Raw genomic sequence first — 138,965 nt, forward strand, 5'->3', positions numbered from 1 at the left:
AATCTCAAATGAAATGCCGCCAGAAGACAATAAGAATTCTTACCCGTCCAGCAATCTGGTTGGTAAATGACTCCACCAGGTTGCCGATGCCATGCTCAGTCACTACAGAGGTGTTGAAGACAAACTGTTTGTAGTTGTAATCTTTCTCCTCAATGTGGAAAGTATCAGGCATCAGCGGGTGCCAGTGGTACAGGGTGTTGAATTCTGAAGCAATGCGGTTCTGGTACTGGAAACGCTGGTTGAAGAGCAGCTCAGGGTCAAACTTGAGCTTGAAGTGATAGCCACTCAGGTGCTGCACGTAGTCCTCGATCACAATCTTGATGGTCTCACCTACAGGACAGATGATTAAATATTTTATATCATGCAGATACTATAGATGTTTGAAGTCCCCCTCCACTCAAAAATGTGTTTGGCTCATTGTTGGACATTTGAGTGTCACTGTTCAGAACGATGTTTGGATCAGAGTTTGACACTAGACAATCAAAAACCGTTTCCACTTTCTAGTGTTGAAAATAAATTCTCACAATTTTCTGTAAATTCTGTTCCTGAAATGCTCCACTCTGTACAACAGGGAAATGCTCACCAAAATAAAAAGTACACTATTTGAAACTCCCATGGTAACTACATTAATATCATCTTAGTGTTTTGATTTTACTTTCCCGGCTACTGTACAGCGAAAGTTTTTTTTTTTTTTTTCAATTTGTGCAGATGTCATAAAAATCTTTCTTGAACTTACCAATCAGGATGAGCCGTGTGGTCTGGAAGAGTCTTTCGTCATCCCAGTCGGGGTGTACCTCCTTCAACACATCACACACCCGGTTGTGTTCCCGCAGCCAAATGGTGGCGTACATCATCAGACCAGGGACCAGGCCGAATGCCTCGTGGCCCACAGCGAAGCGGTGAGAGTCGGGGACATGAGGAGGGTAGTGCATGTCGACACCCACTTCCTTTACTGTTGGGGGGTACATCTCTCCATCCAGGATCTGCAGAGGTACGCAAGAGAGGAAACAATTTTTAAGCAACTTTTGTGGTCTGAAACATGTGGCTGCCTGAGCTACTACATCTGTCTCTTCTCATACCTGATGTTTAAGCTTGCCGTCCTTGAAGAGTCTGAGCTTGTGTTGCCTCTCCAGGTTGTCTCCATAAATGTGGTTGAGATCCACCTAAAAGCAAAATACAGCAATGTTAATACATGTTTAAAAACTCGTTCATTCTGAAATGTGGTCTCTTTTTCCAGACTGAAATCTGATGTGGTCTGAAATCTGCTCGACTTACCCCATGACCTTTGGCCTGGGTAAAAGCAGGTCCTTTCTTCATATCAGATTTGAAGAACTGGTGGGTGAAATGCTGCGCGAAGAACGCAAACATCAGACTGGTGCCCTGAGGGTCCGGGATGAACTGCCTCCTCATCAGGAGCTTCTCAGCCAAAAGTTTTGCATCAGGTAGCTCCTTTTTACCTGGAGAAACAATTAAGAACATTCCAGTAAACATCAACACTGTAATACAAATAATATAAATATAAATAATAAAACACATTGCTCTAACTGAGGTGTGATGGTTTACTTTAAGGGAAAACTGCAACAATTGAGGTTTACTTTATATTTTCAGTGTGAATAGTGCAAAAGGTAGTTTCATGTCTTTAGTTTTGGCTTGCTGGGGCAGGTTAAGCTGTGTTCCCTCAGCATATTTCCACTCCGTCAATCCAGCAGAGAGAATCATTTTAGTATGTGCATTTTCCCGTGATGTAATGGACGCTCTTGCTCAGTATTCAAAAATCTGAGAAAACTGGTTCTCCAGACACAGAGAGAGTGTACTCACCTACTACTCCCATGGGGGTTGGGCAATCCTCTGGCACAGGGGGGAGGGTGCGCGTATAGTAAGAAAGGTTGGAATAAGCTTCCCAGTTTTTGTAACCATAATCTGCATTGTAGGTTGGAGGACTATCAATCATGTGGGATCGGGCTACGGAGGGAAAAAAAAAGCATTTCATTATTATTATAAACACTGCATCTGATTTTCTACAACTTGCTTTACAAATTATTTAATGTCTTATGAAGCAGGTTCCAATCCATCTCATTTTGCCTTCAGCTAGAGACACTTACATGTCAGCACATATCTCATGATGGCATCCCGGAGAAATGAGATGTTGTTGATGATGTTCCAGAAGCCCTTGAAGTGGGTGAGAAGGTAGTGGATGGTGTTTGGCGATGGCTTCAGGGACATTTTGATCCAGGTGAGGAACTCAGCTGTAAAGGCCAAGAGAGTAATTAAATAAATCAACTGAACAAATCACCAAAACAAATATGTGATATAATATGTTGTTCTATTTAGACTTACGTGTTGTGCAGTTTTGTCCATGATATCCTGTGCGAGTGCAGTCACACTCATAATTATCTGTTCCCAGTGCTGTGCAAACACCCCTGTTCTGGCATGGCTCTGAGCAACATGGGTTACCTGTAACAGATAATGTTGGGTCATTACAAAGAATTCCCTTCAGATGAGAACAAAAATGTGTGAAAAAAGTTACAAATATATCTTTAAAATTTCAAAAATACTACTTTATTAGACCATAATATAATACAAATATGAGCTGAGGTTCATGGTAGTTTTTATTTTTACCTTTCAGTGTTATAGACTGTAATAGTCTTATACATATCAACATATTACTTATTTTATAATAACTGCAATGTCTTCTGAAATAATACAACAATAATAAAAACACCAAACTAACACAACAATTCTAATTTTTTTTAACACATTCAAGCAGAACTTTTAGGATTCCCAGCCCCTGCTTAAACTGTTGGATATCATCCTGTGGTTCTTCTACTCACCTCCTTCGCACACAAGAAACCCCAGGGCCAACAGGAGAACCGCAAATGTGAGTCTGTTCATACTCCAAGGACTTTGTCGGGGTTTCTTCTCTTTCCTTCCTTCTCTCTCGCCTCTCTTCCGCAGTTGTTGAATGTCTGGACTGCTCATCGCCGCGCCTTTTATCGTCGTGGTGACGTCAGAACGTGCAGCAGCTTAGTAGATGAATAATAAAGATGTGCTCTCAAGTGACCAACGACATAATACTTAAGGAATATTTTTTATTTCACAACCTGTATTATATACTTTCAATGATGATTGTATTGTATTGTTGCTGGCAATCTGACAATCTGATAATCTGGACCCTTTCCTGGTTCCCCTTCCCTCTTTTTTTCAATAGAATTCTTCCATTAACAGTCTGAAAAGTTCCCACTTTGATATGTGAAGCTGTAATTCGTAAGCTGTATTTTTTTCCCAAACAGGAAACTGTTGTGTAGTAAGTATGTGACATTTAATATATTTTTTACGTTTTAATCAATGGCTATACACACATATGTGTAAAACATGTAAAATCCCCTGAATGTCTTGTGTATACACACACACACACACACACACACACACACACACATATATATATATATATATAATATATTTAACCAAAGAGATCTGCAAACTAGAAAATCTTTTAAAGAAGCAGTCTTATGTAAACCATGAAAAAGAAAAAAGAATGCATTTGACCTGATTTATTCATAAGAAAATACCTCCTGGTGTATTTCTAATAGGCTGATAAAATGTATCATATTAAAAATCAAAATATTGCGTAAACAAATCATTATGTCATTAAAATAACAGAGCTTTTCTGGACATTTGATGGCAGTATTGCATGGAGAAAAAGACATTTTTTAAAGTTATAACCATTAAACCCAAAAGGTTTTCTAAGTAATGTCTACTTTACAACATGGACAGGAAATTTCCAGTAGATGGCAAGAATTTCACAGCATGGTGTGTTTAGACAGCGCCCTCCTGTGGACATCTTTGCGCAATGGTGCGGACAGTCGTGAGATACAGCTTTCCATGCAGGGTCAAAATTAACTCACGTACGGAGTTTTTTTTTAACTCTTTCTTGGCTGTCCATTTTTTTTCCGGCTAATTTTGTAAACAGTGAGTTATTTTGTCGTCTCCAACTTGAAGTCTGATTCTCCTGACTGCCGGGTACTCTATGCTGCTTGTGAGAAGCACCTCCTCCATCTACTCTTCTGGTGAAGCGATACTGTCGACCAGCATGACACATTTTTCAGGATTTGTGAGTTGATAGCTTGCTACGGGTAAGGTATGTTTCCATTGTTTTGTCTTTATAAAGTAGTGTGTTGTGTTTTTTTTTTAGTAAAAAAGATTGGACAGAAATTTAGAGAGGAGCGTCGGTGCAAATAATTGTGGTTAACCAGCGTCTTCTTAAGCGTTCATTTTCCGCAACAGGATGAGGAAATTGAAAACACGTACTAAAACTTATAGATAAATACCAGTATAGGCACATTAAGGGCTGAATAGGGCAGATCAGTGTGAACGAAAGCAATGAGTTGCCTTAAAGAGTGTTTATCCTCTTAAATCTTTAGTTTACAGCGTTTGTTGTTGTGCTATATGTCATGTTTTATATTTACATCATTGCAAAATTAATAGCTAGCGTTATCAGCTCTCTTGTCTTTCACAACCTGAAGCAGTAATATCAACTGTCACTGCATGTTTCACACTCATACTGAACCATCAGGCCCTGTCAGATCTGACCTAATTCTACCTAGCTTAAAGAATCATGCAAAACCTGTTTATAGTGGCGTAATAACAAGTTTTGTGTGAAGCATGTAATCCAGATAAGAGTCAGACTGCAATGACTTTTAACTGGAATATTTATTTTGGGTAATGCACTATGATTCATACAAGTAGCCTAATCTTGTGAGATTTCTTTACTTCCGACCTTTACCTTGTATGTCTCAGGTGGAGGTATACCAGTAGGAGATTTACTGTATGCCTTTAAAACCCATAATTACTGAAGCTGTTTTGCATCATGGCTGGTTGTTGTGTGCCTCTTTCACATCTTGTGTTCTCATATGAAAATTTAGTGCTGTGAAAGTCTCTGGGTAGTGCTGGCACACGCACAGGACTCAGCAGCCTGCATGCACTCATTGTACAATGAAAAACAAGGGCAGAGCGAGCTGGCACTTTGAAAAGTTGGACCACTGTTGCAAACTACGTGACCAGTGCTGTGAACACACAGACACTACGTGCTCTCAGTCCCCTCAGTAATGATACGCTTTGGTGAACAGCTGAGAAAAGGCTCACTGACCTTGATATGCTATCACCAGCACAGCACAACACACACACACACGCACACGCACAGTCCCTCTCTCTCTCTCACACACACACACACACCATATTCAAATTTCTTTTCAGCAATCGGTAAATGCACACCCAGCTATTTTACTGTTCCATATGTTATACACCATCTTTGTTCAATCATATCAACGTCAAAGATACAGGCAAGTGACATATTAATGATGCAATTAACCAATTAACGTCCAATCATGGAGGCCAAGTTGATTATGATTTTGTATCAAAATGGCAAGGGGAAAAAAATGTTAAGTGACTTTGAAAGAGGGCTCATTGTCGGGGCGCAAATGGCAGGAGCTTGTACCCTTAGAGGGAGTAGAGGGAGGGCGTCGCTGTAAATCAGTGCAAAGTTGGTCTAAGTGATCACCTGTATCCTATGACAAAACCTTTATATCCTGCTGGGTGTAGTCTCATCTAGGGTGACGATGTCCCCATCCATAGAGCACTAAGGGTCACTGAATGGTTTGTTGAGTATGAATATGATGTGAATTTTATACTATGGCCTTCAAAGTCACCAGATCTCAACCCACATATTTTTGGGATTTTGGGCAGTGCTCTCCACCACCACCATCAAAACACTAAATGAGGGGATATCTTTTGGAAGAATGATGTCCATCCCTCCAGTAGAGTTCAGAGACATGGAGAATCAGTGCCAAGGAGCAGTGAAGTTGTCCTGGTGGCACATGGTGGTACAACAGCTTATTAAGACACTTTATGATGGTTTTTCCTTTAGTTTGTCACATGTCAGTACATCTCTTTTTACTGGCACTTTTTCCTCTCTGTCTCTATACATGCATGTGAGGTACTTGCACTCAAAAACATGCATGAAGCCTTCCTACTGGCCCAGGCCTCCTATCATGTGTATAAGGCTCAGCACACTTCCTCCTCCGCCTCTCAAAATGTGAAAGGCTCCACTGATATTTCAATTGTAGCTATGGCTCTTGTTTTTAGGAGAATATCCTTTTCCCAGAGGTTTCAGTAATATGCCTGGTTGTTAATGTCGTGGCAGCTCTGGTCAAAAGTGGATAATTGCGCTTTCACATGTTGACTGACAGTCACCTTGCTAATGTAATCATCGGAAACCCTGGGAAAAAACTCTGTTTTTTTCATTTCAGAGCATCACACATTTAATAAGAGTGTTTTTTCATGTAAATGTCTGTTTCTTAAAGCAACAATGCTGCATTTGCACTGATACTCAACTTCTTTGTTTTCTCTTCCAAGCTCTGAATGCTTCAGTTGATGACTGAGATGTTCTCTTGAGTTAAATTTAACTTTCCTGAGAATTGCTCACCTGACAACACATCATGGCTTCCAATATAATTGTGAGTATTGACGTAGTTATTATTTCCTGTATGTACAGTATGTAAAAATGAGCAAACAGAATTGGAGCGATTCCAGTGGTTTCACAGCACAAATCATTCCAAAGCAGGCCTTATATTCTTGGTTTTTTAATAATAATTATAATGTTGAATGACTTTTAGTCTAATTGCTCCAAAGCAAAAACTTTCTTTGCCAATATTGCAACAAACATCTCAACAGCAATGCCATGTTTGTTATCACTGCAGCGGGTGATAAGGTCAAATGAGGATTGTTTGAGACAGCAAAGATGAACATTAGATAAAATGTATGATATCTGCATTCACAGCTGTCAAGAGCTATTTCTTATCTGTTAAAAGTCTCAAAACACTTTCTGTTTGAAATACTTGTGTATGGTTAGATGAAACTGAATTCTCTCACCTAATTAACTTAGGGTGTGCAAAATACCATCATCAACAAGCAGTCTATTAAGGCTACTTGTGTCCCTCATGAACGCTCACACCTTAAAACCACAATGAACATTCATAGATATTGAGATTTGTTAAGAGAGGCTGTTTATGACACAAGCAGCAAAAATGCAAAACAGCTTCTGTTCTTAATCCAACATGTGGGTTCTGTGATGGACATCAATGGAGGACAAAGGGAAAACTGTTTAGAGATCAATGGCCTCTGAAGATGCTTGTGTTTTAGCTTACATAAGGTACATTTTTTCAAGAGTGCACAAACTGACCTGTATACTAGCATGTCTGGTAACACTTCTGCAACGCAAAATAAATTAGACTACCACTACTTGGTGGTAAAGGCTGATTACGTAGGGAGCATAGTAATGGGAAACAAAATTGAAGTTTGGGAAAAATGGTGTTAATAACTTATGGATCCTATGAAGTAATTAACATATTTCAGAGTTACAATATACTACCAACACTGCAGGGGTACAATAAGGTAAGGGAAGGGGCTTGGGGAAAATCTCTAGGGAAAACTCAAATGAGAGGGTTATTGAAAAACATGAAATTAATGACTTAGGGTCATAAACTTGTAAAAAAAAAAAAAAAAAAAAGGAGTAGAAATCTTGGAATAATTAGGGACTTGTCAAACATATATGGAGCCCAGCAATAAACTAAATAAACAGGTTCCTGTTCCTTACAGTAAAAAAGTAATAATCAAAACAAATCCTTTTGCCATATTCTCATGGTACTTACCAAGTAAGGTTTTCCTAACAGATATGTTCTGGTGTCTGGTGTCCATCTGACAAAGACTGTTTGTTTCCCTATAGTCTTGTTTTCTTCCACTGTAGCTTAATTTAAGTACCAGTAGGGACAGGTTAGTATTCTATTAGTACCTGATTCATACAACAAAATCACACTGTAAATCTTGGGCTGTATTATTAAATGTTACCACATATTTTAAAAGGGAACAGTGCTGTCCAAATGCATGGGGAACATTATTGCTGATCCGTGTGAACCCTGAATTAGAGAAATTCACAGCAGATGTGACAGCCATTGTTAAAATGCCAAAAACCCCAGGTGTTCCTAGAGACTGACACATGAATCTGCTGTGAACCCACGTGATGCAGTGAAGCCAAACTGACCTGTCTGACTGTTTTATTGCAGGTGGAACAGCAGTTTTCTCACAAATTCACAGTGACAGTGGTTCGAGCTGAGAACGTCACCAAGGGAGCACTGGGTGACCTGTGTGAGTCTTAATACATCCTTTTTTTTGTTTTTGCCCGTATTCATGTGATTCTAAAATTCAGACACTTTGCTGCATGCACATAGTAGCGACATGCTGTTAAGTAATACTGTTGAACATGTGTGTGTGTGTGTGTGTGTGTGTGTGTGTGTGTGTGTGTGTGTGTGTGCAGTGGACACCCCAGATCCATATGTGGAGCTGTTCATCCCAACAGCCCCAGAGAGCAGAAAGAGGACCAAGCACATAGACAACGACATCAACCCAAAATGGGGCGAAACCTTTCACTTCATATTAGACCCCAACCAGCAGAACGTCCTGGAGGTTAAACCTGCATTTCCTTGTCTAGGACAGTTCATACCAGTATAGGATGACAAACAGGGATGTGGTGGAGCATAAACCCTCATGAACACATTACCATTTTTAGCCTGATATGAGATAATATGAGATAAATAGCATCATAATTGACACTATAATCAGAGTGACTCATGGTACATTAGATTAGAGTCATCTCAGGAAAAATAAATCATTTTTCGACAGTTTTTTTTTTTTTTTACATTTATCAATGTTTAACTTTTTGACAAAACTACATTGGTTAGAAAAATTTCAATACAGGCCAGAATAATTAATGTGTAGCTCTCAACGTTTATTTAACCAAGAAATTATGTTGTTTATTCCAATCAGCTAACATTAATGGATGCGAATTATGTGATGGATGAGACACTTGGGACGACATCCTTCGACCTTACCAAGCTTAGAGTGGGCCAGACAAAGATGGAGACTTTCTTTATTGGCAAAGTAAGACATTTTATCCCTCAAAGTCTTTGGCAGATTCATCATTATAAACTCATATATATATATATATATATATATATATTTATATATGTATACTAATTGATTTTGTTACTGACACTTAATATTTGTCTGTTAACAGAATTACCTGCCACACTCAGCTGCCCCTTTACTGAACAATAACCACATATATAATTGTTTTGACAGGCAACCAAAGTGTACTTAGAGATGTCGCTGGAGATTTGGTATGTATTCCCTCCGGAATCAATTTTTTTCCCCAGTGATATTTGTAAGCACTATTTACTTTTTAACCTAAGGGCCTTCATGTGAAAAGGATATACCAGTCATGGCATGTGTACACATTCGTCACAGGTTCAAGAGTACACAGGAATTCCAGAATACATAGCAGTTCACTCGCAGCAGTGTGGAAAGTGAATTAGAAGATAAAGCAGCATGACTCAGAAATGACAGGATACTCATAATTCCCATAGTATCACAGCATAGTTGTTAGTGGGAGGAATTTGAAAATTTCATACATGTTTGAAATATTAGTAGATATGAGAAGTTGAATACTACAAGGTGAGAAGTCATGACTTTTGTCTGTGGCAGATAAGTTTCAACATCATCACTAGTGTTACGGACATGGAGAAATCACACCCTCTATCTGTCTCCAAGCAGAAAATGTGAAACATTAGGTATTGTTTGCCTTCCTACTATCAAATTTTAGTAAATCTTATTTCTGTCATTTGTATCTGCAGTACCAACCTGGACCTGCGGTTCAGCCTGGCCCTGTGTGACAAAGAGAAACAGTTCAGACAAACCCGCAGAGAAAGAGTGATGCTGGGCATCAAGAAGCTGCTAGACATGGAGAAGCCTCGTTTCCTCCCCAGCTCTCCACAGGAGGTGGGAACACAGCAATTAAATGTAGATTTAACATAGTTTTAACATGACAACTGTATTTGAAACAAAAACTTTTTTCAATCCTTTGTGTGAATCTTTGAGGTGATTGCTTAATTTATTCACTCAGTTTCACCATGCTGTTGCACTTACTGCATACAGTATGTTGGCGTATCAGAAATGTTTACATTTGGTATGAAACCTGAATGGCTGCTGCCCGGTTCTTTATGCTGTTTCTTGTAACTGACTGATACTTTAAGGAATGGTTTTGACATTCTGACAATTTTACAATTTCTTATTTTTCCAGTAAACTTGAAGCTACATCCAGCAGCTATTAGCTTAGCATAAAGACTGGAAGTGGGGTAAACAGCTAACTGGCTCTGTCTGAAGATAACAAAATCCATGTAATACATCCAAATTTCATTAATTAACATGTTATATATCATTTGTTTAATCAATACAAAAATATAAGAGTGTATATCATATAAAGCTTCTGCCTGCAACCATTAGCTTACAGTAGCTTGGCATAAAGACTGGAGATGGCGAAACAGTTAGCCCACTTGACGTTTGTGCTGATATGGCGGTGAACGCCTTTTCACGTGCAAAGTTTTGAGGTCTGTTTGCGGATAATGTAACCACACTTGCTGCAGACTTGCTCACTTGCTAAATTCAAAAGTGTGAAAAAACTGTCATCTGTTTATAATAACACTTAGAAATTTCTCACACTGAGAATGCAAACTATATAGTAAGCCTTACAAAACTTTAACCTTTCCCCTGCTCTACACTAAACTAAGTTTCATTTTCTCCCTGGTGTGGTTTTGGCTACACGCCCTTGGAGCTTGTTGTAATCTCCAGCCAGGCTTGTTCATGTCTTCAGCATTTGCCGGAAGCTCCAGAGGAATGAGATAACCAGCTACTGCCCTCTTCTACTCTATAACATCCCTTAAGTCCATGTCCAGGATGACTTTTGTTTAAATATCTCTGTGAGAATATTCAGAACTGATCATGAGATAAACACAGATGGAAGGAGGAAGCCATGTTGCACAATGAGAGTTATGAAATAGTTGAAAATCTGAAGGCACAAGTTAATAAAGTTTGTGAAGGTGTGAAGCAACTGGCATGGCACACACACTGTACAGAGGCACGGGAGAGAAGGTACTGCTGAAAGAATGGTAGAGAAAATGAATGTGGGGCTCTTGCTGTGTAGTATGTAAGTATGTGATTAAGTGCACCTCCGTCTTCATCTTCTTCCTCTTATGACTCTGTATGTGTGTGTGTGTGTTGCATTGCAGGTACCAGTGATAGCCATAGCAGGCTCAGGAGGCGGTTTCCGTGCCATGGTGGGCTTCTCAGGTGTGATGAAGGCGCTGTTTGAGTCTGGGGTCCTGGATTGTGCCACATATGTCGCCGGCCTCTCTGGATCCACATGGTCAGTTTTTATTTTTCCTTTTCCTCTCTTTTCTCTCTTTACACCCTGCCTCTCTCTGACCTCTTAATTCTAAAGACACTTTCTCTCTTTTTATCTTTGTCTTTGTTGTCACTGCTGCGTTTCTTTTGTCTTTCCTTTCTGTCTGACTATTCCTCGGTGTTGCCTCCTCCATGCTCTGGCAAACTTTCCAGTCTCCTCTGCTGACATGAAGCTGTCATCAAGAAAGCAAGCAAGGTTTATTTCAGTCTCTATCTTAATGTTTCAGAGACATAGTGGATATAACTTCCTTGGTACAGTATTTTCTACTTAAACCCTCTCAAAAGAGCAGAATCGTAGTTTTAAGCAACATCTTATCCTCCTTGAATTTATATATTTGCAATGTCAACTTTCTTCGTCCCTCTTTATCCCTGTAGGTACATGTCAACTCTCTATTCCCACCCTGACTTTCCAAACAAGGGCCCAATGGATATCAACAAGGAGCTAATGAAGAGAGTTAGCAGTAACCCACTGAGGCTGTTGCTGCCCCAACACATCACCAACTACATCCAGGCCCTTTGGACCAAAAAGGCCTCAGGGCAGCCTGTTACCTTTACTGATATCTTTGGTATGCTCATAGGAGAGACGCTTATTCCCGCGGTAAGAGTCGCCAGACAGCTGTTGTTTGTTTTAATTTTGAAGGAATTTCTTAATTGTCCATCTCCTCACGAGTACATCAATCTTTATCTTCCCTTCATCTTTCATATCCTCTGCATGTGTAAATGTTTCAAAGACTGTGCTCTCTCCCACCAGAGAATGGACACTAAGCTAAGTGAAATCCAGGAGAAGACAGACCAGGCACAGAGTCCCCTTCCTCTCTTCACATGTCTGCATGTCAAGCCAGATGTTTCTGAGCTCATGTTTGCAGGTAAATATCTGTTGATTTGTAAGTATCTGCACATGCTTTTATGTTAAATTGTATATTGCATGTATTCCATGTCACTCACAGACCTTTTTGCATATGAAATTAGTAAGTACAGATGATCAGATGAGTTTGGCCACATGCAAAATAACCAAGCAGTACATATTTCTTTATAATGCTGCTCTGCTTGCGCAGTGAGGACATGTCATGACGTTGTGGTCTGTCGACGTGTGCAAAACGTGTGCAAAATGCCACGATATACTCTGGGTTAGTCCTACATTGTACAATACTTCCTCATTGTTGATGTAGTCTGCACAGCAACTGTACACTACCCTTCAGTGAAACAGACATTTAAATAGAAAATACAATAAAGGAACAAAATCTGCAGTAATTCTTGGACAGGTCTCAGAGACACTTTCTGGAGATGTTCTGAATAAATAGCAGACAGTTTCTGAGCATGTTTTAGTTTCACATTCCACAATTACATGTAGTTTATCTTTTGTTAGTTCTCGTCATCATGCCTAAAGTTAAAAAATGATCTTCAAAAAGTAGATGCACAAGTGCTAAGTCATTAAAAGTGTTACCAAAATAGACTTTTTCTTCTTTGGTTTTCTTGACTCTCTACTTACTGAAAATCCCATTTGTCAATGGAAAACATGGCAGTCAAAAGACAGTTTGAATAAAGTCCAGCTGTGAAACAATCTGCACATTTAAGAAGCAACTATTGTCTAAAAGGTTGCAGAGGTTTAAGGTCTTCTTTTGTATGTGAATAGGACTGTGTGTATGATTGTATGCATTTGGGCAACTATTTGTGCTCACATACCTGAGTGCTGGAGGATTACAGATTGTTGCTGTAAAAGCTGTTACAAACATGTCATAATGACTTTCCATACCACATGTCTATTCAGGCCTTGGCTTCATCTCTCTTTAGGCAGGGCCCCCTTTGGGCCCTTAGAAAAAAAATCTTTGGGCTCTTATTGACCACCCAGTTCCATCCACTCCATGCGCATTGTCTACTGTGCAATACTTGGTAGCTTTGTAATTTTTTAGTCAGAGGCTCAGAAACCAGCCAGCACTTTGCTTAAGCAAAAATGTAGGCATACACACTATGTAAGTAAATTATAAACAAGATTTTGACACTCTACAAGACTTGGCCTCAAGATTTGGTGAAAACGCAGGACCTGCTCTTGCTGTTTCAGGATATACTGTACATATTCCCAGACTAATTTGCAATTTAAACAGATTAACACAAAAACTGGCCCAGAGGTTCTGTGGCTCTTGTCATGCTCGTGCTGATTTTTTTCATTTAAAATATATCAAATGAAGCTGAATTGATACAAAATAAATACACTCTTGAAATTGAAATTGAGTACAACAGTTACTGCATTCAAGGTATGATTTCTCTCTCTGCTGTGCACTATTCTACCTTTGCATTTTATTTTGACATGTTCAGGCATGCTTAAAATTGCTTAAAAAAACACAAACTGAACAACTAGAGTGATCCTGATAATGATTCTACCCGCTTAGCATCAACATATTAGCACTGTCATTGTGAATATCTTAGCATCATGGATGTGGTTAGCATGTAGATGTTAGCATTTAGCTCTAAGCACTGCTGTGCCTACAACTCCACAGAGCTGGCTTGGCAGCATAGCTGTAGTCTCTTAGTCTTGTTGTATTCAGTGCTTCAGTGTGATCATGACACTTTCAAATATGTCTAATTACAAAGCAGTAAAAAGTAATAGTAAACAGTAAAAGTAATTGCTAATACCAACTATGCTCTTTCCATGCATTGCCTTTGAAGCATACAAATGCAACCTGTTTGCAATCAAGTTTTTCAGAGCAGTACACTGTAAACAGGTGCTTACTGAGTGTTATATGGTGTTTTTGTTTGTTAATTTATTTTACATTAACACTGAGGTTTCAATCCGTAGACTGGGTGGAGTTCAGCCCATATGAAATTGGGATGGCAAAGTACGGTACCTTCATGACCCCAGACTTGTTTGGAAGCAAGTTCTTCATGGGAACTGTTGTGAAGAAATATGAGGAAAACCCTCTTCATTTTCTGATGGGTAAGAAAGATGTTTGCATCCACACCACAATCAAACTTTCACCCATTATACTGACAGTATGTTTTCGGTGTGTCAGGTGTGTGGGGGAGCGCCTTCTCGATTCTGTTCAACAGAGTGCTGGGCGTCAAAGACACAGCTGGTGGCAGCACCATGGAGGAGGAGTTAGGTAACCTTTCTCTGTTTTTCCTTCAGTATGTCTGGACTGAAATACACAGTACTGACTTAAATGATGTTTCTTTAATGGTTAAATGCAATGCACAAATACATTTGTTTGAGCCAATAATTCATAAAACAATCTCACCACAGGGTTGATTGAGTAGTTGTTCTGGAGATTTCAATCATATCACATCATCTTCATCAGGAGATAAAGTTTGTCATGGAATTATAGATTTTCAGAGCACTGTAAGGACTTGTCATCGACGTTGGCTTCAAATTTGAGACTAAAATTTCATTCTTGACCTGCTGAGACAGATCATATGATATGACCAGTAGTTGCCAGTAGATAAAACAATGAGCAAAAAAAATTGAAACAATATGATATTGATTCATAATAATGCAGTAGGGTTAGATAAATGTAAAATAAAAGAAGAATGTAGAAGAGAAATGCCACCACTTTTGAATGATATAATAAAAACATTTGCTCCACAATAAAGTTTATATAATATTAAATCATCATTTAAAAAATGTATTTAAAAAAGTGCTCAGACAACTAACTGGAAGACTATTTCAGGCTCATGAGCATATCTATATTTATTTAATCCAAAAATATTTTAAATACCTTCATGTATCTTGCCAATTAATTAAGTATTTCATAAAAGAAAATATCAAAATACAAAAATGTCCACTAAATAATTAGAATGGATATTTCCCATTCAGTATATGTGACATTACATTTTGAAATTGTAGATCTTGAGCAGTTCTTCAACATAATCTGAACTGTGTTTTCAGTGTGGATACTTAGTGTAAATATACTTAGTATAAATAAGCACAGGTGTTTGTTTCTGGTGTCTCTGGTATGTTATTATTGTTTCACACCAGTATGTACCTCTAAAAATAGCCAGTCTAACATTATCTCACCAGATTGAGTGTGTGTGTGTGTGTGTGTGTGTGTGTGTGTGTGTGTGTGTGTGTGTGTGTGTGCGCGCGTGTTTGAGTGATGTTTCCACAACAATGGGAAACTATCAGCTTCCTGTGATTATTCTGACAGCTCATCAGGTGTTTTATGGTTGAATGCATCCGTATGTGGTGACCTTTAAACATTCAGACACAGTCAGACGATGCATTAATTCTACAGAAGTGTTAAAAAGGTTCCCACCCAGTTAAAGAATGCATTAGTTTGTTGGGTGTATTGCATTTCCTTAAGGACTTACTTTGATAGAAATAAAAAACAATAAGTGAATTTGATAATGTCACATAACTGAACAAAAATATTTTGTCAGGTACAGTGTTGATGTGTGGTGGAAATGAGACTAACAAGCTTCTTTTTAAGTTGTAATTGGATGAGTGAAGCTGTCTTGTGCCTTACAGAGCAGATCAAACCGCAGCACATTGTCGGGGAAGACAGTTTGGACAATGACGACGAGCCACGCAAAGGTGAGCTACATGAGTTATATGACGAACTACGGCACCTCTTTGTTCAGCATATTAAATTTGTTAAGGTGCAATTGTGATGTGTGACTGTGAAAGCTAAGAAAGTCAAAATACTGTGAATACATATTATTGGGCTTGAGGGAAAGTTGATACCTCAACACTTTTTTTTTCTTTTTTTTGTGGTTATGTTGCTGACATTTGTTGACATCTTTAAGTGTGACACAAGTATATCAGACCAGCTGCTGTGGTTAATGCCAAGTCATGAAAACATGTTCAAGCTTTTACTTCTAACTATTTGGTTTGCACATACACATAATGCAACAGAATGCTCTACAAGCTGAATTTTAGGAAGTTAACGCTATATCAGTTGAGTTGAGTGAAATAGTTGATCCAAGAACTAAAGATAGAAAGAGAAAGAGAGAAAAAGAGAGAGAGAGGGTAAAAGGGAGATGGAATTACATTTACATATCTTAGGTTTTTTCTGTAACATTAAACATTTATGACTAAATGGGAAGTTGGAAAGTTTAGAATTAACAGCAACTGTCCAAGTCCAAGTTGACCGTTTTAAAAAAGTCTCAAAGCACCTTTTCATTTCAGTAACATACAGGATATTTCTGATGTTTTCCTACATTTGATTTGAATTTTAGATCCAACTGTTCCTAGTAAAGTAAACAATGGAAATTAAAAACAAAATCTACACTTGAATTGCAACCAGATTTCCGTCAAACTTGACAGCTGTTCACAGGCCCTGAAAAACTAGTTTCAGTCCAGCATTTGAATGTGTGAAAGAGACAATTAAGGCGAAGGCAGATTAAAATATATTTTGGAAGGTAAACTAGTCATACTTCTCTTTTTGTTATACGAGATCTTGTATGTCATTGTTTTAAATTCTTGTTTGTACTGTTAAATTATATAGTTTAGTCTATTTCAGGCATTTAGGCAACCTCTTTTGAGTTCAATTAAGTTTGGAAAGTCTCCTAGTTTTATTGCAGAAAGATACAGATCTTGAACCATAGTAAGTGTTTTTGTTAGACTATATTTTTGTCTCCCTTTGGTTTTGGTGTTCAGGTGGGACAGAGAACCAGGAGGCAGAGGATGAGTTTCATCGCACTGCTCAGGCCAGCTGGGTTCAGCGAATGTTCACATCGCTCTTCAGTGATTCTGCCTTGTTCAACACAAGAGAGGGCAGGGCTGGGAAGGTACCTGAATATGTTCATTAACTGCAAGCCATTAAAATTATGTAACTCTTCATATAAAACACTGCATGTGCTCTATCTGCATTCTTATTTCCAATTTATAGTCAAATTTACAACAGCCTGCCTGTTTGTCTCTCCATAACCCATTCCCACTGTGTCACCAGGTGCATAACTTCATGCTGGGCCTGAACCTGAACACCAGCATCCCATTCTCTCCAGTCACTGAGGTTACATATCACACTCCTCCACCTGAGGAGGAGGTGGATGCTGTCACAGGTAAGAGGGATCAAAGACTGTCACAATTCACTGCCTTCAGACTTAAAGGATAGGTTCACAGTTTTACAAGTTTGTCTTCAAACATAGTCAGGTTCTCATGTTAACATTGAAACAGTTTTTTTTTATTAAAATAATCATTCTTCCTCCTTTTTGAAAGACCTTTTCCTAATGCACTTTCAGGGTAGGAGATTGGAGAAAAATCCACAGTCCTCATACAAGTTGGTTACTATTCCTACACTGCAGCTCAACAGGGAAACATCTATGTCAAGGGAAATGATTCTACATTTTCTTGATAATCCTATCAGACACTGCAGGAATGATAGTAAAATATTTGGAAATAGATAAGAATAACTATATAGCACCTGTAAACACTTGTACATGTAAGTATAGTTAGAGCTGGTTTCCAAAACTAACCTCAATATATTTTCTGTACTGATTGAATTGCACCAAATTGACCAAATCTCAATCATAGTTTTGTCGATTTATACTGTGTTTTGGCAAAGTCTTTGTACTTTTCTTTTGGTAGAGCAGCATTAAATGATCTTTTTGGACACTTGGGTGCAGTGGAAAAAAAACTGTCAACACAACACTGGCATATTATCAACTTATTAAGTTGTGTTGTACATGCTAGCTGCACGTCCAGCATACACCAACATTAGCATTCATTTCCAGCTGTGTCCTTTTAACTCTTTTTTGATCATCTTCAATATTGGCCTTTATTTTGAGCTCAGCTACACACCTGTAAATTTTCGTGACTGTATCTTGCACGACTGTGACATTATTGTGGTGACAAAATCTGTCCACACACATATCAACACCTGCCAGTACCTGCAGTACTCAACACCACCCCTTTTGGTAGTTCCTGCTTCAGTAGGTGTCTCCAGGACCACATTTTGCCATGATGACACACACACAGACTCACAAGGTGAAAACAATACCAGCCACATGCTGTCACTGCTGGTAATAATACCCAGCCCTACCCCCCTTCTTCTTACTTCCGTAGGTGAATCATATCGCAGTTAAATTAGTCCGGTCAGTTGTGTGGAATGAAATTTGTTCGTAGACAATAGAATTTTTCCATTCATGCTACATCATTAACGTGTGATTTTCTCAGACCCAGATGAGTTTGATCGTATCTACGAGCCTCTGGATGTGAAGAGTAAGAAGATCCACGTGGTGGACAGCGGCCTGACCTACAACCTCCCGTACCCTCTCATCCTGCGGCCGCAGCGTGGCGTTGACCTCATCATCTCCTTTGACTTTTCTGCACGACCAAGCGACTCAAGCCCACCATTCAAGGTCAGAATTTGACTAAAAGCAATCCACGACAAACAGGAGATGAGACCAACGTTTCCTAATTTGTAAATTTATGCCACAGGAGCTTCTGCTAGCAGAAAAGTGGGCTCGAATGAACAAGCTCCCATTCCCCAAGATCGACCCAAAAGTCTTTGACCGCGAAGGCCTGAAGGAATGCTATGTCTTCAAACCAAAAAAAGGAGAAAAGAACTGCCCTACTGTCATCCACTTTGTCCTGGTCAACATCAACTTCAGGCAGTTCAAAGCGCCTGGTAAGCATGTGCATATGTGGAGTTTTCCACAGAATGTGCGAGGGGGAAAATATGCCAGGGCTCTCTGTATTATTATAATAATGCTGGTTTACTGTCATGGCACATGAGGCATCTCTTCCTCGAAGTTGTGCTGTGGAATTTAACTATATTCAGTTGACACCAGACAGTTGTTTTATGTTTTGCTAAAAAGTGGGCCCCTCATCTGAGTGACCCCAGGAAAAAAAGTTCAGGGTCACTGTGGTTTTGTGCTGGAAATGGTGTGTCTGCCGATAAGCATGCCTTCTTTTTACTGTGTGTGGTTGCGCACACACACACAAATGTGAACCTCTGTGTGTTCAGAGTTTTATGAGCTGCTTGGGTGAATTATGGTTCCTTAAGGAGCCAGGTGCCAGTAGGGAATCTCTCGCTCTAATGGGAGAGCTCTATGTGTAAACATGCCATACATCACAAGACATACAAAGGCACACTAACTTTACATTTAGTAGGTCATCAGCCCACATACTTCCGCAGTATGTTTATTGACGTTACATAAGCTTTTTGCACTCAAACCCAAAAGACATCTGAATAAATAATACTTTAAATGGACTTCCCATTTGTGAAAAAAGGAAGTTATATAGGCTATTATTGAATCGGCTTAATAAACTCTAAGCCACAACTTCTTCCTGTGTGTGGCCAACATCTTTACACCTGTCATAATACAATAAAAACAAATTCACAAGGATCAATGTTAAAGTAAAAGCAGATGATGAATCAGGTGTGAACAGAGCAAACCATTATGAACAGTGAGCAAGATAGTTCATTCTTTACCTTATAAACAGTTAATAGGTTTATGAAATAATGCTGAGAAAACTCCATCCATGATTGAGAAATCCAGAAAAAGCTACAGTAGGAAATGCAGGTTAGGATTATTTAGTCAAACTATTTTATGTGGATAGGTGAGGCAGATATTTTTAAAATGAAAGAGCCATTTTTTTGCAATTCCTTTCAAATTTCCTTCCTGAATCATTTGTGTTTCGTTATTTATTAAAAGTAGTATATATAACATGTGAAACAATTTACACATATTAATTGTTCTTTTATTGCAGATTGTAACGTAACTTAAAAATTTAGATTTTCTTGGTTGCCAATACCAGCCTGTGAAATGATTTCTTTGCAAAGGACTTGGGACAAAATTTCCTGGAAAATTGCCTTGCTTAAATGCCTCTTTTGGCTCCCATAATGCAAACAATGGGCAACACTAGCTAACGTTAGATTAGAAATGAACTACGCTAACGTCAACAAACAACCAGCGAAAGTTTATCTAGTGAAGTCCGTCTGGCCAAATGGGAATGTTTCCCTCCGTGGGGAAAACTAGGGTCAACATCAGCTGATAACAATATTATATATTAGAAATACTATTTCATTACATTGCTATATTATGGCCCATCTCCACATTATCTCACCACTTCATCTTAGCGCTGTGCCAGCACTGGAGATTCAAATATAGTTTATAGTCAAACTATAATAACAGTGTAGCTAGTAGTCATCTATCATCTATCAACAGGATGCCTGTCAATCATGCTCAGTCCTGTGTAGACTAAATAAACAGACCTTGGAGTGAGAAGATTTTGTCAACTGCTGTTTACTAAGTCAGAACTTTTAAACACAACATATTTCATTTATTTTGTCCCAGTCTTGATACCAAGTCTTGGGATCAGTTTTTAAAGACATTGATTTTATGTATTTATTAACAGTCTTACTCATTACTTTAATGAATACTTTTACTTACAGGTGTTCCCAGAGAAACTGAGAAGGAGAAGGAGTTGGCGGATTTTGACATTTTTGACGACCCCGAGTCACCTTTCTCCACTTTCAATTTCCAGTACTCCAACGAGGCCTTTACCCGACTCCACGACCTCATGGAGTTCAACACTCTCAACAACCTGGAGGTCAGTTCGGTCCCTATAATTTTACTACAGGATGTTTACTTGGAGGAAAGCCCAAGCAACATCAGTCAATAGTCATTTCTGCTGTGTATATTACAGTTTGACAGAGGTAAGGTTGCTAAGGGGCTAAAAAGTGATTCATGACCTTACCTACACATGTTACATAGGCCATACATCATCCATTTCCTCAGTCATTTATTGTTTAACTACCTTAATTAAGTTTTGTCAGCGGGGAAGTTTTGCATTTCTGTGTTGTCATTACACAAATATCAATTCATTGTGCAACATGAAAAATTTCAAATCCCAGAGGCCCATATAAAACCGGATAGTACAAGCCTTGACGAGTTTACAGTAGGTGTGTCACTGTGCAAGGTCAGACTGACTTTCACTCACCGAATCTGAGTCACTTCCATGCTGATTAAGGACTCAAATGTGATGTAGTGTATTTGACTTCACCACAATTTCAGCTCATTCAGACAGACTTACTCTACGTACTGCCAGTAGATACTTTCTTAAATAAACAGTTAGGCAGCGGCACTGTCATATGCAAAATCACATTCCAGTTTGATGTAACGTCAATCAGATTTTATCAATACATGTGAAATCTGCCCAGCAACACCAAAGTTTGGTAATTTATCCATCATTAATTATATGCACTCCACAGAATAAGACTTCAAACTAATTTGTGCCTACTGATCTCTGTTAGAGTTAAAGTTGCTCCAATCAACTTTTTTAGCCATGCTTGCAGTGTAGCTGTAAAGATAGCAATGTTGTTCGCTCGGTCCACCACTTTCGTTTAGACTGAAACAGCCAACAACTTTTTGATGGATTGTCATGAAATTCATTGCCATTCATGGTCCTCAGGGGATGAATCCTAGTGACTTTCATAATCCCCTCATTTTTTATGTTTTAGAGTTGTCCGTCCATCCGTCTGTCCATATATGTCTACAAATAAAAAATATAAAATATCTAATAAAACTAAAGGACATTGTTAGATGATAGTGAAATCACCAGTTATCTTAAAGACCTCTATTTACTGCTGGAGCTTTTGAAACACAGTTTAATGGATTGACAATGCAATATGGTTTATTTAATCCCTGTATTTGTCCTTTGCAGGTTATTAAAGAAGCCATCAAAGACTGCATTGTCTCTCGGAAAGAGAACCCCTCAGGCCTCTCCCTTCCCTTCTCACTCAGCGAGATCCCGAAAAAGAAGTTTTTCAGAAGAGATCCTCACCCAAAACCTTGGAATCACTTGGGAAATGATAACCAGTAGCCTTGTTTGGCTAAATTGGAGACTATGGATAAGCGGACGTTAGGGATTTTTGTAGATGCTATCTTAAAGTACATCATTTTCTTTTTGGAAAATGCAGTCATGTGGATCTCTTATATCTCTTATATTTTTAATCTGGAGGATTTGTTAATCTCTGATTTGAGCTAAATTTGCATGTAAAGAATCTTCATGTTTACTGGTGAAATCCTTATGATTGCATTCATATACAACACAACATTTGCACCAATGCAACTGCTGGGAAAACTGTTGGTGTTTATTGACCACAAACAGCTGATGGTTGCTCTCCCTGCTTGCTGTGAGAAAGACTGGATGTTGAAAACACTGCAGTGTGACTGGATTGTTACAGCTAACATCTGGCTCCATAACAAACAACAGAGATTGGTTGTGAATCCTATCTTTTGTTTTTGATATTTACTGAGAATCCTAAACTATTCTTTCGCTTAGTTCTTTATGTTTGAAAATAGTGTGCTCACCCCCCTTAGTTTAGTGCATCATGTGAAATGTCTATGCCAGCTACAACATTCTCAATTCACGTGGACACCTCTTGGCTTTAGTTCTTGCTGCCTAGAGCGAAGCTGCATTTGCATTTTTCCTATGACTTTGTATGCAGCCTGTTTCTACATTCTGAGCTGTGTGACTGCACTGTTAAGAGCCGCACCTGTACTGTACCTGTTTGTGAGCTGAACTCTTTCCATATTGAACATGGGAATAGAGAGATATGCAAATCGCCATGTTTTTATTTTTTTCAACAGATGGCTCGTCTAAACATGTAATTCTGTTTGAAAACATGGAAGAGGAGCCTGTAACCATTGGTTTTGTTTGATGGCAACTCCTAAACACACCAAGTGCACCCCCTCTGGATACCTCAAACATCTCAATGATGTTTACCCACCTACAGGGAAGTAGCACTCCCCTGTAGGGAGTGTCTCATATTAAAGCCACCATTTTGGAAAAACAAAACTTGGTACCATAGAAACAGCCCCCCCCCCCAAGGAAGATAAAGCTGTATTTATCTTCCTGTCAGACTTTCAGACTGCCTTTTAGGTACAGTATGAGTCGTTATCAGGCTATTTCCTCCTTCAACACAATACATTTTCTGCAGAAGTCCTCAGAGGCCCCTGTACAATGAAGGGGAGCTAGGTCAGGGCAATGGAGTTGGAGTGGTGAGTGTAACACGAGACCCACTTGTATCTGAAAATGGTGGCTTTCTGCAGTACTCAGTGGAATTTTACACACTACACCTGCAGCAGTGGATGCCTGGAATCTGAGACACTACACCTATACCTGCAGGGGCCCAAAGGCTGCACACACAGCAGTGGAATTTTACACTGAAGCGCTTCCGACCCCTATATATCCTACTCATGTTTCAGCCCCACTGGTTTGGAGAAAGAAAGTGTTAAAGAAAGTGTTCTGCATCCTTGCTGCAAGATCAGGGATGAACGAACCTTTGCAACTTGCATTTCTGTTGATTTTTTTAGCAGATGTTTTGTCTTGGTTTTTGTATTTCTATGTTTTCTGTAGTTAAGACATTGATTGGGAAATATGTTTCGTTAAATATTCACTGTTGTTTATTTGATTCCACTCCCATATCTGTCTGTTAAATACAGAAAGCAAAAGTCATGACACCACATCTGGGCTAGCCACTTGTTCCACAAGCTTCCGTAACTCAATGCAATCTCTCATTCAGCATTTCTTTCATTGTGCAGCACATTCTTGTAGTCTTAAGAAAAATCTGCATCAACTACAACATTAAATATGAGAAATCGAAACCGAGTTAAACAAAGCTTAGACATATCCAAGCTAACCATGGCCCCTTGACTCACTCATTGATTCGTCTGGCTCTGTCTGAACATAGAAAAACTAAAATGTACTGATCTTCAGAGGTGCTGGTAGATTGGACTGAGCCAGTCTATCTGTTTCCCCTTGTTTTCAGTTTTTAAGCTAAGCTAAGCTAACCGGCTATAGCAGTATATATAATGGACAAGATTATTCCATCTAGGTCAATTTGCAAAAAAACGGCATATGCACAAATTTCCATAGTTGAAATATAACACAGAGTGCAACAAAACAAGCATTGATCATTTTGTGATTTTCCTGTCAAACTCATGTTACACTTTTTCTTTTCTTTTTTTCTTTTCTTTGTAGCATTAGGTTAATTAATATAGAAAGCATACATGAACTGTTTTCTTTTGTACATTTTTGTCATATTACATATTATGATCTGTGATAACGTTTACAAATGTATAAGATGCTAAACAGTCAACTCTAGGGAATCAAGACATGTACAGAAATACTGCAGAGATAACTGTTTGTATTATAACTGGCCAAGCATGACACACATAATGTTTATGTGAATCATAAAGAGATGAGAATAAAAGAGAAACTTTACCTTGTGTATAATGTTTTTTGGATAAATATTTGACACCCTTCCCCTTTATCTGAGACCCTTCCTGTAATAACACAGCAGCCGAACAGAAAGTGCAGTACCAGCATGTTTTGTTTTCTTTGGTTGGCTTATATATTACAAAAATTTTGGATGGCAGGATGGATCTGTGTAGGTTTTCTAGGTTTTAGTGTGTATTTGACTGTAACTCAGAATCTACCAAAGAGATGTGAATTGTGTGTTTTTTGTGTTTATTCTTCTGGCTGTCTGGTTAACATCACCATATCACTTTCATGGGATCGTTACTTTCAGTGATATTATCCTGCAAATGAATACCTTCAAAAAGAGTTGGTTCACAGGAATTACAAGTAACACATATTTTGTCACTTACTCCTTTGTAAAATTATCAGTTTCACTCATATTGAGATCATTTTAACTTTGACACATTATGATTTTGCACATGAATCTCAGTTTACTGGGACTGAGGAGTAATACTTGACCTTTGAAAACAGTTGCGTATATGTCTTCTGTGGTTCTGGAGGAGCTTTTCTAATTTCTGAGAAGAGAACACTGATGATAGCACAGAGTTAAAAAGATGATGGTGTAACACCAAGGAGGCAGAGTCTAACAAAAAGATGCAATTGGTTGCATTATGGGAAGTTTAGGATTTTTTTGAAGTGACTAAAAATCAGATTATCTCCACCTGTTACTTCATTGTTCATTGATGTGTCTCTTGTGAGCCCCCCAACTTCATGAAAGTTCAACACAATATCACAAGAGGACTCCTTTAGCACTCCTGACTGAACATGAGGAAAGCAAAAGCGGATTTTGAACACGATCACTAATAATAGAAAACGGTTGTTATAGCATAAAATGCACCTTTTCGTGTATGCATTTAAACAGCTGGTTCACCAAAATCATTTTTAAAAACACATTTTCTCACTTACCATTAAAGGACTGGTTCACCAAACCACAAGGCCCCCACAGTTTTAAGTTACTTCTGGTAGTTTCTGTTGCCATTCATAGTTTTTAGTAACTATTTAAAAATATTTTTTCAGTGCTGTGAGCAACTCCATTCATCTACACTGTAGGTGGCAAGGTATCATATCTCAGTGACAGTATCTTCTTAAAACTGGCATGCTCTGCTCTTCACTTCCTGCCCTCGTGTCTCCCCCCAGTGTGATTGTCTGCCTCGCCCTGATTGGTTTCACCTGTGTCTCATCGTCTTCCCCTTCATAGTGTATTTAGTCTCTGTACTCTTCTTTGCCTGTGCCAGTTTGTCTTAGCATATCAGCAAAACTTCCTTGTTTAGTTTGGCTTTGGCAAGTTTTCCTGACCCAGCTCTCGCCTGCTCTCTGTCAGGTTTGCTTGCCTGTTCAACTGACTGCTTTCCTGTTTACTGACCCTCTAGCAAGGAAAGACTTTTTATCAGTGAAACTTGTGCCTGTTGTACAGTTGGGCAAATAAAATAACAGGGGTACAATGGCCCTTTATATGCTTAAATCTCAAAATTGGATACCTCAAAACTTGTGCAAATAAAACCAAAACTGTCTGCATGGATACACAAGTATGCATTACTGTAGTAGTGTCCTTTTTTTGTCAGTGATTGTGTTCAAAACTATTTCTGCATTGTCTCATATTCAATTAGGACTCTTATGATGACTGACAGTGTGTTAATCAATAAACCTCAAAGCCAAACCCTATGCATCACCGGTACAGTAATCTCAATATGCTCTAAATGGGTAACTTTAAGCTCAGTGTGATGTTACAAAACAACACACCAGAACCACTCTCACTTCCAAAAAGGAAGAAGCCACCCACAGTCTCTCCCAGTCTGAAGACCTGCTCCAACACAGCACCCACTAAATCATTACATTCCCCAATTAAATCATCATCCAAGAGCAATATTCCTCTCATGTGAGAGTACTAATTAAGTGCTTAGGATACTTTGCTGTGATGGTAGTCCTCCTTGCTGGCACGGAAGCACCTGGCCCAGCGCCCTGCAGATTTGCTCTGACATAAAATCAGAAGTATACAGACAGTTTTTCGGAGGTTGTTTCGAGTTTCACCTCCTCTGCAGAGTCTGCCTGTCCTGGTATGTGCACTGAACAGCAGAGGGGGAAATGGTCTCCATATTGAAAATTTCCAGTGCTTGTTAATTTGTACATTCACGTGAAGCTCATGTATGTGCCTGTATTCTTGCCTTTTGATGTGCTGAGTCATTCACATAGCACAGACGGGTTGGGGCACTCCACAAAGCCCACAATGAGGACACTCATGACCAATGCACGCAACGCTGTGTGTGTGTATGTGTGTGTGGGCATATGTGTGTTTGTGAGGGAGTGGAAGGAAGACAGAGCGAGAAAAGGAAAAGAAAATGTGTACGGATGTTTTTATGTATAAGTGTCTGTGTGTCTGCAGGAGAGCAGTGTGTGAGCAGTGAGTGGAAGGGGGGGTTATTGGGAGGTTGAATGACACTCCTATGTTTCACAACCATACAATCTTATTATTCTTATATCTTACGTACATGTCGAGTGCAGTGAGCAACACTTTTTCATACTGAAACAGAGCTTCCTGGAACAGATATGTCAGATATACATCTGTGGGAGTGTGTGTGTCTGTGTGTGTGTATCAAGATGGGAGGTCTGCAGTAAGAAATACACTAACTAATGTTATCATATCTCTTCCTCGGTCAGTCTAGAGAGGGTAGATAATAAATTAAACATTCCACTCCTAACAAAAAAAAGGCAAAAATGTAATTTAGGTGTGTCCCATTTTCTTGACTTACGAGAAAAAGCCTGTGTGTTTTGGACTAGCTCATATTGTTCAGGACCCATACCAATAAACTGTGCCTGTTACCCATGGCAGCATCATAGTATTCCCTGCCAGAATCTAACATGAGCTCATGTGAGTTTTTTGGGACAAAAAGATTGGAAGGAGCCGAAACTTTCACCCATTTGTCGTGCAGTTTGACAAGCAAGTATGTCTTTTTGTCTTTCCAAATTGTCTGATTCAAATAATGATTAGTGAGTGAATTTGTGACATGGAAAGTTGTGTCTTGCTTCTTGCAAAAAAAAAAAAAAATTAGTTTTATGTGACGCAGGAAAACCCTGACATCACAGAGCTTACGTGGTGGTCTATGGGATCACCACAGACCACCCCATTACAGACCCAGTTAAATAAATACTTCCACCACAGCAATGAATGGTAGGTGGACAATGTGACTAAGCGCACACACTCACACACACATACACACACACTGGAGAAGTTACATCTGGGTCCTATCTGACTAAATCCCTGCGCAATCACAGAGGTGAATTATTTGAATATTATGCCTGAGTATCACACACTTGACCCTGTGTGCATGTGTGAGTGTGTGCATTATTTAGTCTATAACAAAAACCTTGCATCAAGCCATATCTAGTATGTGTTTCTTCCATCAAATAAAGCAGTAAAACAATAAGGGTTCTCTCTGTCCAGTCCACAATACTGCAATTACAAAAACATAAATAATTCTATAAATTAATTGTATGAAAATTGCTTTGAAACTTGAAAAAGACTTTAATATAGGCTATCTGGATTTTTATTGTAATGGTTTTTATCATAGTCTTTAACATCCTTTTGTGAAAGCTCAAGGAAATTTAGGTGCTGATTTCTTTTAAAAAAATAAATTTTATAATGAGATTGTATCTTAAAATAATAAAACTATGTTTCAATGTATGCAAGTAAAATGAGAAGTTCAAGGGAATTGGATTATTCTGATGCAGATTTATATCTTTTAGCAATCCATTTTGATAAATTATTTTAAATGTATTTTATATTGTTTAGTTGTTTGTTTTTTTGTTGTATTTGTATGTATGTATGTTCTGTTCTATAATATCAACATATATTTTTGGTTTTTAGAGTACAAAACAATCGTGGACAGATGTCCAAGAATTGGAGTACTTGGACTATTACTTGGAGGATTAGACAATTGAAGTTAAAAGAAATGACATCATATTAATAATAAAGTAAGCTAAAGAGTTGTGAGATGCGCAAAAAGTCTCATTTTATCAAACCATTGATGTGCTGTTTGTTTTATTCACTATTTTTATTGAAAGTAAAAACAAACAAAATAAAATGGTAATATTTTTGGTATTTTGTGGGCCATTAATGACATGAGAAGAATTTATTTATTTTTTGCTCTTTTAAGAATGACTACTATTTGTTTTAAATATTAATGAATATGAAAACTAGGCTGTTTTAAGCAACAAAAAAAGGAGGGGGGTATAAAAAGAAATATAATATCTAGCAGCATGGAGATGGTTCTGAGTTCTGAAATGACATTTAGATTATAGTGTGTAGGAGATTACTTTTCAGAAACTGAACACTGAAAAACATCTTCATGCATATAATTTTTGATGGGTAAAAGATTTCTTAGATAAATGGGGTTGACTCATGATACTTAATAAAACAGCTGTCTCATTTATTAGGTTTGATCCCCCTCTATCGGCCAAAAATGGAAACTACAGGTAGCAGCCTGCGGGTTCCGGATGCAGGCCACTAGGCGGCGATAGCGTGTACACAGTAACCCAGACGACACAGAGGAAAGGGGAGGAAGTCAGGAAACTGCTTGCCTCTGCTGTGACAGCCGTATCACAGAAAAGCACAGTTAAATTAAAGGCCTTTTTCGTGGTATAATAAGAGCCCAAAACCGCCACCGACATGTCGAAGAACACCGTGTCCGCCCGCTTCAGACGAGTGGACGTGGACGAGTACGACGAGAACAAATTTGTGGACGAGGAGGACGGAGGAGAAAACCAGCTGGGTCCTGACGAGGCAGAGGTGGACTCCCTCATCAGACAATATCCTTTACATGGTTATGCCGCTTGTACGATAACATACACGATCTGCTACAGGAAACAGCCACACTTTACCAATCTACGCCTTTTTTAAATGCTACGATTTATCTGCATATTTTCTCCATATATGTTTTGCCTGCGCGAATGGGCTCTTTGCAACTAGGCCAGTCACTGTCCAGACTTGCCTGGCAGTCACATTCCAGGGATTTCTGCTCCAAGGAACAACAGGCTGTCGATGTACAGTTTATTAACTGCAAAGTAGTATACATTTGTTTAAGTACAAGTTTACCTTTTAATCTTACAAAACCTTTATTGTCTGAAGGGTCTGAAATTGTATTGTGCCTCTGCACGATGCGTGTTGTAGATTCACCCAGTTACATTTTGGGTACAAGTGTCTCCAGAGAGGCTTGTGTTGTGTTTGAAGTGTCTCTGGAAAGGAGAGTTCCTAGCTGAGCCTTTGGTTTCAGTCTTAAATGCCTTATAAGGCATGAAAGTGTTTCACTTCCTCTTTGAATAAGACAGTAACCTCCCATCTAAGGAGAACTAAAGGATAGATGCACATTTTTAATTCTCTGACAGTTACTATACTGAAAATATGGACATAAAAAAAACTCACATGCCCTTATGTACTATCCTAAATGGCACAGTGCTTAACAGTGTTAAAGAACTGTACTCAGATGCAATAGATATCAAATATTTGGATATTACTAAGATAAATTAAAAGATACATTCAGTAATATAACTTGCATTCAAGGAGTTATTGGTTGGTGTAATCATTCCTCCTGTTTATTTCAGCTGTGAATCGAAGAGATCCATTCTTGTCTGATTTCAATATCAGGCCTTGTACTGTATAAAAATGCATTTTAATGTTCAGTTAAAACTACTAATAACCTTCCGCAGGATGAGTGAGATAAATGGAGAGGGTATCTTCCAAAGTTTAAGTGTTTTTAATACAAAATTCACTATGTGCCATTAACCCACCACTCTAGCCTTGTAACACCATGAAGAGTGAATTTTGTATGAAAATGACTAACTGTGCCTGTCTCTCACTTGTTTTGTCTAACTCAACAGCACTGAATTCTCATACTTGCACCTGCTCAACTTTTAGCATGCATTTTCGCCGATACGCAGACTTTGGATTTTGTCGCCCATTAGTTACATTTGAGTTACACTAAGAAGGGATATCTTCACAGCCAGTATGAACACAGTGAATGATGTAGAGATTATAGCAATCGAAACACTTTCAATGTAGATAGGGACATGTGATTACTGTTTCAAGACTCAACAAAAATGTGAACCTATCATTTAAAGTGGTCATTTATACGCTTGTATAAAACCCACCCACCCAAGAAAAGAAAGGAATCCACGTTCACCCTGCAGACATAATCCACAGACACACATCTACATTAAAAAATGAAACATTTTCAGTTTGCTTTTAAAAAGTGGAGACAGCTGTGGCAGATTTGGAGTTGTGTTGTGCAGACAACAGGACCAAAGTAAAAAAAAAAAAAAGACACCTTTACTAAATCTGGATTCTTACCTGTACAGTTAGAAAACCACCAGCTAATGAGCAGAGAGGTCTGACTGAATTGTAGTCAGAATCTAATAGTCACTGACACAGATTTGTGATTGCCTGACACTGGACGTATTTATAACATTTGTGCTATTTGTGGCTATTGTTGTTTTTGGGAGGGCCCCTGCTTTACTACTTTGCATCCTTAACCCCCCCCCCTTGCACAGGAAATCTTATGGAGGCTTTACATGCAGTTTTGAAGAACCCACCAATCAACACAAAGAACCAGAATGTCAAGGTGGGTTTGGATTTATTTGTCAATAAATTGTCACCACATTCTAATTTTTCTGATAAATCATTTTGTCAGCTTTTAGACTCTTGAGTGATGAAATTACTGTTGACATTTTGTGCTTTAGTTGAACAATTTGAGAAGTGCTTTCTTGGAAACATACATGAGAGATGTCATCTTCTGTAGATGTAGACCCATGGTCCTTTTAAACATTTGATGTGGAGCTTAAGGCTTAGGACACAAACTACTCACTGTGACAACCAGAAGAAAATGCCATTTTTTTGTAACTTCATTATTTATACATTTGTTATTTGCATAATTGAATAAAATCTGAGTTCTTTGGAACCTGGCTAGTAATGAAGTGAACTGTGTAGCAACTCTGGTTATCATATGTCTTCTCTTTCTACCAGGATCGTGCTGAGGGTTTGGTGCTCAAGGTGCTCAGTGCCTTTAAGAGCAGTGACATTGAGAAAGGGGTGCAGTCTCTTGATAAGAACGGCGTGGACCTGCTGATGAAATACATATACAAAGGCTTCGAGAGGCCGTCAGAAAACAGCAGCGCGGTCCTACTGCAGTGGCATGAAAAGGTAAATGTTTGATATGATCATAAAGTGATGGGCATTTTTTTTTCCCTTCGTCAAAACATCTGTAAACCTCAGTGTGGAAGCTATTAGGATCGTTATTATGTACAGTAACATTAAGTTGTGACTTCAAATCATTTAACTGTACACTTTTCTTTCCAGCCTTGAAAAAAATGTAACTATATTGTTCTAAAAAAAATTATGAAATTGTGTCATTTTGACACATCAGATTAAAGAATTTAATGATGATACTGACGATAATGAAAATCTGTATTAATGAATTTGATCGTTTGATTGGTACGGATACCAATTGGATCAGTGCATCCCTTATTGATATTCAACTGCCTTGACTTGATAGACAGGCTGATATTTGGTCCAAGTCTTTGGTCTGAAGACATAGAGCTTTTTTTGTGACGAAGGCGTTAGAAATGTTAGGTACCAGACTTCAAACATGAAGTTGTTGTTGATGTTGTTGTCTCTTAGATGTAGCTTTATAAATTATTTTGTTATAACACGTCAAGGAAAAGTAATAACAGGTTTGAAATGGCGACAGTTTAATTACTTTTAACCCCAAAAATGTCAGAGATTTGTTGTTTAATGCCAATCAGAGACCGAAGGTTTGAAAAAAAATGTGGCCACAAAATGCCACAATTCTAAGCACAGGATGAACTAACAGAGATTATTTGAGACCCTGCCTCAGTACTAAAACATAGCCTGATCATATTTTTCCTCCTGTGTCTCCAGGCTCTAGCAGCTGGAGGAGTGGGCAGCATCGTCAGGGTACTAACAGCGAGGAAGACGGTCTAAAAGAGGAATGGAGGACTAGTTCACTCCACATCACTGACAGATACAGGGATGAGCACTTTACTGTACTGTTCATGTAATAAAAAAACAGATGGTATAGGGGCTAAAAGGAAAAACATTTTTTAACCCAATGTGATCCTGCTGTGTTCAAGGCTGTACTTAAAAAAATATATATCTGGGTCACATTTAGTTAAAAAATAGGTTTTCTTGTTTCCTCCTACGCACAATCACAGCCTACTAAATCGTATTCCTCACAGGGTGCTACAGATAACTTCTCACCCCATGTGTCTGTGCTGCTTCCCTGATTTTTTTTTTTTTTTATCCTCCCTCTCCATGTCATTCCTGTATAATATGTGCTCATTATATACACCAGTGGTTCCCAACCTAAGAGTTGCAGTATAACTCTGAGGGTTACAAAATCACTAACAAGTTAGAAAGACAAAATACTACACATAATTGTTTATTTTTTGAGATTTTTCTCTAATCTATACTTTTTTGTGAATCACTGGGTCATTTTACCTCCAGGCCTTTTAAAATAATTCAGATAAGGCAAGGAAAAAAATGTTTTTCATTTGAACAGGTCAAAACCAGTTGACAAATGCACATGTAACAAGGAGTCACAAGTAGACCCCCCTTTGTTTGAAGTGGTTACAAGCCAAAAAGGTTGAGAACCACTGCTTTACACTGTACCTACACACTCATACACTCATACGAACACAGACGTGTGCTCAAACACAGGCATGACTTCTAGTCATCTATTCTCCACTGACTTCCACACAAACACGCAGAAGGTTTCAGCTTTTATTCACTCAGGAAACCTCTCTCTTCGTTTGTTTTCCACTATTCTCTTGTGGTTTCTCTGCAGCAGAGACTTCCTGATGGACTAAAAGCCAGATTCTCTGTCTGTAAATTCTCTCATCGCCTCTCACTGTAACACTTTAGCAGTGGGAGTCTCCTGAAAAGCACAGTCACAGATGGAGGGTGGTGGATTTGCTCACAGGGGTCGTCATTCCTCCCCCTGGGGAAGGGAGGAAGGGTAAGGGGGAGGGCTGGTGTCATCCATCTATCTATCCAACCATCTTTCTACACCGCCTGCTGCCCCAGTTAAGGATTATTACCCACGATGCATCCCCACCACCACTGTAATTAATCCTACTTTACTGCTCCTCACATCCTGTTTATGTCTGACTTTCTGATGCACCCTCTGCTACTGTCCAGGGCATCATGTAGCTCTGCGGGTACTGTTCATATTTTCAGGAAATGACATCACCCTGAGAATGCTTTCTAGGTTTTTTTTTACTTTGGTATTCAACAGAAAAGATAATCTAGGATTATACAGTTTCCTCTTTGTTTCATTATTGTTTTATAGTAATGATTTTTTTTTTTTTTTGCCTCAAGGCCAAACCCCTAATCAATCAAAATGAAATACCAGGCTAAGCGATTTGACAAAATCAGCATTCTTGCTTTACAGGAGAGATAATATAATAAATATTTTGGTCTCGTAAAAAAATACATATAGAGTTTGCATGATCCCATTTTTGAGATTCAAGTTTTTTCTCAAGCATTTCATACCTGTCTTTTGTACATGTTTTGTGTCACTTCTGGAAAAATTGTGATTTTTGTATTGAATGTGTTAACATTCATGCTGTAGGATTTTTAAAACAAATCCTTCATACACAGTATTGTCTTGCAGTAGAAAGTCATACTGTTACGACCACATATACTTTTAATTCCCGTACATTTTATATAATGATGAGGAAAACTGGAAAGTTTTATCTGCCTTATGAGGTGGATTATGTCTGTTGCCAAATGATTTATTTTGCTTTCTTGGAAATTAATGGATGATTTAGTTGCCCTTCTATATTAGAGAAAAATTAAAAAAAACAGTTGTGGAGTTATAACCATGTACATTACATATGAACACAAAAGCAAAGTGTGTTACAACTCAAAAAGTTGATTTTTTTGAAAATAAGCAACCTCGTTTAGACAGTGATAGAGGAATTCAGCTCTAACATACTGTTTTGTTTCTGCTCCAATCAAACACTGAGTGAAGGTTACTCATGGATTTTGTCAATGGATGTTGTTTTTTACAAAATGCAAAAGCATCGTCAGCATTGTGTTTCACTCACGAGTGTATCACCAGTTGATATTCAGACATGGGTTGTCATGTTTGAATACTGTCACCAGTGATGATACATCCAGACGTTAGATACCTTTTCTAATGCAGTAACGGCTAGTTTTACAAAAGGAGAACTTCTTCTGCTTCATGTTTTTCTAGTCAGAAATGCTCCTCTAGCTGAGGGCGAGAAGACGAGGAAACATACCAAACTGATGTACAAACTGCCTTACTCGAATATTCCTTTTTTATGTTTGTGCTTTTTTGACAAAAAAAAATAAAAAGGTATGAGTGCTGATCATAACTTTATTGTGATGTTTGATGGTGTTTTACATATTAAGACTTAGTACGGTGAATACAAGTCAGGGGCTGTATTTATCACTCCTAAAACTGTTAAAGGTGAAATTTTACATTAATGTGAAAGATAACAGTTACAATCCTTCACTTTTACTTCTTGCAAACTTAGATAGAAGCTATTTATTCAGAAGAGTAGATCCTAGATGGCTGCAGCACAGAGAAAGAGGTGAGCACCAGCCTTCTGACATCTTTTGGAGTGACTGTATTTGTTGTGATAATAATACCTTATCTGAGGCAAAATGCATTATTCAAAATATGGTGGTTTTAGCCTATTGTGATTCTGAAGATTTGATAGGCCGTTACACAACTTTTTTTACATTTATTAGGGGTGCAAACAAGAAGAATCAAGTCCATATTCATTTTGTTTGCAATCACTTTCCATTAGGGCTACACAATTAATCAAAATATAATCAAAATCGCAATATGGCCAAGTGCAGTATCCAAATTGCAGGAGCTACAATCTTTTGATAAAGGTAAAATGTGTCAACTTTGTTGTGCATTGTTAGCACCATAAATGTTGTGGTGCTACAAAGACGCCCGGTCAACAAATCATATTCTCCAGACGTAAAGGATGATTGTTTGGTCCAAGGGCCAATAAAAAAAATAAAAAAATCACAATCATTTTTATAGTTTTCAGTGAAAATGAAATTCACAAACGAACATTCCAACTGAGATCGCAATCAATACCTGCCAATATAATCGCAATATTATTACTTTTTGCATATCATGCATCCCTACTTTCCATGCATCTTCATTATCTGAAACTTTAATGTGAAGATAAATTGTCTTTGAAGGTTTTGTAACCAATAGTTACTGCCACTAGATGTCGCACTAGAACACCAGCATCTCGGATCAAAATCGGACACAACCTCCGGCCTTACTTCGGCCACAACCCTCCCCTCCCTTCACGTTGTCAGTCTGCAAGGTGTTGAAAAGCCAGTGAAAGCGGCCAGTAAACGCACTAAAGAAGCACAACAACAAACAAAATTCCCCTTAAGTACATGAGAGCCAACAAAAACTAATCCCGCCACAGCCATTAGCCCACGCTAGCATTGCAGTGATATGCTCAACGGCAGCAAGCTAGCTAGCCATAGCAACAGTTGTCAACAAATTTGAAAAATGCGTAACAGCAAGTAAGCTAACGTTACAACGCCTCCTGTGGCCTGTCACCAATGAAAACAGACATGTAACATTAAGTAGCCATGAAGTTACTTACTCAGGAGAAGAAGAACCAGCTCTGAGTCAAGCCGGAGTCCTTTAGTAGCTCATAGGGTTCTCAATCTCAGAAAAGCCAAATCAGTTTTGGCTCTATGGTCTGACTGAAAGGAATTCAGGCTAGGAACTATCCCTACTACTGGCAAATAACATGCACGCGTGGAGATGGAAGTAGCAGGTACATTTTTTTTAAAAACTCATGTTTCACAGCAGACCAGCATTTGAGCCGGAAGTATTTACAGCCAGTCCACTTGTGCTCTGGCCTGATTTCTTTGCTTGTCAGGGCCTTTTTAACCTGAAAAACGTGGTTTCCTAACTGGAGGAAATTCTGGGAGGTCACTCTCTGAACGCTGTGCACTGCACTGTACCACCTCACCCTATGTGTTAATGGATGTGGGTGGCAGTGGATGTGTGTATTGTTTCATCCTTAATTGTTTTTAATCTGACAAATTAATTGGTATTTTTCACAAATAAAATAAATGCTTGAAGACTACAATTTAGTTTTTTTTTCAGCAGAAAAACATAACAGAAAAAAATTAAAGAACTTTCATATAACTAAATTGGATCTTTAGGTCATTTGTAAGTGTAACTAGACGTTTGATAAAGTCAGCTTAATAAGGATCAGGGCTGTTTTATGCTGTAGTGCTGCAGACATATATTCCACCTAATTTCAGTGTATATTCATTTATTCAATTTTTATTACAAAATGGATAGAATAAGTACAGTATGGCAATACATTATGAGAAAAAAAAACATATGTACAAGTCATAAAAATAAAATACATCTTGGTATCAACTATTGGATGGAGCATTATGGCACACTCATGATGTAATCAGTGTAATGATTGAAAGGGTTTTTGTCTGATGCACTTGTATGTATAATGGGCCGCTACCTGAGGATGTAGAATACATGACAGTCAAGTTCTCTATCGCCACAATGAGCACCATATCTGACCAGTCACAACTCCACTTAGGTGACTGATTATACGAGGGCTATACAAAGTGGGAACTGCCCATTTTTCATTTTCAAGCACTTCCCAATAAGTTAATAATAGGTAGATGTAAATAAGAGACTAGCATTTCCTAGGCAGGGTTGAAGCCTTCACTCTGAGCCAGTCGTGGACATTTTGGCTTTGAGGAGCAAAATCTTGTTGATCTTATAAATAACTCTGAATGGGACAAAATATCAAATATATGAACAAACAGTCCTGACAGACTGAAGTGAGGTTTACAAGGATTAGAGCCAATTAATAGCCAGTTTCATCCAAGCCTCCTGTTAACCTCCAGTGGCTTGTTTTATATTCTACTTCCTTATGTCTTCAGGGCTGTATGCACTCACTGGCCTCTCACACACTCAGAATAAGTCTTTTTGCAGTCTGTTTACTGATGTGGCCACTTTTCCACAACCACACCCACTCACTCACACCACGCTGCTCTCTCAGTGGTGCTGCATGTGGAGGATGCGCTTCATCACCGCACCTTCTTCTTACATCATTTAAAGTGCTCTCAGTAGGGGTAGGCAGAGACGGCGATATAGACGATGAAGGTCGTCTGGTACTCAATGCCTCCGTCTTCGCTGTAGGAGAGGGCTCGGACCTTCATACGGTATGTGTGGGGCTCTCGTAGTGCCCGTGTGGTGAACAGCACACCCTTCAGGTTCTCGTCTCGCAGGGCAAAAGGTAACATGACGTCCTCATCCACCACCAGGAAAGTGGTTCTTGGGTGCATCACTCCGTCCTGTGTGTAGGCCACCAGCCTGATGAGGTCCTGATTGGCTGCGATGCCAAAGGGAAGAGACAGCAGCTTGTACTCCAGGGCATAAGGGCTCAGTGTACACTCCAGGTCATTTGGTGGGCAGTTCTTCAGGCAGAACCTACAACAAAGTGAATTTTATTTGCATATAGTGGGGCAAGGTAGTAAACAAAGTAGTTCCACATATACAAGATTTACTCTGACCAAATTAAACAAACCAAAAATTCTGTTTCCTATTATTTAATTATTCAAAATCTTCAAAAACATTTATGCTTTGGCATAGTCATCATGTACAAATACTGCATGATGACAATTCAAATGACCCATGCTGTTTAAAGGGTCAGTTCAACAAAATCCCTCTTAAAAAATAACAAAACAACAACAACAAAAAAACACATTTTCCCCACATAGCCAAAGACGGACAAGCATTTTTTTTTATTTTAAGATGAAGTTAGTTTTATTTTAAGATGAAGTCAGCTATATCACGTTAGTGCTGGTAGCAGCATTGAAAATGTAACATTTTCAAAATTCAGTAGGAATGCATATTTGTAGAAACAAAGTCTCAGTTACTGCAGGTGAACCACAGACATGGTTGTGAATTTGCCTTCACTGAAACTATTGTATTACAGAAAACACAGTCCCAACAATCACCATTCTCAATTCTGCTAGGGAGCTGGCCAGAATTAATCCTGTAGTTTAAAATGATCCAAAAATACAAACTGCTCCATAACTGTGAGTCCCCAAGACTGAACATTATTTTATTTTGTGGTCCCTCTTGAGCTCATTAATGGGTTAATCCTAATTGAGTGGTAGATGTATTTCTGTGGAGCTTTACCCTGTGGCTGGATCTCTCTGATAGTTTGATGGACAGGGTGTGTCAATACATTGGTAATTTCCTCTCATGTTGAAGCACATTCGGTTCGCTCCACACTGGATGTTCTGCTCCAGACACTCATCTATATCTGCAGATACAACAAACAGCTTATCACAAAGGCACTGCTGTGGTACAATTAGCACCAATTGTCACACAATGATGGTGACAGATCCAGGGAGTAGATGGTGGTTCTCACCTTGACAGGTTTTGCCATTGGTCATGAGGCGGTAACCAGCAGGACAGAGACACCTGTGGCTCCCTGGTGTGTTCATACACTCATGCTGACAGGCATCCCTCACCTCACACTCATTGATGTCTGTTGGCGTCACACAGACACACAGACACACACACACACACAGAATGATGCAGATATAAATGATGTATTAAAACATATTTCAAGCTCACAGTCCATATTTACAGTAAAATCCTTGAGCAGCAGTAACACAATGAGAAAGTTTCATCCTCTCCCTCATCTCAACCCTGCCTGTCCTCCATAGTTACCTAAACAGCGACCACCCCTGGACTCAAACCCTTGCTGACAAGGGAGGAAGCCTTGCTGAGAGGAATGTGTGCGAGTCTCTCTGCGGCTACGGCTCCTGTAGCGCCCCCTTGTGGCGGCTGTGTAGGAGTGGTAGCTCTGAGAGGCCAAGTTGTGGTACAGTTGTTGGTAGGAGTTGCGCTCAGGAGAGGACTGAGATGTGCGGTAGCCGTATGACAAACTTTCATAGCTGGGCAGACGCTCCAGACCAGCGCAGGATTTGCCATCACCCAGCAGTTGTCGCCCCGGTGGGCAGGTGCACTTGAAGCTGCCAGGCGTGTTGATGCATTGGTGGGCACAGGGCTGAGGAAGCCGCTCACACTCATTTATGTCTGCCCCCAGCACAAAGAAACACCAGCACCAGGAAAAGACAGAAGGGACAGAGTGATAGAAAAGAGGGGGGGAAGGAGAAAAAGGTACAAAAACAATGCAGGAGAAAAAAAGGGGATCATAGGAAGGGATATGAAAAGAGCAAATGAGGTGGTGCAGGCCATGAAAATAGAGGAGAAAGATGAGGATGAGGGGGGGAGAAAGGGGATATGTTAATTACCCCACTGCACAACAATACATTTTCATGTCTCTAAGACAGAAATGTATTGAGACTATGACACTGAGACTATAATATTTGTTTAATTTGAATGAGAGACTGATATTGTCTCCTCCCATATCAAATATAAGCGCTGGTGTGAAGGAAATAACTTCAGATCTAGTTCACATTTTATCTGAAGACATGATATCAGATTGTATGTGATATCAGGTACAAAACTCAATTCATGGCAGATACTTATAAACAGTATTTGACAAAAACAGACATCAACGTCCAGGGTTAATGATGACACAGGGGGAACAGGGAATATACACCAATACAAAGCAACACCAGGAAATAGCCAGATTCAAACATAAAGGTAACAGTTTGAAAAATCTGAATTGGAAGAGAGTGAAAGGAAACAGTGACAGACAACTGTTAGGTGATGGTGCTGGTCTTTTTATGTTCACTGCGTCAAACGAGGAACCATTTATTTTCAGTTTCCCTTCATGTAGTGCTTTCTCACCCTTTTTCTTACTCTATTCTGACAGTGCAGACAAGGAGACTTAGACTCAACCTAGACCTTTTGGACAGCATAACACCATGCATTAGATCTCTGCAATAAAAAAGGTATTAGCATTTAATGTTAGGGGTTAGTAAGCAGTTTCCATTGCAGCATTTTAAAAATGTAAGCAAGCAAGTGTCAGGATATAGTGCCTGAACTACACTGCAGATGACAGCAGAGTAATTTTAGACTTTCAACAGGAGTGAGTCACCCACACAAAGAAAAGCAAGAGGGCTGATGGAAAGTGCAGGGCAGTAATGTTTCAAACTGCATGACATATGCTTTGCTAAATATCCTTAACTAAAAAGAATTATACATTAGACTGTGTAAACATCACCTGCCTAATCAATACTAAAGAAGCCCTTTATATGTCATAAATTATTATTTTTGTGTTTAACTTCTGTTCCTAATGAAGTGGTGATGGTGTAAAGAAGACATGAAGGATGTACATACCGACGCATGGCCGTCCAACTCCCTGAGATCTGTAGCCACGTGGACAAGTGCAGTGGTAGCTGCCTCTGGTATTCTCACAGATCTGGTTGTATCTGCACTGATGGGTGCCATCTCTGCACTCATCGATGTCTACAACACAGACCAAAACTCGACTATAAATCCAGCTTTTGTAACTCAGCGTGCAAAACTGACATCTCTCAGTTTGTACTGTTTTAAAGTTTTTCATCAGCTGATTCTCTCCTGCTTACTAAGGTAATTGTGGCTGGACACTCACCTACACATGTCCCGTTGGCACCTTTGGTCATACCATTGGGGCACAGGTCAATACAGGTGTAACCACCCCGTGTGTTTTTACACTGTTGATCTGAACGACAAACTCTCTGTCTACACTCGTTTATATCTGAGGTGAAAAGAGAGAAAGAGAAGTGATGTAATCAAAGGATCAAAATTACAATTATTTCTTCCCAGAAAAGTTTTGAGAAGAGGGCAGGTTCAGGTTTAGAATAAACACTATAATACAAATGATTTGATTTTTGAGGTTGAACACCCAGTTGGAATGCATACTTGTTTTGGATAGAATATATGTGATGTTTGTGGTTCCAGATGTAACGTTAATGTTGAAAATTACAGGTGAAGAATTCCTTGGAGAGGAGTAGGGGTCTCACCTATACAGCGTCGATTCCTGAGTTGAAATCCTGGCTCGCAGGCACAGCGATAACTACCAATGGTGTTAAGACAGTGTTGATTGCATGGATTAGACTCCTGACATTCGTTCACATCTGAGCAACAGAGAACACATTGCACATCAGCTTTAAGAAAACTTGAAGAAATTGGAAACACAAATCAATTAAAAAATACTTAGTTGACCAATAAAGCTCGTTAATGTACCTGTGCAGCTGAGGCCATCAGCTGTTCTCCTGAAACCACGCCCACAACGCATGACACATCGATAAGAACCAATAGTGTTCTCACAGTCCTGTCCATCATGGCACATGTTGCCACCCAGAGAACACTCATCAATATCTGAGAGAGCGGAGAGCAGAAGATTAATTAGACAATGACCTATTGCTGTTTTAATAATAAGCCTTACATTTAATCTAGGTACAGTATGTATGCGTTTGTTGTGTACCCTGACAGGTCCTGCCATCAGCTGAGATTGTGAGGCCCCGGGGACAGGAGCAGTAGTAGGTGCCCATGGCGTTGTGGCAGGCATGAGAACAGGGGTTCCCAACCTCACACTCATTCTCATCTGCAGCACATGATACATAAAAAACAACATTGTAATAATAAGAACAGGTTTAAGCATACAATGAGAAAATAAATAGATTTTTAACTGTACTGAATACATTATTGTTTAACTGATGAATAGGAATGGCATAAAACGTTTCAAAAGACACTACCTGCACAGTAGGGCCCAGCAGACACCAAAGTGAATCCCTGAGGACACTGGTTACTGCGATCACCTGGAATCATGTGAACATTTTAGCATTATATTTACATTACATTACATTTACAAAAGAATAACTGTCTGACCAACAAAAAAACAAAAGGAAAAATACAGAATGTAATATTTTAGCCCATATCAGTCCATCTCTCACCAACAGTTAAAATATTATTCCCATAGTCAGTCCCCTCAGAGAGCAGTGTCCTCACCCTTGGTGATACTGGCTTGGATGCTGAACTCCAACACCTCCTCCAGGGGGTGGTAGTGAGAACCGATGGCTGTGGCCTGCAGCATCTCCACCAGGTAGGGCATCTTGCCCTTGGACGGGTCATAGGAGATGGTGTGATTCCAAGAGTAGGGCACACTCTGCCTATCGATACTGAACATTCGAGTGGACTGAGCGTACAGCTGCCCTGGGCCTGTCTGGATGTAGTCTTCTGTGTAGTCCTGCAATGAACACAGTACATGTGAGGCAGCCATGAAGGAACTTTGTCTAATTCCAGTATATTACAGTTTACAGTATATTGGTTAAAATATGCCAAAGTTTTTGTCTTGTTTTACTAACATACGTAAAAACATATTGCTTATTTCTGTACCTTGATGCTAATGTCAGCATGTGAGGGCAATTGTAAGATGTGTCCATTCACTACGATGTCCAATAACAACGCTCCATCTGAGTCCAGGCCTCTGGCAATGTGGGTCATCCTCAGGATCTCACCTGGTAACATCCAGAAACAGCACAGATGTGTGTCATACTTCAACCTACGAACACTAAACATCAACATCATCAGTCAGCGATTGGACAAATACTTCACGATTCCATAGGCAGCTAACTGGCAACAGACTAGATGCACTCTGAGTATAATAAGCACAGACACACCCAGTCTGTCCATTTTTACCTGTAGCGAACTCCACCTGTGTGTCTCGCCTGAAGACGCCTCCTGTTAGCGTGTAGCCATTGACAGCCTCTCCTACTTCCTGTGCTGTGGTCCAGTAAACAGGATTCAGGATGGAGATGAGCTTTCTCATTGCAGGACCTTGAATAGAAAAGGCAGGAGAAGGTGGCGTTTCACTTACTATAACAGTTTATAGAACGATTAAGAGAACTTGAACTAGATGCACTAGTTCTGTGGAGGTAGGAATCACATCTAAATCATGTCTAAAAGCACGAAAGGAAACTGACCTAATACCCGTGGAATGTTAGAAATTGTGGCCTTGATGATTCTGCCACCAGACTTGTTGTGTGTGACGGTGCCATTGAGGATGGCGATGCCAAATTCTATATCATTAATGTTCCCTATGATGGTACCTCGTGCCTTCTGGGGCCCACCTGACAAAGAGAGATGATATCATTAAGTTTAAATGCTTCAAGTGTGTACAGAACCAACCACACATACATTATTTTTTGAATAACCGGCTCACCTGGGCAGGCCTGATTGTTACACCTGGAAAGCTGTGAGGAGTCTCCTGGACATGAACGGCCCCCGTTACTAGGAGACGGGCTGTTACAGAGTCGGACACGTGTTCTCTCCCCACCTCCACAGGAAGCAGAGCATTCCCCCCATGGCTGCCATGAACCCCAGTTACCATCAACTGCAATGGTACACCCGTGAAATAGACAAGTAAGTAAGTATACAGATTAACACACAAATCACACAGCAGTGCATTAAAAATGATGGAATACAGTTTGCACAACTGAGGTTTTCTTGAATAAAGACACATTCCACATGTTTCCCATATGCTGGAACAAAGAAAAAAAGTCAGTGACTGTCATCTGTCTAGCTCTAAATTTGTTTGTGTGTTTTTTCCTTTTTTGTCACAGATATCTTTCTCAACACTTAATGAAGATAACGTGAAATGCAAAAAACGGTTAGTTGTACTTATTTGAAGTGCACTTAGATATAATTTCACTTTTTTCACTTCAAGAGCTTTGTAGGCATCTACACCCTGAGCTTTGTTGACCCCTGACCGCAACACAATTGTAAACAAGCTGACTCACCAGGGCAGTTTGCTGTGCTGCACCTCTGTATCTGTGTATCTGCACCTGCGCATGCCCTCCCACCATTAGCAGGTCTGGGGTTGTCACATGTCCTGTAGCGTCTCATCTGACCTCCGTTACATGTCTTGCTACAGCTGCCCCAGCTACTCCATGGACCCCAGTTACCGCTGACTGACAGAAAGTAGGGCAGAACGGAAAAGAGAAAAGCTAAAAGACATATGTATATGACCTGAAACCATGAAACCAGGCAGACATTTTTACAAACAGATATACAGATATAGTAAAAAAACATGTTTTTCTATTGAGTAAAATGTGCTGCATTTGTCAATCTAAGGGCAAGTAAAAGTTAAGATGACTCACTAGGGCATGGCTCACTGTTACAGAAGTCAATATGTACATCGTTGCCCTCACACTGCCTGCCACCATGCTGAGGGGCAGGGCTGGCACAGAGACGTGTCCTCTGTCTGGTCCCGCCTCCACAGGAAACACTGCAGGCTCCCCAGCTCACCCAGGATGACCACTTCCCATCCACTGGAGGACAAAAGAAAAGAAGAAACAGGATGATCAGTCACCTAGTCCTTAACATTAAAGACCTGATTTTAGCACTGAAACTTACATCAACTGGGGAATAGACATATAGATATAGACTAAAATCTTTTTCATTGGGATGTTAGAATGAAGTACAATCCCTAACCCCCTCACCAGGACAAGGCCTCTCCTTGCACACTTGTGTTTGGGTGTCTGTGCCCTCACACTGCGGTCCATCAAAGGCTGGAGGAGGGTTGTTGCACAGCCTGATTCTGGACTGCATACCCTTACCACAGGTCTCACTGCATGGGCTCCATGGTAGCCAAGACCCCCAGTTACCTGCCACTGCAGGAGTATAAAAAAAAGAGTGAATTCATACAGGCCAACAGTCACAAATGTAGGTCCTGCATCATGGAAGCTTATTTATTGAGAATCAAGACAAATTAAATCTGGAATAAAGCTTGTTTCTGGTAGTAGTGTAAAATATTATAGGTAGGTAGTACCCTATTTTTTCAATTCTAGTTAAGTCAAGTCTTTAGTATTTGGTAGTTGAGAAAAGTGTGATTTTATACAAATGGGATTTTTAGATTAACTGTTTGTATGGGACATGCGTTTGAGATGAGACACACATTCCTGTCAGTCATAGCTCCACGTACCACCTATTCATACAATTGACAGTTTTTTTGTTACATTTCTAGAAAATGTATGTGTTTGCTCACCTGGACAGGGTCTGACGCTGCACATGATGACTTCCACTGCCTTCCCCTCACATGTCCTGCCTCCATGCTGAGCTGGAGGGTTACTGCAGGTCCGGATCCTGGTTCTGTTGCCCTGACCACAGGTACGGGAACACTCCTCCCACAGAGACCACTCTGACCAGTTACCATCCACTGAAGAAGGACACAGTTACAGGTTTCAGTACAGCACACACCATTAGCACACAGTCTGAAAGAACAGGTTGAATTATTCTCCCTCTAATTCTTAAAATCATTCTCACCTGGACAAGGTTTTCCCTGACAACTGCGTGTTTCTGTGTTTAGTCCTGCACAGTGGCGCCCTCCATTGGCAGGTAGAGGATTATTACACCGCCTCACTCTCTTCTGAGCCCCGACACCACAGGACACACTGCAAGGACCCCACTCTGCCCACTCTGAGTAGCCCCCATGTACTGAAAAACAAATAAATCCACATTAGCACAAGGTATCATTTGCCATTTGGTCAGTCTGGGTGATTTGTTTCCTTGTACTTTCTTTTTGAAAAAGACCCATAATGTACAGCTCACCTCGTATAGTTAGAGTGACCCTGACCAGTACAGATCCAAGTAGGTTTCTCGCCACACATTCATATTCGGCCGTGTCCTCCTTCTGGGCACTGCTGATCCTGAGGGTACCGTTGGACAGGGTGGAGAAGCGGTTGATGCCCAGCAGTGCGCGCCCCTGGCGGGACCACTCTATCATGGGTGTAGGCTCACCCTCTGCCTGGCAGTTGAGCACAACTGTGGTGCCAGCGTCCACCACTGTCTCAGCTGGCTCCACAATGATGGTGGGTGCACCTGGAAGTAGAGGGGTGGTACCATGTGATCTTACATTTAATTCCACTTAATTCACATGTCAAAATCAGTACGCCAATCAAGGGGTAAAAATAACCCCTGATTATGTCACTACATTTTTTAAAGAGCAATATTAAATCACTGGAGAACTCTTTTAGGTTGTAATAACTTTCACATTCTTTTCATCTAGAAATGCCAGACTTGATACTAAATAGGACTGACACAGAGCAGACAGACACTTACTCTGCAAAGTAAGTGTGACACTTCTTTCCACCACCCCAGCGTCATTAGTTGCCACACACATGTAGTTTCCTGCATCTTCACTCTGTATAAAATGGAATAAAAAATAAATACAGTTCATTATCATAACTAGGAAAAATATAATACATAAATATACATAAAGGGTCTCAGTCTCAACATGTTTTCCTACCACTGTGCCATAGATTGCCAGAGAGCCATTGTCCAGCTGACGGATTCGGTTGCTGATCTGGATGTTTATTCCATTTTTGCTCCACTGGATGGTGGGCAGGGGGTCACCGCGAACCTCACAGTTCAGGATGGCATTGCCCCCCAGAGGTTCAATCCGGTTAGAGTGAAGATCCCCATCAATGATTGGAGGCTCTGAAGGCAGACAGAAAAATAAATCATAAAAGTTTGCCTTGACATTATGTGGTCAAATTGTGAGGTGAACAAGTGTCATGGGAGCGTGGTTTTACCTTTCACATATACAAAGCCCAGTGACTTGATGGTTCCTACACTGTTTTCTGCCACGCAGGTGTAAGTGCCAGAATCTTCTTTACTCACTTTCTCTATCACCAGTTCACTGCGGCCGTTCATATGATCATAGTGAACTACAGCATTCACAAAACACAGTAAAAGACAGTATGAGAAAAACATAGTTAAAATGTATGAAACACAGCTACATAAAAATGGATTTCGGGGGACTTTTTTTTATTTCTGAGCAATTATAAAACATTCGCCTAACGAGTGGAGATGTTTCCTCACCTGGGATAATATTGTTGTTGAGGGCCCATGTGATCCTTGGTGGCGGGATGCCACTGACCCCACAGGTCAGCAGGAGGCGTTCTCCTTTGTTGAGGGCCACATCTGCGAGCAGCTCAGTGAAGACAGGGTGGGTATGAACTGACAGAGTTACTGTTTGACTGTCCTGCCCGACTGCATTAGTGGCAATACAGGTGTAACTGCCTGCATCATCAGGCTGGTGCAGAGGAGAAATCAGGAGAGACAGAACATGCAGAAAGTTTTTTTAAAATACATCTTTTTGGCACAAGACAGGCATAGTACTTGTTACATAATAACATGCATTAAATAAGCAATTATTAATTACATTACATGCAATAAGATGAGCAGATCTAAATTTAATACAAGTCAATGTCACTTCCTAGTAGTCTGCAGAAAGATAACTTGTTGCTCTTTGTTTCTCTTACCTGAGCAATGTCTATAACCAGCTCTCCAGAGGGCAGGACAGTGTACTCCCCTGTGCTTTCACTGACAGGATTACCATCCTTCTCCCAGGACAGGCTGGGATGTGGGACCCCCTCCACCACACACACCAGCTGGGCCTGACTGTTTTCCACCACTGCTACCTCCTGCTCTCCACCACGAATGGAGGGAGGGACTGCAAAAATAAGGGGTTCATTTTTAATTATCACATTATTTCTAAAAAAGATATTGGTGGCCTCTAATGCCCTGTGCACTACATTTTACATGTTGAGCCAGTGCGTCTGATTTTGTGGCGAATTAGCTGGATCGCTTTATGGCACAAATGGAGGCAGTGGTTTTCAAGCTTCCCTGGAGTAACAGACCGTATTGCTAGTGAAGTGCTAAATGCAAATGCAGTCAAAGCAGCAGGTAGGGACATGAAGCAACATCATCTTTGTGGTTTTGAGATGAAAAAGATATCAAGGTGTAACAACAAAGTCATACAACAACAGAATCACCACAGATGAACAACATAAACAAACACCACAAACATATAATCGTATGTTGTCTTCAGTAATGTGGTTTACAGTGAATTGACTGAAACTTACTTTGCACAGTAAGGCTCATCTCAAGGTTTACAGTTCCCGCTGCGTTGGCAGCAGTACATGTGTATCGTCCAGTATCACTGGGTTGGATGAAGGCGATCTGCAGGGAGCCTGAACTCAGAACCCGCTGCCGCACAGATTCCTTCAGTGGCTGCCCGTCTTTATGCCATGTGACAGAGGGAGGAGGGGAGCCGTCAGCCTGGCACTGCAGCGTCACAGAGGAGTCCACTGGTGCCAGGTACTTTTGATTCTCTGAGCTGATCACGGGAGGCACTGCAGGACACAGTGCAAACAGAAATATCACATGCCGTCAGTACATGGCATTATTAGCAAGAGAAAGAATCAGCATCATTCTTCTTTTTATCTTGACAACTATTTAGTCTGATTACCGTTACTTTGTGTGTGACCTACCTTGTACTTTGAGCTTGGTCTTCCCTAGTGCAGTGCCAGCCGGGTTTTGAGCCACACATATGTATGTACCAGAGTCTGAAACAGAAGCCTTGGAGATCTGCAGACTTCCATTAGGCAGCACAGTGAAACTTCCACCTGGTATAAAGCAAAAGAAAATGATGTTATGACTGACTGCTTACAGTCTAATTATTGACACACACAGACAGGATGAATTACCTGTGGTGGGTATGTTGATGCCCTCCTTCTGCCAGGTGATGGTGGGCCTAGGTGAGCCTGTGGCCCTGCAGGGCAGAGTGATGGGGTTATTGAGGATAACGTCCAAGTTGGGCGGGTGGGACTGGATCACAGGAAGCTCTGAGGAGGCAAAAAGGAAAAGGCTGATGTTCAGAATGATGTCAAAAATATAAATAACTGAAAATGAAAGCAGATTTTAGACAGCAGTTGGAGCATAAAATTCATACATATAGTCACAGATGAAATAAATGCTTTGGCACTTATTTCAGTCTCATCATGTGGAAAATCATTAATGATGTTCAGTGTTGTAATGAGGTCCCTTTCCCATGTGAACATGAAGGATCTGGAGTGATGACGTCTGAAGCACGCTGTTATACTTGGAGCTTTTTCTAAGCTACCAGAGTCGGTTTCCTATGTCAGACCTGGGCAAATTGCCAGTTTTGGCTATTTTCTTCAAGATTCAGGAAGATTTCTAGACATCTATCACCACAGCTCCATTAGGAACAAAATCAGGAACCTTCCTGGACACAGCACACAAATGACTATTTTAAAATCCTGCATGGCCAAGTCTCAGGATCTATATACAATCTACAGTAAAAAAAAAAAAAAAAAATTAATTAAGGTCAGAACTTGATGTATTGTCTCTTGAGTTGTTCTTACCCTGCACTGTGAGTTGTACATGGCGTTGGGTGGAGCCTGCAGCATTCTTCGCTGTGCATGAGTAGCGTCCAGCATGACTGAGCTCAGCTGAGGTAATCTCTACTGGACCTGAGGACAGAATAACAAAGACCTGATCAACATAATTACCTCATGTTGATCACAAGGTCCCACTCATTTGACATTTTGGTATTGTACTTTTGGTGTGTTTTGTTCAACACAAAAACGTACTACTACCTTATATTTCCTTTTTTTATGCCATAAAAACATGCGAGGCAAAGAAGCAAAGAAACAAACAAAAAAAAAAACAACTTACCGTTTTACTATGTTTGTGCCTCTGTAACTTTTTGGTTGTACAATGTGAATTATTAGTTACCTTTCAAAGGAGACCAGGTTTATGATAGTAATCAAAAGGGTTGAAGAACAGTTACCTTTTTATTTTGGGTACATTATTTTCAGGCTTGTGCACAAACATGTGGATGTCTGGTAACAGTTTAATGACAGTTACCATTGTCCTCACTGACAAGTTATCCACAATCACATTTTAATTAACCTGCCTTGATATTATTTGCATAATTCTGACCTGAGGGCAGGACGCTGTATCCTTGTCCCTCTTTGGGAATCTTCATGCCGTCCTTGCTCCAGTGTATCGAGGGCTCAGGGACACCAGATGCAGTACAGGCGATAACCACCGGGGACAGTCTGGTTACCGTTAATTCTGTGGGTTCGTCTGCTATGGATGGAGGAACTGTGGGGAGATAAGAGTGGTCAGAACAGGTAATGAAAAGGTGTGATTTTTCTGTTTGGAAATGACAATAAAAGTGCACGATATCAACACACTTCTAAAGAAAAGGAGACAGAAACAAAGGGGATAAGAATGTTTTAAGTCTGTGTTTTCAGCAAAAGTAATTGCAAATGTGAACCAAAAATGTTTACAACAGACACTGATGAACATTTCATAAGTAGAATTATGAAGCTGTTGAATAATGCTGTATTACTCACCATGGACAGTGAGGTTGATGGATCTGGAGTGTTCCCCTGCCTCATTAGAGACCACACACTCATACACTGCTGTGTCCTCCACTGTGGGAGCTATAACTACCAGGGAGCCTGATGATAGTAATCTGGAAACAATGAAAAAGAGGTCAAGTCAGTATTTGGAAGTAGATGCACTTTAAAGTCCTGCCTCTATGTGCTCAAACAATTTAGAGATTAATTTGGTTTATTGCTGTATAATCATAAAATGATTATAAATTCCAATATTTGTCTTTTCTGTGAAGCTTGGCTTGAGCTGAGTTTTTAAGATCTTGAATAAGGAAACAGAGAGAGAGAAAACCTGGATCAACCTGTACATATTCTGGTTCTGGTCAGTATTGATGGCTCGACCATTTTTCTTCCAGCTGACAGTGGGTTTGGGTATGCCAGTGGCGTCGCAGGACAGGGTGGTCTGAACGTTGACTGTAACCGTTACATTGGTGCGACCATCGGCGATAGAAGGAGGAACTGAAAGATGAGAAGCAGGGATTATAGAATTACCGGTTGACTGTATTTGTGGGTGATGGCAATAATTTTGTTTGCACATATTTACTACCCACCATAAACCTGCAGATCTACTCTCTTGCGTTGTGTCCCGGCCTGATTTGTAGCCATACACAGGTAGCGGCCTGTGTCGGTCACCTGAGCAGAGTGGATGTGCAAAGACCCATCCTCCGCAAACGTGTACCTGTACACATTCATACAGACAGAGTTGTATATGTAACGGTTATAACATCATGATAGTAATAGTGGTTTAAGATACAATCAGTGACAGCAACATCATTGCTGTACGACGTTTGGCTTTACCTGGGATTGTTTCCTGCCAATATTGCACCATGTTTCCTCCAGGTGACACGAGGCGGGGGGACTCCACTTACGATACACTCGAGCACTGATGGCTGGTTGATGTGTACTGACACTGTCTGGGGGCCGTCCTTGATAGTTGGGGCCACTGGGGGAACAGGTGACAGATTTGACAGACACATTGATTTTATTCATTTGTACCTTTGTGATCAATACATCTCTGTAACTGTTTACTGAGGGAAAAAAGACAAATCCTCTGTAACTGTACCATTGACAGCCAGGTTAAACTGCCGCGTGGTCTTGCCAGCGATGTTACTCGCCACACAGGTATACTGAGCTCTGTCGCTAAGCTCAGCCAGGTTGATCTGTAAGTAGCGGCCGGTGGACAGAATCCGCACTCGGGCAGAAGCCTGCAGAAAGATAAAAAGTTATTTGTGAATAAACCTCAGGAGAAGTCATGCATTTTATGGATAGTTGTTCTTTGTTTGGTTTCTGACCTGCAGTGGTTGGCCATCTTTGAGCCAGGTCAGAGTTGGAGGTGGAACAGCATCAGATTTGCACTCCAGAGTCACCTGTCTGTTCTGCAGCACTGATATATTCTGAGGTGTGCTCTCTCCCGCGATGTTAGGAGGGACTGTTACATGAAAACGAAACAGAGAAAGGAGCTAGCACATGGATTTTATAGCCAGGTCTTATTTTAAAGATCTTATTTTTTTCTATTTTCCGTTAAAGCATAACAGAGAAAACCTATTAGTAGAAATAGATTTAGTTAACTATGTAGAGTATGACTGAGTCTTCCTTTTCTGCTTTGCTTTCAACACATTATGTACAGTGCACACAGTGGGTATACATCTATGTTACCCACCATGCACTCGAACCTGGAACTCCTTGTCATCGTCTCCTGCTGGACTGTTGGCTAAGCAGCTGTATCTGCCCGTGTCCTCCAACTGAGTACAAGTGTAAAAAAGTGAAGGAAAACATGTAAGAACAAAAGAAAGGACACACAAACTGTTTAAATTACCATAGATAGTACTGTACAGTATGTATTGCAATGTAAGGTTCACAGGTTTTATGGAAAATTGATTAAATTAACGGTGTATTAAAAGGTATGAGAAATGGGATTTCACTGTAACAATCCCTGGTCATTGACCTGTGCTGAGGCCACACGGAGCATTTCCCCTCCCCGGAGGAGGCGCAGACTGTCTGTCTGTGGGAGTGGGCGTCCATCCTTCAGCCAGGTCAGAGAGGGTGTGGGGATACCTGAGGCCTCACACTGAAGCTCCAGAACATTATTAACAACTACAGATACTTCTTCAGGTACACCTGAGCCCTTGATGCGTGGAGGGTCTGAACAAGAAGATGGAATTTCGTAAGATGACAACATGCAAATTTGTGCAATACAGTTGAGACATTAGCAACAATAGGCCTTGTTCAGTATTATCAGGAAGTCAGTATTACTTTCCATACTATACTCACCCAGCACCTTCACATTGAAGTGGCGGCTTGCTTGACCAGCAGTGTTGTTAGCCACACAGGTGTAGCGTCCTGTGTCATTGACCCTGGCCTGGATGATCTGTACAGTGGTGTTCAGGTTGAGGAACCTGAGGTGAGAGTCAGGAACTACAGTCTCTCCCTCTTTGATCCAGGACACAGTGGGGGTCGGGGTCCCATCGGCAATACACAACAGAGACACTAAATTTCCTCTGACTACAGTTACATCCTCTGTGCTCCCTGCTCCATCCAGACCGGGAGGGACTGAGGACAGTAATCAAAGATAATTGATTATCATTCATTGCCGAACAGAAGAATGGTGTTTGGTGATTTGCATTAGAAGTAAGTCATGTTTTCATACTCACCATACACCTGTAGGTTATAATGTCTATTGTCCACTCCTGCCCTGTTTGATGCAACGCAAGTGTAGGTGCCACCATCAGACACCTGGGTCCGTGTAATCCTGACAGACAGAAAATGGTACAACATATAAGTATCCTTCACTCGTACTAAAAGGTGTAAACTCCATATAAATACGATTTATTTGACATGTTGTCGGGAGGGCATTGCAGTAGTCGAGGTGAGAGATAAACATGGCCTGGACAGAGAGTTGGGTGGCGTACTGAGTCAGGTAAGGCCTGATTTTTCTTATGTCGTACAGTGCAAAGCAGCACGACCGGGAGATGGATGCAACATGGTCAGAGAAGGAAAGCTGGTCATCAAATATGATACACAGGTTTCTCACAACCTTGGTTGAGGTAAGAGATAAAGACGCAATTTTAATATTGATATCATGATGGAGAGGCTGATCGGCAGGGATGACTAAGAGTTCAATATCTTAGTCTTACCCATACAATGCATATTATTATCATTTCAAATAAAAATGTCTGACCACCATTTCCCATACATAAGAAACACAAGAAGTTGTTCTTAAAGCATCGCCATGTGTTACAACTGACCTACCGGAGCACCTGTCCAGCAGAGAGGAGCCGTATGTGGGAGGAGACCGGCAGGGGGAGGCCATTTCTCAGCCAGTTGAGTTGAGGAGGAGGAGAGCCTGTAGCAACACACTCGATGTTGACAGAACTGTCCAGAACTGTGGTCAACTCCTCAGCTGTCTCAGTGTTGCCGTCTATCACAGGAGGCACTAAGAAAACAAACAGAGAGTGTGGTCTGTGACAGAAACGTGCACTCACCCTCCCATCATTAAGGAGAGTTTAAAGTAGATCGTATTGTGCATCACATGTAATATGTATTTGAAAAAAAGGTATAATAATAATAATAATATTATCAATTAAACCCACCATACACATTTAGATTGAATATCCTGTCCTCCTCTCCTGCAGTGTTGCTGGCCACACAGGTGTACTTGCCACCGTCAGTGGTGTGAGCTCCAATCACAGTGAGTGAGCTGCCATCCGGACTGATCCTGAACACAAAGACATCACATTATCTTTATGATTATTATTAGCATCACTTATCACTGGATTGGCCTACTGTGAAGTCCATCATTTTATTTGTTTTTTGTTTTTTTGATTGTGGATTTTACTGTACCTGAGGCCTTTGTTCCCTGTATTTTTGATGACTTCCCCATCCTTCAACCACTGGATCATTGGAGTCGGGGTTCCCTGGACTCGACAGACCAGCTGGATGCTTTCATTTAGCAGAACTCCCATCTCACTGGGCAGCTCTGATCCAGAGATACTGGGAGGGACTAAGAGAGAGTTACTGGTGTTAGTGGCACATTGATTATCTGGTAAGTTAACACACAAGTTACATATAAATTGGATATAGTAAAAGTGATAGTTTCTAGAAAAGGGTTAAACACGTGCATTTACCTTGTATGGTGAGGTGGTAACTCTTGCGTGCTTTTCCCTCCACGTTGGAGGCCAAACATGTGTACGTGCCGCTGTCAGAGAGCTGTGACCGTGCAATCTGAAGCTTGCTGCCCCCTGAGAAGATGTGCATCTCCAGAGACTCTGAATTCTCTAAAGAAACATGAAGTTCATATGTTTAGTATTAAATTAAATGACATTGGCATAGCTACTGTACCTGGTTATATTACAGACAAATAATGAATCTCCTTTCCCAGGAGGCCATTATCAGACTATAAAACCGTTTTTTCTGGTGTGTGTGATTGACGAAAAGCCTACAGTCCACCTCTCTTAAACCTAAATCATGCAGACATACCTATGGGTCGTCCATTCTTCAACCAAGTAAGGCTGGGAGGAGGGATACCAGTAGCATCACAGGAAAAGGTGACTGGGTTACTGATGGTTTCCACCACACTCTCCTCTGCTGGGCCATCGATACTGGGAGGTACTGAGGGATGAGAGACAGAGATTTCTCTTAAACATTTCAAGTGTAACGTGGTGTTTCTAAAAATGTGTTTTATGAATTTTCTGAGTTTTGAATAAATCAATATCTAAAATGTGCTACCATAAATATTCAGGTGGAAGTTCTTGTCCACCTGGCCAGCAACATTGGTGGCCTTGCAAACATATTGTCCTGTGTCAGACACCTGAAGAACAGAGGCAACATGTAAGGCAGGTGTATAAAAAAAAAAACATTGAAAGATATTTACTATCATATATGAGAAGGAATTTTTTTACTTTATTATTAGGTCTTTAGGTCTCTAGCTGGTATTAGGGCATGTTTCTCCACAGATCACACACATGTCCCTTATTGGTGTACTGTTTATTTCTAGCATAGCTGATAGTGTCCAGCTGCCCAATCACCATTGGCAGTTACCATAGTAACCTAGGTTGAGATGACACCCTCAGATATAGGACAGTCTAGGAGTCTCCGGTGAATAGCCATTACATCCCATAACCAGAACACCCCCCTCTGGGTCATGATTCACACACAGGACAGAAGTGAGGTAATGTTAAAGATTAAGTACCCAATAGAATCTTCACACATGTAAGAATGTAATGTGGCTCCATGAGGAATAACCTTATTTGTACATGTAGTAAGTATGACATAGTTATAGGGTTAAATGAGGCCACCAGGAAGGATTCCTTTGGAACAGGGGTGACATTACACAGTGTTAACTTGTACTGCTCTTCTCTCTTCTCCTTGACTGATCAAGCTTCACTAAATGCTTCTGCTTACGACGCCATCTGAGGCTCCTGAAACCTCTGTCATCATGACCAGTTCAGAGATTTCCATCACAATATAGTCAGTCAATGTAAGCGTTTGCCCGCAGGCAGCTACGGGAAGACAATTTAATTTTACTTGAAAAGTGGTAGCTACTATGGCTGAGGTGACAAAGACAAGACCACGCCGTTTGACTTGACATGTGATCGCTGAAAGATGGTGCAGAAAAATAAAAATGACAGAAAACAAGGAGCAGACAATGTGGTAACCATTCATGTCTCACCTCCGAGCCTTTGATCTGCAGCATCTGCCCCTCTGCCAGGATGCGCAGGTTGGCTGATTCTGTCACCACCCTCCCATTCTTGTACCAGGTGATGGTGGGAGGAGGTACAGCGTTGGACTCACACTCCAGGGTTACTGATTTCCCTACAAGCACATTCACCACCACAGGAGAGTCCCCACTACTGTCCCGGATACTCGGAGGCACTGGAAGACAGAGAAACATTTACCGTCAGTTTATGAAGTAAAATAAGAAGCGCTCGGTGAACAATATACACAGTGCAGATTTAGACTGACCAAAAACTGTGAGATAGATGTGTTTATAAGCCTCTCCAGCTGCGTTCATGGCCACACAGCTGTACTTTCCTCCATCAGATACTTTTGCTTTCAGAATCTGTAGCGTACGACCACCTGAAGGAACAATTGGACACACAGATGCTGTAATTAGGCTTTAGTTATGGATATCCTGTTGAGTCTTTTATTGCAATAAGACTAATATGACTATGCTAAATGTTTATCCTTTTAAATGCAGGTGTAGATTACTCCAAGCCAGCAATACCTGGCATGATGAGTGCATTGGTGTTGCCTTGAATGGGACCCCTATCATTTAGCCAACTCAAGGTGGGAGGGGGGAAACCAGTAGCTTCACAAGAGAGGGACACAAAGTTGTTCACCACCACTGTCACATTCTCAGGACTCAGGCCGATAATGGTGGGAGGCACTGAAAGAGAAACATTCAAAATAGCAAAATAATACAGAATCTTTTCACATATTTTAACAAAGGAAGGCAAATCAGGATGTCCATGCGACTCACCATGAACATTGAGATTAAAGGATTTTTCTGCACTCCCAGCCACATTGTCAGCCACACACACGTAGCGCCCTGTGTCAGATACCTGAGCAGCTGACACCTGGAAAGAAGGATGGAGAAATACATACTCAGTAAGAATACAGATCTAGTGTACATGGTATGCATGTAAGAGAAAAAGCAACACTTTAGCACCCTAATATGAAAGTTATGCAAATTGGGGTGGACCTAGTGTCAACAATCCATTCTAATATATTAGATCATAATATAATCCTTCCTGGTTGTTACCTGAAGTGTTCTCCCATTGGATAAGATTCTATGCAGACCATCAGAGCTGACTGGCTGGTTGTCCTTAAACCAGGTGATCTTGGGGGCTGGGTTTCCATCCACATGACACTCTAGTTGGGTAGTTTTGTTGACCAGGACTGTGACCTCATCAGGTAAGTCGCTGTCTGTTCCCCGTATAGACGGAGGCACTGGTGCAGCGCAGAAATGTGTAGTGAGAGACTGTTCTATTTAAAAAGACTTTTCCCCAGCTCTGTTAAACTGACTGATACTTGTACCACAAAGTGTTTTTACTCACATAACACTCTGACATCATACTGAATGGAGTCTTCTCCTGCTTCATTGACAGCCACACATGTGTATCTGCCTGTATCTTCAGCCTGGGCCCTGGGAATCTGTAACACTCGCCCACCTGAGAATAAAAACAGTAAAAATTTGTATGAACACATTCTGTCTTGTTCCCTCTCTTTCTTTCTGTTTTTTTGTCTGTCTCACCTGGCATGATAAGAACTTTGTCATTGGAGGTCAGTAATTGTCCATCTTTGTACCAGGTTAGTGTAGGAGGAGGGACAGCATTGGTCTCACAGTACAGAGAGATGGGATTATTGAGTATCACATCCCGAACATCCCCTCCAAAGCCTGGGGGAGAAGTGGTATCACCAACTCCACCAGGCCTGTTGAAATTAGGTGGTACTAAAAAGGAGGAAATGAAAAAGAGGAAACCATTCTTTCAGCATTCCTGGAAATGTTATTTCATAGTGTGGTTGGAAACACAATCGAGTTTATGGTTTTTTTATTCACAAAACTTTCAAATTCAATGGAATTAAAAATTTTAAGAGCACTAGTCATTTCTGCAGGTATTAACCATTTTCAATATGCAGTTTTAGTATTTCAATACAAAAGCACAAAAACACAGGAATACGCTTTGAGCCCATGAAATGCACAAATAGTTTCAGTTAACACATTTGCATCAGTCAACCCAGTTCACCTTGTATATTTACATCAAAGTCCTTCTCATCCTCTCCAGCTATGTTAGTGGCTATGCAGGTGTAGCGCCCAGTGTCTGACACCTGGGCATGCTTAATCTGAACAATACGACCGTTGGCTGTAATGGACACATGGTTGTCTGCCCGCAAGATCTGTGGAGGAGAACAGGCATCAGAGAGAATCCAAGTAACTTTTAAAGGTTAGTTTAAATATATAAACATTTACCTCTTTATTCACTTCATATCTACAATAGAAAATGTCCTACTAATTAGCGGATGGATTTCAAAACATTAGAGACAGAAGGCAGAACATCTACCTGTCCATCCTTGTACCACTGCAGTGCTGGGGTAGGAAAGGCCTCAGCTGCACACTCCAGGGTCAATGTGCTGTTGACCTTAATCTTGACCTCTTTGGGGGCCAGTCCCTCCCCTGGGATATCATTTTTATTGATCTGTGGGGGAACTGGAGTGAAGAAAGAAAGCATTCAATAATTATAAGTATGATATATATATATATATATATATATATATATATATGTATGCATTTATTTTTGAGCATTTATAGCTAATTCATCAACAGATTAAATAATATCATTGACCATTACTTAAAATCAGGAACAATAGGTTATGCAGCACTGAGATTTGCCAAATAAACTGTACTGAGACTTCCTTCCCTGGCCAAGGCAGATACAGCATGTCTCAAAGATATGGAATACTCCAACAGACAAATACTGAGAAAAACTTACAACCAAATCGTCTCACCATAAACCTTGACCTCATAGTGCTTCAGTGTCTCCCCAGCCTCATTAGTGGCCACGCAGGTATATCTCCCAGCATCCTCTTCTTTAGCATTAAGAATCTGCAGGGTTCGCCCACCTGTGAAGCCATATAAGTCATATAGTACTGTTGTATTCTACTCTATTCATGTCGACTGTTTCGTTATGAACATGTGATCTCAAACCTGGAAGCACTCGGACATTGCGGCTGGACTCAAACGGAGTGCCGTCTTTGAGCCAGGTGATGAGAGCAGGAGGGTAAGACTGGACTTCACACACGAGAGAGGTGGGACTGCTCAAAGTTACTGTCACCTCCTCTGCAGAGCCATCAGGACCCGACCCAGCAATGGTGGGAGAAACTGGCAAGAAAAGAACAGGAATACACACCAATCAAATTAATTCAATTGTGACTGTAATCCATCTAAAATAGTATGACTCATTTGTGAAACATTTCTAAAAGGATTAAAGAGTTGTCTCTGTACCCAGGACATTAAGGTTGAAATGCCGGCTGCGATCTCCTGCACTGTTAGATGCCAGGCAGCTGTATCTGCCAGTGTCTGCAACTTGAGCACCAGAAATTTGGAGGAAACGGCCGTGAGACAAAACCTGGTGGCGTCTGTCAGGCACTAGCAGCTGTCCATCCTTCAGCCATTTAATCTCTGGTACAGGGTTACCTAGGAAATCATTATGGTATTTTAACAGTGGCAATATACAGGGATCTGCTTTAATGTAATTTACATGAAGGATAGATCTAGACATTTCTCATTAACAGAGTATTTATATATGTATAATGTGTATATTGTGTCACTTACCTGATGCTTCACAGGTGAGAGTAATGTTGTGTTTCTCCTTGACTTTAGTATCCACCACAGTTCCCTCGTTCACAATGCTCGGTGGAACTGTTGAATTAGACGAACAATCAATTACATGGTTCTCACTCTCTTTCACTGTTCATCACATCTCTTCAAGCTGATGTTAAATGAGATGGAAGGACCTAAACATAAACAATTTGATGATAGAAAGATTTTAATCACAGTAAAATGTCACACAAATGTCCCACAGTAGGCATGATACTAGACATTTACTCCGTCTTTACCGAGGATGTCGATGTCAAAGTTCTTCCTTTCCTCTCCGGCACTGTTAGACACAATACAGGTGTATCTCCCAGCATCCTCTACTGCAGCATGCATTAGACGCAGGCTTCGTCCTCCTAGAGATTAAACAGGCCAGTTATGATCATTATCTATTGTCATCTTGGCATGTATTCAAAGGCTGTGTTAGCAGAAACCTGCCCTTTTTCACATCCCTGGGAAAACATCCTAAGGAAGTGCAGACAACATTTTAAGCTTGTTGAAAATAAATCACCCCTCTTTGAAAAGTGGGATTAATTAACAGAAAGAATTTGGACTTTCAGGCCCACAGCTGTTAAAACATTCACAAGCCACTTTAATGAGATTCAAAACTAAAAGTGTTTGTCTGTGTTTGTTTTTTTAAACATGGTTCTTGAGAATCTCCTGAGCAAACACGTAACAATGACACGATGTGAATTCTGCAGTTCACTAAATTAACCTTCTGTACTACATCTTCTACATAACTGATACACCTGAACATGAGTCTTCCCCTGTGACAACTCAAAGATTATCATCTATCAAACAGCTTGTTTTCATCAGGCTTATGTGGTCAGCCCTTTCTCCTCTCCTTTACTCCTCATTATCATAAGCTCACATACAAATGTCAAAGAACAAATGTAACAGTGTGCCAAAGCCTGGTGCTTGTATTTCATAAGCAAATTAGGTAGTATGTTAAAAGTTCATTGGCCATTTTCATGGGTTCATTTATCACCCAATACGTCTTGTGAAATGTTTAAAAACACAATTCAGAGTAATTGCTCCTGTTTGTCTTCTTTCACAGATCTGTCTGTTGAGTTTGGCCCCAGTTGCAATGATCCCATTACATCTTATTACTGGTGATATATTGCAACTGCTTGGCCTTTGAAACCTAGATGGGGAGCAAAACAGTTCAAGTTACCCATGTGAACGTTTGGCCTATCATTCACATCCTTGGTGGTTTGCTTTCCCTGAGTGTGATCCTTTGTGAGATGGAAAAAGAGGCCGGGGGAAACAACGGTTTCTAAAGAACAATTTTTTCACAATATCAGAGAAAGCTCTCAAAGTCCAACGGGAACTCACCTGAGAGGATGCGCACTGAGCTGGTAGCTTTGATTGGCAGACCATCCTTCAGCCAGGAAACGGCAGGAAGAGGGATGCCAGAGGCCTCACAGTTCAAAGCAACTGGGTTCTTCACAACAACACTGACGTTTTCTGGAAACTGTACCTGACCAATTATACTTGGTGGAACTGAACAAGAGGAGAGGGAATAAGGGAAATTAAACCTAGACCTTAGACTGTAACTCTACAAATTTAAGACTCATGATTAAAATTGATTAAAGCTGACTTGAATTGACTAAATTCAAAAACATTAAAACAAAAATTAAATTTATAGAACGGTTGATAATTCATACCATGTACACTGATGTCATATTTGCTGTCAGCCTGCCCTGCCACATTAACAGCAATGCAGGTGTAGCGTCCTGTGTCTGACACTTTAGCATCTTTAATCTGCAGCAGCCTTCCTTCATTCAGAACCTTTGCGCCATGCTGGCCTGTGATAGGCCGGCCATCTTTCAGCCATGTGACTGCTGGTCGTGGCACACCCTCCGCAGCACATTGTAGGGTCACATCCCCTCCTTTTGTCACAGTTACATCATCGTTGTCACCCTCGCTGCGTCTGATGGAAGGGCGTACTGAAGTGAGAAAAGCAGGTGAGTTGGTGCACATGCTCCCTCAACATGCTGTGCACTGATAGCACAGCAAACATGTTTTAAGTATATGTAGTCAAAAGCCCTGCGTTATTTCCATAACTTTTAACTATGTAACATAAATATACCCCTTTCTGTCAAACTGTCAATCATTTTGTAAGTGGATCCAGTTGCATTAGGTTTTAGTTTCATTTTAAACATGATTCAAACATGAATTTGTACATTTCACACCTCTTTTGATTGTTCTGGTAAAGGTAGACATCCCTGTGGTGTCTTGCCCTCTTTTAATCTCTTTTTGTGGACTGTCGCTTCTTCTTTTCCTTCTCTCTGTATAGGACAGGATTCTCCTTGTCTATTTAAACCAGGTTTTTAGTGACTGTACCAACCTGTAACGGTTTAGCTTTCTCTGACTGCAATTCTCACGGTCTTAAGTTTCCTTCTAGTAATAAGAGGCAAAATAACCACTTAAAATACTTTGATTAATTGAAGTCACATATCTGGGGGTCTATATGTACCATAAACCTGCAGGCTGTACTCCTTGGAAGTGGTGCCGGCTGCACTGGAGGCTGTGCAGGTGTAGGAGGCTGCATCCATCCTCTCAGCACTGGAGATCTGCAGCTGGCGACCTCCTGACAAAACTCTGAGCCGTTGGTCTGACTTGAGCTCAGAACCTGGGACAAGGACATACATGAAACACAGGTTAGGTATAGAGTTCAAACATATAATGTCCATACAGCATATTTCTTTTGCTCTTGTTGTCACTTTATGTTGTTTTTGTGAACATGCACACACACTCACCGTCCTTCCTCCAGGTGAGGCTTGGAGGCGGTATGCCGCTGGACTCGCACACCAGAGTGATGAGACTTCCTTCGATCACTGTCAGAGGCGACACTTCCTCTGATCCGCGGATGCTGGGAGAAACTGTAATAATGACGAGACACCAGAAGGAGGCGCACACATCTCAGTATCAAGTGTCTCAAGTATAGTGTTGAATTTTCATCTCGGCTTAAGACAAGTCCAGCAGAAGTTCACACTGCAAAACACCGCTTTGACATCACTGTTTGTGAAAATGTAAGATAAAAATAAAATGTAAATAGGTCCCCAGACAGATACAGTAATGTTTATATCTATTTTTACATGAAAACACTCAAATTATTATTATGTTATGCTGAATCATTTCTGCCTAAAAACTGTGGGGGAGAGTTTATGTTTAAAAAAGAAAGACAACTACAGTGGTATTGCACTGGCAGTTGCAAACACAGGTGACAACTATGGTAACAAACAATCAATAATAAAACAATCTCTCATAAATAGATAATTCAGCTTCGGCAAATGCAGATGGCTTTTTATTTACAGAATTCCACATAAATACAAATTCAACCAAAAATAAAGAAAACTCACCCCAAACATTGAGGTTATAGTTCTTCTCTGTTTTGCCTGCAACATTGGTGGCTTCACAGGTATACCTGCCCGAATCCTGCACCTGGGCACTATCGACCTACAAACGGATTCAGAGACAAGTGAGATTTGGTAACAATACACTGACATTTAATTCAAAAGATACTGAACAGGATATTCATTTTAGAAAATTTGTTAAATTGTAAAAGTATAAAAGGTTTTGATTCGGACGAACCACAAACATTTATAACACTGTCACCAAAATCAGGACTTAAGGTTGCGTCAAATCACTATCACCTCGCACTAAGATTTAGTTTAACATTTATTTAGTTCATGATCTCTAACTCTGGCTGTACCTTGAGCAAACTCCCATCCGTTGAAACAGTCAGACCAGGCTTCCTGAACAACGGGCGGCCATCTTTGCGCCAGGAGAGGGTAGGTGGAGGGATTGCATCACTCTGGCAGTGCAGCTCCACTGGACGACCGAGCATCACTGTGGCATTCACTTCCTCTCCCTTGATGTTTGGCGGCACTGTGGCAGACACGAAGACGAGCTACTGACAATGTTTCTCTGACAGATTATATCATCAAACATTCATTGAGGTGGGATTCATACTATTTTTAAATGCTCTTATACATTAATTGATTTTAGCTCACTAAACCAATCTGTGCTGTAAACTCTTCATATTGTCTCATAGGTGAAAAGAATAATTGCTTCCTGCGATGCACAGGCTCTACTGAGTTGGGCATCTGGTGCTCTTTAAGTACTAATTCTATGTTGGGCTATGACAGCAGCATTAAACCAGTTCAACATTTTTTTGTGGTATTAACAATCAGGCTTCTTCATTTCCAAGAAGTTCATGAAACCTAATCTCTATGGAAATTGCTAACATGCATTGAGATGCATAATGACTCAGGAGCAAACAAAGTCCCACAGTAATGTTTTTGTTCCCCTGTGACTATACTAAGTATCATCACAGTCAAAGATGGGTGTTGCTGGGACTGGTTTCTACAATTTCAGTGAGCAGCAGACATGATTTGCTTTTGGCGCTGAACTTTTCTGGGACCAAATCACACAGCTCTGAACCACAGAGAAGCAAACTGTGGGGAAAAGTTAAGTTACAACTTTGGTGCAACAGCTCAGGAAATGTTTTGAGGCCTTCGCCCCGACTACGACAATGTCTGGACTCCTTAAATATAACATCATCCTCAAGAGGCAATTTTGTTCATCTCAGCATCTGTTCATCAGTATTTCATCAGACATTCGCCTTTTTAGGCGTGGTCTAGAAAATAACTGTGAGCCAATTTCCTCTGTATTATGGTTATTGGACAGACAGAGGACAATTCATCGGGGAAGGACAGAAACCGGCGCTCAGCTCAGTATTTGGCCAGACACAGGAAGCTGTCGAAGAATGGTAGCAATTACCCCAACAAATCTGCCTTTATTTCTCTGGACAAGCTCTTTTTGATCTTTCTGAGGAAATACACGTCATGTAGATGTTTGTATTCTGTGTGCTGCTGTGTTCAAACAGACACACAGGGACAAACACACATACGCACAGACTTTACAATCCTCTATATGTAAACTACTTGTCTCATATTACTTCAGTGACATTAGCTTTGATTAGACTTGTATAACAACCGATTTGCCATCAAGCTCAGCTCAGTGCGGCAAACTGACAAGGTTTATTGAAATGCTAAACTCAGTCAAATCACACTTCCTCTTCATGCACATGTTTTGCTCAAGGCCTTTTTCAAATATTTTTTCGGTCTTTTAATGTTTCGTGCTGGATCTGGTGCTCTGTTGACAGACATACTACAGTTGGCCATATTAGTTAGTAAAACAAGAAGTGGAACAGGGAAAAGACATTAAAGGGAAAGATTGTGTGCTAAGGAGAAGAATCAGCTCCTGCCAAGAACTTTTACACTGAGATATTTTACTGCTATTTTAATACGAAAATTCAATCTCATTTCAAAGCTTTCAAATATTAAAAAAATACTTTTTATCCAATGCATGACATTATCATAATGTAGTGCAGAAATTTTTAAAGTGTGGGTCATAATGATGATAAAAGTTACGTCATTTTTGGCTTATAGAAGGCTACATCTGTGATCCAAACCACTGGCTTGAATTATCTTTTAATACTCAGAGAAACACTACACAAAAACTACATTTAAGTTAATGTTTTCAAAGTTTATATACATGAATAATGCTTCTAAAAACACTTACTTTACTACTTAAAACAACTGAGAAATGGTGATTCACTCACCATAAACACGAAGGTCGTACTCTCTGTTTTGTTCTCCTCCAGCGTTGACGGCCACACATGTGTATCTGCCTGTATCACTAACCTGTGCACTGCTCAGAGACAGCACTCTGCCACCAGACAGCACCTGAGAGGGAGACAGACGCAGATCAGAGACCAGATCACAGCACAAATACACACAAATGGAATAGGAAAATACCTATCTGACAAATGTTCCATATAACGGGAGGCGTATAATGTTTATGTATAATTTACATTTTCTAATATCACAGTTTGAGGAGACGTTAACCCACATTTTGGACAGAACAAACCTATATAATGGCAGTGATACAAGTTTAGAATACTGTGTATTTATCTATAATATTCTTTTTGAGTTAGGCTTAAGCATATCAAAAATGCATGGCACAAAAAGCATTGCACTGCTTATCTCAAACATGAATTGATTCGAGTCATTTAGCTCATTTATTGGCACCTGTATTCCATGTGATACACTCGCCACGGGGCTGCCATCTTTGAGCCATGTGAGGCTGGGCAGAGGAACACCGGTGGCCTCACACTCCAGCCTGGCAGCCTCATTCACCACCACTGTTACTGTACCACCTCGGCTAGAGATGACCGGAGGCACTGTAAAGCCAAAGAGAGGGAAATAGTCAATAATCATTACCAAGATCTGTGATAGCATTCAGATGTAGTGGAATTCTAGACATTGGATAAGATGGATAACTTAGGTGTATCTGTACTACTTATCTGTATCTGTATCTTCTAATTACAGGGAAGCATTCCTGGGATGTTTACTTATCTTATTGGATAAGCACAAATTTTTGTTTAAAGTATAAAATGACAGAAAAGTTACCCACCATACACCTGCAGGCTATGGAATATCTCAGCAACTCCAGCCAGGTTGACCGCTACACATCTGTATATCCCAGCGTCAGACAGCTGAGCCCGTTCAATCTCCAGCACCTGGCCACGCTTCAGCATAGTCACCCCAGCTGCGCTTGTCAGAGGTCGGCCATCTTTGTACCAAGTGATAGCTGAAGCACAACGGTAATTAAAAGTGCTTTATTCAAAGCACGAAAATACACGAATATGACATTTATAATACATCAGAAAGGACAATAAATATAAATTCAAACATTGTGAAATAAAGTTAAAATTAATATCAGAATAACAGATTAAGGAATAATGGTTGGAGTGTAGTTACTGTGCAGAACACAAAACTTAATGAAAAGCAACAGTGCTTTTAGCCTTGATATAAGAGTTTAGAGTTGAAGCAGACCTTTTTTGTGGAACTTGTCCCAGATACGTGGTGCATAAAAACTGTGGCTTCACAATGTTTTTGTGTTTTAACGTTCAGAACGCTCAGACTGTTTGACTATTTGTGGTTGTGAAATTTGTGAGCACACTGATGGTATAAAGACACAAGCAGATTATTATTTATGTGTCATTTTTCATGTTTTTTGTTTTAACTGTTAAATCATGCAGGACAGACAAAGTTAAGTATCTGACAACCAAGACCTCTACGTTTTTGCTTGTGACAATGGAGCTTAAAACAGATTTTTGATGAAATATATTCACATGTACTGAATAAGATTGTTGGAATGCAACACCTGCTGTAAAACTGCAGAAACAACTCAAGGAAAAAGGTGTTCGTTTACACCGGAATGGGTCTGCTTATCTGCACTGAACTGCTACACTGTAAAGCACATCCAACTGGAGAAAAAAGGCAGTGGGAAGAAAGTGAGGTTGCCTGTAGGGAGTCATCTGAGATCAATTTTCCGCTTCTCCATTAATGGTTAAAGATAAGGAAAGCACCAGTATGGCCAATTGTGACTGAGCCTTGATGGGAAACTACGCCCTGCAGCCTGTGAGCGGACACAGCAGGACACAGGAGGACGTTTGTGAGCTGTCTTACCAGGTAATGGGCTGCCTGTGGCCTTGCACTCAAGCTCAGTGGGAAAGCCTGACAGGATGGTCTGGTTGATGATCTCTCCAGAGTAGGGGATACTGGGAGGCTCTGAGGGACACACACAGTATTACACACAAGAACAACAATTCGTTAGATGATATTCTCATGTCTCCTCCTAGTCACTTGGCACCGAACAAAGACAGACGGAAGATGTATGACAGAAACCAGGAGATGAGCGAGACAAGGGAATTAAACATGCAGAGAGAGGGCTGTGTTTATCTTTAAGTTACCATGGACACTGAGCCGAATGTGCTGTTGAGCTTCACCAGCTGCATTGGTGGCCAAGCAGGTGTATCTCCCAGAATCCTCTAGTCTTGCGTCTTTGACCTTCAGTGTTCTGCCTGCGTACTCCAGCTGTGACAGATACAAGTGTTTACACACACACACACACACACACACACACACACACACACACACACACACACACACACACACACAAACACACACACACACACAAACAAACAGGATTCAGTCTAGTAATTACTTTTCAAGTTAAAATGTGAGTATAAAAGTGTATAATCCTTGTCAGTATTTGTCAGTTTGTCGATCTGGGAGAGAAACTTTGCTGTATGTCACGGTTACAGAGTCAAAAACTGCACAGATTTCTACTTCTGTGTCTTTGAACATAACCCTGTCAGCAGACATGTGCTGCTAAAACATCACAGATCAAAGTCAAAGCACCAATAGTCACTGACTCCAATTAAAAAAATAACCTAAACAAAACATGCAAGACTCTGTAATGCTCAGCAACTTAAATTCCTTTTTGCTGCCGCTTTTTTAGTACAACTCAGTGAGCGTTGAATACTCTGACTTCAGGTTTGGTTCGCCTGAGGCTGTGCATACTCCTCTGGTATATTATATCAAAATTAACAAAATTAATATTCAATCAATCAGTTAACCAACCTTTAGGTGCTCCTGTGTTGTGTCGACAGGTCGGCCATTTTTAAGCCAGGTAATGCTTGGAGGAGGGATGCCACTGGAGATGCACTCCAGACTGATGAGCTTGTGGAGAACCACTGAACGTTCAGCAGGCCCAGTGGTGCGGATTGACGGAGGAACTGGGGAGGTGTAAAGGATAGACTTATTTCCTTAAAAACACTTCACAACAGTTAATAAGGAAGATGGAAATTCCAAAAAGGCAGAGAGTAGTATTTACCCAAAGTGGGAGTGTCCCTGTGGGTTGCGTTTAAAGCATAAATTACATTTATTACAGTGAGAACATCGAACTATCGAGATGATTCTTCATTTGTTTGCCAAAAAATTATTCATTTTATTGCAAATCATATGACAAAGCATTTAAATATTTTACCGTGGACAACCACATTGAAGTCCCTCTCGTGGTCTCCTGCTTCATTAGTGGCCACACACTGAAAACGAGCTGTGTCAGACACCTGAGCACGGGACACAATCAACCGTCGACCGCTGGCTGCCACGCGCAACCCGTCGCCCTGTCTGACTGGTTTTCCGTCCTTATACCACCTGGAAAATAACAGATTTTACATTGAATATCTGTGTGGATGCGTTTGTGTTTACGTGTATGCATGAGGCGCAGATCTTACGTGATGACAGGTGCAGGTGTTCCACTGGCCTCACACTCCAGCTCCAACGGGCTGTTGAGTATCACTGTGCTGTCTGTCACATCATCAGCTCCGTCGATGAACGGAGGAACTAAGAGAGAATATTTTGATACATTAGATTCTGGAAAACCACAATAAATGCATGTATAATTTTCAAATTGACATGTCCCTTTATTTAAGACAGCAAAACCATGTCAGAATGAAATGTGGGTTACTTTTCAATATCAACACAATATCACAGTCGGTCAATTTCCTTAATTTTTTCCATTATTCCTTAATTTCTGCTGGATATATTACGAGTCTCAGAGTGGATGAATAAAACATTATAAAAAAATGAAAAGATAAAATCCTCTGGGTGGACCCTCTGATTGAATATTCTAGTATTTGTGAAGTTCACATGTGAGCATATCAGTCAGATATGCAAAGCCACTGCGAAATGACAGGTGCCGGTTTCCCATGTGAAATGCACACGTGGTGTAGATAACCAGGTCAGCAGAGAGGGGCAGTATCACCTCATCTTTCACATGAGTTGTCGTGGCCGAGTGGTTAAGGCGATGGACTAGAAATCCATTGGGGTCTCCCCGCGCAGGTTCGAATCCTGCCGACAACGGTGCAATGTTTTCTCAGCTGCCACAAGTTGTTAAAAGAATAGACTACACACGGCAGCCTGTTGTTGATAGTAATTAGATTTACTCAAATAGAATGAAACAGTGGAGACGGTACGAGCCAGTGCAGTATAAACTGTACCATTAAAGGAAAACTGTTTCCCATCCAGAAGAAAGCGTAATGAAAGAATTAGAGGTAGAAATACACAAAAACAAATCACATTTTACTAACATGAGTTATCTTGACAAGTCCCACTTAAAGCCACATTCAGAGTGCATATCAGGATAGTTTTTTGATTTATGGTTTATAGAAAATAATAACCTGGACCTAGATCCTCCTGAACAAATGCCCTGGCTCTTGGCAGCTATGAAACACTTGTGGCCATTTAAGGTGACAATTTTCTATGAAGTCTTTTCTGTCTGATGTGTTTTACCTGGCACAGGCTAAATCAAATGTTCAGTCCTCATGAACAGTGGTGATTAGCTAAATGCTGAAAGCTGTTCACATACCGAGTGGAGACAAACCATTCTTTATTTTCATTAACGTTAAGTTTGAACTGAAGTCCACCAAAGACATCGCTGTGGAAAGAAGAGCGAAGTAAGGCCAAGGCTTTTGGATCACTATATTGCTACAATGTGCCTGCACACGAGCAAGCCAGCCTCCTAGAAAAAAATATTTTTACAAGATTTATAAATGTACTGTATGCATTTTTGGATGCATAGAGATAGCACATGGGTCTGTCTGGTGGTGACAATGTAACACAAGTGTGTCTATGTGCCATGCGTCTTAGTGTCAATGTACTACTGGCTATACAAATTCAAAGATATATTTGTGTGTTTCTGTACCTAAAACTCTGACGTCGTATTTGACTTCCTTCTCCCCAGCAATGCTTGTAGCCACGCAGACGTAGCGTCCCGAATCTGAGACCGTGGCTGAGAGGATTTCTATTTTTTTTCCCTGCTCGAGCACACGGACACTTTCGCCGTCATGAACAGGAACTCCATCCTTCAGCCACGTGAGGGAGGGGGGAGGATGTCCCCCGGCCTCACACTCCAGGATCAGAGGCTTACTGAGGGTCACTTTCCTCTCAGTTGGCCCGTCTTCTCCCCCTGCAATAGTAGGAGGCACTGGGGGGGAAAAAAAAGGAACAGAACATAAGGAGAGTTCAAGCTTGGAGGACTTTTCTGCTTGACTTGTATCTTATTTGCATCTCACACTAAAGGCTTTCACCAGGAAACAACATGTAAAATTGCTTTATTTTTCAAATCCTCCAATCTGTATCCATTTTTGTGCTCTTCAAGGATCAAGGACTTTTTGATTAAGTTGTTTGCCAACTATCCACAGCTGTTTGAAATTATTCTTGACTACTATAAATGTCTTTATGCTTTGTGAGTGAAACAAAATGCCTTAAAGCTCTGATTAATAAAAATAATAAGCTTCAGAGCTCAATGATAGATATCACAAGGATTGCAAACACATAGGAGCTGAGGTTCATAGACTTCCACAGTACCTACAATTTAATTTACTTTACACTGAAAAAGAAATTGTGAGTAGCTATCAGGTGTCAGGTGTCAAGTTCTTACAGTAAACATCCAGCTCATAGGCCTTCTCTGCACTCCCAGCCACACTGGTCACCTTGCAGGTGTACAGACCAGCATCTGACGCCTGTGCACGAGGGATCTTCAGGTAGTGGCCTCGCTCTACATACTGAGCTTGTCGGTTGGACAGGATGGCCTCTCCACTCCGGTACCAGGTGATGGTGGGAAGCGGCACCCCACGTGCCTCGCACTCCAGTGTTACCACTGTGTCCAGCAGGGCTGTGACCTCTGTGGTTAAGTTACCTCCTTTGATGGAAGGAGGCACTGGAGCAACAGTACAAAAACAATGAAATCTTGTGACTGAAATTTCCGCTGTATTTTCTAAATGTTAGGTGTGTGAACATATTGATATAAATTTACAGTTCAAAGAGCGGGCTTTGCATGCATTGGCTAACTGCTTAGGGATTGCCGAAATACACACTCACCATAGACACTGAGGTTGAAATCCTTGGACTGTTTCCCAGCTGTATTCATGACACTACACTGGTAGCGGGCCTGGTCCCCAAGACGAGCACTTTTTATCCTCAAAACCTGACCTCTGTTGGTGACCTCCAGATTGGGATCGCCAAGAAACACTAGCCTGGCAAAAAATTTGTAAGGAGAACAGGGATGGTTGAAGGAGGAATGTTTAATCCAGTCTTTCCATCTTGTTTGATCGTTCTTCAGTTTTAGACGGTACTTACTTCCTGTCCTTGTACCACTGGATTGTGGGAAAGGGCACTCCTTGCACCTTGCACTCAAGACTGATCTCCTGTTTGAGAATGGCTGAAACATCTCGAGGAGTGTCTGAGTCTACAATGGTCGGTGGGACTGTGGCACAATGGGAGAGAATCATTCTTTATTAGACAGCTCATCAGAAAAATGAATATTATAAATTGTATTTCTTACAGCTGTAGGCTCTTTTTAACATCCTAATAATAATGAGAAAATCTTCCAAGTGAAACTCATACATATTTGGCTACTTTCCTGAATTAAAAGGGTTTAAAGCTGTTTTCCTTTAATGTGGTATCAATTTGAGGTTTGGTGTGTCCACAAGGCTCCACAGAGCTCTTCCTCTGTAATTCTTGGAGTTGTCAGTGACCATTGCTCACCCAGCACATCCAGGAAGAAGTCTTTCTCTGTGCTGCCAGCGATATTGATGGCTTTACAGCTGTAGCTTCCTGCGTCTGCTGTGGCTGCCTTAAACAGTCTCAGGGTTTTCCCCATATCAAGAATCTGGACACTGTTACTAGCAACTACCTGTCGATCAAAATAAATAAATGAAATCAAACACAAAAGCAAAAATAACAACATATGTTACAGTTTAGGAACTACTGAGAGAGAGTAAATTATGGTGCAAATTGGAAGACATCAAGATAAAAGGATCTAAACTAAAAAGGCTGCAGCTTATAATTCAGGCAGAATTGAAAAACAATCACTGCCTCTAAAAAGTTTGTTGCTCAGAGCCAAAAACATTTAGAGAGCAGAGCATCATGATTTAGATTACTCATAATTAGCAGATTAAAGTAAGTGTTCTGATTTTCCCATCTGTGCCTCGCAGGAAAAATTAATAAGGCAGACAAGGGAACAAAAAGCAGCAAAGTGTTTTCAAACTCCCTGTTCTCATATCAATTCATCATAATTATTTTGTCATCACAGTTTTGAGCATACTGCCACCAAGGCTGGACTTGTTGTTGAATGTCTTTGTTACACGCACGCACACACGCACATGCACACACAGGATCCACAGTGGTTTACGGTCTGCTCTCTTGAACAGTGTACCCTGTGATCAGAGCTCATTCAGTCCTTTTGAGCACTTTCAATAATACATGAAAGGAAAGGTCATTATAATTTCTCTTTACTTTTATCCATGCAGATGACTTCCAGTAGTAGACCACAGTTTAAGTATAGGTTATGCAAATTATAAGGCAGCATGTTACTTAATCTCTCTGACTGTGTCTTTGATGTGTGTTTTTACCTTTTACAGAAGTAACAATTTTATAAATGCTAAAAGCAGAAAAGAAAACTTGACAATTGTCAATATTTTTTGTATAAAATATATGACAACATGTTCAATGGGATTTCACCTACAGGAATCTCATCCTTGTACCAGGTGATGACAGGGGTTGGACTTCCTGTGACATCACACACCAAGCTGATTGGCTGGCTCAGGACCACTGACACGTTGCCTGGCGTTTCACTATCACGAAAATCTGGGGGCACTGTGGAGGTGTCAAATGTGATTATTACATATAACGTTCTATTAAAAGTGCAATGACGTGTCAGAAAATGACTCAATGAACTAGTCAGTCACCATTGACTTTGAGCTGGTATTTCCTCTCAGTGGATCCAGCATCATTGACAGCAGCACAGACGTACTCTCCATTATCCAGCGGTGACACAGAGGCCAGAATCAGCAGTGTACCATCCTCCAGGATGGACACACCAGGCTCATTACCAGTCAGTTCCTGGCCGTTACGCAACCACCGAATCACTGGCTTGGGAAGACCTGGAGAAGAGATGAAGGCAGGGAAAATAGCAAAGGAAACTCAAACCATTAGCAGTGAGAAAAATACTATAATGTAATGGAAATAGAAATGTAAGTAGGTGTCTAAATGGAATAAAGAAATTATCTTCTTTATTATTTCTTCTCTCTTTTGAATATTTACGGATAGGAAGAACAATTACTGTACCTTTGGCCGGGCACGGGAAGGCGATACGCTGGTTTGCAACTCTCTCCTGCAGGGGACTATTGAAGGGGGGCTCCAGTACCTCTACCACAGGGGGCACTGAAAGCACAAACAATCAATGACAAATACACAATACAACAATAGTATTGTACCGATGTGCACATACTGTACTGTCATGCTTAAGCATGTGTAATAAGTTCTGAGCTGCAGATCCAGTTACTTATTAAAGTCTATCATGAAAAAAAAATTAAAAGTACTACGTACAATTTGACATCTGTTCCCAGTTAGACTGGGATGTACATTTTTGTCCTTTGGTTTCATTTATATTAAACAGCCATGTACAACTCAAACTTGTTTATATAATAAACAGAGAAACAGAGTGCACCTCAGAAGAATCAGACTTTAACTGAAACCAACCTTGCACTAGAAGCTGAATTCGAGCTTCGTCTCTTCCTGCAGTGTTGGTGGCTGTACAGGTGTAGGTTCCTTCATCATCCAGTCCCACGTTTCTCAATGCTAGGCTGCCATCATGTGACACTGGATAGCTTTTACCATCCTTAGTCCAGGTTACAGTCGGCTCTGGAACTCCTCTCACCACACAGGGCAGCTCCACAGGGTGACCCACCTGTACCTTTATTACCTTTGGGCCAGGCTGTATACTGGGGGGCACTGCGGGACAGATGATAGAGGACAGGATTTAGTTTTTGTGCCTCACATGTACCTGAATCTCATCTCCCACACAGGAGCTTCAGCCTGGAAGTGTAGTTTCTTTATTGTGTGCTACTGTCAATTATGTAATCAAGAATGAAAGCATGTCTGGGCTGCACTTCTCATTTGGCTAATTTATGAGTATTGAATGCATCCTTTTGTCTGTCTGCTTTTAAAATGCTGTTCTGCTATACCATAAAATTAGATGGAAGACAATGGATGGATGCAATTAGCAACTATGATCAGATGATTATATCTTTCATCATGTAATTTGGATAGTACCTCGAAATTTACTTTGACACAGTTTATTGACCAGTTCACCTGCTACATTCAAATTAGAAGAAAACGTTACACTTCTGATCAGTGATCCACGATCACATTATGAAATGATTTCCTTTTTGTTCCCATTGGTGATCTATTGAACGTACCCAAAACACTCAGTTCAATGGATTGTGTGAGGTTGCCAGCGATGTTGGAGGCAACACACACATACAGTCCACTGTCTGAGACTCTGGTCTCCAAGATCTTCATAGAGCCAGAGGGAAGCTGAGTGTGCCTGTGAGAAACACACACAAAAAGTAAAGTGATATAGATAGAATAAGTGCAATGAAAAATAACCACACACAGAATTTTTTCCAAACAAAGACTTATTCAGTCATTACTGTAAACAGATACTCCGGTAATTCTTACTAATCCACCATCAACAACAATTACAGCTGCTGTGGCAGGCGCACAGTAGGTAGAGCAGATCACAGAGAAGAGTATGATTACTCAGTCATCTTATTAAAACCACAAATTATACCCTGAGGTTATGAACAGTCGATGTACACATAGCGCAGCAATCAAGAGGTTCTCTTAACGTCTTAAAAAATACAAATTCAACACTCACTTTAACATTACTGCCAAGATACTAGGGTTTTGCTGAATGTTTATTCATAATCATGTATTTTAAGGTAGCAAGAAGTTTGTGTTTGCGCTGAGGCTCTGCTTGAGTTGTGGTATGCGTACAAAATTGGAGAATGAGAAAATATCTCAATGTATGAGCAGTTGTTAGGGAAATCCATTGGCATTGTGTGTGGTGCTATATGTGTGTTTTACCTGGGAGAGAAAGGGGAGATGAAGTGCCTCTCTTTGGCCCAACTGATGGTGGGAGGCGGAACGCTGTGAACCTCACATGGCAAAATGGCATCCTCACCCTCAACCACTGACATCCTCATTGGCTCTGCTGAGACTCCAGCACCACCAACATTGGACCTAGGACGGACTGAACATACATACATGGTCAGACACACACAGGAACAAACAGGACAAACCATTATATAGAGACAGGAAAAAAAGTGTGAAACCTATTCAGAATATTACTTGTGTCCATTCAGTGAGTAGTTTGTTGGTACACTGCACTGGTGCTTCTCACTAAGGACCTACATTTTTCCAGACCTAATTTCCTCCATGAATTAGCTCTGGTTCAACCACTATAAGCCTTTCATCCATGTATATTTGTTAGAGATGACAAAAGACTGATTTATGCTGCAAACCTACAAAATCACATCAGAAAAGCCACTTTCAGAGCAGCTACTTCTGAAGGTGGAGTGAGAAGTTTGTTGTCACAATAAGGGGGGTGGAGATTATCGTCCAGAACTAATTGCTGGTAAAAGTACTCAATAATTAGGCTACAGAAAATTTTGCATTTACCGCTAGCAGATGGTTAGGTACAATTTCTAGTGTGTGTTAGTGTTAGTTAAGTTCAAAAAGCAGAGTGGGAGTTGGCACATACTGTATCTGGCCCCTTCTTTTCTGAGTACACACTGCCTTCATCCAGGAAGGGGAGCAAATGACTTTAGTTGAGCCCATTTTCACATCTATACACACCTGGTCAATTGCTATTGAAGGTGGGCATGACTGCATTACAGTGTATTGTAGGTTTTAGAAAATTATGAGTTTGGCCTTAAGATTAAGGACGTGTATGTGAGATCTATCTGCAAATGAACATGGTAAACGGCAATTAAGTTGAAACCATTAGGCTAAAATAAAGGAAATTAAATTCTGTTTTATAATGTTTAACATCTATCTTTGTGATGTGAAGAATACATTTTCTATCTAACTTCCGAAAGCCACATAACTTGTGTTGTAGTTTGCCAGCTTGTAGATGCTGCTAGACTCCTTGGCAACGATCATGGTAATAATGTCTCAGAATGAATTTAGAAATAATTTGTCGGCATTTGAAATTCCAGATATAGCTGCTTTATTTTTGTACAGACTTGATCCTTTTGAGCCTTTAACTGGTGATTGGGCTTACCATAGACAGTGAGCTGGACCTTCCTGGAGGCGTAGCCGGCAGCATTGGTAGCTGTGCAGATGAACTCTCCAGTCTCATTTCCAGAAGGCGAAGCGATGCGAAGGCTGCCGTCAGAGTCAAGGGAGAAGGCAGGACCACCCAAGTACAGCAGCTTCCCACCCTACAAAACAAATCACAGCAGGGAAAGGGCAGAGGCCAGAGTTTATTTCATTAACTCAGCTTTATTAATATTTGACATGATGACCAAGAGAGAGTTAAGACTAGAAAGGATATGTGGTTTGACCTACTAAGTGTGCTTAAATTTATGACTTGATTCTCTTCCCTGCTGTTAAAAAATGCCTGTGAATAAAACATTAATAGTCATACAATCAAATAAAGCAAAACCTGAAGCAAATGTGATGTCAGTGCATTGGGAATGTGTCATATCTGGACTGTCCTTTAGTACCTGCCATGACTAACTTGACTTGATCAATGTTATAGAGAACAGCAAAGGAATCAGTGGTAATATCATTTTAACAGCTGGTGCAAAACTTAGCAGGGTCTAGTTTCATATGTCCCTGTAGCGCTGTTCACTTTAACAGCAATGCTTTTACAACTCAGAGAAGCTAGTGCAAAAGATGGAAAAGAGGGAGGGACAGCCCACATACACACACTAAGCTTAAAGTACACACTAAAACACAAAAGTGCACACGTAAAGGCTGAGCACACTGTATAAGCCAATGGAAGCAGGTAGAGCAGATTTCATGGTGCAGCACATGAGGCACACATGTGCGCCCTCACACAGAAACACAAGCATTTTCCTACGGTGTGCTAAAGTCTTGACAGAGCCCATCGATGGAGTGAGCCCGGATTACTGACACAAAACATCACAAGGACCTGTTCCCTTGGAGTTGAAACGTTGAGCTCCTCACTGCACAACCACCCTACATAAATACAAATATTACACATTACCAATCCAAATGACCTGCGTAACAGCATTCAGTTATAAGTTGGGTCAAGGGGTCAAGATGTGCATCTGTGCATGAGTGGGAGTTTGTGAGTCAAAAGGCCTCTTGGATGTGTAAAGTTGTCAGTTAAAAATTATAACTTCGGGATGGCAAGACATTGCTTACTTTGGCGATAGAGCTTTCCTAATACTGCATGTTGTGGAGACTCATTTAGTGTGATTTGGCCAAAATGTGATGCAATATGAATTTTCTTCTTGATTCACTGACATCCTAGATTCATGCGGTTTTTCTCCATTTCCCTTTTGTTATTTATGGGCACAAAGAAGGAAACTGAAGCTCTTTAATAGTAGGAAACCAGTACACCATAACAAGTTGAGTAGTGGCCTTTTCACTGTCTTTTACACATGCAGAGATAATGTCAGTACAGACCCTGGCCCAGGTGATGTCTGGGGTAGGTAATCCATTGGCACGGCAGGGCAGAGAGATGGGTGTTCCCTCAATCGTGCTGAATACTTGAGGACCATGCTGAATGCTAGGAATCACTGTACACACAAGAAAAAAATAGGGCACAGTTAGGTCAATATATTTTTTGTGCATACATACATTTCATTCACCAAGTATCAATAGAATCTAATAGATGCATTTTGTGTGCTGTGTGCACAGTGTATTGTGGTTGTCTCTGTATATAGAAGCACCACTTTTTTGTTGTGTCTCAGAAGCATCTGGAGAAAGTCTAAGTGAACAAAGAGTATTCACAACAGATTCATTCACTTATTTTATTCTTCTTTCTATCCTTCCTTCACTTGTTTTTGTTTTGTTATTTTGCTGGATATCTGAAGGAAAGATCAGCCCTTGGAGGCTTAGAGCATCTTCTTGGAAATGAAAAATGTGATTTTACTAAACAACAAACTCACACATGGTGTACACTATACAAGCCATTATTACATGGTGGTCATCCATTTGTCTGTGTAGGCTCTTTATAAAGTATTCCTCACAGGTTATGGCCATTTGAACAATACACTGACCTACATAGTGTAAGTGTCCAGTGTGCTGTGCATGTACATCTGACCTAATTTCAGGAACTGAAAGAGCCAGTACTTTTTACGTAAATGCTGCGGACACTTCCTATTTAAGTTGGTAGATTCTGGCAACGACTGACTTTAATATAAATGGAGAACACATTTTTTCCTCTCTCTGTGCTTCAAACTCTGCCATTACCCTCAGCTGCTCCTGGTTTTACTGCATCTTCTAAGATAATCCTATTCATGAGGTTAAGAGCCTTCTACATCATAAAGGAGACATTTAAGGAGGGCCTTAAAACGGGGGAGGTAAGAGAATAAAAGAGAAAAGAAAAGCCGGAGGGGATATTACATATCTCATGGAACATTTACAATAGGCCTTTTTCAGAGAGAATGTTTAGAGTCATCACAGCAGGAAAAACACAGGTGTAAATAATAATATTAACGATGGCCTGCAACTGGCTCCCCTAAGCAGAACGAGGCCATTGTTAGAGTTATTAATTACACTTGTGCTGTCTGCTGTGAAAGGGGGGTTTTAATTTGGGGCCCTCTGCTTTGCTTCCCTTGTTTGGTGCACTGATACCTTAATTTAATTAATTAATGATATGATTTATTAGCTTAGCTTATTAGTTTTCAAATACCAAACTAACACTAGCATCTACGACACGTTTGCATCACTGCCCCATACGGTTGAAACATGCATCACATCTGCCCAGTGCATATGTGTATGAATGCTTGTGTGCAGTTGGATCTGTATGTCTTTGTGCACGCTACCATAAACGTTGACAGTGGTTGTATGGTTGGTGGCCCCAACAACGTTCTCAGCCAAGCAGGTGTAGTCACCCGCGTCATCCAGCCGGACTCTCTCGATATGTAGACTGCCGTCCTTCCTCACTGTCATGTACTGGTCTGATGTTACCTGACAAATTGTTGGTTCAGTAGATTTGAGTTAAAACATGGTTATTTAACTCAGATGATGCAGAATAAAGATTTACAAGACATCTACAAACTGTGGATGTCCTCTCTGTGTCCTCACCAGGCCGTAGTTGTGGAGCCACTGCCTCTCAGGCAGCGGATTGCCAGCCAGTAGCACACAGGGCAGAGTCACCTGCTGGTCCTCAATCACGCTGAGCATAGCTGGACTCATCGCAATGACAGGCAAGACTGCAGATACCATGAAAACAATTATAGAGAGCTTAGAACGAGGAGGCTGAGAGAATGTTAGCAAGGTATTTAAGAAAATGATCAAGTAGATTAATATTAACAGGGAGCTGTAAAAATCCTCTGAGGCTATTTGATATGTGAGATCTGCAATATGTGGGGTAGCAGCCTCTTCTGTGCATACAAACGGGTCAAGTACCTTTGTGTCACTTAATGCACACAACCAAAGGAACCCTACCACTGAACGCAATCCAGTTCATCCTTAAAAAATTCTCACATTCCCGTCAGTCATACAATGCAGAAAACATAAGAAATATCTTAAATTTGACGTTTCAACAGAATAGACAAAAAAGTGTGCTATCTTAAATATTTAAAGACAAAATCACAGGCTTATGTCCAAAGGTCTTTCTCCACTGGTAAAATTCAAAGGAAGCACATGTTTAAATGTTAGTGTGAGTACTGCAACAGGGAATGCTCGGTTGCTATAAACACCTTAAAAACTCAGTATACCTTTTCCACAGCTGCTAAAAACAGAGCCCAGCACAACTCTTTATTCCCTCAAATATGCATACTCATACACAGCACATACATAAACACACTTAATGACATGTGATATCACTTTTGTGTACTAGTTTTAGATGCGTGTATAGGGACAATGGTGATGTCATCTGGGTGGGCTGTCATAGACAACAGGGTGTCGACAAGGGGAATTCAATGACCACCCTGACAAGCCTGAGATGTGTCTACTGAGACAATAATGTCAGCAGGGAAATGGGGCAGTGGGGCAGTAATATATGTCCTCTGGGTGGGTCGGTGCTTTCTAACCTTTGGCCCACATATAAGTGCTCAGTGTGTTTCCACTGTAGAGAAACAGTGAAACAGAAACAGTGGTTAACAAGGCACATGTGTTCAAACACACCCACTGAAATGTGCTAATGAAATCACACTCGCGTGTAAATACTGAAACACAAACACACACAAGCACGACACACTGAAAGATATAAGAACTCATACTGTATGCGCTGTTTGTTGTCTTAGAAAATAAACTGGACATGGACATGGAATATGATCTTTGACAATGATAAGACATACTCAGAAAAATGTATATTTTGCAAAAAAGAATGCAGGCATGTGTGAGTGTGCCGCTGTATTTCGTGGGCCGCAGGGCTGTGTGTGAAGTACAAGAGCATTTCATGGGACAGTTTTTCAGTTCAGCTACACTTATGTGTTCCTTAAATTTACAGTATGCAAACCATCGTCATTTTCCCCTTGATGATTACAAAGTTAATGAATCAATCAATCACTAACTCATTAAGAGCCCAGATGTAAATAAAAAAATAATATTGTCTGTTTTTTTTTTGCACAATTACACTGTGAATACTAGTTTCCATTTTAAGATTAAGACACAACATCCAATCAGAGACAAGATGTTTCTTATCGATCGGAGCTCTTACCCAGTCCAGTCACGGTGATGCTGGCCTGGGACTCGATCCTGCCAAAGTGGTTTTGGGCATCACAGATATACACCGCCTCATCCTCCACCCACAGGTCTGACAGTAAGAGGGACATTAAAATGTAAACAAAGGGCATTTACTTCTTTAATTTATTTGCACATATCTAATCAATAAACTCACTGGTGATATGTAGGCCTCCCCTGCTCTGAGTAACAGTGCCATGTGTACGGGACCTGTTGAAAAGGGGAAGTCCATCCTGCCTTCGCCAGGTGACCTTGGGTTCAGGGTAACCTTGAGCATTGCACAGCAGGCTCACGTTGGAGCCTATGTCGGCTGCCACGTCTGATGGATCCTGGATGAACTTGGGTGCGGCTAGAGCGGTCAAGGTTAAAAATGGCAAAGACAAAGAAGTTTAGAGGATACCCATCCATCTGCATTGCATTCTACAGACAATCAACCTGTCAATCATGTACACTTGAAGGTTTTCACTGATTCTAGGACCAGATGTAGAGAACTATGTGCAAATACAAGATTCAACTGTGTGTTTGTACAACAGCATAAATATGCAAACAGTATTCGCACCAGATTTATAGACAGTCATATAGTCATTTTTAAATTGTGCTTATGAACAAAAGTTTGTTAACCATTCATGGATCCTGACACGCTCATGTGTAACCTTGTTTAGATGTAAACCAGACACGTTCTGTCCTTGGTCTGGCAAAGGCACCAAAGCAGCCTTTGTATCATTATACACAGCCATCTCACATTAGTCCGAGCCATAACAGCCAATTCACTGATGGTTTAAAGTTTAGGGCTTCAAATAAAGTGTTTAACTCTCGATTCACTGTCTGATTCTATCCTTCTGGGGTAAAGCATGTGTGACACTACAAATATTCTATTGCACCCATACCCTCCACTTTTTAGTGGTTATGGACTTTTATCCCAGAACTGGGTTTCACAGCTATGCATGAGTTCACTCAGGGAATCCCTTCCAGCTGCTTAAAAGCTACTAGAGAGAGCTGAAATCCCACTTAAGGCATGGCTTTTGTCTGGGTGCTTTGTGACGTTTAAACTCAGTTTTACTGTCCAGAAAAGAAGCAAAGACCTATTTATAGTAGCTTGGAAAATGGACAGAAAAAAACACGGGGCATGCTGGTGCGATAAGGGACCAAGATGGATATCATGAAATTGCAAAGACCTCCTGCTGCAACCTTGCAACTCACGATGCAAGCGAAGAGTCAGTCATGCTTTTACAAGGCTGAATAAACTAGGTGCCACTCTCACCTCCTACATCGAGAGAGATCTTTCCTGATGACGTGCCAGCTGCATTGACAGCCACACAGCTGTAATCTCCAGCATCAACCTTCTGGGTCTCCTTGATGGTGAGCGTCCCTCCCAGCATGTCTACATCCAAGAGGGATGATGAATGGAGCTGGACATCATCTAGATATTAAAAAAAGAATACAACAGTGGAGTTTGGTTGGCTTAAGAAAAATAAAAAATTGGACTGCATTAACAAATAGAGAGTAAAACGAAAAACTACTCAATTCTTCTATACAATAAATGTTAATGTAATTTGAATGTGGAGTTATTTCAGCTCCATTTTTAATGTCTCACAGGTTTTGTTTGTTTTTGTCTAAACTTTATTGTCTCAGGTTTAATTCAACTTTGTCGGCTTTCCTTCCCACGTCTAAGGTTTTACCTTTGTACCACCAGATCTCAGGCTGAGGGACTCCAGATGCTGAACAGGCCATCACTGTGGTTTCTCCGATGCCAATAAGAATCTCACTTAATGCCACTGTCACCACAGGAGATTCTAGGAGGGGAGAGTTGTTGGAGAATAGTCAGAACATCACAACAGAGACAGCAAATGAAAATAATGAAAATGTAGTAACACTAATGTAAATGCATTTGTGTGTCTGCAACATATAATTTTTATTGTGTGATTATGGGATTATTATGCAGCTCTATTTCTTACGCTTTTCTGTAACCCCTGTTTGTAACAAGTATATTTTTGCACAGAGTTCAACTTTTAAGAGGTTTTGAAGATACTTGTGCATGAACACAGATGCCACATGTACAGTCCACGTTTCTATTCTTTTGCACATGTACGGTCCTCCATGTGTAAGCATTCACACACTCACCAATGTAATTGAGGGTGGAGGTCATTGTGTCTGTCCCAGCCTGGTTGCTGGCCAAACAGCCATACACCCCTCCATCCTTCTTCTCCATGTTTCTTATGACCAGTGTGCCATCAGGAGTCATCCTGTGCCTGAACATGCAAGATCCACAATTCACAGCATTTCAGCACATTGACAGGAGAGATGGGCGCGAGGAGGATGAAATAAAAAAAATACTGACTCTGATTATTACTGTAATTTCATAAAACACAAACACCAGCACATTTATTACACCATTTCTTTTACATCTATAAAAACTTTTAAAACAGTCCAATTCCCACACTGTAGAATTAAGATAAACAATAGTCATCAAATTTGTTTATGTGAAAGGGGATGCACTTACCTGCTGGATGCCATGATGAACATGTCATTGTGGGTCCAGACCAGGCGGGGTGGAGGGTAACCGCTGGCTGAGCACCTGATCCTCACTTCATCTCCTGTCGTAAAGCTTTGATTCCGAGGCTCTACTGAAACCCTGGGCACCTCTAGAGGAAAAAGTGATGAAATGTCAAAATGTCAACGTTAAAAGGTAAAATTTGGAGGTGTGAAGTTGGTTTGGTCTTCAGGAGGAGCTCTTAAAACAAGTACATTACTACATTTAAATATACCAAAGGTAAAGCTGATGTTTTAGACCTTTACATGCAAGTCAGGAACTCTATACCCTGAAGGAATTCAAACTCAGCCACAAGATGTAACAGAGCATAAACTTTTATTGTCACTGTAGCAGGAAGAGTGATGGCTGTTACTACAACTAATAATGTTTCACGGCATATATTTCACCCTCATTTCCTCTTTATTGGTAAAACAGGGAGGAATATTGAATCCAGACCCAGAGAAGCTGTGGAATCTAGGGAGATTTTCCAATTGATTCATGATGTGTAACTCATCCCTTCAAGGGTGTGTTGTCTCTATTCTATTCCCACAGCTAAAATCATCTCCAGAGTCTCTGAGCTGTCCAACATGTAGAAAAAACAATGTGAGAATTAGTCGCCTCAATGGAGAGACAAAACACCTCCAAAACAACAAAACTCCCATTTATGTCCATCTAAGATGCCAGAGAGGGATTTTTTTTTTTTTTATCATGATCAAAAGACAGTGAAGGCGAACTTGTCATTCCTCGCATGCCATCAATAAACTACTGTATGAAAGTGTCTACAGGTTCGATGAGAGAAAACGAAGGGGTGATCATGGGCCAGCAGTCTCAATTCCAAAAGATTGAATAGAGGCACACAAGTAGATGTGAAGGAATGTATACTTTTGTACTGATGTTTCCACTTCAATCATCAGTGATGCCACGTTTTGAAAGATATACAGCACGTTTACCAGACGCTGCGAATAAATTTACAGGCAGTACTTTGATATATTGCAACCTTGAAAACAAACTGAAATACCTCAACTTGCCTCTGTATTGAGCTTAATCTTAGTGGTGCCTGAGGCTGTACAGTGTACCACACATAACACAGACAAGGTCAAAAGTAAGAGCGTTGGAGGGACTGCGGGGCCCCTATCTTTCTTTTACAGTTAAGCCAAGCTCTCTCCTCTCTTGCCTCTTCCTCTCACGAGGTCACCGTGCCCAGAGGGGGGCAAGGACCCCTCAGAGTTCAGGAAAAAGGAGGTTCCTGAGAGGGAAGACGCATGTTTCTACCCTGACTCAGCAGCAACCTTAATATCTAAGGAAGAAGCCTGTCTTACACACCCCCCTAATCACCTGCTCGATCTTTCCTTTTTTTCCTCCTTCACTCATCTACCTTCACTGCCTCTGACATTGCATCCTCCTCCTATCTCAGTTTTCCAACTCTATTAGAAAACTAAAACTGCATCCACATCAAGCTAGCTAATTTTAAAAATGCTGTTTACATGTGACAACAATGTGTATCCACAATAGGTTTCAGGTTGTTTTTAATCAAGAAAAACTGACTTGTTCTCATTTATGTATTTCACATTTCTCTAACCACACACTCCTGTGCTGCTGTGCTGAGACGCCAATAAAATCTATTATTATTTTTACGATTGTAAAGGTGTCAGATAAAGTCCACATAAATACAGCTTTACGGCAACAACTGAATAGTGTGATATACTGACATTTAAAATGAGTAATTAGCGTGGACACAAGGCCAAAATGAAAAGAAAAGGATGTGTTTTTAAATTGATCCTGCTTAGTGTGGAAATGCAGTCAGTTGCACCGTGTTCTGTCCAAGTGTTGTAAGATGTCAGCAGACTTGACTCACTTCAAAGTGAAACTAATGACTAGGATGGGGCTGACCAGGGGGTAATTATGAAACCCCCGGGGCTTTTCTAACAGCTGTTAGAAAAAAAGAGGCAAGAAAAGAACTGAAAAGGAATAAGAAATAGGTGTTTTTAAAAAAAAAAAAAAAAAAGAAACAACAAAGAAAGTTGTGACAGGATGATATGAAAAAAGGAATACATGTGAGGAGACAAAAGAGAGAACACTTTCCAGTTAAACCAGGGAAAATGTTTTGGGGTCAACTGTGCAACTTATCACTCAGTGAGGAAAGCCAAATGACAGAGTTCCCCTCCAAACCCGTCAGCAGCACAGGTATTAAACCTGCAACTTTTCAATCTGTGTCACTGAGGTTTGCATTAGAGAAGCAACAGTTCGCTCCAAGTAAAAAAAAAATCACAGTGAATCATTCAGTAATTTTGGTCAAGAAAGAAAAACAGTTTAAGGTAACATGGAGCAATTTCTTTTTTTATTTTTAAGATTTGTTTTTAAGACCTGGCAAGACACACACGAGGAGGAATTCAGGCTACAGTAAGCAGCATATGGAGTCTGAATTAACTTCTTCTGGGGCCGATGGTTGTATAACAAAGTAAATACAGGATGTTCATTTGGACAGATTGGATTATGTAAAACACAGTTCTTTGCCTGTCTTGCTTGTTGTCTCTCAACTCTCTATACTTCAGCAGGTTCAGGCTGAGATCATCTGCTAATGGTGGATTTTAGTGGCTGTAATACATCGCCTTTTTCTGGCCAGGCACGGGCCCATGCTATGCGGTGGTTGCCAGATTGTCAGCGATACTCTCTTCCATCTGTACAACAAAGTGTTCCTGATTCAGTGTCAGTGAAGTGTTAGGAACAAGACTATAAGAGCTGTCCGGGGATGGAAAACTCTACTTTAGTGCTGCCTGAGAGTCAGACATAAATAATTTTCACACATCCCATAAAGCATTAGGGTGAATTATAGGGAACAGGAGAGGGAAGAAGGGTGGCGGCACTTGGGAGACGATCTTGTAGTTGGGAAGGAGGTTGTGTTTGCCAAGATTCCTGTTCCCCTGGTGTAAATCACACGGAAGAAACAGGCACACATACTAAAGGCAAAGTCTCACACACATACGCGAGCAAACATACATACACACATCACTTAAAATAAGCTCTAGTAGCCCCTAGTAGCACATCAACTCCCAATGTTAAATTTAATTTTACACGACAGAGCCATATTGAACACATGCAGATATGAACACTCACTCCTCACCTTGCACAGTAAGGTAGATTCGCTCTGCAGTCACCCCTCCCTCATTTATAGCGATGCACTCGTACCAGCCTGCATGATCTGGAGTCACAGCGGACACGTGTAGTGAGAGGTTGGCCAGGACGTGCACCTGTGGGTCCAGGCGGGCATCGTGACCTCCTCTCAGCCAGGTGAGGTTGAAGTTGACTGTGCTAACGACGTGGCAGGTGAGGACAGCACGGGAGCCAGGGGTGATGGTTACGTTACCTTCAGTGGTGACAGCTGGAGGCGGCTCTGCAGGATGAGGGCATAATGTTGTTGGCAGCTGCCAGAAACTTTACATCATAAACAAAGTTAAACAGGTTACTTTCCTGTTGACACTTATGTAAGTAGAGACACACAGTATTTTCTACTCATGAGGCACAATAAGTACACAAAAAGTAGAGAAGCCCTGAAACAGCAATAAGAAAAATGGTTTCCAACTTTGGGGGCTGTGAGCAAAGACAGTTGTAGCATTAAAATGCAGAATTTAACTGCACAACAGCTGCTAGAAAAGACACCAAGGTCAGTGACACTTGTAATTTAGACCCATGTCGATTATGAGACACTAAAATTCTCCCCTGACTCAGAATGATGAAAAAAACAAAGTTTTAAATGAAAACTACACGACACAATGCATTACATCCATCAACAGCATCAGTGGTAGAAATATCTCATCACCTAATTCAGTAACTGATATCTAACCCTCATTTAATAGACATGCTGTCACCTACAGTGTCTGTTAACTTTGTATAAACGCATTCTATGTAGCTTAGCTTAGCTGCATGACAGAGAAATGTAAATTTTTGAAACACCCTTTATTAGAATAATAATCATTTGTCAGGATTGTGGAGATCTCATTTTTCTTATTTCTCTGTCTTCCTCTATCTCCATCTCGTCTTCTCTCGTCACCATGTCGAAAACACTAATCCCTCAAGCCTCAGTGTGACGTCAATCATTTTTTCCAGAGGTGAGCCAGAGCTAAGCAGGGAAAAGGGGAATGGAGGGAAAAGGGGAAAGAAAGAGAAGACGAGGGAGAGGTAGCAGAGGCTTTGGCTCTGATAGGGGGAGGATGCTGGAGATTTCAGCACAGCTCCTCGGGATTAGGATGACATAAATTTGGCAGATGACTGGGTTTTATATGTGTGTTTCTGTGTGTACAAGTGTACAGTGCGGGGGCCTGTCATTCTGTTAAGAATACAACTGGCCAACAAACAAAGGTTGGAGTTGCGGCTGAGGAGGATTCATTTCACCTAGTTTTAGAGATGTTATAAGTGGGAACAGTTGAATAAAGTAAGTCACCTCTGCACCTTTACAGTTACGCTCATACATCACACAGGTCCATGCCTTTCTTTAGTTTCACCAAGTGTCTTTCAACTACCTCCCACTCTCTTTTTCTCCACACTCCTCCTTCTTCCCCTCCGCTTGGCATTCATCATGTTGATGGAGCTCCAGTGAATTCCACAAGGCAGGAAGTATTTTGGAAAGCAGGGTTTGGACACTGAGACTTTTACCGACTGCATTTGGACTCATGTGGTGTCAGTTCTGGTGTCTCATAATGGAAAGGGTTCTGATTGAAAAAATAAATGCACTAGAGAGGATTTTGGAAAAAGAAAAATTACATTTTTGTTTTGCCCAGTGGTGAGACTAAAGATATAAATCATCATATAATCCCATATGTCTGTGCTTAAATCTTTGACATCATGAAGATCACAAAATCATCATTCAACTATTTATTACCTAGATTATGAATTTGTGGTCATAAATTGTTGTGCATTTATTATTGTGGTGGTCAGTGAGTATTTGTGGTTACGCTCTGCTGTTGCACTGAAACTGTGCACCTGAGTCACAGTATACCCACCTAAACTATCACTATTCTGTTTTGTCTCTGTGCACAGCCTGGAGCTCATTTACAGCTTTAAAAGTATTCTCATCTTACACCATATCTATGGTTCATTGCTTCACAAATCGGGCACAGAAACCATACCATAAATCCCATGACATGATCGCTGTGAGGCATGGATTACAACATCATGCTGTAAGATGGGGTCAGACTTTCCAGAAAGTTCTATTAATTCTGCCATCATGCAGGTTCTCTGCATGGGATTCACAGCAAGAGACCTTGACCCAGTAAAACCCACACTGACTGCCACTTGGAGTCTAATTCGATGTCCATAAGCAAGTGTGTAAGTGTGCTTTTGTGCTTTTGTGTGTGTGTGTGTGTGTGTGGGTGTGTGTGTGTGTGTGTGTGTGTGTGTGTGTGTGTGTGTGTGTGTGTGTGTGTGTGTGTGTGTATATAAATGTCATGAGCATGACATAAACTTCATCTTGCAGCACCATTTCACCCAAGGTACTTTGTGTCTTTATATGCATGTTGTCTTTTATGTGTTATTTTCTAAAATTGATAGAAGACATTAAAGACAATGATACTTTAAATTACTCACTGCTCTGCAAGTAGATCCATCACATACCAATTATACTTCCAGTACAATGACAGTCCTTGCTCATTACATGTAGTGATCGAGGGTAGCTTAGCATGGACTGTTAATTAATATAAACTAAAGGCGTACAGTCCACTGACAAAGTCAACACTGCTGTCTATGTAGCGCAGCATTCTGACATGTTGTAATAGTGTCTTAATACGTCATGTCTGATATTCTGCAAATTCCTTTTACTTTAGATAATTTTGACATGGTTACCAAATGTCTTTGTTTTTGTTTATTGAGCAACTTTGACTGCTGTCTCTGCTTGTAACTATGAACTTAATGGAATTACTGCAGTACAAATAATCAAATAAATACCTAAATATGCGGGTTTCGTACTACGACAGTCTTGGGATGTCTACATACCTGATACATCCAGGAAGGTACGAGCTCTTCCTGTCCCAGCACTGTTGATAGCAATACACTCATAGTAGCCCTCGTCCTTCATAGAAACCTGGGCTATTTCCCACGATGCACTGTCAGACTCGCTGGAATCAAAAGAGTCACAGGAGAATTGGAGAGAGATGAGCGCTCAATACATTTATCTTCACTATTTTTGAGAATAATGTTGAATCCATTCAATCTGCTACTAACTCATCCCTTGATCTGGTGAAAATCCAATCGGATTTAGTCTCACAGTGTCGAGATGGAAACACAGTATGTCAGTTTAACCTCCTCCAATACAGTTGGAAGGAGGCCATGGCTTTGATCCATTATGTTTATCTTTCTGCCTGCTGGAGAGATATAGTATCTCTCAAAATTTATAAACGGATTTACATGGAATGTAAAACCATTAGTCACTGGTGAAGGGGTAATTGACATGGTTTCTCAGCATGTAATGACTGATTGTAATATCATCAAACTTGTCTCTTGGCTGAAAGAGAAGGGGGTGAACCATCGACCCAGTGCGACGACATAGTGCATCTGTGGAGCTCATTTACAGTTTGAACATGACTGTGTGCAGAATTTTCTTCCAAAACCTGGTAAGGCAGTAGAAGGGCAACCCAGGAAGTTGCTGAACACAGTTCTGACTGGTCAAATGTTGCTAAAATAATCTAAAATGCTTACAAGGTGGCTAGGATTTTAACAGACGTACCCCATGTCACGGTTCAGGTACGGTCATAAAAATGTATTGCTCTCCTGACTATAAACAGGTAGCATAACTGACATTTTGATGAAAATACATCGTATGGAATTGGCATATACTGACAAATGCTAAGTGTTGCAGGAACATGCACTCAACAGCATGCCTTTCAGCCATGACTTTTGGGACTTGACGCTTCAGCTCTTCTGCAGCCCTGCTCACCTGAAGAGTTGGTCCACCCCAAGTTGACTTCCATCCCTGCTGAAGCGCAGAGTGAAAGGGATCAGGCTCTCTACCTGGCACTTCACAGCCCCTCTCTGGAGGTAGTAACCAGGAGTTGTGGCTGGCATCAGTACCTTAGGGGCATCTAAAAGAGATGAAGGAAAAAAGCCAACAAAATGAATCACTTTAATTAAGAGATCGTTCACATCTTCATCTAAATATGGGTCAAAACTTGCATCACTGACCAGGTATAATACTGGAGAAAGAAACGCTAGAGACTCTTTGGAACAGGAAACCATCCCGGTCGTATCCTGTCACCCGCAGGAAGAAGGCCTCATTGGGTGGAATAAACTCTGTGATGTTCCAGAGGCTGTATGGCTGGCGTTCAGGGTAGTAACGGATCGGTAAAGTTTTAATCACTTCACCCATGATCGACAGGAGCTCTAGCCTGTCAGCCCGAGCAGGAGGGGAAAGTCCAGTGGTGTTAAGCAGGATGTGTGTGGGAATACCTGGAAAGTTGACATGAAATACAATATACTGTATTCTTCGCTGCTCCAAAGCTACAAGATATAAGTGAAGACAACAGGTGAGAGGGAAAACATACAACAGCTGCAGTGTCCTTCCTCTTTTACAATTTGGAAAGGTTGACCTCACTGACCTTGAACCGGCCGACTGGAGGTCTTTTTGAAGTCCAGGGTGGCCTTTCTGGAAAACCCGGCTCGGAAGTCGATGGTGCTGAGACCTGAGATACGGACAGAGTGTCTTCCTCCACTAGAGGTCTGCATGAAAAAAGGGGAGATTTATATCAATATTTACATCCAAGACTCATGTCTCATGTCTGTTAATGTGACTCAAAACTACTAGTTAGTACTGTACATCCATTCTTCTAGTTTTACCTTCTTTATCAGGTTTTGTTTTAATATGCTGTGGGAGATAAGTCAAATTATTTCATGTTGTTGAATAAAAAGGATTCAATTTTTGGTTCAAATTCATTTCAACCCTGACTTGAATCTTGGGGGTAAGTTTTATAGCACTCAGAACAAAGTTCAAACGAACGAAATAAGAGTTGTTGCATCTAAGGCAGCTCTGAGTGCTTTAAATGACAGACACAGCACTGAGATTGTTGCGTAACAGCCTTTTGTGCCCCAACTATCCCCACATGTATAGACAAGCCACTTTTTGTAAGACTGTCAAGTATCTTACACCTAAGCTTATAAAACATCCACAATTCAGAGATGACCCATTCAGTCTGGTATTCATACTTTAATTAAACAAACAGAGATAATCAGAGAGCAGCTAATGGCTCATGTGGTCTTCGTCGTGCAGAGTTCTTTTGAAGCTTTGCACAAATAGAGACAGAGTAATTACAGTGAAGTATAGGTTAGCGAGAGGTGGAAACTCCTCACCTTAGGTTAAACACTTTGGAGGTGTCACAGACATTGACTCACAATGCATAATGAGGCACGCAAACATAAACTATCATTTGCAATTGCATGAAATGACAGAAAATGTGTGGATTTGCTGTATTTTAACATGACTAGGTTCTACCTGACAAAAACTTCAATTCGCTAGCAACCAGGACAGTGAAATGGATTCAGGCAGACGGATAACAATAGTTAAGCTAGTCGTGAAATTGTTCAAACAATGAGGTAACACCGGGACAAAGGGGATCCAGGACAACCTTAAATGCTAATGCCTGCCATCATTAAACACAATACATGTTGTAGCCATCAAACCTGCCCTAATGGCCACCATAGAATGATCCCGGGTCTTTAGTTAGTTGTAAATGAGGCCATAATTAGGGGAGAGGTCCTTTAAAGGTCACGATCTTACCAAAAAAAAAAAGGACAGGCCCTGTCATTAAAGCCACTCATTTCCAAGTTTCACACCCACCCAGACAGTGACCTGCCCTGGTCTTAGTTACACCCTAACTCATACAGACATTTATAAAATAGTTTAAATCACCATCAAAGGAGTAAATAAAGTCATATGCGGGGTGATCTGTGAAGATTCTCAGTCATCCAGGTAATTGTTATCCAGTAAAAGTTGAAACGAGGGAAACTGGACTTGGTCGTAGATACTTGAGGTGAGGTGGGTGAGGAGAAGAAGAAAGGTCATTAAAATCCCTGTTGCACTGGGTCCCTTAAAACGACTGTCCTGCTTCTTCTCCACATCATTTAAATTACATGATTCATTAATTTGATTGTGTTCTGATTAATGAAATCAATTAATGATGGCAGAATGTATATTTACATATATATGTAAAGAGAGCAAGATGTGTGTGTCCGAGAGTAAGACAGAGAGAAACTTAAACAGAGAAAAAGCAGACGCAGAGAATAGGAACAGATCGCCCCTGCTGGTCTTCCTTTGAGCTGGTTTCATGCTTTTCAAATTACAACCTTCCTAAACTGTCATCATGGGCTATAAAATTCAGAGTGAAGCTTAAATGCGCTCATCAATGCTGAGGTCACTGCAGCACAAACAAATCTAACCTGGATGACTCTCAGCAACGCACATATTTAAACACACACACACACACACACACACACACACACACACACACACGAATTACACAAATACAGTTATTCTAACTATGTTTTGAGAACATACTTTAACATTCTCACAACACATAAAGACTGTCAACGTGCAAATCGAATGCCGATGTGCAAAATGTGATCACAAGTTTTTTGAGTGTGTTGGTGACAGACACCTCCGTCCATTCAAACATACTTCATATTCATAGAACATAGTATGAAATTAGCACACAGTGAGGGTAAAGTAGCAAGAAGTCTGGGCAAAAGTGAAGAAGCAGGGGGTGATAGTGGGGTGAACCCACCTTCTCCACCACCACAATATCCAATTAAAGGCAGATTAAAAAGGATTAGATTCCTTTTCACACACAATCTATGGCCTGGGTCATACACAAGGGTGTCACGGGCCATTAGTGTTACTGAAAACCAGCATGGCAGAACAGCAAACTCCCCCTAAAGTATTTATCCACATTTCTTTGGATGTCCTGGGAAACACAGCTACAAATGAGGAGGAGATATTTTTAGTCTGAAAGCCAGATAGAGTGTTGTGGGGGACTGAGATTGGAAAAGGCAGCGTCCAAGAGGAGAAATGGGAAAAACAAGACGTATTGGGACCAGAGAGAGAGAACAGCAAATCCTGCTGTGCTTCTGTGAGGGAGAGAATTTGAGGAGTAAATGTGTTGGGAGGAAGATGCATGAGGATAGAAGATACAGTTAGTGACAGAAAGAGATTAAAGAAGACAGACTGAGAGGGAACACAGAAAGAGGCAAACACAGGACAGAAATAAGACAGGAGGATGCAATGTCTCTCTTTATGTCTGTTTAATATCCCTCATCACTTCTACGAGCTCTGTAGAACAGGTCACCATATTGGCTGAAGTCTGGAAGCACAGACCTCAGTCAAAACTTGCTGATATGGTGTTTTAGCAGATATTTAACAAAAGTGATCACTCAGTGATGCAGAACTATTCACCTGAGAGCACTGTTTTATCTCAAAGTTTAATTTAAAAAGTACCTCAGATAGAGTAAACAGTGTTATGCAGCCAAAAATAGTCCTGTGCAAACAATCAATGAAAAACTGAAAAAGGTCTGCCAGCGGTAATGCAGCACACACGCAGTGTGTATGAAACGGTGAGGCCAGTGTTTCTACTGTTTTGGCCAGTTTTTCTGAAAAGGCTCCTTATGTCGGTGTTATGTAGCAGAGCCCAGCATGAGATTAACCTGTGGGTTAAGTGCAGACACAGGTGAGGAGGCCGTGTTATATCTGATACAGTAAATCAACCTCAGTGTAAAAACAAACATATATTACTGGTCAGATATATGTTACAAGAAATCAACAACTCATTTGGACTTCTACATCTACATGTAAATGCTCACATATATTGCAGCCAATGAAGGAATGAATGAACCCCAAAATGTCCAATAATGTAATTAGTGCCTACTGAATGGGGATTAGAAAGGAATGAAAAGGCAGAATGAAAAGAAGAAGCACAGCAACAAAGAGTCACTATAGCTGTATGCTGAGAAGTTGCATAGATTTACAAAGATTTACATGATGAAAACCAAATGCAACATGTAAAAGAGCATATGATGTTAATGCAGAGGTGCCAGAGCAAATAATATGAAACAGTCAACATACAGTAAATGCAAAACACTCAGCATACATGGATCCTCATCTGCTCACAACTGTGCTTTCCTTGAAGAGGATATACAGAGATGACACAGTTTTTCATCCAATCTGCTCTCCCATAAATCAATCGGGTGCTAACACATAACACAGCTATGCAGAGATGAGGGAAAGAGTCCCAGCAGGGGTCTACAGAGAATACAGGGGCCACCGAGGCCCCTTCAACAAATCACTCAGGTAAAAATGCTTGTTGTTTCCCAACATCTGGAATTGACAGTGTGGGCAGTCAAATGTGTGACCTTTTTTGCATTACTTCGACAGCATACATGTTAAATTGATTACATACCACTGTATCTGAACATGCTGATATATTACTGCAGTAATTCAACTTAGGAACCGTCTTCAAGGGCACAGCTCTCTCCAGGGGTGTGAGTTCTGACCTCATTCCAAAGTTATAATACTGAACTTTTTGCACTAAGTCAGTAAGACAGCTCCATTCTGGGAATTGTTAGAAGGAGCCTGTAATTTCACACACATTTCCAGGTAAAGAATACATTGTTTACCTTGATAGACCACATCCCAGGCTGTGGGTCCTTGATGTTGACAACTTTGGCAGAGTTGGGAATGTGCAGGAGCTCAGTCAAGCCGTCACTCTTCCCAACAATCTTACCTGGAGGCCAGACACAAACACGGAGACAATCATTCACCTTTTCTGCAGCTCTGATGCCAATTAATGTTTAGTTTTGTTTGATGCATGGCTGCAAGTTACATATAAAATATTGGCATAAGCTGTCAAAGTTGTAAAAATATAAAGATGCAGGATATGAATTTAGCATTAACCAGCATACTGTATGTGTTTGAAACAACATGTGTTGAATGTGTGGACCCCAGATGATGCTGGAATCAATCTGGTTCTTTGTTGTACTCACTTGAACTTTACTTGTTCTGTGTACCATACTCCAGCATCTACAGCTTAATTTCCTAAACTATTCCTTCACTATTTCCTCCTCTTCTTCAAAATCTTCCTGTATGATTATCCATCCCAAACCCAAAACAGTCTAGAAAAGGATTCTGCTTTTTCATTTATACAGTCTATGAGACTGACACCAAAAGGGTTTGCACTTGGTGTTAAGATAGTCAGAAGCTTTTAATTTTAATGCTTTTAAAAACACTGGAACTGCGCTGGAAATATTTTGATGCAACATTATCAATGTTTGTACCATTATCTGTACAAACAACACAAGACTGTAAAAATGAGTTGGTAATTTTTCCTTTCATGTGTGAAAAAAACCATATTCAAGTAATTTTAATACTCATCAAACTAATCAGTGACTCCTTTTGCCCTGCCTGGAATCATCTGCATTTGCTATGTTTTCTACCCATTTATTTATTTCCTCTTGTCCCTCGTCTGCGTATATATGCTAATAAACATCTAAATTAAAAAATATATACATTTTTGGATTCCAATTTAGAATTGTGTAGATATTTGGTAACACTTAACCTACCCTCTGGGTTTCTTATCTCAATGACAGGTGCTGGACCGCTGAGGGCCACAGTGACTTCCTTGAGGCTGGGGTCAAAGGGCATCTGCCAAGTGTTGCTGACCCCACTGAAGTGATCAGTGGACAGCAGGTGGACCTTGGACGACTGCACAGCCTCCTCCACCCATTTAAGGACCTACAGCACCGGGATATGTAAAGAATGCAGGAATCACACATCATTTCTAATGTACACACACACCAATGCACACATTTACCTCCTCAGCTGCATACAAGGTCATCCCCTCAACATGTGCCAAGCTTTCATCAGGAAGTTTCTGACATTCCCCCTGTGTTCTGCCCCTCTATTTCCTCCCTGTCCCTAGGGAGAATCCCACCGCTACTGTGTGAGACCCAGACCCAGACCCAGACCCAGATCCTATCCAATATATAAGAAGGAGCAGCCATTAGTGACGTGTGAGTAATATGATAAAGTACATTCATCTAAAAAAGTCATTGGTTAAATTTGGGTGCAGGGAGAAAAAGAAAAGATTTGACTCAAAAGTACAGACATGCTATGGAAAAAGTACTATTTCTTGATTTATCATGAATTTTTATCCATCTGTTCCTTCAAGCCACAAGCATTTTCTTACAGCAATATATCATTGTCAAGTTAAATCTCATTCTGTAGCATAAACACTCAAAACAAACCAGACCATGGTCAAGATATTGTTTCTCAAAACTAGTTACAAAACTACATTTCTAATGCACAATCTTGCTTTCTGTCATGGTGACACAGACTGTATAAGAAGTGTTAAGGTTTGTAATCCCGCAAATATATTTTTCACAAAACTGATGAACAAAGAAAGAAAGAAAGAAAGAAAGAAAAAGCGAGGCAGGGAGATGTGTGAATAACAGATTAGAGAAATGGGAATCTACTTAAAAGAGGGAGAAAGAGCAGAGGATTCTCACATAGAAAACTGATTAAAATCTAGATTCCTTCCTTCCCATGCAAAAATCTTACCTTATAGCAATAAAACAGCAACACTATTCAAACTTCAAGCTTTGACTCATCGCCCAGTCCGAGACTGTTGATTTACATTTCTTGGAAAGGCTAAAAAGAGCTATGGTATGCATCAATCAATTAAATGTTTCCTGCACATTTGATCTGGAGTCCAGACTTGAACATGGGCACAGCAAAAGACACGAGAGAGGCTGTTAAACCTTCTACTGTTAAACTAAATTGACAGCTTAGAAGTAAAATCCAGGCTAAGTTCAACTGATCTGAATACTGCGACCACATTGTGTCTTTTGAAACCAGAGTGCTTTTCTTCTGACTCTGAAATGAGAATTTGTACATGAAGAGAAGCAGAGAACAGAAGCGCTGCTGCAAATTTCTGTTCAGTGATGCTCTTACCTCATTGACCTGTTTCTTGTCTAGATGGAAAACCTGCCCAGAGCTGGTGGAGGCGATCTCCTCGTAAGCCTTGTAGCCGATGTGAGTCCTATCATCACAGTCCCCTGTCAGCACAAACACCACCTATACACATACGCACACATATAAAAGTGTGATCCCTTTACCGTTAAACCTGTAAATAAACTTTGTTAAGGTAAAAATTTCTTTAAACCTGTGATTGTTTCTGCTGAATGAGCTGCAGGACTTCATGGGTCAGTCTGTAATCTTTGGAACGGGCATCTGTGAAGACGTAAATGTAGGACCCCGGCAAGGAGATCTCCAAAGCAATCTTAATAGCACCGATGCTCATCTCCGGACAGTCCCCACCACCCTGAGAAAGAGAGGGGTATCATCAGCAAATGGTTGCCTTACACATGTCTGCGGAAGAGTGTGTGGGCCATTCAAACATTATTATGATTTATCCAGCAAATATGTTACTGATGGTTTACAGTCTGAAGAATTACGTAATACACATTTAACAATGCAGTGCCCACTGAGCACATAGATAAATTACAACGAGAGGGAATTTAATAGAGCACAAATCTAGGCCGATTCATAATGATTCTCCAGCTTGCAGCCTCTGAAACAGTTTGTTTAAAATTCCCTTCCAATTTTAGTTTTCCAATAAAATGACATGTGAATAAAATGCAACACAGAGCAGACCTAGAACTTCTTGATTCTGGGCTTTTCCAATCAGCACACATGACCGCAGCACTAACATTATGCCTAGAGGACAAAACCTGTGAGGCGACTGAAATCTTGAACCCAGGGGAATGTTAACATCTGATGATCTTAAAAATACACAAAGGGGTGAAAATATATTCCTGTTCCGACCATACTGACAAGGGCAATAAACACTGGATCTAAAAGAAACAGTGTGTGGTGGTGTGCGCAAATGTCTTTCTCTTTCTCATCGACTATTCTCTCAGTCTGACTGCTGGGGTCAAAAGGAAATGTCTTCTACAGCATTCCAATAGGCACATATCTGTCTGTCTGAGGGGTTCAATAGCTATCTTTGATGCATAACCCCCAAGAGCAACATCTGGAATGGAGTGACCCATTATTTTAAGCCAGGGGGGCGGAAGAGGAAGAGACAGGACTCCTCTATCTCCCCTGAACCCCAACATCTCCCCTCTGGCCAAAAACCAACTCCCCCATTCACCTATTGCCCCCAACACTAAGCCTGATACCCCCCCCCCCCCCCAGTGCACTTTTGTTCTTGTGGCTTAAAAATATGAAGTGTTGCCTAACATTTCCTCCCTTAAACACAACTGCGCTCATGACAGAAAAATTTCAATGTCAAGAAAAATGTCAATTCCGAAGAGTATTTTCCATGTACACTGGCCAAAGCCTCTTCAGGGGTTGTACAGGTGAAGAGGTGAGGGGAGGAAAAACAGACTCAGGAATGAACCAGCAAGTGAGAGGGAACTGGATCTCTTCCACGCTACACGCAACACACACACAAACACACACACACCAGATTAACAGCAGAACATGCCAAGGATGCACAGACACTTGCCAAAGTCTTTCTTCAAAGGACAGATTTCTGAATGCGACTTGTCTCTTTGTCTCTGTCATCCTTAGACTTGAAGAGTACTGGATTTGCAGTTTTTGTGCTTTGCTCCAGTGGCTCATAAGAAGGTTCCTGCACAACTTTCTTTCTCTGTCTGAGTGATTACACAAAAATTCAAACTTGGCAGCTCTCTGTTTAGCTGTCTAGCCACAGCATGTCTTTGTTTATACATTTGTTTGTAATGGTGCAGGATGGAAAATAAACATGAGATGAAGATGAAGATTTTTTTTTCTTTATTGACTTCAACATGCGAAAGGGTGAAAATCAACATAAAGCAGGAAATCTAATTGTTTGTTTCTTTCATCATCCATTGTAGACTGAACTGATAAAATGTCTTAATCAGTTCACAAACATTCCTACCCAGACGTCTGGCATGACCATAGTCTGCTGCTTTTATCAAGGACATATGACCCTTTGCATCCAGGCTTCTGCTGCTGTTTCCTTGGTTTGATGAATGTGATCTCTGAACCCACCTGAACGTACAGCTCCCTCAGCTCATACTGGAACTTCTTTGGGTCTGTTGTGATTGTTACTGGTCCAATCTCTGCAGAAAAAAAGACAGAAAGATGCTGTGTGATTAATCTGGCCACAGGCTCAACTCTGCATCTGATGAATAACTGAAAGCATTTTTTTTGTTTCCTTAAATTCTTCTGTTGAGCCAAATATTAGTTTTGGCAAATGCTTACGGATGTCCAGATTAAAATGTCACAATATGAACTGCGGAGGAGAATTTCAGGAAAGGAGATATATTTATCTAACGGAGAAAGGAAAGGATAAAGAAATGTGAAAGAGATACATACAGACAGACAAGTGATGAAGGAAAAACATAAAAGGAATGACAAGGAAGATTGGAGTTATAGTCTTCACATGAAGACAGATCAGATATAATGATGATGTTGATTTGAAGGTCTGTTCTTCCCTTTTCTTTTCAACCATCATTTACGCTGCTTTGCACTGATAAACAAACTGAGCTCTGGAAACACTTCCAATCCCCTCTGTCACTGATGAACCAAAACTGTTACCGTCTACTTCATGAAAAGATTCATTATAATGGCTGAAACTCAACTGATGAAGCTCATGCTGACTAGAAAGACAGAGACAACAGTTAAAGGTTAGGAAAAACTGCAGTGACTGAAATACAGATGATACATCAATGTTGGTTTAGAAGAGACCGTGTGAATGATCCCGTCTCTAATCAAAAGCAGTCGTGCTTCGCTCAGTGGTTGGACAGATCTTCACTGAGACTTGTTACCATTCCACCAGAGTTACTCATTCTACCATTTGTGGTGCAACTGTGATCTTTGTAAACAAACAGAAGAAACGGAAATATACAGTAAATATCAAGTATGACACACCTTCACCTGGCTTTATCATGCCAAGTTGGGGATATTTATATTGCCTGAATTCACTCCTTTATTTTTAGACCGTGGAATAAAGGAGAATGCCCAATATAATCCATGGGTGGGGAAACAAAGGCAGAAACAAAGGATGGATCCCTCTTCCAGGATGTACAGAAAGCACAGCAGTATATGTTTTATATAGGGCTGCAACTGACATTTGCTTTCATTATCTATTCATCTGCAAATTATTCTCTTTTACACAGTGTTTTGTCTGTAAATTGTCAGAAAATTGTGAAACATGCTTGTAACCTCACACTCACATTTGAAAGGATGGAATCAGGGAATGTTTGACATTTATGTTTGTAAAATTACTACAATGACTAGAATGAGGATTTTCAAAACAGCAGCTGACTGATTTTCTGTCGATTGATTTCAACCACTTGGTACAGCTCTAGTTGTGTATGCAGACAAACCTCTGCAGCCTCTGTGGTTGCAGAACAAAGACTTTTCATTTCAGTTATTGTGCTGTTCTCGTGTCGATGTCCGCTCACAATTAAGCCCAAGTGAAGTTTAGCACCCCCACCACATAGTGACAACATGGCCTGTGCTCTGTACCTCTGCCAGTGCTAGTAGTCACTGCTGTTTCTCAGCTTACTTTGTTCTATCCGTTAATGAGCTGCTAAGCCCCTTCTTGAGTCAAACTGTGACTTCAGCCACTGCAGCTGTGCTGTGGAATGAGCCTGATGAGGGGCTGCAAAAAGCACACACAAGTAAGCCCACGCGTGCATACACACACATGCACGCACGCGTGTGCGCGCACACACACATACACACGCACAGCAGTTCTGCACATGCAAGCAAATTGGAAAACAAGGGTTCCCTTGTTGAAGAGAGGGCAATTACAAAGGATCCCTGACTTTTGGAAAAGGATACAGTTTGAACTGTTTTACAACAGTCTTCAAATTTGGTCTAAAGGTCAGAGCCCAAATGAGAAATTTTGATGTTTAGTGGAGTTTTGAGACTCCTTAAAACTCTTATTGTGGAGAACTTTCTGTTCTTCGGTCTTGTGTAATTTCTGTTGAGTTAAACATTTAAGGTTGTTGAGTTTGACATAATCTAATTCCCTTTGCAATGAGGAATCATAAGCATTGTCTTTCCTTTTCTTTGCAACCAGCATTACCTTACAATTCTATTTGAAAAGCACTCCACGAGCGCTTTCAATTTCTATAATAACATACAAAAGGATAAAGTCTTTTTCCAAATGACCCAGATTTTGGCATCCTTGTAAATCCTCAAGGTGGAGTGTAGGAACATTTGTGGCGATCAGAAACGCTTTTCAAAACTAACATGGAAATGTGTCTGGCCGCTCTGAACGGAACATGGATCTGGAGCCAAACTTTTCAGAGATGGAAAAGCTGACATGTCTTTCCTTATGGGAGAAGTTCCCATGGCTGTTGTAAGTATTCTTTATACTATTTTGGCTATAGTGCCTAACCACAGCCACCCTCTTTGCATCAGCACCGTGGAAAACCATAGCTAATACTCATGACCTCTCAACATTACGAGATGAAATAAATCAAACTCTTCAAACTTTACCTGTGTAATGATCTCTGACTTTGACATATTAGGATATCACTGCTGTCCATGATTTCTTTTCTTTTTTGAATGTGTTTATTCACATTTAAAAGTCTGAACTGTTTCAGTACCATCACACCAGTCAGATACTTATACACATTCATGCCCGAGAGATTCTTTGTGCCAAATGTCTACTCAAAAGCTTTTTTTTTTTTGGGGGGGGGGGGGGGGGGGGCTGGTTAAGAACAGGGAAATCATTACTCCTTGGCTGCCTGAAATGCATTTCCCCAAAAGGTCTGGAGGGTCACAAATGTCTTAAACAAAAGTAGTGCCTTTTGTGAGAAAGATATGAACAAATATTTTGTACAACACACTCATTTTTAAGAACAAAATGTTCTTCTAATTTACCATTATGTTATAAATTGCCATAGTTATAAACATGTGTGAGGACTTGGGATGCTGACCCACATCATGTGAGTAGCTATATAAGGGAAATCTTAACGCAGTCTTCTGGCTGCCACATTGGAAATAGCTTCTCAGTGATGACAAGAAACACCTAAGTGGCATGACAAGGCCAAGAGCATGAACTCAGAGTGAAGGAATGTTCTGAAGCCCGATGAAAGAAACAACAAAAGAGAGAAAATGACCAAAACAAATAAGTCAAAAATCTCATCTCATGTGTTAGCAGTGTGAGCTGTTGACCCAAGTGGATCAGGAGTAAACAATGAAAACAAATGACTTCAGTCTCCACCTTGATATTCTTACAGCATTCATGTCTATTGCCGTCTGTAAAAGCATGCATCTGCAAATCACGTGCAAGCTTAAACACTCACAGAAAGTCTAATGGGATGGAACAAACTGGGCAACTGTCCAATGGCAAACTCAGTTTCACCTCCACTGACATTCAGGCTTTAAGTAATTTGCAGGGAGTCACTCATGCATTCACCGTGGAGTGAGTTTCTCTTTCCTTACAACATCAGCAGCGAGGAATTCCAAGGCCAATATGTTGAAAGGTCACAGCCGTTAGTGTCTTCCAACCAAATAAATTTGGAGTTTTTGGCAGCAATACAGAAGAGTCACACAACCTGCTACATACAGAAAACTGACAGGGCCACTGTCATTGTTGTACTCTGTATTACTGACAAGTTAAGGCCATGATATAATGTGGCAGTTTGGGAAAGTTATGCTCTTTATATGCACTGTGCTTGATTCCTCCAAGACCTTCTGCCACAGTGGGCTGAGTTAGCAGTGGCAACAGTCACATTTACCATCCACAACGCGTTTTCATTTTTTCATTCCTGAAGGCAAAGACCTGGATGTTCCTAACTCACTATTACTCTGGTTTATAAAAGCCTGATCACAGAGCTCCAGAAAACCAGTGCTGTGAATATATAGACCAACAGCAAACAGCAACCCCTAAACTGAAACTTGTTCACCAGTACAAGTAGCAACAGTATTTACAGTTCATTTATGGTTAAAGATTTTTATTTTTCATTTATTTTTAGTTACTGATTCAATGAGCCATTGTATGTTACTAGTATAGAGTTATAGAGTTATTTACTGAAATAATGGTCAGGGAAAGGAGGTTCTGTGGTTTTCTCCATTCAAAAAAAAAATGAAAAAATTGAAAAAATTGAAAAAAACAGGTTACACAACATGAAGCTGTTACAGCACTTAATGGCAACAGAGGCCGTAAACACACACTGCTTTCTGTCATTCTGCTGACTCAGGGTTCAATCTGCCAGAATGAGAGCGGCTGTCATCCTGACCATCAGCTATGGGGCATAATTCACTTAATCAGCCCCACTGAGAAAACACATGTGAAACAGCACACAGTGCAATTAGTGAACCTCTGTGAGGAAAGTGTCCAGGACTATGCTGCGTACAAAGGAGCAAACTTGTCTGCAGACACACAGTACACGTGAGGCAACACACCCATGTGCATTTACACTCCTGACATATAAATGCACACACAAACACAAGCAAATACACTGTAGGTGAAAGGTCAACAAGGTAGTGCTCTGTAATGATCTTGGTATGAGCAGCTATCACTCATAATAAAGTACACACTTACTGTATGTTGTCTCCCCTGGGAATAAGCAACAAAACTACATACAAAAACAATGTGCAGTATTTAATTGTTAACACTCTTCCTTTGTCAATTGCTAACTGCCCTTTGTTTTATTCCCATTTAACTATTACCTTTATTTACTTAATTCTTCATTGTTAACTTTTTAGATCTTTATTTAGTTTTTTTACTTCCCTCTTTGATCCGATTCCCAAATTAAATTTACTCAAATTGGCCCTCTGTGCTCAGACACAAGGGGTGAAATCATCCTAAAAGATTTTCCCCAAACAGGAAATTACACACTTGTGAAAGATTGATTCCTGCTTTTTACCAAGTTCATATGTGTTGCCTGTTTAAAACGGGACAGCGTAGTGGAGAGGAAGCGGTTAGGCCTGCTGATGGGATAATAATCTCCATTTATTTCAAATAAAGTCTTGTTATTTCTGGTGTCAGTGACATAACCATGTCCTCACTGTGGAAGTGAAATAAGCACCAGCACTGAAGCAGACTTATGTTCTTTTAACAAACAAAGCCCCAAAAGTCAAAGCAGCATGTTATTTTACAAGATTTTTATCATAGCATCAAATTCCGACATGTTTTTTACACCTTATTTATTTTGCTCCATTCATTTCCCCCTTAAGCAAGAATAAGGTCTGAGAAGACTGAGAAAGTCTTTTAAGGAACAATTACTACTTCTAGCATGGATAGGGAATGGTTCAAATACAGCATTTCGACTCCCTGTCAGACCTGCTGTTTGCTAAATTCCCAACAATCCAGACTCCATCTGCTTTGAAGTCTTCCTATTTTGCCCCTGGGTTTCTTCAATATATTTTCTTTCTGTCTCTTATTACAGTACCTCTCCCTCTACATCTCCTCCCCTGCTTTTCTTCCTCACCCTTTCCCCCTGCATCTTTCACCCTGCCTGACTTCACCTTGCCATCTAATGACTGAGGTTTAGCCTGGAGCAACAGAGCTGACAACAAGCTTGATTTCAAACCACCACAAATTGAACTTGTGATGGAAACTTCTCACCAAAACCACCAGCGGAAAGAGAAAAAGACCACCGGGCAGTTTAAAATCTGCTAGCTGCGGCCCTGCCTCTCGTTTCACTTCACTTGATGCAACTGGATGCGTCTCAGGAAGATGGGCCGCAAAACCACTGATCTCTATTAATTAAACTCATGATCACACAGAGCCCTACAAGCACACACATATAGTGAGGCCCAACTGATGCATGCACCACACACAGCCATGTAATTCCTCCCAGATGAACGGCCTGATGGGGAGCATGTTCCAGAGACAGATGACAGCTCTGAACCCTCCACCAGTCATCTATCTGACTGGTAACTGGTGCCAGAGACAGAACACAGAAGAAGATAAGACCCGAGTGGAAGTCTTAATTAAGTAAGTGTGTGTGTAAATTCATGACTGTCATTTACGAGGATGTGCGGTTCTGTGGCGTGACCCTTCATGCCAATCATCCTTGATTTCAAAGAATCAAGACGACTTTGCAGCAAATGAAAGTCTCCTGCCTGTGTATGTATATGTTTAAATGTGTAGCCTGTATACTTGTTCACATTAGTCTGAGGGTGTGTTGGAAGTATGAAGAAGAAATGCTGCTGCAGATGTAAATGATAAATGAAAATAGATAAATGAAGCCACGTTTTCTTTGTCTCCTGTCTTTCCTGTCACTATGCTATTGCCAGTAAAGAAGAAGCAGCAGTAAAGTGATTACGTAAAAACAAACAAACGAGTCAGTGGTTTCAGTCAGTTTTTCAAGTAAAAGTATAATGATGTTGAATGCAAACCTCTGAGACATGGTCCTGGACAGCTGTAACTCAACTCAGGGAATAACTGTTTTGGTTGACCAAAGATTTAAGAAAGATGCAGACTATCTGTCAACACAGGCCATCTATGTGCTATTATCACTATGTGCTATCATAAACTACACTAATAGTCATAAACAGGCAGTAATGATATGGAACTGAATGGTGATTTCAACTTGTAACCGCGTGCTTTTCGAAGCTCCATTTACATCTGGTACGGAGAACGGCGTGGTCAGAGGCAACGATCACAGTGAACTCAAAGATGTCTTATCTTAATGACCTACATAAACACAGTCACATGCTAGGATCCAAAACCTTTAGTCTAGTTTCCACCACAATCTCTATATGACCAAGTGTGATGTGCGGACTTGCACACTTCCACAAAGGAAAACATAAAAAGAGAGAGTTGAATGTAATCTCTCTGTGTGGTTGGGTTGGATTTTCTGTCTGAATTCGAGCCACAGGAGAAAAATGCAGACAATATGAAAGGAGGAAGAGGGCGAAAGTAAGTGGATGATTTATTACTCAAAACAAGACGGAGTCCTATCTGGCAAGAACAGTAACTATCACTGTCTACTCCACTGCATTCATGAAGACGATGTTCAATCTCCATCACATATACATTTTATCTGCATGTAACGAGAGAGAAGCTGAGATGTTGGGACATGAAATGTATGCATTATCTGTCCAGGTGCTATCTATAAAAGAAAACATAAATGTATACAGAGTATGAATTCAAAGTAGATGTCTTGGGTATAGAGTGTCATATGCTGGGCAGACTGTAAAGCTTTGATGCAAATTTGTGATTTTGGGCTGTAGAAAAAAAACTGGCTTAGTGACTTTCTATCTAGAAACAAACAACCTAAATCTGGTTTGTATTAAGATTATCCCGCACAGTCCGGACTTTTTAGCAACCGCCATTTTGGTGCCTTATGCAAGTTATTTCAAAGAAGAACTCTCGCAAGTCACATTGACCCAGACGTATAAAAGCAAAATGCACAATCCATGTTGGGTTGGGGATCAAAAGAATGTGTCTGAGGATGAACATGATGTCCATATACTTCAGATGAGTTCTGCTCTGTTTTATGATGAATATTTTTCAGAGCTGTGTTGTCATTTCTCTGCTCAGCACCCTATGAATATTGATTGATAGTGGGGTTTCTAGGTCAAGCTTCCTTAACCCCTTCATCAACTTCACCTGTGGGAAACGTAAAACACAAAAGCAAACATATCATGGTCATAACTCCTGCTGACACCTTTGCATAACAACATCTTACAAAACCAAACTGCTTACAAAACTGACCCGACCCCTGATAGGTTGTGCTGTGCCGCATCCTCTTTACCTGTAATGCATAACAGCAAAGTGGTAAGACAAATACGTATTTCACTGCCTTGACAACATGTGAAGGGTGGAAGGGAGGGATAGAGAAGAGGATGAAAAGACAAAGCTGTGGCTTAGAGAGGCACCAGGTAGTATTGTCTCTGTTAAGACTCTAAATGCCTCTCACTGAAAGGGCAAAAACTGGCACAGGCAGCAAACATACTGCGGTCTGCTGTCATTGAAGTTTCTACATATGGTCTCCATTGTAGAAATAAAGGCCCAAACCCTGAGACTTGGATAGGCCTGATCATATGATTCACTCAAAAAAATTTTTACTTTTGAATTAAATGTGGCCTTTTAATTGCAGAAATTGCATTAATTTAGTCAAGTTAAGTAGAGGGTTTGAAAATAAATGACAACAACCTCAATATTACAACCGCAAGACTGCATAGTTCATGACCACGTATTTTATGACTGATGGTGTAATCCCAGACTGCTCAAAAGTGACTGGGTGGTGTTTTCGGTTCAGTATGCCTCTTTTGTTTTACTGAGGAAATTCTAATTGTGCGTGCTGAAGCAGACGGAGAAACCTCAGATGCAGCAGATCGGCACTGTCGACCACACACAGATGCACACTCAGATGTCTGAGGCAGGGATTTTCAACTTCAAGCTCCAGTGTGCCACAGCACACAGGAGCTCACTCAGATCTGCTCAGGTATGTTGTGAACATGAGAAATTCAAGTTAAAATTGGTTATGTATATGGGAAAGTAGATTATTTTAGCCTTTTGAGGTCTACAGACAGTTGACCATGAGCTTGAGTTTGTCATCGGTTTGACACAGGATAACAGGTTCATCAAAATAAGTTTAGGTTTCACACTGAACTGAATGAACACAGTTCAAAATGTGTTCATTATTTTGTAATGTTCAAGTGCTTTAGAGTGTCCAAGAGTTTTCGGAACATAAAACGTGTGCTATGCCATAGCTATGGAAAACACTACTTATAGATATCAGAAAGGCCAGCTCACTAAGTATTTTTAAAAGAAAGCTCAAAACTTATTTCTTCACTTTAGCCTTGAACTAGCTCTAAAACTTTGCACCACATTAATGCACTGCTCAGCACTTTTTCTAAATGTCTGCTTATTTAATGATTTATTATTTTATTCATTATTTTTTTCTCATTTTACATTAATGTTTTTAATATTTTTCATTTTAGATGAATGCTTTTAACATTTTTTTTATATTCATTTTATGTCTTTTCTTTTCATGTGAAGCACTTGGTCATTTCTTTGTTGTAAAGCACCATGTGCTACATTTCTTGTATGAAAGGTGCTATACAAATAAAGTTTATTATTATCATCATAGCAAATGTTGGGCAATACCGTTCTAAGGTGGTCTTCATGATACACGACTTCCCCCAACACATACCCCCCAGAGGCAGGGGGCAGAGGACACTGGCCCTCAGCCTTGCAGCCAGTAATTCAGTTTCCCTCAACACTTGTCTGGTTCAGACACATTTGCCACAGTTAAAAACCATACAAGCCTTCATGTCAGTTAAATCCTTACATGGTTGTTGTTGCATGTCAACATCTATGCCCTGCTTCTATCTCATCTTTCTCTTTCTTCTGGTATAAACATATGAACATGTCACTAGTTGTTCAGGAAATGTTTCAGCACTACACACCAGGTTTCTCTGGGGGCGGAGGGGTCAAGAGGCAGGGATGTGGGGAGAGGGAAAAATGAGAAGCACAGCACAACAAATGGCACACAGGTACAATGTTTCTTGCATATCTACAGAACGCATCTTGACACTTGGCTCACTACCAACCAGCCGAACAGTCAACGTTGAATAATCTATCTTTCTGACAGAACAAAAGAAATGTTAAAACTGTTCAACTGCACCAAAAAAAGGTCTTCTTCCACTGTGACCCATGAGCTTGTCTATTTTTGTAAACAACGCAGGCGTCAGAGTACATCCTGCTTACTTATGCAAACCTGTGGTCCTGCAATAATAAGATCATTAACATTTTACAAGGATGCAAAGTCCTGCTTGGAAAGCTCTTTTCTGTAAATTAAAGCTGAGCAGGTAGAAGTATTTTAATCACGGCAGCAATAATTGAAAAGCTTTTGGGCACATGGAGGCAGCATAACAAGCTGTCAATCACAACACAGACATATTATCACCTTATAAAGTTGTTGTGGTAAATGTGCTAAACAATGTGCTATTTACATATCCAGCAGATATGGAACAACATTAGTATTAATTTGGAGACGTGTCTCTGGCCAAATGACAAATCAAATCAAATATTCGTTCTTTTTTTTTTTTAACATCTGTTTTGGTCTCCACTTACTGCTGAGGGAAGTATCTGGCTCTTTGGCAGCTAAATGCTTTACTATGTTCTCCAGCTAGTTGCTAACCTTGTTTTATCTATCATTTAGTGCTAGGAAGGTAGTGTACAGTGTGATTATCAAAGCGCAAGGGCTGGAAAAAAAAGTTGATGAGAGCAGAGAGAGTGAACCAAAGCATAACACTGCGGGCAGGAAAACCAAAAGAAAGAGTTGAAAGATGCCAAAAAGCTCTGTAATACTGACAGTAACTACAGAGTCAGGGGATAATAATTCTTTTTTGTTGGTGTTTCACAATGAGTGATTCTTTCATATTACACACGGTTATTTGATCTATTATTAATGCAAAGATATTGAATAATGCATGATCAAGTCTTCAAATCTGTATCAAACAAAAAAAAAATGCAGTATGGCCACACAAACAAGAGAGGCTAAGCCCCATCTATCCAGCCGTCCTCCTGCACAAACACCCCTGTATATGTTAAAGGATCATCCGACTCAAATAAAGATCTGCTTTGGTGAACACGGAAGAACTCAAAAATCGTATCCTCCATCTGCTTCGATAGGAAGAGGTTTCAATGACTCAAGGCTAAACGTGACTCTAAACACACACATGTTTCAACTAAAGTGTACATGAACAGCTTACACAGTAAAAGGCAAAAAAAAAAAAAAAAAAGCCTTGGAAGACATAGCCAACATGAGATCATGCCATACCAAACCATGGGAATGTTCAACTTTGGCACCAGATGTATGTAGACATAAATCTAATTCGCTCCTAATGAGTCCTCCAGACACCAAAAGTATGATGTAAAACAATGACTGAATGAATCTGTGCTAAAAAATCCTTTCAGAAAAATGTTTCCTTAATAATAATGTCTAGACATCAATCTGTAGAGTCTAAATTGACTATAAAAACACTGGTTTGAGGAAAGCCCTTGTTGAAGGGGCAACAGTAAAAGAGCTGAGGTTGCTGCTTATTATTATGAGTAATAAAGCACAAAAAATGCTGACTGGCAAATACTAATATACAACATAGTGTAGGTATGTCTGCAGCTGGTATAGCTGGCAGTGAACAGCTGGAAACTCTCCACTTGGATTCTAGGGCAATGAGTTTGAGAGAGTGATTTGGAGCCCAGGCTTTTGTTGTAGAGGCATAAAAATGGGTCAATGTGTTATTCATAAGTTTATATTAAATTTCTGGATGTGTTAGGTCTGTAGTCACAACACTATTACAGAACTGGACACAACAAAAAGCAAGAACAGCATTTAAAAGCTGCTCCCCACCAACAAAAGGTGGCCAGTGGCAGCTGTTATCAAAATCACCTGACTTGCCTCGGGTGCTCAGCTCTCCAAAGTAAATGGACTTGGAGTGACTGGCTGCTTATGCTGTGGACACATGGTAAGAGTTAGGGATAGGTCAGGTAAACATGTCTGCCCCTGAACAGGAAAAACACATCTTAGACACGCAGCAAAACATGCATTTGTGACACACAACGCAAGCTGAAAAAATACACCGATGATAGCAGTCAGATTCCTCTGTGAGGTGAACTGCCTTTAAAAAACACAGCTCAGGTTCAACTTGTCACATTTTTAAGCAAATCATTATTGATTTTAAGTCAGCAAATCATAGACAGAAATTGACAGGTAGACCTTCTGTCTGAAATCGTTGCATTAGCAAATCATTTAATTGTCATGCTGCTTTTGGATTTCTGTTTCATTCAACAACCAGCTCCATACAGTGGATGGAGGTTTACTACTAAATATTTCAATTATATCCATTTAGAAATTAACATGTCCAAGGCACTGGGACTCCAATAAACCTGTCCATTTATTATCTTCCTCAGTTTGGAGAGGTTTACTGCTAAAATTGGCATCTTCCTTGTCTTTTGTTCCTTTCTCGTTATGCCTCAGATGTGAATTGTGCCATCTTTCACTACAGTAGTCTGTCCAGTGGGTAAGACATAGGTAAAGATGCTGCAACACAAACAAAACACCAGCCACTAAAGGTCAAGAGGATATTGGTGAAAGCCCAGACAGTGAGGTCAAAGAACCCTGAAGGTCACAACCAGGGTACATGAACCCTCAGGACCTCAGGATAAGAGGTTAGAAAACAAATCCAAGGCTTTGAGGGAACTCTCAACCAAACATGGTTGAGAGTCCAAAGTAACAGAAACCTTTGATGCCTCTTGAATGGGGCATTCATTCCAAATGGATCCATGTCAATCATTGTACCAAAAGTTCAACTACCTGTGCCTTTTCTTAAACACCAACAACATCCTTTATCCATAATTAGTCTTGGAATCTGTAAAGCTGTCGAATATAAATGTGTACACAGGGAATGGGCAACATTTAAATTGTTCCTGTAGCAGCCCTCCGGTATGTGCTGCCTTCCGAGATGAAAGGTGGATAACCCCTGACCGCTGATTACACAAAGCTACATGGAGTTGAAACTAATGCGCTAAGAACACCTGGGGAAGTTCAGAAGGTGCGTGCACAACCCTAAAAATTAAAGGCCATTTTAATATTCCAGGGTAGGTCTATTAGAACATGAAAAACACGGACACACAATGCAGTCTGCCACACTCTGCTCTCTTCCTCTAATTCTCCACAACCTCCACCTCTCTCTTTTGGCATTCCTGCCTAATAGCATCATTATTGACTCTGTCCAGCTAAACGCAGGCTCCTTGTAATCTCACACGGGCGGGGCAGTTCAGACAAAAAAAAAAAAAAAAACTGCTGCTCTAGATAGAAGGAAACAAAGGGAAAATGGGATGGTAGAAAAGGGCACTGAAAACCAACAAAGGAAGCTGTGAGATGAGCTTCTTTGATCACGCAGGGGAGATAGGAGCTCTCTCGCCATCACTCCACACCCTGCGGTTTGGTCCATCTCCTTCTAACTAAAGACAACTGGCAGGAAAAGGCCACTAGACACCAATAAAACTGAAACAAAACTCCGATATGTCAGTAACTGATTTCATTTTGAAATGTCAAAATCTTACATCTGAACAGTTTTTGATGGGAACAAGCTGATGTTCGGCAGACATCACTCAATAAGCCTGTCAGTCGGGTTTATGACCTTCACAGTTTGGCTTGTACCATCCTTTATACTTTTCCTTGAACTCATCCAGCGCAGCCAGAAAGTATTAGGGTTTGTAACTGTTCTAACTCAGTAATTCAGGACACTGGGCTTTTTTAAGCTTCTATTAGAGGTTTTGACAGTAGAAAGATAACAGAAAATGAGGGGGGAGAGAAGGAGAACAACAGCCAGGACTTGAACCAAGGGATGTTGCAGTTCACGGTTGCAGCCTTAACACCTGAGTCACTGGGACAACCCTAATGATACAAAGACTGGAAGGTTTAAGCTCTAACTTTCAGCTATAAGAGTGAAGGTGTTCACATCTTTATGAAACTAGGAATGTAGAATTTGTAGTCCTTTTAATAATCATTGACATAAAGATAAGACAACCAAGGAGGGGAAAGTTCTTGGGGCTCAGGAGGTAGAGCGGATCGTTCACTAATTAGAAGGTCGGTGGTTCGATCCCCGGCTCCTCTGCGCCGCATACATAAAGTATCCTTGGGCAAGATACTGAAGATAAATTGCCCTTGATGGCTGTTCCGTTAGTGTTTGACTGTGACTGTATGAGTGTGATGTATGAATGTGAGTGAATGGGTGAATGTGGCAAGTATTGTAAAGCGCTTTGAGTGGTCAGCAAGACTAGAAAAGCGCTACATAAGTGCAAGTCCATTTACCATTCTTGCGTGTCACTTGACTTCAGTCCAAATAAGCATTCAATACAAACAGGTATTGAAGATGGCTACAGGACAGGACTGGAGGAGCATCACCACAGATTACACCATGGGTCATAGAGTTCACCGACTGCAAATGCTTTGCAACCAAATATTCATTCTAATAACTTTATATACTGTAAGTTTATGTTCAAGGACGCAGCAAAAACACTATTTCAAAGAGAAAAACTCTGACAAATTATATTTGCCGGTGCAAACAACCTCAAATTAAAGCAGTGAGTCAGAACATACACTTCATAGTCACGGCTCCATTTCAAGGCATTGTGCTAAGTGCACAGCTAACACAACATAAAAGTGTCACTGCCTTAATACCCTCTGACTGTAGTGAATGTGTGTGACTATGGCGAGTGTTTTAGGTCCCCCACTGACCCAAAGCACTGGGCTCTGACCCATCTCAACCTCAGCCAATTAAACACTCACACAAGCACATACAAGACACACACAAACACGCCCTCTCACAGCAAGGTAGTATTTACAAGGATGAGCATGTGTGTGTAAGGACGTCAGCAGAGCCTTAAAGAAGGAAATGTAGAAACCAAGTGGACAGTGAAAACACATTTTCAGACACACACACACACACGTGCGTACGCTCATCTTATTCAATGTCAACTCAACTTCTAAAAGCACTTTCTTCACATTTTGTAGAGCGTCATTATTCATGGTTAATTGGAAAGCTGCACAATTTGACATTAGTTCTGGGATAAAGGGCCAGATTTCTTGGCTTGGGAATGGCAGGAGTGTTGTGAAATAAAGTTTATTTGGCTGTAAACTCTCAAATAAATGTTCCATAAGTCCAGAGAGTCTGTTTGCAACACACCTTCGATTTCTCGGCCTAAGACTGGATTCCTTAACGACAGATTACTCATCATTCTCTGGACTGTAGCTGCAGAAAAGAGATGTTCATGTTCACAGCTGTTACTTGAACAGTCCAGGACGCTATTATAGAGCGGATTCTCTCATGAAGTGATAGCCATTTTCAAAAGTCACTAGGGTATGAAATGATAACACAACGGGGTAGCTGGAATTCAACCCTTCCGCGGTTTCATTGGTGTGTTCTCAGACTGTAGCGCTAAGTACACAACCCCTGTGCCTCAGTAAAATGACTTGTGAAGTATCCTCTTGCTTTCTTTCTTTCTCTCCCTGCAGGATGGAGGAAAGGGGGGAGGCTTCCTGACTGATCTTCCCACACAAGCCTGACCCCAATATCCAGGCATCCTTCTGACACTCTCGCTTCACACACACACACACACACACACACACACACACACACAGGCATGTGCACAACACAGACCGACAGAAACACAGATACACAAACACACACTCTAATGTTTACTGTGTCAGATTGCAGTGTAAATAAAAGGGAAGCTCCGGGCCTCTGATTTAAAAGGAGCCAAATCAAACAGAGGGACTGCGTTATCGCACTGGGTCGGATGGAGAGTGGAAAAAAATGGATCCGTGTCAGAATGAAACGAAGCCTAAATTAAAGTCCTTATGATAACAAAACTGATTCTCTCCAAGGGTTTGGGATGTTGTTGGAGAAGGACAAAAAGTGAGAGAGGGAGCGACAGGGGCAGAACAACATTTGGGGAAATGTTCAGCTACCTCTGCTCGCAGTGCGCTGTGCTAATCATTCCTCTATTCCCCTGGGGGGTTTGGAGAACACATTCTGACATCCTCGTAAACATTTTAAGAAGAACATGAACGTCACTTGGTGGTAAGGGAAAAAACACAAAGACAGACAGTTTGTAAAGAGAAGTCCACACCAACGTTCTGACTCTCACTGATGCCGTTTCAGTTTACTGAAGGAGGAAAACTTACTTTAGTGGAGGCAACATTTGCTATGAATCAAGCCCTGAAATAGAAGTTATAATCACAGTATTCTTTCACTACCATCACTTTGTCCAAGACACAACTCATCACGACTCCTTTATCATCTGCTAATGATCTGAGATTTACTTTCCCCCCTGAAGCACACAATAATAAATTCATCATTTGTAACATTTGTGTGTACCGAGTATATTTCTTCCTTTAATATAATTATTATTTTAGGCACAGAGCTGGTGGATTGAATGATTGAGGAATTGTGCCTCATAAGAATTTGTGACATGCTCAAATTTAGCAGAGGAGAACAAACATCTGGAATAGGAATGTCTCTTCACCACACGGATCACCTCTAGTTATTCATCTCTTTCCCGCTCTCAGATCTCTTGGATCAGTTTGTTTCTACAGTTGCTGAGTGTATTCAGGTTAAACTGAATAGATTTTAAATGCATATATCCTGAAGCAGTCCATATAAAATGTTCTAAAGCATATTTTGGCAGGATATTACACAAATGCTATAAAACAGAGTCTTTGGCGATTGGAATAATAGGTATCATAAAATAGTTAAAGGCCACTATTAAGTACAACAAATGCTCAGATTTTCTTTCAGTTGTGTCTAATTTCTGTCACTACCTGTCTCTGTTGACATGTATAAGATCTATAGTGGTGTTGCTGCAGACACACACTCTAAGCACACAGGCGCATGTCCCCTTGCTTTTGTTGTTAAATGAGCATTTTTGCAGGTGGACCCCTTACACTTCTCACCTCCAGATCAGCACACCCCCCCCCCCCCCCCATGACATGGCATGACAGCAGCCTTTGATGGTGTTTTTGCAAGCAGGTAAGTGACTTCTCTTCCCTCTCAGAAAATATAAATTATAGATATCCTTAAACAATGACCCATTACTTACTTCAGTAAAAGCTGTGGCTGTGATGGTAAACATGAATATTGATATGACTCATTCAAGTAACTACACAATATTGAATGTATTCTGCTCTGCAAGACTCCCACACCACTGCCCAGGAGGAGAAATTCTACATAATGTGAATTATTTGAAAATGATTATGTAAAACTGGTTTATTTTTATATGAGTGGGTATCTGCACGTCTGACCTGCAAGCCAAGGTTACTGTTAAAAAGCTCAATGATACAGTATATTGCCTAGGCATTAGTTGTCCGGAATGAGAGAGCACCCAAGGGTGATGATAATCATCAAGCTGCATTGCAAACCTAAAGCCACACAGTAACCCTGGCGGAATGCTAATGATAGTGACCGCCAGGCTGAACATCTGTGCGCTGAGACAAAATCCCCCCGAGTTCCTCCTCTGGAGGTGTGAGGAACATTAGGCTTTCAAAGGGCGGACTGTGAGCAAACTATCACATTTCTCACTTTTCTGTGTGCTTTTGTTTCCACTGCAAAGAGCAAACCCCAAATAATCCCAAAAACACGTGCACACATTTTACAGTAAAGCCCAAAAAAGTGTCATGCGCAAGGAGAAAATCAAGAAAGGCCACCACCACAGAATGAGGCTCTCACTCATTGTGTGTCATTTGCATTACCTGGGTCATGGAAAGGCACCAGGGCAAAGTTATAGAGAGGTCTCTTCGGTCTGCTCAGGGATGTTTCCAAAATCTTGGACGCACCCTCGATGACCTGTACCAAGTCGTCGTACATGGAGCCGGTCACATCAAAGACGAATGCCAGGGTGGATGCGCCCTCCGGGATGTCCTCCTTTGTGGCCCCAGTCTCTGCGTCTTGCCCGGCGGACAACGCCACTGACAGCGCAAGAGACAGCCACAACAATCTGGAGCCCATTTCAGACCCAAGAGTCCTCTCAGACACAGTTCTGGGGTATTTTGTTCTCGGAACCTCAAGGTGAATCTCGAGCAGACGGCAGAGACATCAGGCTCTCAAAAATGGACTGAAAAGTAGGCTACCCAGAAATTTCTACAAAAGGGCACAACACCGGCCAAAAAAGTGGAATAAAGGACCCCTTTGTCGGCTTTGCTGCTGTTTTCTTGCGCCTCTTTTGGTTCCTTCGGTAGTTTGCGTATAAGTCGCAGCTTCTCACCTCTGTGTGAGCTAAACCTCTGAGGTCCTCGTCGCTGCAGAAGCGCCTGTTGTGTGTTGGATCTGCAGAGTCAGGAGCCCTTGCTCAGCTCTGTCATACAAAGACCACCTCTCAGCTGGGCAGAAAGTATCTGAGCCGCAAGATACCCCATGCAGAATAGCAGGGCTCTGATTGGATGAGATGTGTTGGGTTACTTGGAGCGACAGTGTGCGTAATTTACTTCAGTCACGTTACACGACTACGGTGTTACAAAAAGCAGCTGCGACTCTCATGTGTTTACCATTGACACATATCTACGGTCAAAGACGTGTATTTTTGGATAGATTTAAATTCGAGTAACGCACCTGTTGCATCTCCCGCAGATATGTAGGAAAACTATGAGGATGTCAATCGATTAAATGCAAATTAGGCTATTAGAGGGGCAATTAATGTAGAACTACTGTGTACCCTGATATTCAGACACTGGGGAACAAAAGGTCTCAGGGAGCTGAATTTGGGTACAAGAGAAGCTGATTTAAGACGAGGATGATCAAGAAGCAGCTCTTCAGTGGTTTTGTGTTCTGTAGTGCCACCCAATGGTTGTAGTCTGATTCACACTTAATTGCCTATCATAGTTCCTGTTCAGTATGTAAATACCAATAGGCTACAGCTTAATCATGAGTTTTAGGAATAGATATCTACACCACCTTTGTTATAAAGTTTTGATAGTCTTGACATCATAAGTTTATAAAAAGGGCAAAGGCCTGATCAATAACAGCCAAAAACATTAGCAAGGGATTTTAAATAAGTCAAAGTGAAGCATGGATGTAAAGAGCAATTAATCGAGGGATTCAACTTGTATATAAAAAGAGGTAAAAAAACTGTTTTCAAAAGTTTAACCCAAATTCATTTGTTTTTCCAGATCTTGTAGATAGCAGCAAATGTGAATAACACAAACAAGACACAAGTACCAAGAGACACATGCAACGGGGTTTCTGTTTTCTATAATTTAACATCAGTCAAATAAAGTTTTAATCCTTTAAGGAGCTTATTTTGTCCTTGGTGCTCAGGAACATGAAAATACTTTTGTAATGTCTTGGTAAGGTAAGGTATTACACTATGAGTAAAAAGTAGATGAAAATGGAAACACTCAACTCTACTTAGACTTTTAGAGAGAAGTTTTGTACTTTTTACTCCACTACCATTATCTGACTGCTGAAGTTCCTGGTTACTTTTAAAATTAAAGCTAATTTTACATACATTAAAAACCATGTGATAAGTTTATAAAATAAAGCACTGTTAAAGATTAGATGACTGCTTCCCTGCTTTATTTGCTTAAAGGCCAATGAGTTAAAATTATCCAACATTTCACAAAAATAACAGATTACAGAAAAATCCAAAGGTATTAAAACAGATTTGTGTATAAGAACATTGTTTTTTTTTCCTCCATGAGTCACCTCACACCCCCTCAGATTTATCTTGTGACTATTTGGAGGGGTCTGACCCCTTGTCTGGGACCCACTGAACTAAACTACCTAACTGTAGGCTATACAAAGTAGTTAAACCAGCATAAAATATTGCTTATACACTGATGCATTAATATTAACAATCTGATGTTGTATATAAAAGTATATCAGTCACTGGAGACATTTTACTGCATAATGAGTAGTTTTACTTTTGCTACTTTAAACATATTTTACTGGTAAGGCTTTTGCACCTTTACTTATAGTAAGGGTTTGAGTGCAGGAGTTTTACTTGTAACGGGGTATCATCATAGGGATTTACTGGTACTTTTGGTACCTCTGCTCTGCACACATTCTTTGTTACCCTGTACACTATCATTGTAAACTGCGAACAATTTGCATATTTCAGCACTAGGGGGAGCTAGTCCATCACTGATCTCTCTGCTGCTGTTGCAAGGCTTCAAAAATGGAATAGAACATGATAGGCATGATAGTATGACGTGTTTTTGAAAAATACAGACAAATAAAGGTTAAGAGAGAACATGGAAATGATTGCCATAGCCTATATCAAAATACATGACAATGGCATATGTAGAATGTCTGGCTTATTTTTTTAAGATTTCATCAGGTCTTTACTAGAGGATGTGAACGGAAAGTTACATGGAAACATTCAAATAAGAATCCAAACCTCACTAACCAAGACACACTGAAAAGATGTGGGAAGTGAGCATCAGCGGATGACAATTTTGCATGGCAAACAAATAGGGAGGCTGAAGCTCCTTGAAAATGCACCGTGGCAAATCTAACATGCAGGCAATGATTACACAACATGTTCCAAAACATAAATAAATCACATTTTTTTCCCAAGCTGCAATAACAGGAGTCAGAGGTACATCCTGTTCTTAACAAGCTCATACAGGAAAAATTAGTAAAAGGGATTGTTAATGCACTCACGTACACTCTTACACACTAGATTCATGTCTTTATATACAAAAACGTAATTACTTTATACTGCGTGGGTAGATTAACAATATGACTGACTCATCTCAAAGCAACCTACAGAAACAGTTATGTTGAAATACTGTGAATTCATAGTCCTGCGTGCTTCTTTGGAAATAAGGTGGAGCAGTAGATCTGAGCAAACACGCGTCTAAAATGTTCTCTCAGACACAGATAAACAGGCATATGTACTATAGCTGGTTTTCAGGATGTACAGCAGATTCAGTTCTGCTAAAGTGAAGAGATTCACTATCAGGTGTGAGCAAACAGAGGTGAACATTGTTTGTGTCCAGTAGACACTGGTGCAGTTCAATAAAACAAATAAAACCTTCCTGACCTTTTGACTATAAAAGCATAAATGATAGTATAATCATTCATTGACACAGTGAGGCGTTCAGTTTTACTGTTAGCATCATAGCCAATTAGAATATACCATAAAGTTTTCTTATAATAATCTGTTTTAAATGAGAATTTGCTGCACCTAATAAATTTACATTATAATTACAACAGTGGGCCTTTAAGTGTTTGTACAACAGCATATTTGTACACTGCCAAAGCAGTTTCAGGGTAGCCACCAAAGCAAGCACAGGCCTAATCCAAAGAAAATGAATGAGAGATTGACTGTATTGACCAGTAGGCACAGGTCTTATTTTGATATTGTAACAGCTCTACATCTTGTCTCACAGTGACATCACAGATTACAGTCTTGTTTTACATTCTTTCTACAGCATGTTAATATGATTGTGATTCTATGGGTAATACCTTCTCGTCTTTTCATGATTTGTTCTTTTACTTAGGTTTAAGAACACACAATTGTTTCTTAAAACAGAAATCATTCCCTCCTGTATCTGTTAATGCAGGTGTTCATGCAGCTTTCTGTTCTACCTTTTATTTTAAAAGCCAAAATGTCCCAGGACTGGTTTTAGCAACCAATTTGGTGGTTTTAGGTTCTGGCAAGGGTTTGGTAGCTTGGCAGGAATATACACTGCTGAGGCAGTTGCTCCATAGAGTTACCAAACCTAACAAAACCAAATAATACAGTGGACTTGACATTAAAGTTGCATAACTTCCTTTTCCATTGCACAATGAATCTCGACGCAACTTTCACAAGTTGAAAGTAGACTAAGTTTTTTCTTCACTCTACCAGTAATTTTCAGACAATACAGTGGAGAGACTAGGAAAGGGCGCAAAAACACATAGTCACAATTGCAGCACCCCTGTTTTTCTGTACTGTTGCTGTGTTACACCAATGTGAAAGTAAAACTTTTCAAAAATCCTGCAGTACAGGTTTCAGACAGACGAGACGAGCAGATTGCTTGAGTGACTGACAATGAGTCATGACACAGATTTGAGCATGTGCAGGTAAAGTGACGGCTAATGCAATACAGCCTTTACACTGTGACAAAAACAGGGAAACAGAAGGGAGAGGAAAGAAGCTACTTCTCTCCATAGATCAGTGGGCATTTCACCTTCCCTGAGGATTTCATTATTTTTTCAGGCTAGGAAGGGCAACATAACAGAGATCTAACATCAGCCAGCTGCAGGCCCTTTATTTTTCAACTATATGCACTTGCCTTCAACTATATGCACCAGGAACTTCTAAAAGTTAAAAAAGCACACTTTGTAGCCTTATCCCCCAGTGAAATGATTTAGTGGTTGCAAAATAAAGATAATGTACTGACATAAAAGACAAAGTCATCATGGAAAGAAGGAGATCTCAAAAGAAATCAATAAGAGTGCAACATTATTTTACACACTAAACAGCTGTACAAATCCTGCTTTGACAAAGAAATGCTATATTATAATTCTAAGTAATGAATTCTGTATTTTGTCACCGTTAACTAGAGAAGTACAAAAGCCTTTAAGGGGAAAGAGAGCTGAGGTAATGACAGGAAGGAAAGAGTGAGAAAGACAGGCCCCAGAATAGTTTTATACCAATAACTTTCTCCTGTCTGCACTTCTTCTAGCAGGTCCCTGCCCTCTCTCTCTCTCCCTCACTCTCTCTCTCTCAATTGTTCTCAAAAACACCTGGGATGGGAAATGGACAAGAACATGCTAGAAAAGGGGAGTGTGCTCATTTTGTGAGATAATCCTTCTGCAGATGTTATTTTTACAAGCCACATGAAGAGGTTTCTTTCTGTGTTTGTTTCTGCCTGTGTTGTAGTTTTCAATAGCTAGTAAAGTGCAAATTACTAGCTGCCAAGCACAGGCTCACAGGACAGACAGCACTGTAGCTCCAAAACACCAGCCCCTCTGTCTCCCAAACAAGATCCACATGACACATGTGCTCCATCCCTCTAGTAAGCCAACCAGAAAGCCCGCCCGGGGCCTGGTGCTCTGTTGCCCAACAGACCTAATCCCTGGACTTACAGCCTCTCATCTCACTAAAGTCCCTCTTTTGTAGTGAACATAACTCATCTGGCCAATGAGGCTCTGTGGTTGTGCACATGCACACCAACATACCCTTTGTAATTCCTATCCATTCTTTCTTTTTAGCTCTCTCTCCCACTATGGGTCTCTCCCTTTCATAAACACGCACTGTACAGTATAGACAAGGGTAACCACGCGAATACCAACATTTGTGTGCACAAACAATTGTCCCCATTCTCTCAATGTCTCATTTGCTCTCTCTCTCTCTCTCTCACTCAGTCATCAGGCACAAATAAACAGTGATGAAAAGATTTCCTTGTTTCTTGGTTATTTTCATCTGGATTTTGTTTGTAAATAATGAAAAATGAGTAAAAGCAGGGAAGAGAACACCAGTCATATACACCAAGGAAAAAGGAAAACAAGTGAGAGTTTAATTCAGTGGAAGTGGAAACTGCTAAAGTAGATGGCTTCTGCCATGTGTAACTTTAAAACACGAAACACGGCAGACCTAACACAATGAGAACATAGAACATTTGACTTCTGAAAATTTGAAGATATAGTCTGCAGTCATTCTTCCCTTGAAATCGGGCGATAATGGAAAACATGCATGAGGAAAGAAGAAGCCTCTCTTCTTCTGTCAGATTCAGGCAGACTCTGCGTACGTGTATGTGCGCATGTGAGGGTATCGGCGTGGTGGAAAGTGAAAGGCAGATACAGAGGACGAGCGCGACATGAGGAGTGAGAGAGGTAAAGCAAACTGTAGCAAGGACAAGACTTGCGACCAACCTGCAGTAACTTCTAAAGGCTCATTTACATCTGAAAATGCACCTGTCTGACCCAGTTCACTGCGGCTGAGACTGGCTTGGTCACTTTGAACACAGATTCCCTGCCTCTCTCCTGCTGTTGTGTGCATGTATGCAGCAACATATTTGTATTTCAACATGCATGTGACTCAATTTTTCAATAATTAATCTGATTTATCATAGAATAGTAAGAAATGCTTTATGTTTGGGAAGTTCTAAAAATGTATTCATAAGTGACATTGCTCTACCCACGACAATATACTAACCACTTTTAATAATAGGAGGTATTGGTGTTCATATTTGGAAATCTGGCCCTGGTATTACTTGGTATGAGATCATAACCAACTTTAGTGGTATCACCCACTTCTAGTTTTTTGAAATAATATAAGGTATTTTGTGTAGGATTCACTGATCTTATTAGCCAATAGCTAAGAATGTGCCAAAACTGTAGATGTATGTTTTCACAATCAACAGGTACATGAAGAAGTGACAGAACAATGATTTGCTCAAGTAACACAGCTTGGCAAAGTGAGGATGCTCAGCCACCACTGCTTTTTGGATTTAGTGGATTTGTCCCAAGAAATCAAACATAAATCCACCAAGTTTAATCCCACAGTGGGAATGGATACACAGTAATACCAAGCTGCTAGTAGGATACACCATCGTCTGTGTTACATACTACTGTGACACTTACGGCTCTGGGGAATTTGGGTCAGTCATATGACTTGTCCTATCCGGGTAATTACAGCTTCCCCTCTCTACTATTCTGCTAATGAACTAATCGACTGGCTAATGTTTATCTGTCAATCTGTCTGCAGCACACAAGAGAAGAGAAGAGAAGAGAAGAGAAGAGAAGAGAAGAGAAGAGAAGAGAAGAGAAGAGAAGAGAACTACTGAGCTGTTTGATCTTTCCTTGTTACTCTACTCCATTCATCTCTACATCCTTCCTTCCTTTGCGTTCCCTTCTTTGTATTCTTACCCTTGTTGCTGGTGTTACTCCATTACTTCCTTCTTTTGTTCCATCTTAGCATGAGTGAGTGTGTTTCTGTAGAAGTGAAGGGACAGAGGTAAAACTGGTCAATAATGACAAAAATGAAGGACTGTGCCATAAATAATAAATTAGAGATGGAGGATGAGTGAGAAGGGATTTAAGTTTTTTAAGTTTAAGTAACAGCTTAGAGAAAAGGGAGAAGGAAGGTGGGTGGACATGCACAACAAATAAGTGTATTATGCAATACACTGTGTGTGTGTGTGTGTGTGTGTGTCTTTCTCAGTCTGGTTGACAGTTACTTTGTCTCTTCCTCTACTTTTTTGCATAAACCCACACACCTGCATCCAAGCAGCCCCAATTCATCCACACACAAGATACAAAACAAGAAGTAGATATACACTAGAATATTATGGGGAAGAGGACTTTGTATCTTCCCATTCAAACCTTTTTTCTAAAAACATCACCCTGACCTTGTGCCACTGAAGGACAAGTTCAATAGTTTCTGACAGTAAAGTTTTTCACAACCTCTCTGTGTATGCGTCGGGCTTACTGGAGGTCCGTGTGTTTGAGCGTTGAGGGACATTACATTACTTAGACATTATGTACTCAAACTGCTCCCCCACACAAGGAAGCTTCGGTTTCATCAGAAACTCTCACTTCCCATGGCCTTGAGGAAGCTGACTCGTGGATGTTTATCTCACAAGAGTATGGATAGAAAACGCTAAGTCTGCATGTTTGAAAACACTGTCTTTTTTACAGCTGAAGAGAAACATACTAAACATGCTCCAGCATGGAACATCTACAAGTCTTAATTATTTTTAGTTTGTTTTATTGCTTTAGTTTCAATGACATTAAATCAATTAAATCTTGACTAAAATTATTTTCATTTTGACTTGTTTGTGTTGAGCAAGGTCAGGAAGTGTTCCATTATGTGAACTCCCATGACATATTTGCTTACAGCCTGTCAACATAAGTGCTTCCTTGCATAATTTGGTGTATTTGCCACTTTGTAGTGGCGTCTCCATTACTTTGTGAGGATTTGTATGCTCTACAATGTATATCGGAGTCATACCAAACATACTATAAAAACTATATATACAAAAATATTGATGACAGGTGAGTAGAGCTGGTGACCAAATTACCTACCTACCTAAAGGTCAAGCCCCCAGGCTAAGGCCTCTTGTTGGTATAGCTGATGTGGCTTGCAGTGACAGCCAAGCAGAGCAGCTCTCTGGAAAAGGGTATCTCTCTCCCTCTCTTGCTACAGCCGCAATCTACATACCGAGCCATGTCTGAAAGGATCTGCGCTACTTGTGTAACAATGTTCTGTCTCAAATTTACAGCAGGTCTTGCACAGAGATGATACATTAGTGCAATTTGGTCCTTTACTTGCTACTGCTCACTTGCTACCAAGTTTAGTTTCCACACGCTTGCGCACTGATCTCAGAACGGTAGAAGATGAGTCTTCTAATAACACATCCATGCTTGACAGCATACTGGATGTCCTCAAAGATCCCAGGATTATCCGCAATGCACATAAGCAAACCTCCAAGAAGGCTACTGTCTTCTCCGTTTGTCAAGCTTTAACCTTTATCAAGTGGAAACGGTCACATCCAGAAATGATAGTTACAACAACCCCGCTGCCACCACAAGTGGGCAGTAAATTATATGACGAATGCACACAGGCATCAGATCCTTTATGGGACAGAACACTGTTCGGAGATAAGATGTAAGGAGAGATGTCTATTTTTAGCTTTAACTGGGGAAGCACTGCTTGGCCGGAAGACACGCCGCCGGCTGTTAGATTAGCTGGCTGCGTCTGTTAGCCCGTGCTAGCCTCTGCTAGTAGGTGACAAAAACAATACTGTTGAAACAAGCTATCTTAGCTTAGTTTCGACAATTAAACTCATGTTGGTGTGGCCAAAAATAAAATGTTAAAGACACTGTGTTATGGTATTTCACTTGTGTTCTCGAATTAGCTTACCTCCTTGTGATTTTCCTTGAGGAAACCATTAACTCTGGTGTAGGTTAACGATTGTTGCTCTGGACTGTTTTGTCAACTGTGTCAGAAAAATCCTTAAAGTTAATAGAAAACTAGTATGGGGCCTTTAAAAGTTTTTGCGCCTAAACAGTTTAATATTAACATGGTGCAGCTATGACAGTGAAGTTCCTACATAGGATACGGAAATATTTACACAAGCGTTCAGGGAATACATTTTGACATGCAATGTCAATTTATCACAGTAGGACAATTAGATAATTAAATAATTAGATAATTAAATGTAGATAATTAAATTTGGTTTCACGGTCCTGATATTGTGCATGTTGTCACACTGACATCCTTGAACATAGTAGAATAAATTAATAACCATGGCCCCCGGTGCAGACTATTATGATGGGCCCAACACCACTTGAGGTACTGACTGTAACTGGACTTCCTGGTTCTGTCTCTGACTGGTTAGGCCTGCAACCGAAAATATGGAAATATTAACGGTTAACTAGGGACAGGAATAGCCAGCATCTACTGGGCTATTACTTGGCTTACCACAGTAATTCATAGGCTGACTATCCACCAGGTAGAGACATTAATTTACTAGTAGCCCACAACTTAGCCTAACGTTACAATTAAATGATACATGTCCAAGTTAAAAATACATGTATGCCTTCTCTTAAAATTTACATCTAACACAACAGTCTAACTTTATGATTATTTAGACTGACGTTAGCTAGCTTGTTTCTAAGGTTACTGCTGCATGTTTGTTGACACACCACTGAGGTCAGCAGCGTACATGCTGAGGCATACTGAACCTGTGTACTACTGCTGCTAGGAGGGGGCTTGTCCGTTTGCTGGCGAGTGTTTGTAAAGAAAACCCCAAAATAATCTAATTTAGGGACCTTTGCAACCTTCTCCTCCTATTCTTTTCTTTTTCAATTTTGTGTTTGAATGGCATGACTGCTCGCTTGGCTTGCCTTGCAGGTGACATCAGCTTGTCAGTCTTGACAAATTTTGTGGTTCACCTAACCGAAGTCTTGTCGTCTTGTCACATGATCAAATAGAGACTTAAGTTGGGCAACTACATACACACATTACCCAGCAATCACCATCTGTATATGGGTGTATATGACATAAATACCAAAAAAAATTCATTCGATTGAATCGTTTTTAATAGTTTCTTCATAGTTTTTATAGTATATGTAGAATAAGCCTAAAATTTTGTTACACTTTGCTTGCTACTGACTATTTTTCAATAAAATTACTGGCACCATGACAAAGGTGGATGTGCACATTTGAGGGTATATATTACAAATTATCTCCAAATGGAAAAAATTATAACACTACTTCTTTTAGAGGCCCATTCTCCACAGGGCAGTTTGTACTTTGTTCGTTTGTACTATGGGCCTGGTGCCGATGCATTAACCTTACCTAAGCCCCTGCTTGAGCCAAATGGATCCATTATAGTTTAAGTTGTAACATCTGTGCCTTCCCTTCTATGCCCCGTCAAAATGTCTACCCTGAAAAAGGCCTATTAGAGTTGAAATTCCTTTTACAGGGAGGCTGACCCTGAGTCATGAATCATTACTTTTCTCCAAATGAGTTTGATGTCATGATCTAAATGAGTTTTAACGCCTGGTATAAATTTTCTTCCATAGTGCTCCATATCCACTCTATTAGTCTTCCCTTCATTTCATCTGGTGTCTAGAAACAGACTCATTTAATCAGGTTCTGGGTAAAACATACTCCAAAAAAATCTACACACTATCATTCTCACACACACAGAAACACACTTACTGTAAACACAAAACAAGACTATCATACATGTTGTAAAAAACATGTGGATGTATGTCTTCTTTTTCCACACCATGCTGTATTTCAAAGACAAATTGATATTCCAATGGTGTCTACCTTAGTGCTACCACAGAAACTCACGTGTACAGGTTTCAGGTTACTAATATACTTCACCATGGTAACACAGGGATGTTGGCTAGTGAGCAGATTCATATGTGGCGAGAGGAGTATTGACAAGGTCACTGCAGATTTTCCTAAACAGAGATCAGAGTGGGTGCTGCCACTGTGTGTGTGTGCATGTGCGTGCATGTGTGTGCATGTGTATACTTTCTTACTGAATGTGTGTGTATGCAGGTCAGTGTGACAGTATGAATGCTTCACTTCCTGGTGGAGCAACATGGTATGTGTTGTTTTGTTGTCTCTAGTACAAAGCAAAGCACTGACCACACAGACTGCTGCAACAATAACATTCATGCAGGGATGCCTTCCCTTCAAGGTCGAGAGGCTTTACTGTATATCAGCTCAGTGACCTTGGTCATCAATGAAGGCAAGGATTTATTTCTGAACTGGCTGAGTGAGTGTATATGTTGTATGTGCTCCAGGCTGCAGGCCACGTGATAGGAGAATCACTGAAAAGTGAAAACAGAATATCTATCTATCATGCATGTGTACATTTTGTGTATTTCTCATCACTATCCTTCACTTCTGTGATACTATTTTTTGCATTATTGTTATCATTAATCTGTCAATTATGGACATTCAGTATGTCCTCCATCAATCTCTCTACCCCAGTGATCTCACCAGTCAATCTATTTAATATGAAACAGCTCGTTGAAACCTTTAGGAAGGCCAAAGAAAGGATTCTACAAAAGTGAGCGATTGTTTTTGGCCAAAACATAGAATCGTGGTCAAAATATCAACACTGCTCTTCGCTGCTGGAATGTGACATTGAGAAAAAATACAAGATGTACATGGAATCGAGCCATTATGTGGGGCTATTTTTAAAGAAACCAGTCCATCTGAAGCGGTTGCATTATTAAAGCATCCACAAAAAAAGGTTGTAAACTCATTTTAAGAAGCATTTTGCCTTGCCATCCGACCACTACATCTCATCTGTTGTCCCTCTTTCTGATCGCCATAAAGAAAACAATCTCCTCCTTTGCTGTCTTCAGCTCTAAAGTTATTACTTATTCTAGGCACAGTCCTCTGCACTTTTTAATGGCCACAAGCATACAATGAATAAAAAATCATTCTCATATGTCTATTTCTTTGGTTGTAATGTCAGATGTGTTTTTCAGGAATAAAGGTACACAACAGGTACATTTACATATATAGGTGTTTGACATATATATATATATATATATATATATATATATAATGGGCATCTTTTGGTAGTTTAAAGGGAATAACTCTGAATAATGAGGCAAACTTCATTATTAATTAATGAAGCAAGACAAACATTTCTTTAGAACAATAAAAACATAAAATGTGTGTCACTTGTATGTTTGTGTAAAACATGATATTAATCCGTTTTCTGTCCTACTGCTTCACTCCTTCACTTTTCCTACAAGCCAGTTTTTGCAGTTTTTTAGTCTGAAAATATAATTATCATGCATTATATAATCCATTGATCATTCTATCATCTTCTGTCATCATTTTATATAATTATTCATGGATATGTGATTTTCTCAAATGCAGTGTTATGCATTGTTGTGCCATGTTCATTGATGTAGTTACATATTCTATGCTATATAGAGTGAGACAGCCATGGTTTTCTTATGATCTAATTTCTAAAGTAAATATTATGGTCTGCCACAGTGGAATATGCCTGCTGACATTTCCTGTTGGTGCCATAACAAAACACATCACAGACAACAATTATAAAAACAGAGGCTGCTGGAATAACAGATCAGCGCAGAGGTTCATCTGCAAATTTTCCAAAAGATAAGCAGGCAGTCTTGTCTGTATAGGCCTATTGAAGGCCTAATCAAGGCCACTGTAACTATTTCTGTTCAGGCTACTGAATTGAAACAGGAAACATCAATGCCAGTTTTTGCCTCTGCAGTATGTGTCTTTGATAGGCTGCTAAACTTCTGTTCAATACAGCTGCAAAGAGCTCTGAAAATATAGTGTGGGTGTGCTTTGTTGTAACGCATACAAAAATGAAAGACAGAGAGCCACATATTCATCAACATGCATTAGCATTCCAATATCTTTCCACAACTAATTCATGCTCTGGAGCTTGTACTGTAAATGTCATGGCTTCTTCTCTAACAACATTGTTCATTTGGGTATATAATTCACTGTCATTTACCTCCTCAGTTAATCTCCCATTTGCTTTCATCAGCACAGACACTGAAGCTGAGAGAGAGAAGTACATTAAAAGCACTTACTGTATACGTTTATTAAACTTCTGAGAGGCTGCCTGTCTAGAAAGGTGAATATTATCATGCATTCTGTCAGTGAAGAATATACATCCAAGAATTTGTCAGTGTTTGGCTGATGAATTGCAAGCAGTGTGAAACATTTGAACACAAAGCACATCATTACAGATAAAAGAACTGTGCCCTATATTACAAGACATAATTCCGCCTTCACTTTTACACAACCATACATTTATAAAATGTTTCCAGACTCATTTCCCCTTGTCAAAGTCCACAGCCTTAATGAAATCCACAGCCCAACAGAGTTCACCTTAAAGAGACAAGTGCATATAGAAACCAGGTCAAATGCCCCAGAAAAGACATTAATGCAAATACGCCGACCTACTTATTCTGCCACTCAATTCTGAAGCTCTCACCATTTATCTTGACCTGAACTGTGTGTCAAATCATTCTGTCTGTTAATCAGCACAAAATCTATAATGCTCCAGTTCACTATAGTTTCTTTGATTAATTCTGAGTTAAGCTCCTCGACCCAGACAGCTGAGCTTATGAGGGTGAATCTCAGGTACAGCAGCACTTAAATACAACTTTCATCAGTGTAATTCGTTTGTAAAATGCATTGTGTATATACTACAGTTATTCTATTTATGTGTTAAGTGATTGCCTTTCTGGGTTTAATAATGTATCACGGCTACTGTGATAGTGCTGGTGTGAGTTGCCTGTAACTCCAGCTATAACTAAACTGGATGCAAGTGACTGGGGTCAAAGTTGAAGCACACTAGTTAAAAGTTAAACCGCTTAAAGGAAATATCACAGATAGCCAACAGCCACTGTGTGTGCACAAATGTATTTGTGTTTGTGTGTGTGTGTGTGTGTCCATATGTGCACACAACATGTGCTTATGTCTCAACTTGTTGAAGTTTTTCTTATGATGTTATCTAGGTCACATTTTATGCCCACCTGTTCTTGTGGGATAACCCCCTCAGCAGGTCAGAGACACAGAAAAAAAAAACCTTTTGCAACATCAGCAGCTCTGAGCCCCAGTTGTTGGCACTCTGGGGACGCTGCTCACTTAAACAGTGGATTCCCTTTGAACAATACTGAGTGTGAACAGAATAATGATTAACTGTGTACATGGTGGCAATCCAGATTCTCTCACTGCATGTTTACTCTGTCATCATAGTTATTCAAATCATTATTGTAGATATACCTGTGTCTTGTTGCCATGGCTGTACAAGTTTTTGAGGCAGTTAAATTAAGTTTGGCAAAGACTGATAAAAGCTCATAATCAGTGCTGATGACACACAGAGAGATATACCATGCAAAAATATGATGAAAGAGATCATTGGTGTTGATAAAGCTGTTCATTCAGCACGGACTCAAAACCAGCTTTCTAGCTATCATTGCCAGCAGTGCGCAACACTAATGTGTATCATTGTACTATTCCTCAAAGGGGATATGCTGCTAACTAGCTCATTATGGAAAGCACAGTGTGATGAGCTGGCCATTGGTACACAACTAATTAGGTATTGCTGGCAGCTTTTCTCAGCACCCTACTGTCACCATGGGTGAAGTGGGTTAAGAGGAAAGCTGTGAGATATTAAAGTCTCGTTAAGAAAGACACAGAGGAATTAAACAACAAAGGGCGTACTGGGCGGGTAGTGCATGAACTTTAATTCAACATATCACAGTGAGACATCAGGGCTTTTAAAGTGTATCAAAAACTAGCAAAGAATGCACTAAACCCAGATTTATTACAGAAATACTGTATTTTGTAGCTGCAGTGAGGATTATAGAGAACAGAGAGAGATGGGTATAAATGTTTATCATTTCCACAGTTGGCTGATATAACTGTAAAAACCGTTTAGCAAAGAGAGAAAAGATCAAGAAATGATGAGAGGCTTCAGGTTGGATTAGAGTTATAGTTTCCATTTTAAGAAGAGGGGAGCTGTCGTGTTTGTCTCATTAGTTTGTTTTTTTCATGTCCTCTCTCCACTCCTCAGTGCTTGTCCTGGAGTAAACACAAAACCCAGAGGACTCTGCTACGCATGTGGGAATACAGAGGGTTGCAGTCCTGTTATGTGGATTTTATCATAAGTAACTCATATGCACAGTTTAATTCTTTGATGTAAACATCTGGGTAATATTTTGCATTTGCTCCTCCAGTACTGACTCGAGGCTTCCTTGTGATGTCTCAGATACTGATGTTTACGTTGTTTTTTTTTTGTTTTTTTTTTAATTTAATGTTATTTCTTGTGAAATTCAGTAATGCTTGCTTCTGGCTCTGTGTAATGCGTATGAGATTGTATGAGTTTAGCTGACATAATCCTGTCTTAACACTCAGGAGGAAGCAAGCTCAGTGAGAGAGACAGCATCAGATTGAAATACTGGTTAGTGATATAAAGAGTAAAAAAGGGATGACTGATGCTATTTATGTGTCTCAAAGAAATGAGCATCTTAACAAAATTGTCAACGCTTCAGGCACCAGCCTTATTCACCAAAAGAGAAAAAGGAAGAATCAAGGGCTAAAACAGAGGGATGAGATGAGACAGACAGAGACAGAAAGGAACAGAGAAACAGATTGGAGCAGCCAGTGATTGGAATTATCTGAGACCAAACACACTGTCACATGCAGGTCTACAGATTTGCATGTTTTTAAACTGTAGTCATCTAAGGTCACCAGCATGAACAGTATGAGTGATCATGTGTTGTCTTAATCGGTTGCGTAACATTCAATCATTTGCACATGCACATACACAAAAGACATGCACACACACAAACACACTCACTGGCAGACTGATTTCTACCACAACATTTGCATCAGTCAATCATTAGATGTTGATATGATATTCTTTAAAGTCATTTATGGTTGAAGTGACCCAGATATTGATTTATGTTGCTTTTAAATAACTGCCTCGGATGCTGAAGGCTTGTTGGTTTGTTGATTAACTTCTTGACATTTCCAGAACAAACCTGGACCCTCTTGGGATGAGAAAAACAGGTGAGAGAAGAAGAATGCGACGACTTTAAAGTCTAACCTTAGTAGTAAACCTTAAGCACACTGTGCATTGCAATGGTCTAAATTTTTCTGAGATTTGCTACAGTTAAATGCGTTTGTTTAACACTTAGCGAGCTATTGATCTGTTGGAGACACTATTGGTTGTTATAATTGGCCTTATTGTCATGTTTCATGTTTATTAAGGTAACTCAAGATGTGGTAAGACTTGTAGTGTTACATCACTGTTTGAATACAGAGTTCAGAGGGCAATACATGATGCAAGTAGGGTTCAAAGATGATGACCTCTGAACTCACTTAACACATACCACAGTCACATGTGAGTGTCTTACATAGAGCCTCCCGGCTAATTTCTTCTACTCTAAAAGTCCTGTGCAAGCAGAGTTGAAATTCAGTGCAATTTTGAGACATGTAGGACTTTGGTTTCTTCCAACTAACACAGAAAAACACAGATTTATGGGTCGCAGTGGAAATACTTCCATGTTGGAGAAGATCTCTAGAAACTGAATCTGACAACAGGTATAGCTTCTGGCTGACTGGAGAGAGAAAATAAAATGGGTATGAGCGTTATGCAGTGTTTTAATGAAAAAACATAGACTGTTGTTTCAGAGTTAATCAGTACACCTAGTGCATTAACTGGAAGTCAGCATGCCCCCCAGGGAGATCAATGCAACGAGATAGCAGCTCTGTATGCAACTAATCAAGTCTTATTCCAACAAAACCGAGCTTGTGTGTGTGCGTGTGTGTGTGTGTGTGTGTGTGTGTGTGTGCGCACGTGCGTGCGTGCGTGCGTGTGTGTGTACCACGCTGAAGCATGAGATGGGTTTTGGGTACAAACATGGAACAGAGAGCCAGACTCTTGTGACTCTCTTGTGACTCTTCCTCCTGTGGAAACTAGAGGAGATCATGGCACAGTTCTGTGGGAAAAACTAAAGAGGGTGTTTGACTACACAGAGTCTTTGTGGGTCTGCATAGTCACAATTATCAGTTACACCAGAAGGTGTTGACTTTAACTTATCATCTAACTGTAACTGATAGCTCACATTATCGCCTGTTTATGCAGCTGGTTCATGGGTTGCAGATTATAACATAGGACATGTTCTAATTAACATGCACATTGAGTTCTTTGCACCTGTAAAAAAGCAGTCTTAAAATGTAGCCATTTTAAAATGATTAAAACTAAAATGAAAGCAATGTATGAATGTCACTGTAACGCTTGTTAAAAAAAGTGACTTTAAATCTGTTTTTAATTTGTTTTTTTAAGCTAAATGTGGCAAAATTGAGCTGTTAATTTTAGCACAATTGATGGGTTGGAATTAAAGCATTCCTCTACAATCCAGTCAAAGTCATATAAACATTTGTAACTGTGTAGGTGACTGTGAGGGAACTGTTGACTTAATTGTGTTCAGGCAACATGGCAGATTTATTGGGGATAAAAAGAACTTCAAGATTTTTTACATGTGTAACAGATATAAATCAGACTTCAAACGTCATTTGGCTGCAGGAAAGAAAAGCTTGTATCTATTTGTGTACGTACCAGTGCAAACAACTGACATCATCACCAATTATAGGGTTAGTTCTTCAATTAGGAAAAAGTACTGCATGTTCATAAGTACTAACTAAGCTGTCAAGAGGCAAAGAAATAACATATTTCGTTTCTGCATTATGTGCCATTCTCCTTTAAGCTTAGCCATCTGAGACAGGACGGGAAAAAAATAGAAGGAGAGATTATATCTGTGTTGATGAAACATTACAGGCTGGATTCTAAGGAAATAATCAAGATTTTTGTTTGGTGAGTTGTTACTCATGAGTAGTGTGATGTCTCAGACCTCACAGACCATAAGACAGGCCACAGCCTGGATGCCACTAAAACTAAAGAGGCTAGTCCCTCTCTCATCCATGAGCTGGCCGTACTGAACCCCCTGCCTCTGTTTCGTCAATGTCATCGGCCTGTCATGACAAAGTTGACATTAGTTTCACAGTTTATCAGAACCTTATCAGGGGACTATGTAACACCACACTCACGTGGCACTATTCTCATTCTCCAGTGCCCCTGGGTGAGGGGCAGGGAGGAATTAAGTCACTGTGCTAAATGAAATCCTTTCCGCTACATTAAATCAATGCAGACTAAAAAAGACAAACTTTCTGGTCTCACATTTATAATGACAATACAAAATCAGTAAATAGCTGTTAAGACCTTCCCTCATATTTAAATATTTCCTCCAAAACTAAATTAGCATGTGGGGAAATTACTCTAAACACTGCTGTGCCACTCTAAATTCTTGACTTTAGGACATCAAACCTCCTGTTTGCCTCCAACTCTGGCGACACAGCAGTCCAGCCACGTGTTACTGCTGGGCCCAGATACCTAAAATATTCATAGTGTCCTTGTCAGAACACATTTATGCAGCTTCACCGAACAAATCTCTGTAGAATAAAGGAATGAAGGGGGCGCCAGAGTCTACAACATGACTCAGCAAAATGAAGGCTGTGTCCTTTGTGTTGGAATTAGTTGAAGGCAACACACACACACACACACACACACACACACACAGACACACACACACACACACACAGTTTTTCTTTTCTTTTGTAGTTGATTCAATGGATTATTTAATAATAACACGTCAGAGATAAAATACCAGTTAGCCAAGATATTGTCCACCCTACATATAATATCTTTTTTTAATTTTACTCTCACCTGTGTGTGACACAATGAAGCAATGCTGACTCATGAAATGCTGGTCATAAGGGATGATGTACTGTTGCAGAAGATAAAAATCTATTTGTATACCTTTATGCAGTGGTGTGAGTCATGCTTCTGTTTTTATTTATTTGTTTGTGCTCACTTTTTTTCTGTGGCCATGGCAGCACTGATACAGCAGTTGTATCTGGGCCTTTTAGGACAGATGGTGAATTTCAATGTACTCAGGACAGGGGTTTTAGTGAAATGCCTTATGGTTTTCATCATATTACTTATATATTAAGAGGAACATTTAAATACAGTAAGACGATGCTGCAGCCTATAATGTCTTTCAAACATTAACTCAGCTGACAACCTCAAAATGACTCTCACACCAGATTTTGGAGTCCGTCTGTAAACTTTTCAAGTTCAGTGTTTAGGATGTACAGTAGTGCCTCTATGAATGGACACAATAATAGGATTCAGATTCAGCAGCTGCACTACCAATTATTATTACCACGACCTATTATCTTGTGTGAAGTTTAACATTTGAAATCATTTTGAAACAACTTTAGATGTATTTATTACTTTTTTATAGTTGTGGTGTTGTTAGATTGCATTATATTTCAAGATTTTCATGGTATATTTTCTACTCATATCTCATATAAAAGGCAAAGTAGCAGAATATAATGTACGGTAATAGCAATTCAAGTACTGTAGTGTAATGTAGTGTTTGTCACAGGGCTTTTGTGTCCATCTTCTGTATCTGGCTGTAGAATTAGTCATACTAAAGGTATATGGACACCAATATTTAATTTGTCAGTTTTTTCAGTTTGTTTCCCACTTTTTGGTCCCGATCCAGTTCCTAAAAACACCTCATTAAAAAACTGATAAGTCAGGCTGGATCGACTGGCTACCGTCCATCAGCTGTAATCACCATGTCTGAGGCTCCAGACACTGAGCTGAGGAGATGGACTGACTTCTTGCCAGGGAATCTTCATTCACCTCTGCGGACAGTCAGAAGAAGGCTGAGGTCAGACCGCCCAAAGGAGCTTTTGCAAAGACAAAACTTAAAATGAGCTGTGGAAGAAGCATTGACATGAAGAATGCTGTGCTGATTCATGGTTTGCACTGCATAAAATGCATGAATTCAACCCATTAGTATTATACAAGCTACAGGTTTTTACATTTAAATTTTCATAAGCATGTGTTTAGCAATCACATGGTGTTGAACAGACATTAATCATTGATGACTGTAGATACTGTATCTACTTCAAATTGTTTTGTTGAAAACATCTTAGGTGACATGACCTTTATTTTCCTGGGCTGTGTATATGGAGGTGCTTCCTCTACGGTCCAGGCACACATATAGACACAGCTACAAAAAAAACCCCCAAAAAAAACAAACAGAGGTGAAATATGATTCAGGTGTTCATCCTTGGAAACCAGCCATTCATTTTCTTGACCATGAGCCAAGAGTAACTTCTTTCACCTTGTCAGGAATGTCACCCGCACATGGATGGAGGCACAAAGTGTTGTGGTACTAATACCAGCACAAGAACTGTTATGAAGAGATTACTTTGTGTTGATAAACCTAATCTGTGTTGACTGGACTCCTGGCTTTGGTTGTTATCACTGTGGTTTTCTACACAATGGTTAGCCTGCTTTTAAGGTTGTGGCTAAATGGTCTTGTGCTGCTGTCAGTGAATTACATAGTACAGAGACAAGTACATGCAGACAAATACTGACATGCACACACACACACACACACACACACACACACACACACACACACACACACACACACACACACACACACACACACACACACACACACACACACACTCACCATGCAGATACAAAAGCTGACTGACACATTGGTATTGAAGCGATTCTTATCCTCTAATCTAATTACTGACGTACCGAGGTAGTACTAAGCTCTTTTTAGCCAGGGCAGGTGAATGGGTTCCTACTCCTCTATGATGATGTCTGTGGAGAGGGTTTAGCCTGGATGTTCCTTCTTAATGGACATCAAACGACTTGCAGTGGTGCTGCTCGTCCCAGCATGCTGTCATGACTCACACAGACACGTAGTGGAGAATATGACATGAAATGTGACACATTGATGGTGTAAATTGCATAGCTGTTGGATTCAAAGACAGAAGACAACAAATGTAAAAGGAGAATTCCATACAGACATGATAAGCAAAAGGCAGAGGAACAACTCTGGCCACAGGTTGGACCCAGGACCAAGTGGACTTTGATTTAACTAAGCAAACATCCAATTTGCTGAGGTGTCCTTGAGCCCAGCTGCTGAA

General features: G+C 40.4%; 4 protein-coding genes and 1 non-coding gene across 6 annotated transcripts in view; 3 read left to right on the top strand and 2 right to left on the bottom strand.

The window, feature by feature from the left end:
* ptgs2 (prostaglandin-endoperoxide synthase 2) overlaps window positions 1-2,948 on the bottom strand; it is a 4,282-nt gene extending 1,334 nt beyond the window's left edge. The window contains exons 1-8 of the mRNA XM_022742374.1: window positions 2,832-2,948; window positions 2,338-2,454; window positions 2,103-2,246; window positions 1,819-1,962; window positions 1,276-1,457; window positions 1,080-1,163; window positions 737-983; window positions 44-330 (exon numbers count right to left, since the gene is read on the bottom strand). Of these exons, the coding sequence (XP_022598095.1) occupies window positions 44-330; window positions 737-983; window positions 1,080-1,163; window positions 1,276-1,457; window positions 1,819-1,962; window positions 2,103-2,246; window positions 2,338-2,454; window positions 2,832-2,892 (1,266 nt within the window). The 5' untranslated portion in view covers window positions 2,893-2,948. The remainder of the gene's footprint in view (window positions 1-43; window positions 331-736; window positions 984-1,079; window positions 1,164-1,275; window positions 1,458-1,818; window positions 1,963-2,102; window positions 2,247-2,337; window positions 2,455-2,831) is intronic.
* Window positions 2,949-3,982: 1,034 nt separating this feature from the next.
* Window positions 3,983-24,517, top strand: pla2g4a (phospholipase A2 group IVA). 2 transcript variants are annotated; one of them, XM_022759748.1, is made up of 19 exons: window positions 3,983-4,138; window positions 6,412-6,512; window positions 8,118-8,199; window positions 8,369-8,517; window positions 8,878-8,991; window positions 9,193-9,230; window positions 9,744-9,888; window positions 11,175-11,311; window positions 11,725-11,947; window positions 12,101-12,215; window positions 14,144-14,281; window positions 14,358-14,447; window positions 15,809-15,874; window positions 16,940-17,070; window positions 17,232-17,343; window positions 18,458-18,642; window positions 18,722-18,911; window positions 20,682-20,839; window positions 21,953-24,517. In XM_022759748.1, exons 2-19 carry the CDS (start codon window positions 6,495-6,497, stop codon window positions 22,109-22,111), a joined length of 2,250 nt encoding a protein of 749 aa, XP_022615469.1. In that variant the 5' UTR covers window positions 3,983-4,138; window positions 6,412-6,494; the 3' UTR covers window positions 22,112-24,517. The 2 variants fall into 2 exon arrangements, with proteins under 2 accessions (XP_022615469.1, XP_022615550.1); XM_022759829.1 differs by having other exon boundaries at window positions 3,983-4,133.
* A 4,577-nt stretch (window positions 24,518-29,094) lies between these two features.
* Window positions 29,095-34,960, top strand: arpc5 (actin related protein 2/3 complex subunit 5). Its single transcript, XM_022738392.1, has 4 exons — window positions 29,095-29,356; window positions 31,092-31,164; window positions 31,566-31,742; window positions 32,481-34,960. The coding sequence occupies exons 1-4, from the start codon at window positions 29,217-29,219 to the stop codon at window positions 32,541-32,543; spliced, it is 453 nt and encodes a 150-aa protein (XP_022594113.1). The 5' UTR covers window positions 29,095-29,216; the 3' UTR covers window positions 32,544-34,960.
* A 1,947-nt stretch (window positions 34,961-36,907) lies between these two features.
* Window positions 36,908-118,054, bottom strand: hmcn1 (hemicentin 1). The gene is made up of 107 exons (XM_022747447.1): window positions 117,661-118,054; window positions 100,472-100,542; window positions 98,598-98,756; window positions 98,387-98,509; window positions 96,997-97,168; window positions 96,055-96,161; window positions 91,992-92,112; window positions 91,579-91,842; window positions 91,334-91,478; window positions 90,394-90,515; window positions 87,530-87,799; window positions 84,379-84,520; window positions 84,000-84,127; window positions 83,558-83,671; window positions 83,140-83,298; window positions 82,036-82,227; window positions 81,856-81,951; window positions 80,277-80,404; window positions 80,015-80,159; window positions 78,651-78,763; window positions 77,275-77,434; window positions 76,077-76,242; window positions 75,407-75,534; window positions 74,688-74,939; window positions 74,274-74,369; window positions 73,895-74,089; window positions 73,672-73,802; window positions 72,693-72,840; window positions 72,285-72,411; window positions 72,027-72,181; window positions 71,587-71,865; window positions 70,849-71,130; window positions 69,380-69,488; window positions 69,130-69,299; window positions 68,724-68,878; window positions 68,051-68,174; window positions 67,767-67,868; window positions 66,709-66,885; window positions 66,324-66,475; window positions 65,855-65,978; window positions 63,941-64,116; window positions 63,588-63,684; window positions 62,985-63,107; window positions 62,702-62,857; window positions 61,890-62,171; window positions 61,558-61,725; window positions 60,465-60,578; window positions 60,181-60,267; window positions 59,851-60,042; window positions 59,554-59,727; window positions 59,355-59,468; window positions 58,910-59,055; window positions 58,595-58,745; window positions 58,102-58,299; window positions 57,905-58,018; window positions 57,610-57,797; window positions 57,328-57,424; window positions 57,073-57,234; window positions 56,811-56,924; window positions 56,518-56,720; window positions 55,575-55,656; window positions 55,326-55,457; window positions 54,974-55,123; window positions 54,690-54,849; window positions 54,440-54,564; window positions 54,099-54,282; window positions 53,501-53,598; window positions 53,121-53,399; window positions 52,795-52,991; window positions 52,510-52,591; window positions 52,142-52,278; window positions 51,913-52,054; window positions 51,648-51,792; window positions 51,401-51,528; window positions 51,152-51,308; window positions 50,808-50,929; window positions 50,389-50,553; window positions 49,809-49,916; window positions 49,131-49,268; window positions 48,915-49,049; window positions 48,507-48,776; window positions 47,904-48,094; window positions 47,461-47,674; window positions 47,172-47,306; window positions 46,886-47,076; window positions 46,699-46,780; window positions 46,189-46,458; window positions 45,904-46,074; window positions 45,626-45,796; window positions 45,081-45,251; window positions 44,735-44,909; window positions 44,379-44,545; window positions 43,802-43,972; window positions 43,563-43,709; window positions 43,279-43,416; window positions 42,976-43,097; window positions 42,589-42,826; window positions 42,336-42,398; window positions 42,065-42,184; window positions 41,824-41,958; window positions 41,601-41,714; window positions 41,210-41,335; window positions 40,936-41,064; window positions 39,355-39,723; window positions 39,050-39,169; window positions 38,815-38,941; window positions 36,908-38,100 (listed from the first exon to the last, which is right to left on the bottom strand). The coding sequence occupies exons 1-107, from the start codon at window positions 117,914-117,916 to the stop codon at window positions 37,734-37,736; spliced, it is 16,875 nt and encodes a 5,624-aa protein (XP_022603168.1). The 5' UTR covers window positions 117,917-118,054; the 3' UTR covers window positions 36,908-37,733.
* On the top strand, window positions 69,926-70,007 carry trnas-aga. The gene has a single exon. It is a non-coding gene; the product is annotated as a tRNA-Ser (tRNA).
* Window positions 118,055-138,965: the final 20,911 nt, after the last annotated feature.

This window comes from Seriola dumerili, unplaced genomic scaffold (genome assembly GCF_002260705.1).
Source record: "Seriola dumerili isolate Sdu_G_001 unplaced genomic scaffold, Sdu_1.0 BDQW01000002.1, whole genome shotgun sequence".
Classification (NCBI taxonomy): Eukaryota; Metazoa; Chordata; class Actinopteri; order Carangiformes; family Carangidae; genus Seriola; species Seriola dumerili.

What these genes read in the sequence shown, in the direction of transcription:
- pla2g4a (XM_022759748.1), top strand. An exon ending in GGCCTCTCTGGATCCACATG is followed by an intron (nt 11,312 to 11,724) that starts GTCAGTTTTTAT and finishes TTATCCCTGTAG; the next exon opens with GTACATGTCAACTCTCTATT. An exon ending in ACTCAAGCCCACCATTCAAG is followed by an intron (nt 18,643 to 18,721) that starts GTCAGAATTTGA and finishes TTTATGCCACAG; the next exon opens with GAGCTTCTGCTAGCAGAAAA.
- arpc5 (XM_022738392.1), top strand. Translation starts at nt 29,217, where the DNA reads ATGTCGAAGAACACCGTGTCCGCCCGCTTCAGACGAGTGGACGTGGAC. An exon ending in GTGGACTCCCTCATCAGACA is followed by an intron (nt 29,357 to 31,091) that starts ATATCCTTTACA and finishes CCCCCCTTGCAC; the next exon opens with AGGAAATCTTATGGAGGCTT. An exon ending in CAAAGAACCAGAATGTCAAG is followed by an intron (nt 31,165 to 31,565) that starts GTGGGTTTGGAT and finishes TCTTTCTACCAG; the next exon opens with GATCGTGCTGAGGGTTTGGT.
- hmcn1 (XM_022747447.1), bottom strand. Translation starts at nt 117,916, where the DNA reads ATGGGCTCCAGATTGTTGTGGCTGTCTCTTGCGCTGTCAGTGGCGTTG. An exon ending in TGAGATCTGGTGGTACAAAG is followed by an intron (nt 83,299 to 83,557) that starts GTAAAACCTTAG and finishes TTTAATATCTAG; the next exon opens with ATGATGTCCAGCTCCATTCA. An exon ending in GGGCTTTGTATATGTGAAAG is followed by an intron (nt 47,077 to 47,171) that starts GTAAAACCACGC and finishes GTCTGCCTTCAG; the next exon opens with AGCCTCCAATCATTGATGGG.